General features: G+C 36.9%; 4 protein-coding genes across 6 annotated transcripts; 2 read left to right on the top strand and 2 right to left on the bottom strand.

Moving 5' to 3' along the window:
* Nucleotides 1–10,931: 10,931 nt before the first annotated feature.
* MICALL1 (MICAL like 1) lies at nucleotides 10,932–45,987 on the top strand. The gene is made up of 16 exons (XM_026696064.2): nucleotides 10,932–12,575; nucleotides 22,453–22,501; nucleotides 25,687–25,828; nucleotides 27,384–27,484; nucleotides 29,273–29,409; nucleotides 30,395–30,966; nucleotides 31,492–31,555; nucleotides 33,548–33,942; nucleotides 36,899–37,377; nucleotides 38,562–38,696; nucleotides 40,109–40,235; nucleotides 40,323–40,413; nucleotides 41,490–41,563; nucleotides 42,647–42,761; nucleotides 43,265–43,311; nucleotides 43,997–45,987. The coding sequence occupies exons 1-16, from the start codon at nucleotides 12,430–12,432 to the stop codon at nucleotides 44,116–44,118; spliced, it is 2,796 nt and encodes a 931-aa protein (XP_026551849.2). The 5' UTR covers nucleotides 10,932–12,429; the 3' UTR covers nucleotides 44,119–45,987.
* A 99-nt stretch (nucleotides 45,988–46,086) lies between these two features.
* Nucleotides 46,087–55,225, bottom strand: C5H22orf23 (chromosome 5 C22orf23 homolog). Of its 2 annotated transcripts, none has more exons than XM_026696075.2 (7): nucleotides 55,129–55,225; nucleotides 54,059–54,185; nucleotides 53,310–53,372; nucleotides 52,562–52,744; nucleotides 50,909–51,040; nucleotides 47,214–47,314; nucleotides 46,087–46,952 (listed from the first exon to the last, which is right to left on the bottom strand). In XM_026696075.2, the coding sequence occupies exons 2-7, from the start codon at nucleotides 54,159–54,161 to the stop codon at nucleotides 46,830–46,832; spliced, it is 705 nt and encodes a 234-aa protein (XP_026551860.1). In that variant the 5' UTR covers nucleotides 54,162–54,185; nucleotides 55,129–55,225; the 3' UTR covers nucleotides 46,087–46,829. The 2 variants fall into 2 exon arrangements, with proteins under 2 accessions (XP_026551860.1, XP_087790939.1); XM_087934813.1 differs by lacking the exon at nucleotides 55,129–55,225 and adding an exon at nucleotides 55,029–55,111.
* Nucleotides 55,220–61,490, top strand: POLR2F (RNA polymerase II, I and III subunit F). The gene is made up of 5 exons (XM_026696087.2): nucleotides 55,220–55,401; nucleotides 56,963–57,032; nucleotides 57,882–58,012; nucleotides 59,604–59,675; nucleotides 61,273–61,490. Exons 1-5 carry the CDS (start codon nucleotides 55,382–55,384, stop codon nucleotides 61,361–61,363), a joined length of 384 nt encoding a protein of 127 aa, XP_026551872.1. The 5' UTR covers nucleotides 55,220–55,381; the 3' UTR covers nucleotides 61,364–61,490.
* Nucleotides 61,491–66,205: 4,715 nt separating this feature from the next.
* SOX10 (SRY-box transcription factor 10) lies at nucleotides 66,206–89,922 on the bottom strand. Of its 2 annotated transcripts, none has more exons than XM_026696098.2 (4): nucleotides 89,707–89,922; nucleotides 88,368–88,825; nucleotides 69,245–69,510; nucleotides 66,206–68,641 (listed from the first exon to the last, which is right to left on the bottom strand). In XM_026696098.2, the coding sequence occupies exons 2-4, from the start codon at nucleotides 88,775–88,777 to the stop codon at nucleotides 67,932–67,934; spliced, it is 1,386 nt and encodes a 461-aa protein (XP_026551883.1). In that variant the 5' UTR covers nucleotides 88,778–88,825; nucleotides 89,707–89,922; the 3' UTR covers nucleotides 66,206–67,931. The 2 variants fall into 2 exon arrangements, with proteins under 2 accessions (XP_026551883.1, XP_087790938.1); XM_087934812.1 differs by having other exon boundaries at nucleotides 89,762–89,922.
* Nucleotides 89,923–129,550: the final 39,628 nt, after the last annotated feature.

Genomic DNA, 129,550 nt, shown 5'->3' with positions numbered 1-129,550 from the left:
TTCTATTTATGATAGAAAATGAAAAAAAGTTACGCTTTGAAGTCTGTTATAGCCACACATAAGACACATATCAAGTCTTAAGATTTCAGTAGAGCTTGTTTTGTCATAAATAGCATTGGAATGCATTGTTTTAATCATAACTATATTCTAGAACTATAAAACTATATTAAGATGCACATATTTCAATGGAATATGACGCCTGCTGTTGACTTCTGGTAGAGGCATAGTGAGCTAAACAAATCTCCATGGAAATCTCCTGGTTCAAAATACATTTTTCAATCATTTCCAGCATTTTTGTCACTGATAGTACTTTTACAAATATATACTGTAGCATTGGGTATGGCATAAGGGATAGAACCTTGAACTTAATTCAAGTCCCTACTCAGCCACAAACCTTTATGGGTGATTTTTGGCTAGCCTCTATTTTTCAGTCTGTTTTTTAAATAATATTGTTATAATCCCAAATTGCCTGTAGAATAAATGACTTGATATAATGTTATGAGCCCACTTTTATTAAAAGCTATTGGCCATGTACCACTTCAGAGATATGAATCACTATTTGCATCAGACAATAGGATTACTAAATCCATATTTCTGTCCCCATGGTGACCAACTAGATGGTGTTGAAAATTCATGAGGATAACAGCATTCTTCCCACCCATTAGTGTTAACAATTACTTTGTCCTTTATGGAAGAGGAAAAATAAAAATAAAAGTTAAAAAAGTTAAAAGTTATTTTGATAAATATCTGCCAATAATTTGTCAAATCCTCTCAATTTCTGTAGTTCATTTTCTGCACAGAATTTATCCTAGTGTCATGCTATTCTTCATTTTTCCCAGCTATTACCCCCTCCCCAGCTATTTTAGCATTTTATAGATCAATAGGTTCACTTCAAACAACCAGAAGAATCTCCTCAGGCACTTTCTTGTTACAGAGATGGTTCCAGTGGCATTCTCAAATCTAGCCTAGGATTATCTTTTAGCAAGTGTGATCAAATATTACATCAAGCGGTCTTTGCACTTTCACCTGTTACCATTCCCTCCACAATTTCCGGGAACGCAAATATCACATGCTGTATATTGATGCCTGCATCACACTTCTGTTAAGTGGCAAAAGGTGTGGGTGGGTTCACTTCATCACAGCTGACCTTCTGAAAAGACCTTCTGGCCAGTTGCTCTTTGTAGCAAAAGGAAGGACAGGCTGTTTCAGGCTGTGCCTGGCACCAACTGAATCTAAAGGAATTCAAAGTATGCAGCCGCATTAACAGAGAGCCCGATTGTTGAAATGCTAGTGAAGTTTCTGTATAGCCACATTGTTTTTAAATCTCAGCTCCGGGCTCAACTGCCATAATAAATTCTGGGCTGATGTAGCTCAACCATAAAAACCCCTTCAGAACTCTTAATTAATGAAATCATGGAATAAAATTGGTGCTACAAGTGATTTGTTTCACATTTCTTGACAGGAAGATATTGCTTTACACTGACCAGATCCAGTTAAAGTTGATGCTGACCGAGCAAAACAATCTATCTGTATGACCTATCACAATTTAAGTTGGCTCCTTGACCCACTTACATCTAGTATTAATTTACTATGGTGATCAGTATTCTGGTCTTGGAGTCATGTCATAGAAGTGCCTAATGAAAAATGATTTTGTTCGAACAAGACGCCAAGCATACAGAATACTATAGTGATATATTTTTATGCACAATGTTGTTTGACATAAGATCCTGTAAATTTGATCAATGGCATATTCCCTTATAGACATGGCATATTTAAAAGTCTCAGTATGAGGATATAGGCATCAGTTTACCTGTCAATGCCACTCTCTGTATACCAAGTTCTCTGATCTGATTTCATTAAAAATAAATAAATAAATGAAAAGCAAAGCAATAAATTCAAGCCTAATTTGTATTTTCAACAATTCTTCTAAGTCTTGCATAGTGTTCAGCAGCACTCATAAAGCAATAGACAATTTCAGCCTGATATGGAAGTGAGCTGACCTACTCAGAAAAAAGGCAACACCATACAGTAGGTGGCTTATTATGAAGTAACCGTATCAGTTTGCGTTCTGATGTTTTCTGATTAGCAGCCATTATGGTCGCCATCTTTTGAGAAATTCCTCATTAATCCGCTATTATTTTAACTTTAATTTGTTGAAAAATCTATAATGACTGGGTTCATATGGAATGGCTGACAAATGTAATGTATTTATATTACATGTTAAACCAAAGCCAATAAGATCTTCTATAAATTGACATTATGCAAAATCCTGACCTGTGCATAGCTAGATTCAAAGTCAGTCAATAGATGGATGTGCCTGTGTTTTGTCACCTCTGTTATTTTAAAAATCTGGCATTTTGCTTGCCATTTCTAACCTATTACAGAAATTGTTTACCTTAATTTGCTTTGGAATGCTCTTGGCATCACGCAACTTTTGGAATCTCCCAATATTATTCTGCAGAATAAAATGCCTTTGAAAAGCTCCCTCTACCTTCTTTGCTAGCTTCAAGTAGCAATAGCACTTAAACTTATATACTGCTTCACAGTGCTTTACAACCCTCTCTAAGCGGTTTTACAGAGTCAGCATATTGCCCCCAACAATCTGGGTCCTCATTTGACCGACCTCGGAAGGATGGAAGGCTGAGTCAACCTTGAGCCTTTGAGAATTGAACTGCCAAACTGCTGGCAATTGGCAGTCAGCAGAAGTAGCCTGCAGTACTGCATTCTAACTGCTTTGCCACCATGGCTCTTAAGTAATGAGATTCAGAACCAGTTTAAAAGTATTTTACACAATGGATAGTTAAAATGATATTTGCTACGATAAGGTGCAATAAGAAACACCAACTTTGATGACATTACAAATATGCATGTAGAGTTAGTTATCACTGCTTATTAGGCTTTTTGTCTATTTAGTACTACTGTAATAGTATATGTTAAATACCATATGCTAAAAAACAGCAACTGATGTGGGAAATCACTTCCTGTCTGCATTGACAAACTTCCTGAATTCATTTGGTTGGCCACAATCTAATCCTGTGTACTGGACGAGACAGGCTGTTGGTTTAATCCAGTATGACTCTTTTTAATCTTGCTTTGAAAATAGTTGGCATTCAGCAAATTGAAAAAGCCCAAACAAGGATTGAAAAGCAGGTGGAGAAGGGCATGTGAAAAGGCTGTACAAAACTCTGCCTCACTTATTCTGAAGTCTGGTTTAGCTCACTTCAACAGGTTTGCACATTATATTAGCCATCACAAAGGATTATTTTGAGGTTTGCTTTTTAAAATGGAAATGTTTCTATCTGTCATAGTCTGGAGTTAATTAGTTGTCAAATATATTTTTTATGGAGGCAGACTTGGAATGTTTTAGCCTGGACAATGACAATGAGTTGTCATCTGACTTGTATACCAATTTTCCATCTCTAAATTTCAGACTCATGTTGTATCTCAATTATGAAATATATAGTGCACTGTGATAATTTTGTTAAATTACAGAGCACAGCATAAAAATTAGGGGAAGGTGGGGAGAGCAGACGAATGCACATATCTTTGAAGCCTTTTCTATAAATGTTTATCATCCGTTTTGTTCTTCCATGATTAATGCAAGCCAAAAGAAATGGTGTGCTCTGTACTATCATGCTCTGCACATCTCATCTCAAAATTATGCAGCATATGTTGTGTGTCAGAAAAACAACAAATCTTGAAGTTATGACAGATTTAAAGAGATAAACAACTTTTACTTTGTGTAATTTCCAGCATCTTCAAATAGCTTTGAAGATGCAGTGCTGCTGCTTTTTCTCCATTGTTAGTATTTTCCTCTTAGGCTTTTTAAAAATACCTCAGTAAAAAAGTGCACTTTCATGATAACTGAAATAGATGAACTTCTTTTTCCTTCCAGGCATTTATCATGTTCGTTTCCTGCCCATCCCTAGTACAGCTGCAGCTGGAAAACATCTCAGCATTTAGTTTCTTTGTATGCTATTTTCCATGCTCAACATTAGAAGAGTTCACATCCTACTACAACATTTTAAAAAATAATTTCATAGCTGAACAAAGCTGAAATTGTCACAAATATATTAATGCCCAAATTAAAAGTTATATGAATTAACATACAGTAAGATTTAAAATTGAGTGGTGATTCAGACACAGCCTAATTGTAAGAGATTTTATCCCAACTACTCTTAACAGGGAAAAATAATAGACCTGGGAGAACGGAGGTGTGACCACTCCTAATACATGCTCAGGTGGCCTTTAGACCTTTTAAGCAGCAGAAGCAGCCATTAGAACTGGAAAAGCCAATGAACAGAGGTGAATCAGGAGGAAGCTGTTTTCTCACTAATGAATTAAAGCATTGGTTAGTTATTACAAAGGTGAAAGAAACAGAATTATTTTGGCACAATGATGTTTCAAGTGGATATTCTGCCAAAGAACAGCTTCCTGGCTTTATAATATTCATAGCTAGAGGGTATTAACAGGAGGATGAGTTCAAGCAATGCAGCTTAATCCCCTCCAAGGTCCCACTCAGGACCTTTTCAGTTCTTACGAAATATCAACATGAAGAAATCAAAGAATGGTTCTTCTGTGGACTATTTGGAATTTGGGAACAAATTCATGAGTTGAGGAAGCCACAAACTGAAAATATATGATAATTACAAGCCTAGCCAGAATTGGGCCTAGACCTCCAAAGTTTCTTTCAGCCCTGATTTTATGCAACAATTCCTGCTGTGGCTATAGCTCAACATCTGCAGCAACACCCCAAAGCAGTGTGCAATATTCTTTGGCATCTTTAATATATTCATCAATGATTTGGATGAGGGGATAGATGGGGAAGTCATCAAATTTGCAGACGACACCAAGCTAGCAGGAATAGCCAACTCTCCGGAAGATAGGCTTAAGAGACAGAAGGATCTTGGAAGAAGGCGGAGCCTCCTCACTGACAGACCATAGATTGTGACTCTCTGCAGATATGGTCCGTGCTCTTTCGTTGGAGAGCCACAATCATTACGATTAGGGGCTGAAGCTGCCTTGGAGGGGCGGCAGAGTAAGGGGAAGTCACAAGCCAGGTTGAGCGGAGCCGCATCTCCCCTCCTGGCCTTGGTCTTTTTCCCCCCGAAGACAACTGCAGCGGTGGTTTAAAATGGCCAACCCAAAGAGGAGGACTCAGCTGGATTAAGCTTTGTGCAGGAGGGAAGAAAGAGGTGGATAACATCTGAACCAGGACAATTGGGCAATACAACTAAACAAAAGTACCCCAGGATTAAGGTAACATGGAATTTTTAAGAAAAGAAAAGTGAGTGGTGAAATTACAAAGGGACAGGAAAAAAAAAATAAGAAAATATTTTTGACAGCTAAGCGGGGCTTCGAACTGGGAAAGGAAGAAGCTGGAACTAAAGATTTAACTAAATTGGACTAAAATATTTTGGCAATAGGCATAAAATAAAGCTGGACTTTAGACTGTCAAAAACTAATAATAAAGTTTACAAATTGGAGACTGGACTGTGCTGGAATATTGAGGTTCGAAAAACCCTAAACAAAAAAATAGGGGAAAAAGGTTAAGACTTTGTATAATGGAGAGTGCCACCTTTTGACAAAAACTTGAGCTCAAACAAAAGGGAAAGCATCCTGTTTCTGAATGAACTTGTGTGGATATAACACTAAAGAAATACTGAAACAAAGTAAGAATCTTAGAAAGTGAAAGCAGAGCCAGAATAAAGAAAAAAGCAAGGAAAGACTGACTGTGGGACTGATTGAAGTTTTTGGTATAGACCCTGGGGTGGAATAATTGAGAACTTTAGAAAATTGAAAGAAGAAAGAAGGAAAGAAAGTGGTTTTTTTGTGGACTTTAACGATCATAAAATACAAGAGTGTGTAATGATGATATCTCTTCCGGAATTAAAAATGGAACTTAAAAATGTGAGAGAATTACTACAGGAAAGAGGCGAATCACTTTGCTTTGTGTTAGAAAAAATGGAAATGACGATTGAAGAACAAGAAGAAAGAGCTTCAGAGGAGGAGGAGTCAAGTCAAAGAGAAGACATCTTAAATAGACAATTAACACAAAGAACATTACAAAGAAGTGGGGAAAGAAGGAAGGCTAAAAAGTTGAGATTTAAGAAGGCAATCAAAAAAGGGAATAACTGTGAAGTTGGGAAAGACAGAAAGATCCAGCAGAAAAAGAAGATATCAAGAAAGAGAAGGATATAAACTGGAATGAGAAAAGACATGGGGAAAAGAGGGGGAGGAGAAGCAGTAAGAAACAGGTGCATGAAATAAAAAATACAGAAATAGTAAAATGTTGAAAAGAAATTGTTTTTTCAGAGATAATGGTTGATGAATTAAAAAGGGGATTCTGCAGGGTGACAAGGGGTAATAAGAATATTTCTGCAATTAAAAATATTTAGAAAATAGGGTAATATAGATAGTGATAACTCTTATTAAAAATTAAGGGGGAAAAATATGCTGCGGAATCCAAATGAAAAGGTGTAATGATTATTATTGTAACTTCTTAAAAATAATGGTTTATTGGGAATCAAGATGAGGGAATAATGGTATATTTTAATCATTGATGTGTCACACTCAAAACAGTAAAAGGGGGGAAACCTATACTTGTTTTTTTTCTTTAGTGTTAAAATTTGTATTAATCTAGAATTTATACAAAGAATGTGTAATGGAAAGGAAATAGGACAGACTAAAGAACCAACTAAATTAATAAATCATTATAGACTATTAAAAGCAAGGAGAGACATTGGTAACCATTATTATTATTATTATTAGGCAAACACATATTGTTTATCTTTATTTTTAAAATAAATATTAAGGGATTATATTTGAAATAATTGAAATGAAACAAAAAGATGTTTCGATTGAGATTAATGAAAGAGGCTAGAATTAATGTGTTTGTTTCTCTCCTTACTGAAAATCTGGAATGGAAAAGGTAATAATAGAATTAAGTATGCATATATGAATGTATAATTGCTGTCATATTTGTATGTAAAGGTGATGACCCGGAAATATGTTGTCCACTAAAAAGAGATTTTTGTTTTTAATGTGAAAAACTGAATAAAATTTGTTTAAAAAAAAGAGACAGAAGGATCTTGATAGACTTGAACATTCAGTGCTATCTAACAAAATGAAATTCAGTGGTGAAAAAAGTAAGGTTCTACATTTAGGCAAGACGAACAAAATGCACAGGTACAGTATACGTGGTACCTTGCTCAACTGACTGTGAGAGGAATCTTGGACTCCTAATGGACAATCACTTAAATATGAGCCAGCAGTGTGCTGCAGCTGCCAAAAAAGCCAACACAGTTGTAGGCTGCATAAACAGAGGGATAGAATCAAGATCATGTGAAGTGTTAATACCACTTTATAATGCCTTGATAAAGCCACACTTGGAATACTGCATCCAATTTTGGTCGCCACAGTGTAAAAGATGTGAGACTCTAGAAAGAGTACAGAGAAGAACAACAAAGGTGATTAGGGGTCTGGAGGCTGAAACATATAAAGAATGGTTGCTGGAACTGAATATGTCTAGTCTTATAAAAAGAAGGATTAGGGGTGACATGATACCAGTGTTCTGATATCTCAGAGGCTGCCACAAAGAAGAAGTCACACTATTCTCCAAAGCACCTGTAGGTAGAACAAGAAGCAATGGGTGGAAACTAATCAAGGAGAGAAGCAACTTAGAACTAAGGAGAAATTTATTGACAGTTATAACAATTAATCAGTGGAACAACTTGCCTCCAGAAGTTGTAAATGCTCCAACTCTGGAAGTTTTTAAGAGATTAGCTAACCATTTGTCTGAAGTGATGTAGGGTTTCCTGCCTAAGCAGAGGGTTGGACTAGAAGACCTCCAAGGTCCTTTACAACTCTTTTATTGTATTCTATTCTTCCAAAAGCCAATTATTCAGAATTTTATTTCTATTATTTGTACTTTAGGTGCTACTCTATCTGATGGCTTTTCTATCTGATGACTTTACAAACTCATGTGATGTTTGTAATTGTTTGAATCAGTGTTTCTCAACCTTAGCAACTTTAAGAGGACTTCAACTCCCAGAATTCCCCAGCTAGCATGAAAAACACTGGTTTTCATAAATGCTGGTTAATTATAGCTCTGCAAGGCAATTGAGAGTTCAGACTCAAACATTTTTGTGTGCATACGTAAAGGTGAAGTAGATGCTCTGCTTGGCTAGAACCGCTGTAACAAAAGACACACCTATCCACACCTACTTTGTGCAACTCCTCATTCCAGTCTTCCTTGTCCGACTGGTCTATGCAGTTTGATAAAGTTTCAAGTACTCTTTGATATCCCAAACCACACATAACTGCTACTATACTTTTATAGAAAAATTAGTGTAATCCGATCTACCACAATCATAATGTAGTTATTTGCTAACTTTTTAGTAACTTTTTGTATCTTCACTTTGAATGGATGTATGGTGGCAAAGGACTTCATTATAAGACTTTTGTCACTGTATTTCCATTAAAAGTGAAGTCCCAGCACCCTCACCCCACTTCCTTTTCAAGCAGATCCTGAGATATTCTCATCCTTGCTATCCCAATACTGTACCATTTTAAAGCTTATACAGAGGAAAGATTTTATATTAGAGTAATTATTGAGGGAAACATGGGATATACAACCAGGCAATGCTTAAGAACTTTCCTACCTGCTCACACAATTTTAAAATGCAAGCTTTTCCTTCTTCCTGCCCCCCAGATTATCTCTAGAGGTTGGCTTGTCATCCCTGTGTTCTACCTTTGATTCCCCACCCCTCTTTTATATATAAGGTGTTTTTCAGTCTCTTTTTTTTCCTGCTGAATATAAAACAAAGGCAATCAATAACATTCCAAAACTGATTCAGAACTTTTTAAGGCAAAGAAAAGAGCATGGGCAGAGCCTACATTGAGCTCAATCTTCCCTACAAAGCCTGCAGGTTTCACTGTCCTGTTAGCCCCTCCTGAGTGTACATAGCTACTCTTAAATACATAGCTACTCTTAAATAGCTGAGAAAATCAGGACACAGGAAGTCAAGAATGGATGAATACCAAATTAACGTAGACTGGATGTAAACGTATATGAACAATACAAAGGAAACCTGTTGAGGAGGTTTAGTCATATTCAGATACTGAATCCAGAAAACTAGGAACAAGCAGAGTGTGAGTTCTAGTCCTACCTGGAGCATGAAATCCACCTGGGTGACTTTGAGCAGAGACTGTCTCTTAACTCAAGCTCACTTACAGGGTTGTTGTATGGGGTAAATGGGAGAGAAGGCGCGCATTAAGTATGTTTGCATACTTCAACACACACGCACACACACACACACACACACACACACACACACACACAGGAATGGGAATAATGAGAAAATTACTGTTTTATGATATTGGGGAAATCCTGAAAAAAATCAGTGAGATATTTCAAGAACAAGAAGTTTCATACAAATCTGAAGGGATATGATAAAAGCAAAGATGGTTTGGAAAGAAAAAGAGCAGGGAGTTAGAGAATGGCATTGATGTGAACAAAGTTTAGTTATGTATTCTTTTCTTATCTCATTTTTTTTTTGCCTACCAGCTTTCTTCTGAGCTCTGCAGAATGTTTTTTGTGCTTTGCCTAATGCAGCTCTCAAATGGAGTAACTTGATGGATCTGCCTGAATGAACACTACATTAGTGATTACTGAATTATACTTTATTGATATTCTCTTCAATGGAATTTAATTTCTTTAATTTCTTTGTCTAAGGAATATGCGATTGTTGAACTCCATATGTGCTCTGGTATGTATGTTTAAATATAATATTTAATATGCCAGTTTCTCTTGGGAGACTTCCTGCAGAGCAATCTATAGAATAAATAGTAGGGATATCTGTTGGAAGGGTATGCAATTTTGGGGGGCAGCTGTGTATTATTTTATATTAAAGGGGTTTACGAAGCTGTGCATTCCAAAATGAACCCCCTCTGAGAGAGATGGATAGTTAAATAAAAGGTGGGTGAGGGCAGAGAAAAGCTATATTTTAATTATAGTTAAATGCCTTAGTATGCACACAAGTAATCATCATATGCTTGTATTATGATAGGTTTGCATCCAAAACATTAGGGAATGCACATATTATGTATCCTAGATCTAGGTTAAAGAAAGCTTTGGAAACAATTCTGCTATTTGAATTTATAAATAGTAGCATAAATTTCCTTACTGCTGTATTCATTCCCAAATCCTCAAAAGCCGGGCATTTCTGCTTGGGAATTCTGTATTTGAAATATGATTTAGAAAATGAAAACGGTGAAAGAATGGATGTGCCTGCCTATTTGTACCATATTTATAGCATTATTAGCCTTGACATCTTCGGACTTGAAATGCTAAGAACTAGCATGAAAACTCCCAAATTTTCCTGATTGGCTTTTTCTGCAGCAATAAACTCTCCTCAGTTTCACTCCAAATAAGGGAGAAGTATAGCGCAAGCAGTAAAATTCCTCCCAAACCTGGTGTTTTCCATACATCCTCAACCGATTCTGAAGAGATACAAAACAAGAAAAACAAGATAAATTCACTCTAAGTTCTTTTTGCTTGTGCTACTGAGGGGAGCTGTATGGAAATAAATGTTCTTTTCAGTAGGAAAGAAGCATTACTTCTTAAAACAAACAAATAAAAATGTGTGTAGCACTATTAATACCAGAAATAAATTACCACAGCTATTTGGTGGCACTGCTGGTGTGGAAACACAACTCGCTGCATTGTGAATAGAATTAAGTGTGCTCTGCTGTTTCCTAGACAGACATTGAATTTCTAATTTCAGTACAGATAATTCAACCTCTTTAGAACTGCATGGAAACACACACTCCCATTCATACTGTCTATTAATTTTGGATAACATTTCCAATAATTCCTATATTTCCCTATGAATAGCATAATTACTGACAGTAGAGGTAGTCCTCGACTTACAATCATTCATTTAAAGACTGTTTGAAGTTACAATGGCATTGAAAAAAATTGATTTATGACCGTTTTTCACACTTACTACCATTGCAGCATCTCCATGGTCAAGTGATCAAAATTAGGATACTTGGCAATGGCATGTATTTATGATGGTTGCAGTCAGGGGTAGGTTTCTTCAGGGGTTCTGTCCACCTCTGTAGAACCGGTAGCTCTGAAGAGCAGCAGACATAGAACCTGTTCTATGTCTGCTGATGTTTTTGCCCACCTGAGCTCTTACTTGATCTTTATTTCCTGATTTTTCAACTTCAGCTACAAAGGAGCCACAGCTGCAGTTAAAAAAACAAGAAAAGAGGGCAGGGACGCTGGTAAATACCGAACCAGTATCCCACCCCTGGTTGCAGTGTTGTGAGATTCTGAGAAGCAAAATCAATGGGGAAGCCAGATTCACTTAACAACTGTGTTACTACCATAACACCTGCAGTGATTCACTTAACAACTGTGGAAGAAACCTCATAAAATGGGGCAAATTTTACCTAACAAGTGTCTTGCTTAACAACAGAAATTTTGGGCTCAAGCAAAACCTCAAATTCAAACAATATTTCAAAATTATTAGATCTTTACTCAGACACCCTGAATAGTTTTGTCTTGTATCTGCAAGGGAAAAAAGGATTTATACCTATCTCTAATCTAATTGTGTGTATGGACATTTGATGGTGTGAGGATTTAGCGAAAGGCATCTTGATGAAGGGAGGGAGCCAATGTATAAATTTGGAATTTCATAATTTTAGGTTCGTGCTTCCCATTCAACAGAGGCACAATGGAGAGATAACCTGGAGAGAGTTTGATCTGATGTTGCCAGATCTAATTGTGAACCTTCCTTTCTTGAATACTCGGGATCCCCATTCCCATTCAAGCCCTAAATATGGATCAGGCCAAATGTCCTTCGGCCCAGCGCCGTGTTTCCACAAAGGTCAGAGTAGGATGTCCAGGTGGTCGTGGTATAGTTTCCTTAAGCTTTCTGAACAGGGGGACTCTATTGAGTGGCTGTAAAGGGCAGCCCCTAACTAACAATCTCCGCAGAATCGCGAGGCGGCCGCAGGGTGACTCTTCCCGGGCCTCCATTCGCACCCAGCCAACTCCTGCCGTCCCCGGTGTGACCGATGACTAAGAGCAACGCGCTGCGCGGAGATGATCATGGGCGGAGAAGGGACAGGTCTGAGCAGAGTCCGACGGTGCTGCTGGGCGGGAGAGGAAGGAGGCGCCCCCCGGGGGTAGGAGGGGAGCGGGGAACCGCCAGAGAACCCGAGCGGGGAACGGCGCAGCTCAGCCTCCCCGCCCAGGCACCGGGCCGGGAGCCGCACTAGCTCGAAGGCTCGGCCGCGCCGCCTTCCGTTGGCTCGCCCGGGAGGCGCGCCCAGTCCGGGCTGCTCTCTCCTCTCCATCCATGCCGCTTTCCCAGGCAGAGGCTCCCTGAGCCGGGCTCCCTCTTTTCTTCCTTTCCGATGTCGGGCCCGCGCAGCGCCTTGCAGGCCTGGTGCCGCCGCCAATGCGAGGGTTACCCGGGTGTGGAGATCCGAGACCTCAGCAGCTCCTTCCGGGATGGCCTGGCCTTTTGCGCCATCCTCCATAGGAACCGGCCTGATTTGCTGTGAGTACCGGGCGACCGCCTCTCGTTCCCCACCCCTTACTCTCCACATACTGGACATGCGGGACTAGGCCCAGCAACCTCGAGCTCGGCTCGACCACCAGCCGCTCGAGGAGGAGCTTCTCTCCAGCTCCCGAGTGGGGGAACCCAGCGCTTTCCTCCTGGGAATTTTGAAGAGGGAGAAAAGATGGGCTACTGGCTAGAAACCCTCGCTGGAGAGAGGCGCCCCCTCCAAGAGACGGGCATGAAGTCGTCTTAAACGAGTACTTAGAGCCTTAGAGAGACCCCCACCCAGCTGTTCATAACCCTCATAGCAAAGGCACCAACTTGCACTCTTTTACTCCATAGCAACTGATCCCAAACAAGGACTGCTTCCAACTATGTAATCAGTAGTGCAGTGCAATTGAAAATTCATTGTGTAAAAAGAGCCTTGTGTGTCTGACATGGGATCTACTCCCTGTAATTCAGACATTGCCTGAAATAGGGCGAATATTCAGTTGTGAATCGTGTAAAACTAGTGTATAAAACTGGTTCCTGATTTTTGGGGCTGAAAATTTGATGAACCCCTTAATAAATGAACCCCATAAATTTGAATCCCTTGATTTCCTTTCTGCTCCAAATCAAACGATAACCAACCAAAATTCAAATTTTAATAATTGTAATCTTGCTTCTCTACAGTAATGAAATGGATGTGCCCACTTTCATGACAAAAATTTTATGAAGCTGAGTTTTATGCTTCTCAGATTTAGCTAAAAGTCAGTTTCAGTCTTCCTTCTTGTTCCTCATCTCTGAGATGGTTTGTTCAAGAAATGGAAATGTCATCCTACTATAGAGTGATATTTTTAACATCACACTCTTTTAGTTCAAGCTGATTGAAAACCTGGCCTGTGTCAAAATAGCCCAGCCTTCAACACAAGAAAAAACAAGTGTAAGACTATTTGTTTATCACATATCTACACCACCCGTCTCATCTAAGAGACTTTCTAAAGCTTTTATGAACCAGACCATAATCAGGGAATACTGTTTGAAGCTCTGTGAAATACCTTTTTGTAGTGTCAGCTCTATGATTCTAACAGACATAGCCAAATAATATATGAGAAGAGTATTAGAACGTCTTCTTTTTGACTATGAAAAAATATGAAATCTTACTTTATGGTTGTACTTTCCTTTTCAGAACTTTTCTCAAATGAAAATTTCCACCCTGCTTTGCTTGATGCTTTTTAGTCTTTTTTGATGTTGCATGGATATATGGATGGGCCATTAGTTTAATTTTCTTATCCTAAAAGAGCTTTCCAGTTTGGAGATAGATATTGGAGTTCTGGTAATAATCATGAATTAGAAACTCAGTTTTAATATTCAACTATTTCACCTAAGCCAAACAATAAAAGGTTTGGTAATATTTTTATTTATTACAGTAAACTTTATTTATTAAAATATAGGTTTCTGCACATTTTGTCAGAAGGTGCCTCTAGGCAGCTTACAACTAGTAAAACATCAGTATGAAACATTAAACATTAAGACAATAAATAGTCATATAATGTTTTATTAAAAATGACAAAGATAAGGAAGAGAGCCAAGTGCACATTGAAGGAGGAGGGGTCTTATCTCAGTCTATTAACCACCTCCTGAATGACCCCCACACACTTTTGTAAATCATTTCACAATTGTAAATACATCCACAAACATTACCTTTTTAACAGCTGTCATGAAATAGTTGGCAGTACATGATTGGATTTGTTTTTTTACAGAATTTCTAATTAGTGCAAATTCAGATGTTTTCAGAAAAGGAATAGATAAATGTTCACTGTCTTAAAAACAGTATAAAATTAATATGTCCCATCCCTGATATTTAACAGAATTATAGTTTTCAAATGTGTTCTTGCCAGCAAATAGTAATGCTTCTCTTTTGTAATGTTATCTTGCAAACTTATGTTGCCATAGTCAAACTACTTTGTTGTCCATGTTGTTTCAGACATGTTTGAAAAAAACACACTGATCTAGACAATATCTACTGAAACTAGCAAAATATGATCCTGTATGTGTCTTATATTTATTTCTGTGTTATATAATGGAGAGGGAGTTAGATGTGCTTATTTACTAGATTTTTAAACCGCTGCAATTGTATGAGTCAATTTATAGAAAATAAATGTTCTACAATAACAATAGGATAATAATTATTACAAATATAACCATAAACAATATCTAACATTTAACATTTAAACTGGAATAATATATAAACAATTCTTACGGTTCATTCCAATTAGTTAAAACCCCTTCAGAAGACCTCTGTTTTAATGTATTGTTTTTTCTAATCAGAATAAGTGCTTGGGTGGAATAATGGGCAGGAAGGTGGGGGCAGGAAGGTCTCCATCCGAAGACGCCTTCATTTTTAGCTCTGGGTAAGCCTGAGCTGCTTTCAAACAATAGGTGTTAATAAATTAACTTATTTATTCTCACGAGACCAGTAAACCAACTTAATGTGGTGAGTTTATGCAAAGAATCAAACTAAATAAATGAATTAAGTTTAAAACTAACCAATTTTGCATAGTGCAAATGGCAGGTCTTTAGCTGGCGGTTAAGTATATTATGTAAATACATTTACTGAGTCTGATCCAATTTAACTCTGGGGAAAAATATTGCAAATAATTATTTGGGGGATATTTGTCTATCCTACATATCAGTTAATACTTCTTCTTCCATCTGCCTATCCCATTATAATGCTATGGTACAATTACAGAATTATAATTGGAAAGCACAGTAGAAATCACCAAATTCAGGCTCTTGTTTAGCGCTGTTCTCTTACAACTGGATAACTTTTTAAAATATGACAAATTAGTAGCAGAAAAACTAAAAGACGATTATAACCATCATCCTCATCTCATTTCTATGCCATCAGTTATCTCGATAAGGTTTATAATTATAATTGGCCATGAGAATTAAGAATAGAAATGTCTTTAGTAAATTTATGATCTATATGGAAGTACTGTGTTAGCAACCTTTTTCATCTTGGCCTTCCAGATACAGTTAAAATTCTTGAATTATTGAAGTACAATACCTGGAGAACATCAGATTGAGGAAAGCTAGATTATTTGTTTTTATCCCACCTTTATTATTTTTATAAATAAGGCAGAGAACAAAGAGATACTTCTTCCTTCTTCCTCCTGCTATTTTCTGTACAACAACAGTTCTGTGAGGTGAGTTAGGTTGAGAGAGAGTTACTGACCCAAAGTAGACTGCTGGCTTTCATGCCTAATGGCAGGAGAACAACTGAAAGTCCCATGGCTTCCAGCCTGGTGCCTTAACCACTAGACCACATTAGTTCTCTATTAGATCATAAATTATATAAATTAGGTATGATATTGATGATTGACTGATAAAGATACTTGGTGATAGTCATTCAATAGTTTTTAAATGAATATGATGGTGTTGAGGGTCTATGAAGCAGCTGTCTAATAAGCACAAGGTCTTTGAAGCAAGTTGTTCCAAAGAGATGAATTCAGCTCAGAGCCAATTAAGCACAAGGTACTGCTCTGAAATATCTCAGCTATGAATTTCTGCTCTTGCAAATGGTCTAAGTAAGCACTTCTTAGTTAACGGTAGTGAATTGCATTGCCAACTTGACAGATAGAGCCTTACAAGGACATGGCATGTTAAGAAATAAGTTTCCAAGGAACAACTAAAGGGAATGTTGAATCATTTTAACTGCTTCAGCATGTCTTGACTTGGAAGCTAGAGGATCAAAGGATAGAAAGAAATGTCAAAAATCACTCCATTGGTAGATCAAAAGAAATCCTGTTTTTACCTAAGGTTTATGTTATCAGAGCCCTTGGTGAACTGGTTGGCATTTTATGACATAATACAAAATGTCGTAAAGGATTTCCTGTAGTCAGCTGCTGATATTTGATTGTGCTATATATAGTTCAACATGGGCTGTTTCAAGGCAGATACATCTCTGAATATCTTCCTGAATTCTTAGGAACTTTTCTAGTATATTAGAAGCTCTGCCTTTGTTGAAGACATTGAAGAATGTGGCAAGGAAATATCTCTGAAACAATGACCTACCAGGTCATGAGCTGTCTAATTATGTTTTAAAGCACTGAGCTCAGAATACTGTTTTCCAATGAGAAGCCTAAATTCCTGTTGGTAATTAAAAAAACCCAAAACATTTTAAAAATGAGTTGTAACAGTTTAGGAATGAGGCTTGATAGGTTGGATCCCTTCTAACCTCTTCAAAATGGCTGTCCAAAAAGACTTATGCCAAATGGGTTGCAGCAAAGGATAATATGATACCAGATGAGGGGTCCCTCCAGTTGGAAGGCATTCAATATGCTATTGAGGAAGAGCTGAGGATTTTTAGATGTACAGTACTGTTGGAAGTTACAATTCCCCTCTCTTCTAAGAAAACATTAGAAGGGGAAGGAAAATTCCCCTAAAAGAAAGGAGAGGTGAAAACACAAGCAGGGACAGCGCCATTAGCTCCCACCTTTGCATGGGACACACATTAGCTAGGATCCTTTCCCATAGAAGTCAAATAGATAGCAAGCTACAAAAAACTTGTGAAAAGCAAACAGCATAACAGGAAACTCAGGATATTGCAACCAGGTGCAACCTGATAGTTACAAAGGATCAGGGAAAAACAGATTGGACTATAAAACAATTACTCCTACCAAGATCCCAGGAAGAGATCCCAATCTCAGAGAGACAGGAATTCAACACACATAAATCAAGGACTTCACTTACAAATCAAAGAACCTGAAGTGTATAAGAGGTTTTCCTACTCACTTATTAGATTAATCCTAGGAACGCTGTGAGATTTCTTCTTATCTTCCTTCCTATTAATAAACTGATTCTGACTTTCAACGTAGCTGACCAAATCATTTTGCATTAAAACCTCCAAGCTGGGAAATTTGAATCCACAAAAGGAAAGAACTTTGCCTTTTTCCTTAAAGGGCAAGGCTTCTTTTTTCCTTTCCTCAGTACTATAGTATCTGTGATGCAGTCAATAGGGCATCTTGTTCCTAATGTTGCTCTGTAGGAAAAGAAACTCTCAGGATGTAAAGACAGAATTATAACGGGATTATGGAACATGCAAAAAGCACAACACAATGAAAGATTAAATGAATCTATGACATATCGGGGGCAGGGTGTGATAGCTGAGTAATTAAAGACACTGAGCTTGTCAACTGCAAAGCTGACAGCCTAAGTTCAAGATCCGAGCCCTACACAATGGGGTGAGTTCCCTTTACTGGCCCCAGCCCCTGCCTACCTAGCAGTTAGAAAACATGCAAATGTGATTAGACAAATAGGTATCACTTTGGTGGAAAGGTAACAGCGTTCTGTACACCTCGGCATATAGTCATGCTGGCTATATGATCAGGAAAGGGGTCTTCGGACAATGCTGGGTCCCTTGGCTAAGAAACGGAGATGAGTACTGCCCCTAAGAGTTGGACACAACTGGACAACTCTACAGGGGAAACCTTTACCTTACCTTTTGTACAGGTTTAATTGAAATGGATTAAAAATTGAGACTTTCAATCTGAAAATCATACTGCTTACCTCTCAGTATATAAAAAACAAAAAAAGGGATGCCACTGTTTTCCTAGTCCAGAAGATATAAAAAGACAGTACCTGGGTACAATACAATGACTAATTTAATATCAAATAGACTCTGTGGACAATCCTTTAATATGGTAGTTATCCAAGTTTATGCTTTAATCGCCGTTGCGGGGGGGGGGAGGAAATTCACATGTTTTCTAGTCAATCTGAAATTAACCGAACGTGTAAGGGCTAGCTCAAACTGGAAGGAGTCTAAGGAGGTATCTTAGAAAGCAGCAAGGACACACCTGGGACTGATATGGTTGCAGAGCATTCTGAGCAGCTGGAAGCAGCAGAGAATGAATTTCTGATCTAGGAACTCCTCCTAGCCCTAAGGCACATAAGGCTCGATGAAGGGCAGAATGGAGAATATCTGAGCAGTTCTTTGACACACAAGGGTGTTTCCACTGGTAATTTCTTGCACCTGGTAGAGGCTCTATTTTAGAACCACTGCTAACAATCAGTCCCTTGTTGGGAACAAGTACCTGACTGCATCTTGTGAAAAACACCCTTTTGCTTTTTCACCATGACCTGCATTTCTATTTTTTGGTTTGTCTTCTGACACTGACTTTGCATCCTTCTCTGGACTAATGAGCTTTGGCTTCTTCCTCAAGCAAACTGCTCAGAGAGGTGAGGACGTGCATTTGAAGTGTGTGATTACACACCCTGTTTGTGCTGCCTGCATTTTCCTTCCCAGTAACAAATAAGCTTTTTCGGTGCTTCTTATTGTTGGAGTCAAGAAAGCCAAAGTGGGAAAGAGAAAAATGTAGTTGAACTATGTAGCCTAGGAGGCTGAAATGAAGCAAAACAATTAATTTGTTCCTGCCAATCCAGATTTGTTTTCATTGCTAGCATATGTTTTGGATGCCCAAAACAACATCTGTATGCATGGACATCACCAGATAGAATACCCAGAAATGGAATTGACTATATCGGTGGTATAAGGAGATGGAAAAACTTAGTTGCAAAGTTGCGGCCAGGGGCTGACCATGGAACAAGTCATGAACTATTCATGAGTAAATTCTAAGTCAAGCTAATGTTAGGAAAACAGAGCCAAACAGTTTCCCAAAATGATATTGAATACACCCACACCCACACCCAAGGAATAATTTTGATGTCCTGAACTTTATTGATAGAGAGCTGGAGGAATTATATAGTGAAACCAAAAAAGTTATTAAGGATGAATATGAAAGCAGATTGCCAAACATCAAGAAAAAGGAAAAAAAATAAAAATAAAAAAATGAAAAAGTAAAATAGATGTTGGAACAAATAATGGAAATTGCTAAGAGAAGAGAAGCCAAAGCTAAGAAAAAAAATCTCATGAAAGAGATTTCAGAAGGATTTCAGAAAGCTGTTAACAGAGACAAAAGTAATATTACATTGATATTGAAGATTAAAGCAAACATGGAAAAGTAGGGAAGGATTTCCAAAATATCTCTAAACACAGAAGCTGGTTCCATTATTAATTAGTATGTCATTGGTTGGGTAGTACCTTATTCCAAAAAGTTCAAATAGGGATGGAAGGAATATATTGAACTTCTGCACAGTAAAGATGTTAGCATCTGAGATATCTTAGAAGATCTTCCATACTTTACAAGAGCTTTTGGTACTAAAAGATGAATTTGGATAAGGACTCCAATAATTATCAAGTGGAAGACTACAGGAATTGATGGAGTGGCTATAGAAGTATGGATTGCAGCAGAAAAAAAATCAGAAAGATAATAACCAAGCTATGCCACAAATTTGAGAAATGAAACAATGTCCAAAAAAATTAGAAGAGGTATGTCTATATACCAAAGCCAAAGCAAGGACATTTAACAAATTATGCAAAATATCACATAATATCTTAGGATCATCCAACACAAATTAAAGCCCTACATAGAAGGAGAGATACCAGACATTCAAAATGACTTTAGAAAAGGTTAGGGAACCCAGACATGATTACTGATGCATACTGAATAATTGAGAAGGCCAAAGGTTCCTAGTGATGTATTCTTAGGTTGGTTGTTATTTCTTGGATGCCATAGATTTTATTTTCTTGTTTTAGTTTTAATCTTTGCATACTGTCTAGAGTCACTGTTGTGAGATGGGCAGCTGTATAAATTATACAAAAAAAGACTATTTTCTAAAGTAAACAATGTGTTTTGTTATTTGTAGATTTTTTTTTTTAAAACAAGTTTTATTGGTTTGATTTTTTGATTGTGTCTATCGTATCACAGTATGGAATGTCCTTAAAAATAGGAAACCTAGGACATCTCATTGTCCTTAAGCAAAAGTTACACACAGGTAGGAAGCTACAGTCTGGATGGAATATGATGAAAGAGACTCGCCCCAAGTTGACAAGAGTGAGGTAGGACTTTCTCCTCCTTTATTCAACCTCAGGATGGAATATATATTGAAGAGGGTTGCATTTGAAGAAGATGAGCATAGTTTTAAAATTGGAGAAAGAAAAAGCAATACCTGTGCTATAGTGATTATGTTATTTTGATAGCTATAAATGCCAATTATTTGGAAATCTAATAATGAAAGTCAAGGAGCATGAGGAAAAAATGAATAAGATTAAATATAAAGAAGGCCCAATAATGACAACAGGTACAACAACCAACCTTAGGATTGATAATGCATTGACGTGGTCGACAGTTTTTGCCTTTTGGGTTTGACTAATATCAACTGTAAATGAAATATCAAAAATATTCTGTGGACTAGTACTTGGTATAGGAGAGGTGAAGACCTTGGATATATATACACATGCCTTGACAACCTGTATCTAAGAAGATCAGAATCTGTAAAAGAATTCAGAGATGACTTTGGATTAAAATGAAAGAACCAGGCTAGAGCTCTTACTTGAGACAAATGACAGCTGAAATTATACCTTTGAACTTATGGTGCAAAGATTCAGCTGTCTTGCAAAGTCCATGATGCAGGGAAATTTGAAAGGAAAAAGAGGGACAACTACAGTAATAGATGGTGATGGACTTAATTACACTGGCAAACTATGCTTTGTCAGAAGACCTGAAAGGCCGGATCATCTTAGAGAAAGTATATCTGATTACTAGGAGTTAACATGGACTTGAAAATACATAATAAAGTCCATCAGCAAGTACTGCTGACTCTAAAGGCAGAATAGTATCAAATTATACCAAAGTCCAATATTGAGGCTAATTTCTGGGTTCATAAATGAAGCTTATGGAGATGAATATTTTTACCCCGAGAGTTATTAAGCTCTGCTATGCAACAGTAAGAATGGTACAGGTTCTGCAGTGTTGTGTGTAATCTTTATTAGTAGATCTTGCCTCAAATTTAAATTGTTCTAAATTTCCATACTGAGTAACCATAAATAAAAAGATAAACAAATATATGATATGAGTGGTAAATAACCATAAAACTCACTTCCAACTATATGTGCAGTTATTATTTGATTTTCAGGTCCTGTTGCTCTCATTGTATAGCAAAATAGGATTTAATCAGCTTTCCCCTCTTCAAATTTGTTTAGGAATTATTAAACGAGCCACCTGAGACATGTTAGTGCATTCTGTGTGTATTGTAAAAACATATCTGCCATCTGCAACAACAACAAAAATGTACTGATCCCGGACTTGTATTGTGCTTTTCTTAAATAAATACATTAAATAAAAAATACATTGGTCAAGAATCATAGCTATAACACTTGACTACTATTAAGTGTTATACCTATGATTTTTTATGAATGTACTGTATTTCTTTTCCTTTTATGAACACTGAGAGCATTTGCACCAAAACAAATTCCTTGTGTGTCCAATCACACTTGGCCAATAAAGAATTCTTTTCTATTCTAAATTTAGTTTCACTGTCTCTTGAATTTAGCTTCACTGTCAGCACAGTTTTCAATAACTATTCACACTTTCAGCAAATTTCTCACATAGTGGAAACATGTGCAAGGAAACTGTGTTGAGAAAATGGAGTGTTTCCATGAAAAATGGTTTTGAACCTAGATTTCAGGTGAACCCATTGGGACATATTTTGGCAAGTTGCAAAGAAAGAGCTGTAAAGCTGTTCCTTTGCTTATCAGAATGCTTTTTATGCTAGATCTCTTTTTTTAAAGGCACTTCTATTGGGATTGTTTTAAAGTTACAGTTTCCTTCCACAATTTAAAGCTTTCTTGTTCAACTGTAATATCAAAGAATGAACTACAAAGATTCTGTTCTCTGAAAATGTTACTAGTGGTAAAAGTGGAAATACTGCAACACTGAATTGTATAATCTAATGTACTTGTTCTATGACAATCTCTTTTCTTTTCATTTTGCAGGGACTTTACTTCCCTGTCCAAAGAAAATGTATATGAGAACAATCGTTTGGTAAGTTCTGGCTTCTGTCTTCATTGCAATTATACTTCATCCTGCTTGCTTTTTAGTCCCTTTTTCCAACTGTAGTTGATATGTCTGCTATGAAAATCAGCACACATAGATCAACTTGAAATGCATGTGCTGGTTGCATTAAATGAGTGTCATGCATGCTATGGATGGATGACTAGAAGCCTGCTGGTGAACAAAACTGATTTTTGTTAGGATGAACTCAGCTTTGTCTGACAGGGCGTTATCCAGATGTGTTGATTTATAATGCTCCATATTTCTGGATAGCATGACTATTAACAAGTTCTAAACTTGTAAATACCAATGCATCTGGAAATCATCAAGTTTGGGAAAGCTGCAGCAAAGACATTTGTTGAAGATATAAAGACAAGAGAAATAGAATAAAATACCAGTTCTGAAAATCGGGGTGGGGGGGGTGGGGTGGGATTTCAGTGTCTCACTTTCTGAGTTATGTATTTTCACATTTTTATCAATATTCATTAAGTGCAGCCTTTTCCAATATGGTATCTCTTGCAGTGACAGCAGCTGATTGACTTTGTCTTGGCCCAGAAATTGTCTGGTTAGTATCTGAATGGGAATTTTCAGAGCTATGGGCTTGACTGGGAAGTTGAAAAAACTCTGAGAAAAAAACAATGGCAACACAGTTCCATATTGCCAACAAAAGAACTACATGGATATCAGAGGTGGTATTCAGCAGGTTGTGACCAATTCTGGAAGAACTGGTAGCAGAAATGTTGAGTAGTTCAGAGAACCGGCAAATACAACCTCTGACTGGAGATTTTACAGTATCCTTCCCCTGCCATGCCCACAGAATCAGCAGTAAAAAAAAATTGAATCCCACCACTGATAGATATGTGTCTGAAGTCCACTTGAAGCTAAGCTCAACTTGAAAAGTGTTTATGTTTTCCCAACCTGGTGCCCTTAGCTGGCTGTGCTTGGTGGAAGTTGAAAACCAATACTTAAATTGGCTTATTCTTGTTGATTTAAATTTCTTTAATTTCTTATGCAAGCCTATCTCTAACTTTCACTATCACAACTTTTCTAGAAGTTGGTATCAGGGAAGAGAGATTAGGATGCTGATAAGTTTTCTGACAAAACATTAGTAGATAGGCCAAGATAAATCTCATCTCTAATCCAGTTCTGCTAGCAAAGTTCTTCAGTAGTTAGATTTTTTTCCTTGTGAAAAGTAACATATTTGCATTCTAAAGGTGTTTAATTCCATGTACAGTATTACTGTAGTAGATTTCATATTTGTACCGCGAACTTGGCAGATGTAAGTGTGCAATCCAGTATCCGGGCTTGTTGTGACAGTGAAAGAACGTGCTTAGATTTTGCTTCTGTGGCCAGTGTAAATTATCCAATGACTGTAAATAATAATCTACACTAGGAAAACAGTGCTGATGTAATTGTAAAGTTCTGACTAACAATAGACTAGTTGAGTCTTTGTTGGTTTTAGTCTGAGGGGAAATGAGCAAGGACACAATATTAGCACTTTTTGAATGTATAGATATTGATGCACATTTTTAAAGACTCCAGTTAAGATACTGTTTGTTTTTGCATGGATTATATGCATCTCTTTTTAGGTTCTTTTAAAAATAATGCACTTCTTGCTAGTTTGTTTACAGTTTAGTGCTGTTATTCTTGATATATTGTATGCATTGCTTTAGAAAAAGATTAAAAATATCTGTAATTATAAATTACAAATACTTTCCATTTTGACTTGTGCATAAAAGCAACTAAGCTTTGGCATTCTTAGATTAAGGAACATCGATTGATCCATCCAGTTAGACTTTGGTTCAGCTGGGAATTGGTCAAGAGTCCAACCTTTCATCTAATGTAATGGATTATACAGTATAAGAAGCAAATCTGCATCATCATTAATCTCTTTTATTTCTGCTTCACTCATTGTCCCTGGTAATTGCTTATGACAAGAAATACTTGCCTTGGTAATTTCATTTGTCCATTAGGATGGTATCACCATAACTTCTTTTTAATTAAAGCATATTCAGTTGTATAATATTTTCTAAAAGCAATTTTTTGTGTGCTCAATATGGAGGACGATTGAGCAGGAATTTTAATGCTGGAAAAGTACATGGGAAAAACATACTGTCTTCCATCACTTTTTATATGTTTGTCTGTTTTATGTTTATTACCTTTTCATTCATTCATTTATTGCTTTTGTGTTCCATCAAGGCAATGTTTGTCATTTACTGTCTCCATTTTATTTATGCCAAAATATGTCATGTCAGGCTGAGAGCTGATGATTTGCTTCGTAGCTAAATAGGAATTTGAAGCTGAGTTGTCTTAATCATAGGTGAATCAATAGTTGATATACCAACTATTATATCATTATTGTCTTTTTAATTAAGGGCCAGTTTGTTTCACTCTGACTATAGCCAAACATATGTGGAAACAGAAATACTATCCATGAACAATTCTCTGATATGAAGGGACTCAAACAATGGTATAAGACCTAGGATTATGTAGACCACGGATCTTCAAACTTGGCAGCTTTAAGACTTACGGACTTCAACTCCCAGAATTCCTCCTCCAGTCATGTTAGCTCAGGAATTCTGGGAGTTGAAGTCCACAAGTCCTATACTTGCCAAGTTTGAAGACCCTTGATGTAGACCATCCCACTCTCAAACACAGACCATTCTCAATATTGCACAAAGTTATGGTCCTAACACGGAAGGTTTAACTACATAACAGGCCATTTTGAGTATTCTGGAATAACATGGCCTGTTCCTTGCTTACTAACAGGCAAAGTGGAAGCTCCTCTCTTATACTGAAGTTATTTTTAAGATGATAAATCAGTGATGATTTACAGGCTTGTGAGTCTTATTTTACCTATGAATAACATCCCTAATGTGATGGACAAAATTAAGTTTGATTTAATTTAAGTGTAGTGAAAATTAATTCAAATTAATTCAATTAAATATAATCAGTATTCTCATATCTTTTTTATGTTAAATGGCTGCCTTGACATTTTTCTCTTCCTTTGTTTTCACCTCATATTGTTCCACTAGAGCAGGGATCAATTGGCTGAGGAATTCTGGGAATTGAAGTCCACAAGTGTTAAAATTGTCAAGTTTGGGGTTCCCTGCACTAGAGTCTGCCTCTGTGTCAGCTTCCATCAACTAACTATTCTCTCCTGGTTGCTTTGACAGGCATTTGAAGTGGCTGAACAAGAACTGGGGATCCCTGCCTTGTTGGATCCCAATGATATGGTCTCCATGAGAGTTCCTGACTGCCTCAGCATCATGACATACGTGTCCCAGTATTACAACCATTTTAACAACCCTACTCAAGGTGAGAGCTTCAACAGGTCATGTATATGAGATATAATTATATATTGAGGAGGAAGAGTTCCTTCATTTCCTTTGATGTGGCAGAACTAGTTTCCTAATCCTTGCTAGAGCCATAATGTTATTTGCCAATGATAAATAGAATAGAATAGAAATAGAAATGGAATAGAATAGAATAATAGAATGGAATGGAATGGAAGAATAGAATAGAATAGAATAGAATAGAATAGAATAGAATAGAATAGAATAGAATAGAATAGAATAGAATAGAATAGAATAGAATAGAATTCTTTATTGGCCAAGTGTGATTGGACACACACAAGGAATTTGTCTTGGTGCAAATGCTCTCAGTATACATAAAAGAAAAGATACATTTGTCAAGAGTAGAGAATCATAAGGTACAACACTTAATAATAGTCAAAGGGTACAATAAACAATCAAATCATACTAGGAAGCAGTCAGTATAAATCGTAAGGATACAAGCGACAAAAGTTACAGTCATACAGTCACAAGTGGGAGGGGATGGGCGATGAGTGATGAGAAGGTTAATAGTAATAGTAATGCAGACTTTGTAAATAGTTGGACAGTGTTGAGGGAATTATTTGTTTAGCAGAGTAATGGCATTTGGAAAAATCTGTTCTTGTGTCTAGTTGTTCTGGTGTGCAGTGCTCTATAGCATCGTTTTGAGGAAAGGAGTTGAAACAATTTATGTCCGGGATTTGAGGGGGTCTATAAATATTTTCACAGCCCTCTTTTTGACTCGTGCAGTATACAGGTCCTGGATGGAAGGGAGGATGGTAGTAATTGTTTTTTTTCTGCAGTCCTAATTATCCTCTGAAGTCTGTGTCTGTCCTGTAAACATTCGATAGTAAGCAGGATGAAATTTTAAAAAGCTCTGAGTTTGGTGTTTGTGTGGAGTGTAGGTACTAACACCATAACCAACTGAAACTCCCGTTAATGACACTTCTTACTTATGGCAGTAAAAAAGGATAAGTAATATGTTCAAAAAACTTAGCTATCCCTTTGACCTTGTTTAATGTTAGGTTTGGCTGTGGTCTTCCTTCCAAATATGTCTGAAATAATAATGGAATATCGCAAGACTCTGTCACCCCTTTGCTTTGGACTTTGGTCCTAAGGTTGTGGGTAGAATATTGGTCTTGAACCTATAATGCAACTCAGGTCTGCTCTGACTATTTCCTTATTTCACCCCGGCTTTCTCCTTTACCCAAGATCTTTTACGGGAGAGGCAGAATTTTCTTCATTTTTCTCATTGCACAGAAAAAGTAAAGCATTGTAGGAGAGAACTAAGTGCAAGTAAGAATTTAGAAAAAAGATGTGTACTTCTGGATCCTCAAAAAACATGCAGTGCTTATGTCTGGCAAAATAATTAATAGCTATACCTCAATACATTGAAGGATATTTAAGGCAACTTCCCCAATCTAATGTAAAGGTACCAGGAATTAGCCTAACTGACTAGAGAAAAGTTGCTCCATACCTTATTTTTTCTGACTTATCTATTGCCTAACAGATTAATTTCCCTTTTCTCTTTATTTTTGCAGCCAGAGTCGGCATGCCTATGAAACACCCAGCTGTTGCCTCCTCACCGACTCTGCCAACTCACAAACCTTTGCCTGTACTTGAAACTACATCTACATCCCAGGTATTTAGTGTGATCAAACTGGAAACTCTCTTTGTTTTTCCAGTCTATTGCAGGCACTTGCTTCTGAGTGCTCTTTAAGAAAGGCCAAATGTGCAGGAATTAGCATACATTAAAATGAAATTTTGTTGCATATTTGAAGTGCCTGATTTGACAACTCATCCTCTTCTGTCTTCTTTACTATTGAGGGTTTTGTTGATCACTTAACATTTTTTTGTGGGTTTTATGCTTATGCTTACATTCCTCCTCCATCATGCCATGTATGATGCACTAGTACATACTTGATAAATGCTTATGTTGTCTGTCTAGGATTATACAAATACAGGTTGCCAAGGGCCCCACAGTACTTGAGTTGCAATAATTGCCACTTAGTACACCGCAGTTATTAATGCATTTGCAAAATCAGTAATCCCATTTAATTTATTTTATATTAAAATAAGTATTAAACATGGATAAATATTCCTTTTTGGGGGTGGGGGTGGGGATCCCAGGGACTGGGGTAAAAATGTTTGCAAGAGAGAAATAGTAGCTATGTTGAACTTGGTTTGTACATTTCAAACGACATATCAGTTACATGAGGAAAAGCTGCATCAAAGATTGCCTCAGAGTTTCAGAATAGTATTGATTTGGCTATCCCCAGGAAGCAGTGCCTACCAAAGCGAATGCTTTTCCCCACTTCAATAAATCTTTGTTTGAAACTTTTAGTATTTACAGTTTCATAGGACCATACCAAAGAAAAACAAGTCTTTGATGCCTGTAAAGAATAAGCACTTTTAATTGTTTACATTACTAATTTGATTGTTTCATCCCCAGAGTTTGCTGCTCAGAAAAGCATATTGTTTTATTAAAGAAATATACACTGAGTGAAATGTAATGACACCTGTGAATTAGAAATATGCTTAAGAGCTTTATGGTTGTGAAGAAAATTGTATGTAAAGAAGCAGATACTATGTTGCACACAGGATCCAAAAGTAGGATATGATGTTTGGGTATAAAGCCAGTTTGGTGTAATGGTTAAGGCATCAGTCTAGAAACTGGGAGACTGTAACCTCTAATCCCTCCCTTCCCTTAGATACAAGGCCACCTGGATCACCTTATGCCAGTCACGTTCTCTCATCCCTAGGAAGGAGGCAATGGCAAACCAGTTCTGCCAAGAAAACCACAGGGACTTCTCTGAGAATTGGATGTGATTGGATGGAAGGGGGGGAAAGGATATCCCAAATTATATTGCTTTCTTTTAAAACTGTAAAATAATGTTTTTACAGTAAAACTTGTCCAGGATGACTAATGCACACACAAAGAAACAAAACATAAATCAGACCAATATTAATATTCACCAGCTCTCAACGTTAAAATGGCAAAAAGTAAAACAACCATTCCAAAATGCTAAAAGGCCAGCTACGATTGCATCTCTGAACAAAATAGTCACTTTTGAATGAATAAATAAATTTTGAGAGTTTTCTTAAAAGTGTCAGTCATGGTTGTCAGATGGCATCTAATCAATTTATAACTATTTTATTTATTTTCTTCATTTATTACATGTGTTTGCTGCCCATCTTATATCAAAACAACTCTGGGCAGCATTTTATAAGCATCATTTTGAGGCACTGTAAAAAAAAAATCCTACCATGCCTTCATCAGCATAGCAACTTTGAGAGAGGGGTTAAAAAAAGATTATTCTAAATGTTTTTGTGTCTTTCATATCCTTAACCAAAAGGCCAACTCTCGGTCTCAAGTCTGCAAAAATCACAGTTCATGGAGACATTCTTGTCTCAATTCTTGTTGCCTCAGGACAGTGTTACTGAAAGCCTGGGAGAGGATTCCTCGCATACTTCCCTTACCAGCCCTTGTGCAGCTTGCCAGAAACACGTTCACCTGGTTCAGCGCTATTTGGCTGAGGGCAAACTTTACCACCGTCAGTGTTTCAGGTGAGCTCTTCCTATCCAAGTCCACTGAAAACGGGTCTCTCATCTGTAGTCCTGTATAAAAGGTCTGTAGTTGTGCCAGGGTAACAGAACATCTCTTCCTTTTTCAATCCTTTCAAGGCCATGATGTCCTTGCAGTTTACTATGTTACCAAGTTACTTGTTTTTAAAAAACAGAAAATAAAATAAAATCACCTCCAGTTTCTAGGCTGAAGTGGATCCCATAATTTGTACCTTTGAAAGAAATAGAGTTTTTCTGTTTTGGTTTTTTTGGACTGTCTAATACGGGAATATAATGTACTGTACTAAGAGATTCAGTTGTGCCATTTCCAGCTCTACGAGACTTGTTGAGTTGCAAACCTAAAACCTAAATCCTCAGGCACAGTGGTTAAGGAGTTGAATTTAGATCAGAGAGTTGACTATTTATTGTGGAGCTGTCACAGCTTAACATCACAGATTGTTGTTGTGGGGATAAAATTAGGGGAAACATCCCACTTTACTCTCTTAACATAATCTTGAGCTCTCAGAGAAAAGGCAAAACATAAATGCAATTCAGTAAATCCAGCTTTAAAAAAGTTTTCCATGTCATTCAGTTTGAAGAATAATTGTGGATTTTAATTTCTACAAGCAGTAAGGTCACATAAAGGAAATTAGGATGGGATGTGTTAATTCAATAAAGAGAAGCTTTCCAGGGAAAATGAGATGGAGGCTTACAATATAGCCACACAAAGTATTATGAGCTTAATAACAAGAAATATTGGGGGAGAGGGGGGCAAAACTTTTACCACCCATCTGCTCTTGCTTAAAAGTGGAGATGATGGGAACTGATAAAAATGATAAGTATTTTTCCAATCTCTAAGTGAATCTGTAGCAAAATCACAGATTGAATTTTATTTTCTTGGGGTCTTCCTGTTATTGAAAGGCAAGCAAGAACCTGAAAGTTTTCCTCTTTGTCTTTTCTTTTGATCATGGATTCATGTCTCTGGCAGATGCAAGGAGTGCTCTAGCACACTCATTCCTGGATCTTACAAAGCTGGACCTGAATTGGGCACATTTGTATGTACCCAGCATCGTGGTAAGCTGAGCAAACTGAGTGAGAGGACTGAGAACCAGCTAACTCCAGAACCTCTACTTGGAAAGGAAAGTACAGAAGCTGGGACAGTGAGTAATGAGATGGAAGAAAAGAATGGCATATCAGAAAGTCACTCATCAGCTGGGGAAGAGATGGGCAAAATGGGGGAAAGAACTGTTGGTGAAGTAAGCACAGAACTTGAGACACCTTGTACCCAGCCAAAGAATGAAGTGCCCACTTCTACTTCCAATTCTGGCTCTTGCTTACAGATGCCTCCCAAGCCACCTATACCAACCAAGCCACCAACACTTATCCAAGAAAAAGTTAGCCTGCAACATGGGCATCTCAAAGAGCCTCGACCTACCCCTGCCCCTCGGAGGAGCACAGACCCAGCCAGCCTGTCGCCACTGAGCTTATATCCTGTCCCAAGGCCCAGAGCCAATATGCCAAATGAGAGTTCCAGTGAGCTACCATCTGATTTGGTCAATGGTAAGGAAACATGGACAGTCATGTAAACCTTCTAGCTGGACTCCTTGTAATCCTGTATGTTGAGGCCATGTCAAAGTAAGAAAAATGTGTCTTTTATAGAAACATGGAATACTGATGTGTATATACTCATGGATTTTTTTTTCTTATTATTTAGTTTTCTAAGAAAAAATTATGCTAGAGCTTTTCCATTAGTTGGGCCAGAATGCCCATCATTCCCTACCAGCAGTGGCCATCCCATTTGGGATTATGTGCATTATGTGCATTATAGTACTATACATCCAAAGGGTCTCTGGCTTTTAAGCATGTGCCAAAGAATTATGATAGAGTCCAGAAATAAGAGACAGTGTATCTTCTTCCAGAAAAACTTCTCCTTTAATATAAGATACTGAATAGATACATAGCCAAGCTTTCGTTCCTAGGCATAAAGGCAAAGAATATACTTTAAAAAAACCCGCACAGTGTAATGATTTTGGAAGTGGTTTTAGAGAGTAACCCACAATTATGTCTTCTTCATTTCTGGAACAGGTAAACTTCCTGAGCTCAGCCCTCCAGTTCCAAAGCCCAGGAGCAGACCTACTTCCGCAGACCGGTATGTTCTTTTCTTGCAAATCTTATTGAGACAGAGGGAAACATGTTACCAAGTTTCCTTCCTTCCTTCCTTCCTTCCTTCCTTCCTTCCTTCCTTCCTTCCTTCCTTCCTTCCTTCCTTCCTTCCTTCCTTCCTTCCTTCCTTCCTTCCTTCCTTCCTTCCTTCCTTTCTTTCCAAACAGTATAATATATACTGTACATACCCAATACAGCCAACACAGCTGAAGCCAATAGTGTCTGACAGATTGGCCATCACGTATTGGTCTAGTACTGCTGACCATAAAGCCATGGTTTAGAGAGCCCTGCATTATGTTCTTCATGACTGCATTCACTTTTGAGCTACACCCAGCAGCTCACCATAAAACAGTCCCAAAATACATTTGTGTCTGGATAAGGATATCTGTTGAAGTTTAGATTGGCAAATGATGTCTCAATCTTATTCCTCTATTCTGTAGGAATCATAACACACATATATTCCGCATGATTCCCTCATTGCTGCACCTGCTCACTGAAGTAGTGAATGAAATATGGACAGGTGATGCAATAATGAGTGTAAATAGGCTTTGGTGTATGATCTATATCAGGGCTGCCAGACTCCCGGCCTGCAAGCTGGATGTGTCATGCTCTGGCCACTCCCAAACCCGGTTTAGTGAAGGGGAAAAAGTCTTGATATGTCACATGACACCCCTGATCTATATGATAGCACATGCAGATCTGATGTCTCTGGACCATCCTTTTGCATGCACCTAATGTCTACCTCAGTCATTATAAAATTTTCAGTTCAGGGAAGGAAAATTATTTAGCATTGGGGTTCAAACCTCATAGACCACAGAGAAAAAAGGAAAGGACCTTTGAGATTTAAGACAATGTAGAGAAAAGGGAAGTATTCAAGAATTGAGGTCTGAGAAATGAAGAAATGTAGGTCTGAGGAGACTGAAAGCAGGGTTGTAAATTATTGATGGGAGACAAAATGGCAAGAGGTTTGCTTTTGCCAATGTATCCTAACTCTAGCATTCACCATCTTTAGTCAGCTTCTCTACTGGTCAGGGATGATAAATACAGTATTGTAGTTTTAAACATCTGGAGATCCAAAGTTATAAAAGGCTTATCTACACCTTGCAAAGAGATCTTGTTATTTATACCCACATTGTAGAATGGAGGAAGACTAAAATCTGCAGGGATATGCAAGTTGTTGAGCTTTATATACACATTTGAATTAAACAGAGAGTTATTTCATTGCAGGCTTTTAGTCTGAGTTATTTTACTGTCAAGCTCTCTGGCAGTTGCCTGAAACCCAAGTAAATCTTTCCAAGCAAGCTTCCCACGAAGTCTTCTTCAGTGTGATTTATTGAGATGAAAGGGATAGGGTTACAAGATTTCAGCAACAGAACTATTTCCCATTTAGAAAACAGTTTATCAAATAATACATTAAGGTAAATGCTTTTTTTAGTTTCCTTTTAGCAGCCTTCCTCTTATTCTGTGGGAGTTGGGTTTGTTCATTCATCATAGGAAAACTTGCAGCTGGCCATTTACATAATTATCTACTAAATCTTTATCAGTGTGGGGATTAACCATAACATTTACTTAAATTCATTTTGCTTCTTTCACCTCTGAAGAAGAGCTGAAAGTGTGCATGGAGAAGAAATCCATTTTGTTCCTCTAAAACAATTACTATTGTTGTTATCCATTCATTTTTAAACGTGTACTTGCAGCCTGAAGGATATAAGCTTACAGAATTAAAATGAAAGACGACATAAAATTGCAGGAATAATTATTTTGTGTTTAGCTATTCCCTTATAGCCTTTCTTTGTGTTGTGTAGCACACTTGCAGAATATTTAGATTTGTACATATCAGAAAGTGCATCTTATTTTCTCCCAAGAAGACTTGCATCTCCCTATCTTCCTCTACTCACAGAGAACTTTCTAGGTGCTGGGATTCCAGTCTTTCTTTTCATCCTTCCTTATGTTCTGTCCTTTTTTGCCCTCCAACCAGCTCTGGTGAATTGCTAAGGCCCAGAGACCCTCCATGGATTGCACTGGTTCAGACAGAACCCAGGAAGAAGCCGGCTCCTCTTCCACCAGGCAATAGCAAGGAAAGCTCACCAGTGGCCTTCGAAGAGAATGAAGGTAGAGTAGAAGGAGGAAAGGCACAAATCAGGGAAGACAGACCTGTCCTGGAAGAGCCAAAGCCTTATAACCCTTTTGAAGATGAAGAAGAGGAAGAGGATGAGAAGGAAGTTGTCATATCACAGAGCAAACAAAAGCAAGAACAAAGGGAGGGGGAGAGTGGTCTCAAGCCTGCTCATCCCTGGTACGGCATTACTCCCACAAGCAGCCCCAAGACAAAGAAACGACCAGCTCCAAGAGCACCCAGTGCCTCCCCACTTGGTGAGTTTCTTCAGCATGTTTTAAAATGTGTTGGGGGGGGATGCCTTCTAGATGCGTAACCTGACTTATCCAGCATGTGAATGGCTTCTCCTTTTTACAATATGGATCGCTGTTGATTTGATCTTTCAGTTGCTTCCAAAACAAGTGCAATTACCTAGTCCTTTCTGGTTATTCTTGAACGACTAAGGAAATGGCAGAGAGCTATTGTTAAATATTTTCTCCTTTCGCCTCCATTTTTCTTATGTTCCTTAGTGAAGGACCTTTAAGATGAAAACTTCCCTTCCAGCATTCAGTCTTGAAAATAAGTTTTCATTCTTCACCTAAAGACAAGGTGTTGTGTGTTATATTGTCTCTTCTTTCCTCCTATTTTTTAGAAGGTGTGTTAATTATGAAACTTAATTGATCTGCAGCTTAAAGACTGGGAAGGACTTGCCTAATTTTTTTTCTCTAGGCATTTTTCCTTTTTTCCCCTTTTCCTCTGTTTTTACCCACTATAGTTTGGAGGGCACAGAGCAGTGGTGCATGACCTGAATTTCATGGTCATATGCAGTCTTCAAAAACCTGAGGGGAGCCCTCAAAACACTGCTGCTGAAATGTAAGGTTATGTAATAGAAGAGAGAAATTATCATTATCTTAATAATAAAATCAATATAATTTAACCTAAATTAGAAATTGTTTTTTTTTAATAAAAATGTTATTTGGGTTTTCACAAAACATAATGCAAGTAAAATTTCTTTTTTTGAGAATAGCATGGCCCCGAGTTGTCACTTCTCCATACAGACACAAATTCAATTTCATATTTTCTTTTCTCGTTAAACAAAATTTTCCCCTGTAGTTACTAATTGGAATACTAAATAACACCTTTACATCTTTTAATTTTTCCCTTCAACTTATTTAAACTTCAATTTATGCCTTTACAATTATAACATTCAATATAACACATAAGTTCCAGTCGAATTCTGCTTGGTACATTCTTAAAATACGTACTAAGTTCTTAAAGAAAAAGTATTTATATAACAATAACAAATAAAACACTTATTCTATTCCAATTCAGCTCTATCATTAATGTTAGTTATAATCTTTAACATCTTTAACATTTCTTTTCAATAGGATATCATACTTCTAGGAATACTTATAATATTTCCATAATTTTTTCATATTCCTCTTCACTTAAATTTTTATAACACATTAATGATAATTAAAATGTTTCCCTCATTTCCTCATTACATTCTCTCATTCTCTTTATTTCATTTATTTATTAAACATTCCATTACATTACAATGAGTATTTTATCTATCATTTTAATCACACTTGTTTCATATTTTCAAAGTTCATTTCTATTTTTAATATAACAATACTATCTTATGTACCCTTGCAGAATCCCCCTTTCAATTAAATTTTCACCCATTATCGCTGTGTCTTCTAAGTAGACTTATACCCTTAATCTTTGTACGTTTTCCCTGTTTCTCTATGTCCTGTTTCTATAATTTCTTTTCCTTTCCCTCTTCCCCCTCTTCTTCTCCCTTCCCTTTTTGACCTCTTCTCTCTCTAATTCTGATTCTCTCTTCTGTAATCCTCTCTTCTGTTTCTTCCTAATATTGTAATTACTTTTCAAACTATTCTTTTTGGGGGTTGTTTTTTCAAATCTTAAATTTTTCACTCTCTTTCCCCCCTTTCCTTTCTTTTCCCCACATAGAAATACTTGGTCATTGAAGATGGCGTCTTCTTTGTCCCGCCCTTCTTGTTGTTTCGCATAGTTCAGGATCTCCATTTCTAAAAATTGAAATACAAAGCCAAAAGAACCTCTTCCTTCTTGTGCATCTTCTTTCTGTTTTTTTAAGTTCCATTCTCAATTCTTCCAAGAGTGATACCATTTTAAAAACTTGGAAACAACCACCGATTAATTTTAGTCCTTTAGATCCAATAGCCAAAAATCACCAAGTAATCCAAATAATCCAAAGCTGTTTCTTCTTGCTTCTTTTTTCCACTTTCTGTTCCTGGGATTCTATTATCTTGTTACAAAGTTTCAATTAAAATATATCTTTTAGGAATCTTGTTAAAGTTTCACTGTTAATTCATTTCACTTCCAGGTGGTCTCCTCCATTTTTCCAGATCCCACCCTTTTGTTTTTTTCCTTCTTTTAAAAGTTTTTGTGAATCCAGAAATCTTTATTATGCCTTTGACATTTTATTTTCAGCTTAAATATCTGCTAATGTCAAAGTGGATTTTTGCCGATTTCTTGCTTAAATCCCTTAGTTGTCAATATAGGGAAGAAAAGAAAAAAAACCAAATCCTTTCCCTTCCCTCTCTCATTCGCCACTTGAAAGTCTTCTTTGGGAGCAATGTTATTCTTTATAATTCAAATTCCAGGGTACCTTATATTGTTGCTTTTTCAGTTTGACCCAGTCAGCCAAAACTTTCTCTTCTTATCTTCCTCCTGCACATTCCTTTCTGGTCGAATTCTTCTTTAAGGTGACCATTTCTGACCACTGCTGCAACTGCCTTCAGGAAAGGGAGTAACGGCCAGCTGGGGAGGGGAGATGCGACTCTCCTCGATCCTGCTGGCAGTCTCCCCCCTCTTCACCACCTCTACGGGGTGGCTTAGCCTTGAAACCAGCCGGCTCGGGGCGCTCCAGCGGCAAGCACAGATCAAAACCACGCACGATCACGGATTCCGGTCTGTCGCTGAAGAAGCTCAAACCAGAAGACCCTAAATTAGAAATTGTTGTCTTTCCAAATACTGTTTTGTTCAGGCCTCGTTTTCTTTTGGAATGGGTTTTCTGGAACATAGCCTTTGTTTTGGAAAAGGCTGTACATCCTTAAGATCAAAGGGACAAAAGGGTGGGTGCTTGAAATATGGTGCTTTTCTGTCACTAGCTGCAGGACTTCCATCAATGGACCTGACTAGCCAAAAGATTCTTTATGCTACCTCCAAACTCTGTCTTTCCTATTGCAGTTCACCATCCCATCTCCAGGCTTTCCCACTCAGAACCATCTTCTTCCACGCCGTCCCCAGCCCTCAGCTTGGAGAGTATCACATCTGAGTGTTTGGCCAAGGCTGCTGACAACCTGAACGATGCCTCTGTGCCGAAGAGCTCCTCTGAGCCTACAGTCCATGCTCCTGCTGCTTCCATCCTTTCCCACTCGGACACCCCACTGATCAGTGTCCCTTCTGGTGAGGGACCTACAGTTCTGCCCGCCTGTTCTACTGATTCCTCCTTATCGTCATCCAGTGATTTGACGGGCTATGGTGATGAGGCACAAGGTGGACATTTACAGACTGCCAGAATTTGTCCGTCTGGGAACTTGAAAACCAGCCCTGGGAATATCTTTCCTAAGCCTCCTGCTGGAGCATCTCCCACACCCATTCTCTTGGCATCAGAGTTGAACAGTGGATCTGCAAGTAACTCTCCTTCACCCAAAGCGCAGCCAAAGGTAGGTAGCAGGCATAGCTGGAAGCTCTCTTGTCTTTTTCTTTCCTTCCCTTATTCTCCCGGGTCTCCCCCTACCAAGGCTATTCACTGGTATACATATCCTTCTAGGAAATATATAGGATTTGTTCACTATAAAGCATTCAGACAATTCCATTTTTGTCCATGAAATGCTTCTTTGGTCTCTTGGTCTCTTAGATTTAGGGCCAATCGTATTTGGTTCAGAAGTTTTGTTAATACATTTTAAAATGTATTATTTTGTTTGCTTTTGACCACAACTTGGTTTTCTTCAGAGGGTTAAAGAACTAGGCTCATTTGGAGAGCAAAATTCTGTCTCGCTTTGATTAGTGAGAATACTTTTGACGCTGCTTTCACCAAGAGGTTCATTTTATTTGCTTCTGAATTACTTCCCCAGAAATGATTATGGGACAAATTATGTAAACTAGAAAAGACAAGAACTGCCCTATAGGGAAGGACCATAGCTCAATAGTGGAGCACATACTTTGCATAGTAAGGATTGTATTTTCAGGTAGGGCTGGGAGGACTCCATCATGAAATCTGGGAAATCTAGTCAGTAATAATAAAACTGAATTAGATATACCTGTGTTCTTATAAGATAGTTACCTAATGGTACTTTTATGTTTTTATGCAGTGATTCCATACCATCTAAAGCGTCTGTATCGCTTACATAAGGCAAACAAACAAAATACATTGCTCAGCACTCAGTTCCTGAACTAAATTATGCTCTCCATAATTCATGCTGCCATTCAATTAAACAGTAGGGCTGGAAAACTTTTGTCTTAAATTGTGATTGAGATGTTGCCAGTTAGATTCTAAAAGACGGATTGACAATTTAAATGCAACTTCCTACAGTCCTAGAGTCTTGGTTTCAAGGTTGACAGAAAATACTGTCTAATCCTTCAGTGTTTCCATAATACTTGTGACTTCTTATAGCACCTAATTTTCCTTTCTCAGAAGTCTCATACTGATCTAGATGTAAAATGACCTGGACAATATACCCATTTGTTCCTACTTATTTGACCTGGAGGAGAAAATTCCGCATTTTTTGAAGGGGATACACTCTTTAGCAATGCACTTGGAATTTTCCCATTAAAGAAAGAGGGTGCAGTGCAGAATCACAAGATGTGATTCAAGATGTGATTATTTGATTTATGTGTTTGTATCTAGTCATCCTGTAAGGAGAATCCCTTCAACCGGAAGCCATCACCTGCTGCCTCCCCCTCTGTTAAGAAAGCTTCAAAGGGACCCAAACCAGCAAGGCCTCCTGCTCCTGGACATGGTTTCCCACTAATAAAACGGAAGGTAATTGGGATTGGGGAAAAATGGGGAAGTACTTTTGCATGGGGTTTCCTGAATTTCCAATTTTTTTTATAGACGTCGGAAGAGGGTTACTAACCTCCAAGAGAGGAGTTGAATACTAAGATAGCTTAGATAATCTTCATTTTCCAGAATTTTCATCAATGCCAATTATGAGTGGCAAATTTTGGGAGTTGAACTTCACATATCTGAAAGGGACACAGCATAAGAAGGTTGCCAAGAGATGCTATAAGGAAGTGTATTACTATGTAATGTATAGTGGCTTTTTCTGTAGACTGCACTACAGTAAAAATCACCATCTCAGGTTCTAAAATTGTGGTCTTAGAACGTGGCTTGGAACATTCCAACCTTCAATTCTCTTTTTTTAATGATTTCCATACATTCTTTTACCATAGTCAAAATTATAGCTGCATGCATAAATTTAGGCACCCTTGGTCAAATGGTATATTTCAGTGCCGTCATAGTCCCAGACTTGAATGTTGTTAAGATTCTGTGTGGAGATCTCAAACTTCCTAAAGGAATTTTAAGCTGGAAGAGTTCCACCAGGAAGATGGGAAAAAATTCCAAAAATGAAAATAGAAAGGTACAGGAAATACTTGGAAGTTTTCAATTCTTCTAAGGCTGTGTTACAAAGTGGTGACTAAAAGGGTGCTCCCAAACTTTGTGCATGCAAGATTCATTCTTTATGTATTTTAAACTTGTAAATAGCTATACATAAATAATAAAAGCATGTATTCAGATTTGCAGAAAGATGTATTTTAGCTTTGTATCGTGTACGGACTATGTTAACTTCTACTCACGGAAATGTACAATTTGACTAGAGATGCCTAAACTTTTATATAAAACCGAGGAACGACATAAATTGAGAGTAAATTTGGTGTAGTGATTAAGGCATCAGTCTAGAAATGGGAAACTGAATTCTAGTTCTGCTTTAGGCACAAAGGCAGCTAAGGTGACCTTGGGCCAGTCACTTTGTATAAGCCCTAGGAAGGAGGTAATGGCAAACCACTTCTGAACAATTTTGTCAAGAAAACTTCAGGGACTTGTCCAGGCAATCTTTGAGAATTGGACACAATTGAAGGGTGGTGGTGGAGTTTGATTCCTGATTGTTAATCATGAATTTGCTTCCTTATGCTTGAATGTTCCATTAAATAAAAGACAATAAACCGCTCCCTGCCTGCCTTTCATGGTTGTGAAGGAGCTAGACAGTCAATGGCTGCTTCAGGCAAGAAGTCAGAAGGAATTTGGCATATTGTATCTTCTCCCAAATTCTGTCCTGCTTCTGTCTCATAATCAGTAACTGTATTTCTCTTTGTCTACTCTGGAAATAGCTGATACTTTATACAAATCTTGTTTGGAATAAAACATAAGATTCCTTTTTCCCCCTTTTTTGATAGGTTCAGTCAGATCAGTATGTCCCAGTGGAGAATATATATGGTGAGATGGACAGCATTGAGCAGCAGCTGGATGAGTTAGAACACCGAGGAGTTGAACTGGAAAGGAAACTCCGGACAATAGAGAATGGTAGGATAGCTGATGCTACTCCTAAGGCTGGACAAGGATAGGAAATGTGTTTTTCTGACCTCACCCTGTCCTGTCTCCAATTGGCAGATGTCCCTGAAGATGGTTTGCTGGTGGATTGGTTTAAGCTGATTCATGAGAAACATATGCTAGTGCGTCGAGAGTCTGAACTTATCTATATGTAAGTACAATATAAGCTACAATCCCAAACATGTTTACTAATGTATTGAGTTCAGTAAGACTTACTTTTGAATAAATATGCTATGAATTATATTTGTTAGGTGGCAATTCAAAGTCATTAGGTTTCCATAAGCTGTAGCTCACTTTATTTATGCATCTCCTTATGTGAGCTTCATTCATGAAAATTTATGAATTAATAAAATTTATTTGTCAGAAAAAGTGCCATTAGACTCCTTCAGATTTTTCACCACTATAAATTAATGTGGTTGGCTTCCTAAAATGCCTACAGTAAGAAGCAGTTCATTAGTTGGGTAGTTTCCTGCACATGGGGCACAGAATGAAAGCAAAATGGCTAGCATTTTTTCATTCACTTATATTCCACTGACAGCCCTGGAAAATTATGGAAGAATCTTGGAGCAATATCATCAGAAATAAAGTCACCTTCAAATATACTACAGAAATAGAAGTAACATAGCAGAATCTAGATGATTCAGGAACCATTTCTTGTCAATATCTTCCAAGCTGAAAAGATAGAAGTAAAAAATGTGATGCTATTTAGCCCGTCACACTTGGCAGCTACCAATGTCTGATACTTTCAAGTCCATGACGGAAGCACTCTTTTATTCTTAAGCAACCTTCCTGCCAAACTCTTGTGGCATTGGACATTGAGCTGGCTTTCCCTCCTGTGGACAGTCCTGAAGGATATTCCATACAAGTGAATGCTTACCTATTTAATTCAATATTGTTTCAAAATGGCCAGTTGATTATTTGTAGGAAACCCAGAGATATGAGTATAAAACATTCAAAGTAGTTCTTTTGACCTTTGGAAAAGTGATCTACCTGGATTTTATTCAGTATTTCAATAGCAACTAATTCAGTAATGACAACAGAAATGCAAATATGGGGGCAGTCATAAGCAGTGTCTCTTTTGCATAGCAGAAATTGTGCAAAAATGCTGGAAAATAAAGCATTTTTTTTAAACTGAAGATTTGAGAGAACTGTGTTGGTCCTTAAAAATGGCATAGCACTTTTTACAATAATTAAAGCAATAATACATGCTCTGTTTCTTCTTTCGAGTTTTAAGCAGCAGAACTTGGAGCAACGTCAAGCTGATGTGGAGTATGAACTGCGATGTCTTCTTAATAAACCTGGCAAGTTTTAAAGGGTGTTAGCCTGCTGTTTGCTTTTTTAAAAAAATGATCTTAAGTGAAATATGTTGTAGCATTAGGAAATTATTTAAATCGTAAGCATCTGTTCTCTCACTGGATTTGATTTTTCCTTAACCCAGTATTGTTCATGCATGGGCTGTGCTGGAGGGAAATGATGAGAATTACAGTTTGACACATCTGGGAGAAATTACATGGGGAAGACTGAGCTGTGCTTATTGCTTTTTTATGTTTTTTATTTAATTCACCATATCTTGCCTGCTAGCAGGGAGTATTGTTCTATAAAAGGAGAGTCTCTGTTTCTAACCAAGAGCTTTTCTGCATGCAACTCTATTTCTGTCCTAATAGCAAGAAATCCAACAAAAAAGAAACTCCAAAAATAGGCTGAAAGCGTAATGACCTGTTGAAAGATATCAGAACTTACTGATTCATGACTGGATTCAAATGTGTATTGAACTCACAGTTGATCTAATATAAATGAGACTAATAATTATAGTTACATAGTCAGACAGATGTGTATAGATTGGATTTGGCATTTTTATACACCTATCAGATCTTTCTCAAGGGCCTGGGATAGACAGATGTTGTTTGATGGTGTTAAAGGTATTGTCACAGGATGCAAACTGTTCCAAGTAAAGGTGCCATTTCCAATTGACTGGTGGTGATTTTGTCGATACCAAATAGTGGTCAAGTGGTGGTCCAGATGATTCGGGATTATTATTCAATTCCACCATATTTTGGTGAGTTCTTATTGTTCATTTTCAGGCAAGAAACTCAATGGCACATAAAATATAGGAACCTGCCTGGTTTTAATCTACTGTAGTTTGTTCTGATGGCAGTAGATTTCCACAGAATCTTGTTGCTGTGTTACTGAAGATGCCACTATTCAAGCAAGATAGAAAAGCAAACTTTGCCCAATCTTTTATATATTCTCAGCGCTTTATAATATGTAGTGAAGAAGATGCATAATGGGGGTCAAAAGCACTTCTCTCATGTAACGTTTCATAGGGCGTAAGTTGTCTTTATTATATAATTTGTTTCCTCTCTTTCTTTTTTGGGGGGTGTTAGATAAAGACTGGACAGATGATGACAGGATCAGAGACAAGGTATTGATGGAAGAGCTTGTGACCATTATTGAACAACGGAATGCCATTGTCAACAGTCTGGATGAGGATCGGCAAAGGTAGTGAACGGAAAAGCAAAAGGCTGTATTTTTGGTTAATTGAAAACAATTGGCCTGGGAAATGTTGATTGTAGCACTGCAAAGCATAATTGCCTGTGTGATTCTTACCATTAATCATTTGATAAGCTAAGCCAAGTAGTACTAGAAACTTGGGCAAAAGGGTAGTATGTTATTATATAGAAGGGCGGGCAATATGCAGCTTCAGGAATCCCCTGCCCCTGTTAGCTATCTTTTCAGGAAAGGGTACATTCACAAAATGTAATGAATGCCCCCCCCCAAATATTTAATAGAATTAAAAACTATTTTTTGAAAAAATGAAAATCCAGGCAACAGTATATGTGTGATGCATTTTCCCTATTTGGACCTTCACCCATTTGAAAAATATTAAACACAGATTTTGGTCACCAAATAGCAGCTCCTCTCTGCTTCAGGAGAGTGATTTTTGTTCTAATCAGTCCCACTTTGGCTATATTGACTAAAACAGGATCTGCTTATTTTATCAGGGAGGAAGAGGAGGATAAAATGTTGGAAGCCATGATTAAAACAAAAGGTAAGAAGAATAAGGTCCAATCATTCAGACTTCCCAGTCTCAGATGCAGTCGCTGTTTGCAGAATTATGCACTGGTATTGTTTTAACTATTTTGTCTTCTGTACAAAATAACTAAATGTTAGGTGTCTATACCCATACCAACTTCAGTTCTGTCCTGACAAAAGCTAATTGTATGATTAGTATAAAATATAAACCAAGTCCATCTGGGTAACCTATCCTGTTTTCCACAATACATTGTAGCAGTAAAGTATACTTTTTGTTCCGTGCAGATGGGAGGAATTAGAAATGGGAAATAAAAAGTAATGTTTCTCCATCCTAAATTGGCTTTGGCAATATATTATGTTGGCACACTTCTCTGTTGTTAGGGAACATCTTTGCCAAAAGAGGCAGCCCATTTGCTACCATGAACCAAGGGAGAGGGAAGTTGTGTTGGTTTAGCTTCTTTCCCTGTGCCAACACAGAAGATGAGCAATTCACTTTTATCGTAGAGATCAAAGAAAGTTATGTGAAAAGAGGAGGTAAACTGAGGCGTTGTACCAGTGGATCTAGTTTCTGAAACCAAGAGCTTTTGTTCAGTTTAAGCAAAGACAGTAGTTGAGTAGTCTGGCTGATTCTTAAGGGAGCCTTCTATGCTCCTAATCCCCTCTACATTGCATCCACTAACCCCAACTCTTTCTCTTTCCAGAATTTCGCAAGGACTCTGAGGCTGAAATCAAGAAGAAAGGAAAATTCAAACCAATGAAAGTGCTGAAGTTACTTGGAAATAAACCTGACTCAAAAAACAGATCCCCCAAGGAAAAAAGCTAAAGCAGCTGGCAACTAGAAGAGTAAGGAGGGCTGTTAGTCTCTTTGACTGCTCAGCCCCATTTAGCTGGGCGTGCCTGGCAAGTAGGATGGCTTCCTGCTTTTGCCCATTTTTTAAAAAAAGGGGGTTGTGCCTTGCCATACACCAAAGGTGGCTTTATCTCAGAAAAATCCAACCACCTTCCACAGCAGCAGGTGTTAGAAAGGGGGGAAATATGGCAAGTCTTATGAGCACATTACAGAGAGGGACAGACATGGAGGAAGAAGCTGTTTGCCATTTTCTCTTTCAAGGTGTGAGGGATGGGAATGGACAAATAAAATAGCTTTAGACTTCCTCAGTTGTGTACCTATTATATCCTTGACTGTTCAGAACTTTTAATCATACGTGTTTTGGGGAAAGTTGCACTAATTGTCCTCCTCCTTTAACTGTGATAGTCACATGTGCCTAATAATCTCTTCGGGGGAGGGAGGAGGAAGGAAATCCCCATTGCAGTTTGGGAGCCTCTGGTTATCTCTTTTGAATTCCTTTTCTTATTCTTTTTCTCCTCTGATCATTCCAAAAAAAAAAAAAATCAGGCTTTCAGGGCAGATATTTGTTGTGGGCTTAAATTTTTAAAAGATTTTGACCATAGGAAAGTCTATTATAAAGTCTGTAAAAACAGCCAAAAACCTAACCAATGCTCTATTTCTGAAAGATTTCTCTGTCACCAAAGAATACATTATGCTGTGAATGCCGATTCTGTTGGCAACCAGTTAGCAAACCACAGAGGAAAGGCTAAGGCCGTTTTGACCTCTGTTGTAAAGCAAATTGCAGTTGCTGTCAAGAGGGTAGATTTGTGTAGGTGTGAATGGGAAACAACTGGATCTTTTTAACCCTCTTATTTGCTTCTGCTGCTGCTGCTATGTATATCGGGACACAGCAGGCTGGGACAACTCATTGCCTGCCAAACACTAGAGCCAGAAGAGGATGTCAACAAGGTACCACTGTAATTCTTAGCTCCCTCCCCTCAGGGTTTATGTGCATGTTTTTTTTTTCTAAGAGTGCAAAAGATCTTTATAAGTTTTGTAGCCAAACACCCACCCTCTATCTGACTTTCTGCTTTTTTTTTAGTTTTGTGTGTATGTATGAATTCAGAAGGGAGAATGTCTTTTTTTCTCTTCTGGCTTCTCTAAATTGAGGGACTATTTATTGAGATGTTTGTTTGGTCTGAGTTAAATGTTGATAATATTGTAGGTGTTGGTTTGAGTTATTAGCAAATTGCTGTGCTGCTTTATTCAAATGTAATGAATTGGAAAACAGTCCTCGACTGTGATATTCAACCTGGAGTGCCCTCCCTAACTTGAAGCTCTCCAGATGTGTTATGTTACCATTTCTATCTGGTCAGCCAATATATCATGTTAATAGTAGTTTGGGAATGATGGATAATTCAACATATCTGGAAAGCAGCAGTTAGGGTTTAGACCTTTTCAAAGCAGAACTGAATTCATTGGTGGTGTCAGCTCTTAGCCTCTACAACAGGGATGTCAAACTTGCAGCCCGCGGGCTGGAGGCATCACACTGGCCACCTCCACCCCCATTTTAGCGGAGGGGGAAAAAGTCACAATACACCACATGACAACAGTGTGACAACAGGTTTGATATCCCTGCTCTACAATAGACAGTAGCCACCATCTGTTTCTTGCTCTCAGTTACAAGATTGTCCAATGCACAGCTCTCTCTTTTATAAAGCAAAACAAGTCAATCTTTTAAAATGACCTCAGATACAGTCCCATCAGAAATTATCAGATTCTGGTGAACATAATTACCCTGTGGTAACTGCAATCTCCACTGATGGGCACAGATGAAATCAATAATAAAACTGATAAAACCACTATATTTTGTTTCTGTTGTGTTTGTTTCTAGAGATGTCTTGGCAGGAAGTGGACACAAAGCATTATGTTATAGGGAATGGAAAGTAGAAAATCACAAAATTCTCAGGACTTCTATTTATTTTTTACAAGTAGAATATTATACAGCTATCAAAAGTGACCTGGACCAAAGCAAAAAGTCCACCAATGAGAAAAAAAAACATCCCATACTCCATTTATTGTTGTGGTATTAAGTCTTTCTTTTAACAAGTGACAGACATCTGAATAGTCACTTAGTCATAATGAAGATGGTCCTAGGTCTGTAATTTTACTGAAGAAGCATTCGTCAAAAATAACTGCCATCTATAATCTTCCAATTCTCTCTTTTATAGTCCGATACAATAGTCACCACTGTTTGCTTAAAATTTATATGGTAAGTGAAAAACAGCAGTTTTGACTGGAAGCAGTCTCCTCCTGGATGGCAGAATAATATATGAAATATTTTTGATCTATTCTAAGAGTTGTACTGTTCTAATTCTAATAAATGAAAATTGAAATCCTTTCCTCTTTTTTGTCAAGGCAAGCAAGCTAATATTCATTGTAAGGCCAGTGATTCATTTGAACTCTTTTGTTTCTGGATCACATTTTTGGAAAGGCTTCCTGCCATTCCATATTGAAACAGATTGTTCCTATTTTTCAGGATTCATACAGAATTCCTGGGAGATTAAATATATTCTAACAGATACCTGCCACAAGAGGGTCAAAACTGTACTGATAAGATATTCTTCACATTTGGTTATGCCAGCAGAAAAAGTAAGGGTGAAGAGTTACATCCTTGGGTATGTGTGTGTGTGGGGGGGGGGGAACTATTGGTCTACTTGACCTGTGCTTCGATTGTCATGTTTGATGCTTGTATTGAAAGACTTGGCTATTGCCCCTTTCAGTTCTGCAGTTCTCTGCTTGTCAATCATCTCCATCTCCCGGAGCTTCTGCAAACAGCAGAGAAAGAAGACATAGTAAGAATTCAATGAATTTTAATTTTCTTACAAGATAATACACAAATCTTACTCCAGATGAAGATGTATTGCCATCTCCTGTATAAATTTTTAAAGGTTCTTTTTCAGTTTAGATGCATACATGCCCTTCTACCAAGTCTTTTCCTACTTTCTCAAAAAATCATAATCATATCCAATTTTCATATTGAAAAAAAGATTGCATTTAAGCCTATAAAGGTCAGAATTACCAGGTACCTGTGATATTTCAGTTTGGATAATTCCTTCATATGCTTTGCTCTGTCCCAAAGCTTTCATTTCTGACAGGAAATTTTGACGATCTTGAATTTCGTTCACCACTAAGCATAAAGACAAAAGAAGCAATGTGGAATGAAAGACTAAAGGGCAGGAACATAGTTGTTCTTCTGAAGTTTGAATCATTAATTTCCCATTTACTTTATTTAAAAGACTTCTGTAGCAGCCCATCTTATGGGCCATAACTCTGGGAGCCTCACAACAACAGCAACATGAAAACAACAACAATATTGGAACATATATTACATTAATTCCCTGTATGCTTCTTAAACCTGTTAATTAAACCTGTTGCTTCCTTTGGGGGAAAATAGATGCAATATGTTATATGCAGGTGAGATTCTACCAGTTCTGACTGGTTTGGGCAAACTGGTATTTCAGGTGAGCATGTGGCCCTGCCCACTTGCCCCTGCTCTTTCCTATGCTTTATTTCCTGGTTTTTAGCATAGCTGATTCACACGGCAGAGCAGTTTGCTGCGCATCAGCTGTTTTACTTACGGGGAAGCAGCAGAAGGCAAGTAATTGAGTTGAAAATGGGCTTTTTAAAATGTAGCGCACATGCACGCTCAGCAAACCAGTTGTTTCACAGGTTGGTTATACAATCATGTGAGAAAGAAAGAACACCCTCTTTTTATGGTTTTATGTATCAACAGTAAAAATCATTTGGTCCTTAGTTTTTAAAAGTAGATAAATACAACCTCAGATGAACAACAACAACACAACGTATTACACTATGTCATCATTTATTTTACAAAAAGAAAGCCAAAATGGAGCAGTTATGTTCACCCTTAATGCTTTCAGAGAGATGAAGATGCTAAGTAGCAGCCAGGGGCTGCTAATCAAGTGCCCTTGATCAATTGACACGGCAAGTGTGACTATCCCTATAAAAGCCAGAGTTTTAGGAGTTTGCTGGTCTCCAGCACTAAGGTGTGTTTTAACACAATGCCAAAGAGGAAAGATATCAACAGTGGTCTTAGAGACGCAATTGTTGCTGCCCATTAGTCTAGAAAGGATTATAAGGCCATTTCCAAACAATTTAAAGTCCATTATTCTTGAAAAGAGTATTCACAATGGAAAACATTCAAGACAGTTGCCAATTTTCCCAGGAGTGGATGTACCAGCAAATTCACCCCAAGGTCAGACTGTGCAATGCTCAGAGAAATTGCAAAAAATTCCAAGAGTTACATCGCAGACTCTACAAGGCCTCAGACAGCATGTTAAAAGTTGACGTGCATGACAGTACAATTAGAAAAAAAACAGAAGTATGATTTATTTGGAAGAGTTGCTAGGAGAAAGCCTCTTCTTAAAAAAAAAAGTTTGCAAAGTTACATCTGAATAAACCACAAAACTTCTAGAACAGGCCTATCAAACTGGCAGCCTGCAGGCTGGGTAGGTACATCATGCACAGACCACACCCAGCCCAGCTCCGCAAAGACAAAAAATATCATGATACGTTGTGAACTGGCCCGTGATGTGATTGAGTTTGACACCTATGTTGTAGAACATTGTCATTTGGACAGATAAGAACAAAGTGAAGATGTTTGGCCATAACGCACAGTACCATGTTTGATGATTACCAAATACAGCATATCAGTACAACCATCTCATGCCAACTGTAATCGTGGTGGTGTGGTGGTCATTTGGGTTTGTTTTGCAACCACATGACCTAGGCACTTTGCAGTCATTCAGTCGACCGTGAACTTCTCTGTATATCAAGGTATTCTAGTGTCAAATGTGAGGCCATCTATCTAACAGCAAAAGTTTGGCTGACATTGCAACAGGACAATGATCCTAAGTACACCGGCACATCTACAACAGAAGGGCTGAAAAATTAAAAGAACCAAGCTCTTGCAATGGCCCAGTCAAAGTCCAGCTCTCAACCAGATTGAAATGCTGTGGTGGGACCTCAAGAGAGCTGTGCATAAACAAAATGCCCAGAAACCTCAATGAACTGAAGCAATGTTGTAAAGAAGAGTGGGGCAAAATTCCTCCACAATGAGACTGATAAAGAAAACCATTACTTCAAGTTATTGCTACTAAAGGTGTTTTGTCAAGCTATTGAATCATAAAGGGTAAGTTTTTCACACATGGCTTCTCCATTTTGGCTTTCTTTTCTGTAAAATAAATGATGACATGGCGTAACTTGTCATGTGGTGGTGCTCATTTGTGATTGTATTTACCTATTTTTAAGAACAGCTAAGGACCAGATTATTTTTTTATTATGTTCTGATGTTCATAGAACTCAAAGTGAACTTTCTTTTTCACATGACTATAGGTTTAATAAGATTCTCATATACGAAAAGGAAGTCTTTCATAGAACATAGTAATAATGTCCAGAAGTTTGGTTGATCCAGAACATCCACAAGATCCATGCCACTGAATACTAATACTAATTCTGAGGAACAAAAGCAAGCAATATTTGGGACAGTAGACAAACTTTGCAATAGGGACTTTGTCTTAAGCCAGGTATAAATAACTTTAACTCCATTTCTTGATAACAGACAGACTGCCTATGCATGCTATGATATGATGAATTATGATTTATTGAATTAAATTTTGCCCAACATTGAGCCATAATCATGGTTTATAAATCATGGTTTATAAACTATAGTGGCTGTTATTATGGGGGGGAACATCTTAACAGTCTATTGTATGACTACCCTGCTCTTGGTTAGCTTTGCCTTGCATGTGCTCTGCTGAAACTACCTATAGAAATCTCTTATGTTTATTGTTAACTTGATACACTGTTGTATCAAATGGTTTGGTGTCACCCTGGTTGAAAATATATAACACTATGCCAAAGTAATGATCCTGCTGTACTGCATTAGTGGATAAGAGTAGTGTTGCTGTGCTTCATCCTGGAAGTATGAGCAATCTTTTGCAAAGACAACTTAGCATGTAAGTCACTGATTTGACAGTGCTCAGAATCTAAAGATACAAGCAGGAAGGAGTAGCTGTTTCCAATCTCTACTAGCTACAAACAGCCAGTATTCATAGAACATGATTTAATCAGATCAGGTCAATTCTTAGAAGCTACACTCACACATCCTAGTTGGTATGAATCTAACATTAACTTGGTTAGAGTTAACCTTAGTTTTTAGTGATAGCATACTGTATGGACATAGCATCTTAGTTTAACTTTCTGGTTCTATGTATGATGCCAACTCAGTAAGTGGATTAGCATTACAAATTAATCCTAAACACTATTAGGGATCATCACACAGCCAAATATTTACATTGGATTTGGTATTTTTGTCAACCTACAGAATGTTCCCAAGGACCTGTTATAGGCAAATTTTTGATGGCAGTAAAGGTATTATTGCAGGATGTAAGCTGTTCCAAGTAAAGCTGCCTTTTTCAATTGACTGATGGGGATTTTGTCAATGCTAATGGTATTCAGGTGGTGATCCAGTTGTTTTAGGATTGCACATAATATGCCTATCACTATTGGTATTTGCTTTCTTTTGCCACAGTCCTTCTATTTGCAATTCTTTGTATTATATTTTTATTCCAGAGGTATAGGTGGGTGTAAATGTCTGAGTTCCTGAACTACAACAACCCTTTTATCTTAGGCTAATATATTGTATGTACCCTGCCAGAGTGTATCAGGTCACTGCTTTTAGCTAAGGGGGTCCACTTACATTCATCGAATCGGTCCACCTCTGGTACTGTTTCTTCTACCTTGACTGGTTTCTTCTGAGTTTTCTTCTCTACTTTGTCCTTTCCTGTTGCTAAGATGTTTTGCAGTCTTTCTTTCTCCTTCTCTATGTCTCCTATAGATATAAAAGAAATATTATTACTGTATAAAAATATTGATCAGAATTCCTGGAGGGGATAACTTACTGTCATTCTTTTATGCTCAAAAGAAGACAATTTTAAAATGTCTAAGCAAATAATTACAAATGAACTCTGATACTCAAATAGCAGCAGTTGAGACTGCTAAGTGGAGAGAATTCTAGAGATAGTATTTTCCTTGGTTATCATTTTCTCTTTCTCAGAAATTTCTCTTTGAAGAGTTGCACTAATCTGACAGATCACCTATATTAATCCTTTCAGCAGGTAGTCCTCATTTAACTATTGCAACTGGGACCAACTCAGTCATTAAGCAAAGTGGTAGCTAAGTGAAAAATTATGGGACTGTGCTTACAATTTTATATTAGTTTTCCTTTACTTTATAGCATCAAAAGGATATGACCCCAAACAGTCGGGTGATTTCAAACAGCAGGGATGCTTTCTGGAACTTGATTTACAAGGAAGCCAAGTAAAAGGGCAAATCTTATGGCTCCTTTTTACCATTTTGGAAGCTCACTCAAGTACTGGGATAATTAGTAAGGGAATTAGATAATTCACCTTTGGAGAAGAAGAGATTATAAGAAGTAAGCAGGCACACAATGTGGAATACACATTCCCTGCTATTTGCTTAGCACCCTTAGGAGTGCTGAGCCACTTAGGGAACAAAAAAAGCCTTGAGTAGAGACATTGATTATAGTCTTGTCAATTTCAGGCAGCAACTGTGCAGGTCCAGGATTCTAATCAAGTAATTAAAATCACAAGAGTGGTTAAATTGTGGTTAGCACTTTTCAGTGACTGCAGTGAAGAGAGAGAAGCAGCTCAGGAAGAGATAGCTTGTTTAGACAATCCTTCTGTGCACTGTGAAGCGAGTAGAGAAAAAAAAAGCAGGCCAGGAAATAGACAACACATATTGTGTTTAATGGTGAACACTGACCTAGAGAAGCTTTGGAGGCCATAAATGTGGTCACTGGTTGCAAAGTTACATTTTCATCACTGTTGTAACTACAGGTGGTTGCTACCCACATAGTACAGTAGCTGAACAAAGATTACTTGTAAATAATGATGAGTATCAGTGGTGCGTTTCAAAATTTTTTGCAACCAGTTCGGTGGGCATGGCTTGGTGGGTGCACTTTGTGTGTAAACACTTTGCATGCATGCGTATGTGCCAAACATGCACTTTGTGCAGGCACAGAGGCTTTCCAACTCGCCTCCTGCAATCCTGCACTCCCCCTGTCGCTTTAGCAACTGCTGCACAGCAATCTATTTGCCTCGCAAAGTAGCTGCGCTTCAAAAGCAGGACATAAAGGTTAGTATGGGAGCCCGGACAGGTGGGCCCAACAGCAAAGTGTCAGAGAGAACTGGTTCGGTCTCCGCTGCTCATCGTCGCTACCGCCTTGGCAGAATCAGGCCGAACCGGTAGAATACCACCACTGATGAGTATTAATCATCGTTATTTATTTCTCCATTCCTGCATTTATCATTTGCAAATGTTTCTTGCTTACGAGTGGCTTGAGGTTTGAATTTTTCTCTGGTATATGCATTTCCTGCCCGACAGATTTCTGCAGGCCGCAGGTGAGGTCTACCACAGAGAGTGGTGGTCAAAATAATCTTTGATGACACAGGCTTCGGAAACTCTGGTTCTCTGCTGGATGTTGGATAACAGTGTACGGGGAAAGCATCACCACCTAAGAAAGAAGGGCAGAGATTGGTCAAAAAGGAATTAAATGTAAAGCAATGGCATGCATGTACCATTTTAAGTATACATGGCAAGAGTCTCCTTTCACCCAAGCTCAGTCTCTGGCAGCTTTTTAGAAACCTCCAGTAGTATTCTTGGCAGTGTCTAGATTTGACCCCAAGGTTAAATTGCTAGGTATAAATATGTGTTCCAATTTAATATTTTAGGAGGGATTCTGTAAACTGACTTGCTTATAAATGCATACAAGAAAATATATAATAGGAATTACTCATGTTTTAATATGAATTCAGAATTGTTTAAAAATAGTCCCTCAACCTATCTCTAGGTGATGAAAATCTCACTTTTACATAAGATTTATTGTCCTAGACTGAGTTGGATAAACTAGAGTTCATTAAGAAGTATTCATCATCTGTGATTTACAGTTTTACACTAATGTTTTATTGTCTTCCTGAGTTTATATAAATTTCCTTTGCAAGGGGATGGTTTTTCTCTTTAGCTGGAGAAAGTTGCATGTCTGAATTAAATTTAGAAATCTGAATTTTAGGCATACTTACGTTTCATGCAATTTACAAGATGGCGTTGCTGGAAGCAAGTAAGTTTAGATTCTTGCATCATCACTAAAAGAGAAAAAATATTATACAGATCAGCAACAACATCACACCCTTTGCAGAAATAGATTTAATCCAAACGGTACCTACATACAAAAAGGAATGCAAAATCTTGAGCACAGATACCACAAATGCTAAAAGGCTACAGTCCAATCTATCAGTAGAGGTCTTTTCCAATGAGATATCTTCCTGCTTTTTTGATATAATATAATTGAAGGGTATCCAATTGTAGAATGTTATAATTTATATTCAAAACCCTTTTTCAGAATATCTAACTAATTGCAACATTGGGTTTTCTCCCCAAAATTATTTTTATTATTGTGGTTATTCTGGAATACAGAAATCCAAAGTTAATTTTTTCCCTGTATTTTTGGTTTTAAGCAAGTAGTATTCAAAAGGCTCTATTTTTTTCTGTAACCAGTTTTCAGCTTATAACTTTATTGGCATGACCAGATCTTGTAATTAGCTGCTGCTGAGAAAGGTATTCAAGAATTTATACCTCATATTAAGGAAGAAATTCAACACAGACATTTTCCTATAGTTACTAACTAGTCACTGAAATTATCAAAGACTAGGGATCCTCAATTTGCACAAAAAGTAATCTAAGTAGTAGTAATTTAAAATGCAACAAGATAATAAGCTGGAGTGGGGAGCATTACTTCCTGGGATACTTTTCTATTCTGCTTGCTAATTACCTTTTAATAACTCTTGTGTTTCCTGGCTATATTCCTTCACAGTGGGAACATGCCAAAATCCGCTTCCTTTTATCACAGGCCTGATCCTCTCTTGAGAAGCCATTGTAATATAGTACTCTGAAAGAAACTTATAAAGAGTTCTACAATTATTAAGATCACAACTCACACATATTCTGTATTTTTTCTCATAATTCTTTCACCAATGTTCATTTGCCATATTTATTTTATTTATTAAAGTTCTACGCTATACATGTCAATACAATGGCACTGAATTAGGACCATTTCCCACATTTATTACTGTTGCAGCATCCCCATTGTTGCATGATCAAAATTTGGATGCTTAGCAAGTACCCTAACTCATATTTAGGACGGTTGAGGTGTCCCAGGGTCAGGTTATCACCTTTTGCGACCTGATAAGCAAAGTCAATGGGGAAGCCAGATTCACTTAGCAACCAGGTTACTAACTGCAGCGATTCACTTACCGATCGTGGCAAAAAAGTTTGTAAAATGGGGCAAAACTCACTTAATAGTCATCTCGCTTAGCAACAGAAATTTAGGGCTCTTTTTGTGGTCCTAAATTGCAGATTACCTGTAGACCAATTGTATACTCATTTGTAAAATATGTATGGGCTACATGTAGAAAACCCAAACTGGATTTTTTAAGGCAGGAACTGGAGACAGTTGTGCTGCATACATCATGGTCATAACAATTTCATGTATTCATAACTATGTTTACTCGTATACCTGTTATCTTATAGGCTCTTGACAAAATAAAATAAAATAAGTAAGTAAGTAAGTAAGTAAATTAATAAATAAATTGCAGCCGGCGTCCAATCGCAGCCTAATCCTAACTTCGACACCACGGTGCAATTTAAGGTAACGGAGATGCAAACTCAGCATCTAAAACGGATGCGTGAAATCGTGCCTATCTCGGCTTGGAGGCCCCCATCTCAGCTATTCCCAAAAGTACCCGATTTTCCGTCCGATCACGGCTCCCTTTTCTGGAGGGTTACGGGATGAGCAGCGAGAGAGGTTTGCAAAAGGAAAAGTCTCCCCCCACCTTCTCTTACCCGAATTGGCGGCTCCCATCACCATGACAACCGCCTCCGGCGCTCGCTTACGCCAACGTCAAATCTGACCCCGGAAGTGTTCGCGCTCGGCGTGCTCTTCGACGGGAAGCGCGTGAGTTTGTTTGCGTTTTTCCTTTTGCTTCCTTGCTGGGGGAGATCATCTCGGGGCTCTCCGCTTCTCCCGTCAGGACGCTCGGTTTGTGGTGGGAATTGACACCGTGAGGGTCTGTGCTGAACGAGGGAAGGCCTCCCCATGTCGGACAACGAGGATAAGTAAATAAGCGCGTGAATAAGAAATGAATCTTCTAGCCTGTTGCCCCAATTTGGCGTCTCCCGGGTGTTGGGGCTACTTCTCATTTCCAGAGCCGGTCCAGGGTGGGAGGAAGGCTTGCTTAGCCAGTCCGTCTGTAGTTGGGAAAACAGCCCCCTGGAACTGCTTTAAACCGAGCAGTGAGACGCTGGCCTGGATTCAACTTCATTCAATTCCTGACTTCGGGAATTGGAAGGGATCTTGGAGTTCATCTAGTCCACCCCCCTGCTAATATTTAGAATATTAGCCTCCTGGGTAGAGGCTAATAATTCAAATATTAGCCTCTACCTAGGATCGATCTTCCAGCCTACTGATTGTGAGGGGAGAGCTCCACCTCTACTTAAAGAAGAATGTGGATTTTCAGCTATTATTTTCTTCCCCCCAACGTATTGCTATGATTTAATATTAACACTGTTAATAACAATAGCATTGTTATTAAAAGGTGTATTCCACTTTCACTGTTGAACCAGTCCTAAAGTGATAGTTACCCATGCAGAGACTGAGGAGTAGCTACATAATAATGAGCTGGGTCTCATAGTCAAAGAGAAATTTGAATCCACGTCCTAGGTTTACTCAAATAATTGTACCACACTGACTTTTCCAAAAAATATTTCTAACCGGCCTGGCATCTTTCTCTGCTCACCACTGAAACTGGGTGTCTCCCACCCATATATACATTTGGATCCGCCTAAAGCTCTGTCTAGTCTAGCATGGTTTATTCTGAGAAGCTAAATGACCCACATTTTTAGTATGTGGCAGTTGAAATACACTTAAAATCAAGAATCCTTTGTCTTATAATTTAGTTTGTTTTTCTTTAGTGTTAATCACCTGTCAAAGAGGAATTGTGATACAACAAGCCAAAGTAGACTTTTTAAAAAATATTAATATGTGTATTTTAATTAAATTTATACTTTTGCTCAGTTTATCCTGACCTGATGGACAGAATTTGAGAATAGAATGCATTTTCTACATCATGTACAGTAGCAGCAGTCATGCCAATGGATTCCCTGACTCATGTATGATTTGACCTAAAATTTCTTAGAACTTAAGAAGGAATCAGTAGATTGTAGTAATCTCTAAATTGCAAATTTGGAAAGCTTAATAGCTAGCTGTTGCTTATCACCATCACAGAGTACATTTGGGGAACAGAATTACTCAGAACAGAATTGCTCTAGTTTCCAAATTCATGCCTGTTGATTTAGTGACTTTTAAAAGATCAAGAATGTGTCTTTTTCTGGCTTGTACCACAGAATTTGGAAGAAGAGCAAGTGAATTTTCTCCAACTTAAAGACAAACATGTTCCCTTTCTGACTTTTCTGTGATCCATTCACAGCCTGATCCATTCACACTTGGGATTTTCTAGTGATCTTCTTTCTACATATGAATCAAATTCAGTCCTACATTGTTTTTGTCAAGATAGATAATTTAGGTGTTGACATCAGTAATGACATTTAGCTCGTAGTAAGTATTTTAGGGTTTTGCTAGAGAATTGCCCATAAAATATTAATAAATTTCTTCTATTAGTTTTGATGGAGATGATTTCGATGATGTGGAAGAAGATGAAGGACTTGATGATCTAGAAAACGTTGAGGAGGTAAGTGACTTTAGCTTGTGATATGCTAAAACAGCCTTCAACCTGGTGAGTGGTTTGAAAAAGGAAGATATATATTTTATGAGTGAAATAGCTACTAGATGTACTAGACTTCAACTTCTGTCATTCTTAGCTGGAAAAATGAATACTTTTGGAAGGCTGTATTTAAGTATATTATTAGGGTATAAAGGAATATAGGGTTGCGTTTAGGGAACTTGAAAGGGCCACTTAGGAGGAGAAAGAAGGATCAAACTATTAAGGAGGGACTTTGCGAAAAAGTTACACAGTCCGTAGAGGAAAGCATAAGAAACAAATTCAAAATAACCTCCCCGTGATTTTTTTTTTTTAGTATAATATGGGATAGGGAGAAACTTGGACAAATTTTCAAAAAATATGTCAGTCCTTTGAGGTAGGTCAGGTCAAGAAACTGGATTCCAGTAATACTCTTTATCATAGTAAGGCAGAATAATAGAATCTTGAAAGTTTTTGCGTAGTGCTCTCTTATCTCCCTCAAAGTCTGTTCTACATTGTTTTACCCAAGGCATATATTTTGTTTCTTTGACTAGTAGCTAAGGACAAAGAATAAGGACCAGTAACCTCGATTTGTAAAGTCCCAATGCTTAAGTGGTATAAAATGTGAAGTTTAGAAAATGGGTTAAAATATATATGAATTCATAGGTTAATATCTGTTTTACATCTTACCATCATGTATTAGGTATCTTTACCTAATAGCATTCTTGTAGAACCTTGTTTAATATTTTCCATTCATATTCTCGGTTTTAATTGCATGATTACTCAGATGACAGGGCATGCAGCTATGTGTGTTTACATTTGCTTTGTATTATTCCATAGGAGGGTCAGGAAAATGTGGAAATCTTGCCATCTGGAGAGCGACAACAAGCAAATCAGAAGCGGATCACTACTCCTTACATGACCAAATATGAGCGGGCCAGAGTTCTTGGTACCCGTGCCCTACAGATAGCGTAAATATAGATATACATTTATTTAGCTATTTGTCTTTTTCTACCAATGGTTGAAGGCTTCTCCAGGTTCCAGCTGTTTGTCTCCAATGCATAATTCTATTTTGCCATAGTTATAGCTCTTTGGCAGCACATGTATTTAAATTATTAGTGAGATGCCACTAAAAAGTAGGACATTTATTTTAAATATTATGTTCATGGGTTTCAGAGTTCATATAGAGAAATATATGAATAATGGGAAGAGAAGGCTGCTAGCAGAATATTTTATCCCTCATTCAAGAATTGGGCAGTAAGAGTGATAGAAAAGGGACAACTTTAAGATGAGCAATTAAAAACAGAGGTCCATAAATAAGATTGCATTTTTGGGGGTTACATAATGTCTTTCAGATTAAATCTTTTCCCCATTCTGAAGGTGCTAGACAGGAAAATTTTTCTTTTCTTTGTGGAAAACTAAATATTTAGAAGAATTAGCCACTAACGACAGATGTTTCATTATCCAATATGTTCCCAATATTGTTCCAAGAAGGAATGTAGTGCTCTTGAGCTTATTTGAAGCATCTTACCAGAGGTTTAACTAAGCCAAAACTTTACAGGTTGTCCTTGTTTATCAATTGCACAATCAGTAACCATTCAAAATTATGATGGCACTGAAAAGTAGATTTATGACCAGTTCTCAAACTTACATCACAGCGCCCCTGCATTCATGTGATTGCAGTTTGGGTGCTTGGCAAGCAGTTTGCTTTGATGATGGTCTTCCTCTTCTGGCCACATGATTGCCATTTGCTACCTTTGAATAAAATCAAAGAAGCTGGCAGTAAGTTGCAAGTTGCAGTCATGTAACATTTCACCAAATGGCCATTGATGATTTGTTCAATGACCATATCCAGAACTGATGTAGCTCTGTTCACATGAAGTTTCACTTTACAACTATGTCACTTAATGATGGAGTAGCTGGTCCCAATTTTAGTAACTGAGGACTAGTGGCTGGTTATTCTTTATTTCAGTAGAACTCACATAGTAGACAGTTACTTTGATAAGCCAATGAAGATTGGTTTGCTAGAGGTGAATAACAATAATGTCCATGTGTGAGAATTTAGTCTCTCCTACTTTTATTTTTGTATTTTGTTTTATGCCCAAAATAGCAACCCCATATCACCCCACTTCTGTATGCAATTTAAAAGTATAATTCATTTGGACATATTATTACTGAGTTATATACAACAAATAACAAGAGCCAGTTTAAGGTTAAGGTACCAGGCTAGAAATTTGCCCATTATCACTCAGCCCTTGGAAGCAGGCAGTGGCAAACTACTTCTCAAAACCCTTGCCAAGAAAACTTCAGGGATTTTCCAGGCAGTTGCAAGAAATCAAGATTGACTCAAAGGTACACACGCACCCAGCTCTAAAATGAAAATCTTTAAAATGTCAGAAAGCAGAGATTATAGCATAGGTTCTCAAGAGCAAAAATTCCAGGCAAATTACAAGTTTGACAGGAAACCAAATGGTATATCTTATTCTCATCTAACTTGATAACTTTTAATACCCACTGTTTACTCCAGTTGCAGTAAAATTTCTTAAATCTTTCCCCCCTCAGGATGTGTGCCCCAGTAATGGTAGAGCTTGAAGGAGAAAGAGATCCCTTGCTGATTGCAATGAAAGAACTGAAGTAAGTTGAGAAGTTTTATCCATGTGCAGGTGTGCATAAACTGTTCCCTTTCTAATTAGATTTGGACATTCTGCTTGAAGGCAGGAGGGGTTGTATGGTGAACATGCTTGTTTCACTCTTCCTGTTCTTCTAGTTGTCCTTATGATCAAGAGAACTTTCTGCAGACTGAAATCTTGCCTACGCGTATTGGTTCTACATACAATTTAAAACCACAATTTTTAGGACATTGATGAGGAGAGGAAGCTCAATAAATAGTAAATATTTATTGCTATAATTATTTGTCCTACAACTTGTGACAAAAAGGCAATTATTGGGAGGAGAGAGCTAGTTAATTTTATTCACATGTAAAATATCTGAATTTGTTGTCCAACAAGAGACACATAGAATGTTCCATTTTGTAGGTGCCTTGACTTTTCCAAGTAGAGGTAATGCTATTGTTTTGAATAGGAATAAAATACTAATTGTAAAAATAGTAATGCTATTTTTATGATTTATTTTTGTCACATTTTCAGTACCATAGTTTTCCCAGGTGCATTAATGAAAAGCGCTACAATGGTTTATGATTTAGTCCCTGCCATCTTTGTTTTTTCCATAGAAGTACAGTCAGAGTAGATGATTTCCCTTTTCCCGGCACTGAAATGTTTCAGACTTATTTTGAAATTCAGGACTTAAAAAGATAATTTGGTTTTTCTTTTTTTCTTTTATAAGTGTCATTGGCTAGAGAGTTATAATGTCAGATGTTATGTAGAAACTGAAAAAGTGATAGTAAACTATACTCCTGTTATAATGCACTTAAGATTCATGAGTTCCCATTATAGAAAGAAATACAAAACAATACATTTTCTTTCTTCATATTTGGCTCACATTGTGCACATAATGCAAGATTTGTATATTATTTAATGAAAAGGAGTTTATAAGCCCAAACATTAATGTGACTAAACTTGTTTTAATGTTTACGTGAACTATGCAAAGCTGTGACTAGTACTTCAATACAAAATCATAATGTGAGAATTTTCCAGAAAAATTATATTCTGGTTATGGTTTCAGGACCATTGTGTTGAACTCCTGTAACTTAAAAAAATTTTTTTGCGTGTTTTTACTTTTCACGTATTGCAAGATTATAAACCTGATGTTCTGGACAAATTCCTGGCTAATTACATTGTTGACCTAAAAAGTCTTATTTAGATTAAACTGGATTTAAATTTCTTTCCTTTAGGTTCCAAGTTGTTCAGTTTGCCAAAGGTTTTTAATAGTTTAAAATGCAGAGCATTTCTTTGGTTCATGACGTTACACTACATGAACACTTTATACGTAATTAAACAATGCGTATTTGAAAGGGTCATTTATGTGATCCCAGTACAGTCTTTCTATAAATTCAGTTGTCTCCCTGTCTCTTAGGAAAGTTCTTTGGAAAAATAAGGTTTAGAAGTCCTACATTCAGATTATTTGCTGCTTATTTTTAAGAAGTAGAAATGAACATTTAATGACTTTCTATGGGTGAATTTTTAGATTTGGGTTTGAAGGCTTTCAAATGTTTTATTACATACATCGCTGAATACCAATGATTTAGTTATGAATGTCTCTTTCCCTCCTCCAGAGCTCGGAAAATTCCCATAATTATCCGCAGGTATCTGCCAGATGGAAGTTATGAAGACTGGGGTGTAGATGAACTAATTATCACAGATTAAATATCTTCCGTGCTGCAACTCCAACTTTTATGGAAATATATATATATATATTGTGTAAATAAATACCAAAATACCAAAATAAATGTTTTGGATGTTTCCTTGTTACATAAAATAATACTAAAGAAAACCAGCAGTCTGCCTGTCTTGCTCTTTCTTTCTCTTTTTTTAGTGCTTTTACAGCTCAGTCTTGAAGACCCAGTAGATTTAATTCTGTTGCTGTTTTTGCCGAGCCAAGCAAGGTATTTGCTGCCTTTCAAATGCTATAAATGCAAACTAGAAAGGTGGTGCAGAAGAAGCTTCCTCGGAGTTGTATCTAATCATCATGTTATGCGCAAGTGATTTTAAAGTGATCCTGCAGCTGCCAAGCTTCCAGATGCCCTTTAAGACAACTGAAAGACCTCTTTGCCTTCGACCTACGCTTTTTTCCAGGGGCCTGTAGTAGAGGAGGCATTTCTGCTGCTTGCTACCAAACAGACATGCCTTTGTGCCCAGGAACAAGTTGCCTTGGAAACCCCCAATTTCCCCTCTGATCAAGGCTGGCTCTCTGGGCTTCTCAGGAGTATCACAGAGCGACTCTCATCAAATCTTCCATTGTTCCTTTTCCTGCCCTGACTTCTTATCAATCAACAGGATCCCCTTACAGTGGGCTGTTCTACAGCAAAAAGAAAAGCATAATTGCCTTGATGAGTTATCTAGTGAGAGTCAGCTTGACATCTGTAATCTATGCTTTATGGTACCTATGTCTCAGTACATTTCTTTCCCACCCTATCTGGCATAGCCTTACTGTAAGTGCATGCTCATATTGTGAAGAACTACCTGATCCCTTAAATGTCAGGAAAATAAGTTTTAAAGTTACGTAAATGAGCAAACTATTGCAAAATAAACCTCCAAATCCCCTGGGTCACTCAAATGGTAAAAGAGAATATTTTAAAAGTACTTTTGCAATGAAAAAAAATTATGCTTCTAAAGAAATCTTGGCTTTCTGCAATAAACTTTTTTGGGGGGTGAGCTTTATAGAGCAAATGTATTGTCAGCATTGTTTCTAAAAAAACATCAGGATATTTTAACCATCTCCAAAAGCTTTGTAAACATCGTTCCTATAAATCAGAGGTCCCAACCCCAGGTCTAAGTACAAGTCCAGGATCCATTGGGAACTGAGCTGTGCAAGCAGTGGGAGAGCAAGCAGAGCTCCATTTTGTGCGAGTGGGCACACATGCGAAACCACCCCCTCCCCCCTCTGCTGCCAGTCGGCAGAGCCAGAACAGTTGGGGACTGCTGCTCTAAGTTACATGCATGTAATGCATGTTGTCCCAAAAAGTTTGCTTAAGATGCAGAGGGCCTTTCTTTTGGCTCTTTGATGCAAACTTAATGCATACTTTCTTAAAGTGTACTTTCTTTTAATGCAAGTTTTTTTAAAAAATATAACTTGCTTTTTGTATGCAACATGCAATCCCATACCTTAGTTTCAGATGTGAGGTTTTGGGAGAGAATCTAAAGCTAACCAGACTGAAGAAATATTCCTGCTGGAATATCCAGATTTGCTCCTACTGTGGCAAAATTCTTTTATAATGCTACTTTATGCTCAGGAGTTGCTACTAGAGGGGTATATCAGACTTGCCTAGGATCTGAGCTGTTTTTTTCAGGAAGCTTGTGAAATTAGGGCAAAGGCTATTTCCCCCCACCCATTTTATTTATACACAAACACATATGCAAAAGAAATTTATATTTGGAAATAGTGAATTTTTTTAAGGGAGTAGTTTCAGAAATAAGGTGAAATGGAAGTTAACAGAATGAAACAACTGTAAACAGACAAAGGCACTGAAACCACAAGGAATGTGTCGCCTTTACTGAGCAACTATGCCAATAATAGGTTAATTTGCAGAGTTATAACTTACAAATCTCCTTGGCCTCTCCACTCCCTCTGGCGTTTAATCACGTTTGTGTGATGAAATTTCAGTAATGAAATGTGTCTTTGTGTGATCATTTTGGCATCCACAATGGAGCGCAGGAGTTGTTCTCCTGGCCCTCTTTTTTTTTTTTTTAAAGCTGCTTTGTTTTAATACTCTCCCTTCCCCATCCCCCTTCCTCAACCCTTGCATCTACATCAGATACAATTAAAAGGGTAGCAAAAGGCTCTAGGCCAGCTCCCACCAGACTGGTAGCGGAATGTGCAGTCCCTTTGTGCCCAGCGTGGAAGCTGGTAAATGCTGGGTCCTACTTTTGTTCTTAAGACAGAAACATGGCAATTGACATTAACTCTTGTAATTTATTGGCTAAGACAGCACATCACCTCTTCTTAATCAGCTTTCCTTCTGAGGATGCACATAGGAAGCACTTAGAAGGAAGCTGGAAAGATTTACTTTTGTCCCTTGTGTGTGGTTCCTTTAGCTGTGGCAATCTACCTATTGGCAATAGGTCATATACTTCCAGTTTTAACCATGCTTCCCTAGAGCGATTACAAAAGTTCTTTTGGCTATCCCTTCCAACTTTGCCAATGATTTTTCTCAATTAGCTTTTTCTTTATTTTCCATGAGCTTCCTCAAAATAGGGCATCCTCCGGATGTGTGAACTCCAACTCAGAATTTTCAACAAAGGCTATGCCAGCTGAGTAATTTTGGATTTTGACACACCTACTTTAGGGAGGACACAAGGGTGAAAAAGACAATGTGTTTTTGCCTTTGCTTGAATATCCAAAAGGCAGCTGTTTTATTTTGCAGTATTGCATCAAAACCCAGAACTCTGGTAGGGGTTTTTTTTTCCCTAAAGGGAAATTTGTAGAATGAGAGAAGGCCTTTTGAGTAGTGGTACCCTCTCTCTGAACTACTGTCTCCATGATTTTCAACTTGTGCAATGCTGGGATCATTTCTCTTTCATATGTAAACTTACTGTTTGCACAGATGTTTTGAAACTTTAAAATGGAGTCCAACAATTGTGCTTTGATTTTTTTTTTTTACTGTTTCAGCATTTTTTTTACAGTTTTTGCCTTTTCTGTATACTTGTGTTTCTCATCCTCAGCGGCCTTAAGATGTATGGAGTTCAATCCCAGAATTCTCCCAGCCAGCATGGGTGTCATTCTTTATAATGTAGATAATTATTTAAACATGCTTTCATGCTTAAATAATTATCTACCATCAAAAGTTTTTGCAAGAAGAAAACTTTGCAAAGGAAGCATCACACTTTTCTGTGAATCAGTTCTCTTTTATTGGATATAAAAATGTCCATATAGGTGAAGTTTTCTCATTCCAGCATGCAAGACACAGAATAATGAGTTTAAGTTATAGGAAGACAGATGCCTTATCTATCAATAACATCAGTTCAAAAACAAAATATGCTATCTAGAGAAGGTGGACTGCTCTTTACTGAATATATTCAAATTAGGACTGGAAACCATCTGACTAGGATGCTTGAATTTGGATTCCTTCACAGGAGGTTGAACTTTAGAGGCCGCACGCACCCTCTTCCAATTCTGATTCTATACTTCTACGGCTATTCTGGCCTAAAATGAAGTATATCTTAAATTGATTCATTGGTCAGCTGAAGAAAGGTAATTGCACTGATCTTACCACTTTCCTACTAACCTCCTTTTGTTACTCTCCTTTACCTAAGAAAGTTCAACTCAGATTGCTTAGTGATCATTGAGTCTTCTGGTTAAATAACTCCTAGTGCCATGGCAAACATATAGCACAAGTTGCCAATTTTGGGGAATTTAAAGCATTTGGCCAGACATTTAAACAGAGGCCTAGAGCCAAAGATTTCCATCAGAGTCAAAGGAGATAATGTCAAGCCAAATGCACAACCCGCCCACCATTACATTTTTCATGTGCCCCCACGCAGAATAAGTCAAAAGGTACCCTGGTATGCAAAATATGGCAGTTTCTGAATTTTAAGTACCATCTTGGTTACATATCTCCTTTTTCTGACATTGCAACTCTCTGGTTTTGGTATGATATTTCAAGCTGGAAAATGTATCATTTATTCATAATCTTAGGAATCTTGTGGAATGAAACAAAGTTGAAGAAGCGGACAAAAGTGAGACTTGGTTCCTCCTGATTGTTAATACCTACCTGAGAAATTAAGAAGGATCAGTTGGTTTCAGGAATAGAGGGGAAGCTTGAAAGTAATTTTTGTAATTCCCAATAAAAATGGCATATGTACGGTAGTGGTAGAAATACTTTTTTTTTGCTGCCTGATGAAGAAGGCACGTACTGTCTCTCTCAAGTAAAGTATTGCAAATCAAGTAGGATGGTAAACTGGATGAATACATTGAATTAGAGTAGTATTATTCTAATCTCACTTTAAAATATGTATTTTAAAATTACACAGTCAATCTGTCTGCATCACAAAAAGGACCCCTCATTAATGTGATGCAATTGATTTATAGAACGTATGCCACAAAAGGATTATATACAGATCTGTAGAATACACTTATCAATTACATTTATCCTTGGAAATTAAAAATGTTACCCCATATTTAGAGGCAGATGACTTTAGAATAGCAAATGTAGTGAAACAACTAGAAAAGATGTCAAGATGCTTGTGAACATCCCAATTGGGTTTAACAGTCAACCATGAAACTGGAAAAATGCAGTAAAAGTGTGCTTGGAATGTTTAACTGGAAAAACCAACAATCCTCATCTGGTCCATTGCTGGGTGAAAAAAGTGGGAATTGTAGTTCTGACTAGGTGTGAAAAGACAGGTTGATCTGTTGAACAATGCATAGGGAGAAATCTATGGGTTAGAAGGTTATATGTAGTATACCAGTTTTTTATCCTCTCTTCTCAGCCAATTTTGGAGGGGTATGAGGCAGAGCATAGATCAAAATAGGAAACACACATTGACATCCATAGCTAAAACATTTTAAGTTTATTACTCCATACATTTGATGCAAAGTTAATGATGCTAGGACAACTTAAGTTTGTAGCATTGGGGACAGGAAAAGATGTGCTACTTGCATAAATAAGGGTGCATAGCAGTTAATAGATTATAAGAGGTACAGCCATACTACATGTTCTTTTCAAATACCATAGAGAAAAGATAATTATCCATAGCTGAACATGGAAGTAAGCATATATAAGTTCATAACTCAGGACAGGCAAGCCTCAGCTGTCTCAGTCTAAAGGTGTTGGGAAGAACAAAACGTAACGGTAACATACAATACTATAGCCCAGTGTTTTTCAACCTTGGCAACTTGAAGATGCTGGCTGGAGAATTCTGGGAATTGAAGTCCATGCATCTTCAAATTGCCAAGATTGAGAAACACTGCTAAAGTCAGTAATGGCCTTTTCTCATATACTTGCATAGCACCGGTTGTTTTTAGTGCATTGATGCTTTCATGTTTTTACGTTGTGCCCAAAAGGCATGGTAACACAGACCTCCATTCATAGCAGACTTTGGTGAATGATTGAAAGGCAGCAAATGATCAGCTAATATTTTTACTATCTTTTTACCCTTCCTGGATACCATTTGAACATTCTGCCTCAGGTACCCAAACATCCTTGAGATGTTTCATGAAACAATAAGATTAATGCTGTGCCAATTTTGTTCTCTAATTAAGCATGTAGGAAAAACCATACTGACTTGCTCTCTTTCCTCAATTTCCCTACACCCACATATACTCACTCATACATGGAAAACACATTCATAAGCGTGCCAGAAGAAAAAACATTGGCTTTGGCAGGATATCTTTTTGACTATTAGAAGGATAGTTGGGAGAGTTAGAAGGGAACCATGAAGTACTGGGGACACACTAGGAATACAAAACGTTCATTACCAGGAAAGAAAATTCAGTCTGCTTTGCCATTTATGGTCAAGGGACCAGCAGGTGTTCACACATGGATGCACTTATGTGCAAAGATGGCCAGATCATATATTACAGTTCCTGAGTCCAATGTACTGTGTAGTTAAGTCTTAAGAGAGCCAAGCAGCAGAGAGGCAATGGACTAGATAGGTGGAAACTGAGGTGCCAAGTACAACAGGAAAAGCAAGCATAGGGTGATCTTCCAATGGAGAACAAAATTTCATGCATGTGCAACTCTGAAGCACAAATGTCCTAGAGCTCTGTCCACAACAGCCGCATTACTGCATTTCTTCTGTCACATATCCACCACAGCACGCCCAGCTCTAGCCATAATTTACCCATAGACTGTGGCACAGTTATGGTTATTGGTTTCTTTCTTAAAATATCAGACAGATAGTTTGGGCAGTTGAGGATAGGGGAAGAGAAGGGAGGAATTATCTCTCAATGTTATTCTTCTTGTAATTACTTAACCCTCAACCTGCCTTAGAAAAACCAACCATGACTTGTTGCTCCATGCCTAGAATCACCCTCCTTTAGAAGGCCTATGGGATCTTGAAAGCCACTCAGGGACTGGGAGTAGGGGGGGTAGTTGGGAACCTTCCTCCAGCCAGGTGAGCCATCGATAACTGTGGTCATGATAGACATCCCCGGATATTCTGTGGATTCTGGCGAATAGTAGACACCAAAAGACCTTGGAACTTGGAGGCTCATCTTCTGGGGCTGATTCTTTGGAGCCTTTCTGCTGTTGCTTTGGTCACTATTCCCCATTTCCTAGGGTCTTGAGAGGGTTGTATACACAGGCTGTTCCCAGTGTGTGGGACTGTGGGACTGTGGCACTGAAGGGGCTGGGTCAGAGATGGCAGTGTAGAGAGGACGCTGAGAGGGCCCCATATATGAGAAGGCTGAGTAGAGACCAGAAGCCTGACTAGAGTGGCTGTAATAGGGTCCTGAAGGTTGATGATCAGGATAGTCAAACTGGGGCCTGGATATAGAGGGAAAAGCTGAGCCATAATGGGGCAGACTGAGTGATGTGTAAGCTAACTGGGAAGTGGAGGGTTGGTCAGTATAATGACCCCCAGGAGTAGAGCCCTCTGTTTTGACTTGTGTCTTCGAATCTACCACTGAGGATGTGGCCGCAGACAAAGAGACGCCATGCTGCTTGGAGATCCAGGCAGAGTGTCCACTGGCTGCAGCCAGGGCACTACCAAGGCCGTAACCAGCAGCTGTGGCATAACCCCCCACATGGCCTGGATGAGCAGCGTGTCCATTTGGTGGAAGATATTGATCAAACTCATTGACATCAAAGGGCTCCATATTGGACATCACTTCGTGGCTGATCTCTCCGATATCCACATTGCCAAAATCGATGTGAGGTTTTCCTCCTTCCCCAAGGGAACGCCCGTCCCGCTTGGAGTCAGCCTTACCCGTCTGGAGCTCTGTCTTCGGTGTAGTTGGTGGGGTGGGAGGTCCATGGCTCTGACCTGTAAGGTTGACATCACAAAAGAGGGAAGAGAGATAGTGTGTAAACTGTTCACTTTATACAAATATAACTTTCATAACAACATTATATTTGGATTGGATCCTTTCCAGGTTACCAGAGTTTGCCTCCATGAAAAAGGAAACACGACAAACCAGTATCTTAGTTAACTTTTTTACCTTCATTGCACAGACTGCTTAGTCATTTATTTGTTTTACTTGATTTAGGCAATTGGGATGGCTTCACAAGAGCTTCCAGTGAATAGGTGAAAGAAAGAAAGAAAGAAAGAAAGAAAGAAAGAAAGAAAGAAAGAAAGAAAGAAAGAAAGAAAGAAAGAAAGAAAGAAAGAAAGAAAGAAAGATAATCAGTAAAAACACACTACTGCAAAATGTAATTGTGGGCTGAGGGTTGTGAGCTGTAGCAATTGTGATATCACTCTTTTGTTATGATACTCATCTATGCCGATTCAATTAAATGTTCAGCTTTGTCAGAAAAATAAATGGTGGTTTTTATGATCCTGCTCTATATTTAGGCAGTTCCTGGTTTACTAGGCCACTGGAATTCAGATTGCTGAGGATCTGACTGCTGGCTAAATTTATGAACCAACCTGAAGAATGTTCAGGGTGCCCATCAGACAAGGGAGATCCTTCTCCAGGATGCCTATGGTCCAGATGGGCATTCTTATAGTGGGCTTGAATAGCTGCAGCTCCACCAGCTTCCCCATCAGCCTGGCCATCATTTTCTCCTTGGGCAGCCTTGCCATTTTTCCGACGCCGTGGTTGGTATTTATAATCAGGGTGGTCCTTCTTGTGCTGCATCCGTAACCGCTCTGCTTCTTCAATGAAAGGTCGTTTGTCACTTTCATTCAATAATCTTAAAGAGGTGGGAGAGATAAGAGAACAGGAAGAAATGTAAGGGACCAATGTTTTAAAAGGGGGGATTCTAAATAATCAGGATCATATCAATTGATAATAGAAACCCATTAATGACTATTAGGCACAGCATTGCAGATAGGAAAGAAGATCAGCAAAGAGGAGATGTTGAAAGCTGCTCTACCATGACACTGGAAGGAGATTGACCATAAATTTTGCAATGAAACAGTGAGAACTTTTAAGACAATTGGTGATGCTACCAGAAACATTAGCAACCATTTTCTTTTGTACTCAGCAAGAATGCTATACTCAGCTAGTCAAAACTCTGTCTCATATCATAAACAGATTTCAGTTCAGCACATCAGCAAAGCTTTTTGCCATAATCACACTTTTATGTAAAATTCACTGGCATGAACAAATGTAAACATGTATTTTATTCAGCTGAGAACCAGTTTGGTGTAATGACTATAACCTCTGGGCTAATCCTGTTTTAGGCATAAAGCCAACTAGGACCAGGTGACCTTAGGCCAGCTCCTCCCCTCCTCTCTCACAGCCATCTCTCTATCCCAGGGCAGTAGCTCTTTTGAATTCTGCTGTATAGTGTAGTGTTGGTGTGATGTCAGGGGTTTCCAGTTCACTGTGTGAAGGTGAAGGATGTGTGTTTGTGTTTATTTTCATGGTCATGGTCATGATGTCCACTGAAGGTGGTGTTTGATTTCATTGTACGAGGTGCAATGACAATAAAGTAAACTAAACTAAACTAAAGAAGCAGGCAATGGCAAGCCACTTCCAAAAATCTTGCCAAGAAAACTGCAGGGACTTGTCCAGACAATTGCCAGGAGTCAAGACTGACCTGAAAGAACACAAACATGAAAAGCACATCTGGTATATGTTTTTCTAATGACCTACCAAGCCTTGTAATGCATGAGATTTTTATTTAGGAGAATTGGTTAAATGTTTGTCATCAATTTCACTGAAATGAAACAGAAAGATGTTCCTCACAGATTGTATAAGTGGGAAAATTTTACATCATATACTTGTACAAATTCTAGTCTTTCTGTAATATGATCAATTTCCATTTATACACAATCTTTTTCAATGTATTCACAGAACAACACACAGGATTAAATGAAACTGTGTGAGATTGGCACACTCTGATATTTCTTTCCATGGCTCAAGCTACATCACATGTTAAATCTGCAACATGCATTTGCCATGGCAGCTTTATTTTTCAGTTTGGGGCTATCATACATTGGGTAGGTAATATTTTGATCTCTAGGTGTCATCTTCAAAAAATTCTCACAGATACTGTGTAAATGAAGTATTGTTTTGTTTTAAAATGTCAATGGAGACCATCCTTCCCCTTAAAAATCCCATACAGATGCAGAAGAATGTTTTACTTTTGATAAACAAGGAGGGGAAGAGAAGGATAAACTTCTGCTATCCAGTAATGTGACTGCCCAAATCTATATTGGATTATTGCAAGCTATTTGTAAAAAAGAGAAACTACCTCTTTAACACATTCTGAACTTTGCTTCTTAATGGGAATTGCTAGTTTGAGACCAGTTTGAGCTCAACACTAACTTTGAGACCAATCAGACTCTTATTTCATTGCCTCATCTAATCAAGAATTTTCCAGTCGCTTAGCATAATCCCTAAGTGATTTGTGTTATTACTTAAGACAATATTTCCTGCTAAGTTGCTGCAAGTGGGCAGGGTTGTTGAGCTAAGTAGCATTTTGGAGCCTTGAACAGAAAACCTATTATCTGGAGTTTCAAAATAATCAAAATTTGTCTATCTGTTAGATGATCATTGTCTCCACAGGGAGGAAATATAGGCAGGTATACCACAGAAAGGGGAAATATAAGGCAGGTATCACTTCAATTTGTAACTTTGTTCCTTGTCTTTCAGCATCTACCACCTAAGGCAATCAACTGACTGTTTAATAGCAATAGCATTAATAGCAATAGCACCTAGACTTATATACCACTTCATAGTGCTTTACAACACTCTCTAAGCCGTTTAGAGTCAGCATATTTCCCCAAACAATCTGGGTCCTCATTTTACCAACCTCAGAATAATCGAAGGCTGAATCAACCTTGAGCTGGTCAGGATCGAACTTCTGGCTGTGGGCAGAGTTAGCTTGCAGTACTGCATTCTAACCATGGTACTGTAAAGCCTATTCCAGAATGATTGCTGTGTAAAACTTGCTAGACTATATATATTATATTCAATTACAGATTGTCTTCCCAGTGCCCAAAGAATATTATTGCTTACATTAAATTTTAACAAAACAAATCTCAGATTGTTGGGGTCTCAATAGAAGTGCACTCTTTCCTCCCTTTCTCTGTCTTACCCAGTGAGGAGAAAGACCTCTGTTTGATAGACAAACAACAAACAGAATTAATCTTTTTATTCCTTAAATAATCTATGAAGAATTGCTGGCTATTTCTTGTTTAGCAATTAGATTAGTGGATTTTGCTTTCACCAATAAGAGCCTAAATGCTCTATTTGTTTATGTAACTATAAACCCCTCCATGACATAGAGTTAGATTTTGACGGACCACAGCTTCCTGATTATGTATATCCGGGTAGGCCCAGCAAGATACAGATCCCATTTATTTGAAACTGTCATCTAACAGGACCCAGAAAGAAAGCCTGTTGTGATGGCCACTTTTTGGAACATCATTAGATTAGCCCCAACCTTGTTAACTTGTTGGATGGTTTTGAAGAATATGCCACCGGGCATGGAATCAAAATGAGAGCCCATTGGATACCTGCATTGATGGATTTTGATGGTTTTTACCTTGGCTGCCAATCTTTAGTATGCTATTATTGTTGCTTTATGTTTTTAACTGCTGTTCGCTGCCCAAGGTCATGAGATTAAGATGGGCAGGTCTATAAATTAGAGAGAGAGAAAGAGAGATTAAACCACAAAAATTCTGAGCTTCAATTCACATTATTATTTAATATTATTCTGTTATTCAGATGTTCTGTCATTGCATGAACCATGGATAAATTCTAATGCTTTGTTTCTGTGTGTTAAATGGTTCTTCATGAAGTTTTGGCAGCTATTAGCACTCTGAAAGCATCTGAATATATATCAAGGATGAGCCAGTACATCCCAAAACCCCACTTTTTGCAGCCTTCAAGCCTTTCAGGGAACCTAGTTCCCCGAAATCTGGTAGTGCTGACAAGCTTCCATCATGGTTAAAAAAAAAACCTCAAAATGGTTTTACACATTTGCATTTTAAAGCTGGCTAATTGGGTTGCTTTAATTGGGACTTAATTTTGCAACATCCAAGACTTTCAGTCTAAGACACTATAAATCAGGCATGGAGATTGGCAGCAGCAGGGTTTAATGGATAATATGTAAACATGGAATTATAATGACAGAGCTTAATTGGAACAATAGCTTGAGCTCTGGTATTTGTTGTAAATATCAAGCAGCTGCTTGAAACATGTGAAACAGTATTTTATTAGGACTGCAAGCTTTGCTTATTTGGTATTGCTTGTTAGCAAATGGATCTTAGTTTTAATTGGTATAGAAACTACAAAGCCAAACTGGTTTATTGTTTCTAGGGTTTTACAAGAGTAGGAAATCAAACAAAAATATTCAAGATAATCCTATCTTCCTATATTTATATATAGGTAGAAAAGAAAATCATATAACTTTTCTCTTGCCTTTGCTCTTCTTTCACCTCATAAAAATTATGGCACGTTTTTCTGCCACTTTGGCTATCATAATAAAATGCTTAATACAATATATAATGGGTACACGAAGTTATGTCTATGTTAATTTCCACTTATTTATAGCGGTCTCTGCCTCAAAATATTTCATCTTCAGGAAAAGAGCAAAGGCAAGAAAAGGCAGATTTTTGAGATTTTGACAAATGCCAAATTAATTTACATTTAATTGATCATCATTTAAAACATAGTTGACTAGTGAACTAACGACTCTATAATCAAGTGTTATAATAATAATTAGAGCATGGTCAGAGGCCCTGCCTTGGCCTCTAAATAGTGGCATTCCTTCCTACCTCTCATCCAATAACATTTGAAAAAGTTTCTAGTTCTGCACCTTGAGTCAAATAAAAGAGGCAAGCATACTCAGCTGTAAGAGTTGGAAAAGCTATAAATATATCTCCCATTCCCATGACAAAAGGCAACAACAATGAGGGTCTCTAAGTGCAAAAATTAGTCATAGAAGAAAATGGGCATATCTTACAGCACTAGGAGGAATATGTTTCATTAGTACAACAGCACCTGTTTTTAGATATATCTCTACATTCCCCCAAAAGACTATTTTAGCTAGCCTGTTAGCATAACTATAGTTTTCAGGGATATATAACTTTTAGATCAGGTTTCTACAAACTGAGTTCTGATTACTGAAAATTCCAGCCAACTTAGATCTCAAGATCTGCTGTGCTATATTCTGAATATTATCACTCCACAGTATTCCTTGTTAAAACATGGACCAACTCTATTGTTTCTCTCCATAAATGCTGTTTATTTCGGATTCAATGAGAAACAGAACAATTCCCCGGTGCTTCTTGTGTGATTTCCAACTAATTTAGACACAGTTGTAAATTCTCATGCAAGTCTGTCATTCTGTACAAGATTTCCAGTTAAGAATTTTGATTAAGTTCTGGGAAGGAGCACCAAAATACTAAATTGATTTGAGTTTCTGTGGGTCTGTGCAAGCTCTGAAAGTTCTAACATTATTGAAATTAACATTCAAGCAGACTTTAATATTAGAAAGCCAAACACTAGACTAGGTTCACCCATCACATAAATCATGGTTTTTAAATGGTTTGCTGGCTGGTTTGCACATTATTACTAGCTCAGAAACCATGGTTTATAAATTGAAACTGTATTCACAGAACATATTGCTAACAATAAAAAAAATCAATCACACATGTTCTGGCTTAGTTTATTGTATGAACAAGAATATTAAATACTGATGAATGATTAGCAGCCCATAACAAAGTTAATGGGCAAACAATAGACTTGGCTTTTCTTTTCTATGACCTGCAGCAGAGTCTTTTGAAAGCCTGATTTACTATCACACCACCCAGTACTGAATGGCTTATATGCCCAAAATTTCATTATTTTACTTCATTGTTTTACTCCAGGATATTAAAAACACTGATCTTCTAGAAGTTAAATGTCAGCTTTCCTGATTATCTTTGTGACTCTACGGATTGCATTCAGCGGTCCAACCACCCACCTCCTTTGTCTTGAATTGTTCCAAGCAGAGTTCTTCAACGGGTCTAAAAAGCTAAGGAGAGCCCCAGCTCAACAATACTCAGTTGACCATTATTTTCTGGAAGGATGACATCTGGGTAAGCCAATCAACATACATTGAAAAGTACTGAATATTATGTGAATATTATTCTGGCATAAAACAAAAAGACATTGGAAATCCATTCAGAATCTTTTAACCTGCTTGGTATTAAATACTTGTTTAAAAAAAGAGTCTATGCAAGATGGCCAACATTGTCAGTCCTTGCTTGGAGATACATAGAACCAACAGACATTCTTGCTCGGTGTCTGCTTTCATCGATGATTCAGTGGATTGTTTCTTCATTATATTATACATTTATTTATCATATTTAAGAGCTGTCTATCTCCCTAGCAGAGGGACTCTTATACAGTAAGATGTGCTTTTTATTTAAAAGGATCACCCTTAATTGTGCTGTTTATAAAAACACAATTGACAGGAAGATCCATCTACTACAAAATCAGTTTCAATTCTTTTTGTATCAGCCATTGTACCCAGAGTTGAACCTCAACATATTTGTTTTCACCATCTTTCAATGAATTGCAATCAAATCCATGCTAATCTACCCATCTCTTTCTACCTAAACAAACCATCTGTAATAAATAGAAAGTGATATGAGCAGGCAAAGAGCCGGTTTTTTTCTCCAACTCAATCTCCTTGTTTCTATGCTTTGTTGAAAAGAATTGGATGCAACTTTTCACACACCCCCCAACAAAACCCCACCAAAGCAGATGGGCGAAGGCCAGAGGTGGTATTCAGCAGGTTCTGACCAGTTCTGGAGAACTGGTAGTAGAAAATTTGAGTAGTTCGGAGAACCGACGGTAATCTTCCCCCAGGAGTGGGGTGGGAATGGAGATTTTTATAGTATCCTTCCCCTGCCATGCCCACCAAGCCACGCCCACAGAACTGGTAGTAAAAAAATTTGAATCCCACCACTGGGGATGGCAAATTAACCTATAAAACTATTGATCCTAAAAAAGCTTTAATTGAACTCCCAGTTCCCTGACCCACAAATAAAGACTATTTCATACAGTTCAAGTGAACTTTTCACATTGGTTATAATATCGGTGAGAAGTGGTCTTTTAATCTTAGTTTTTCACTGTCACGACAGTAGAAATCTAGTGAATATCGCTGAGAGTGATTGCAAACGATAAAGTCACAACCATTCCCATTTACTCATCAGTAGCAGCTGCTGCTGAATCAGTGTGGTGAACAATGAAAACAAGGGGAAGGTGGGGGATAAAAGATCACACATTCAGCATGAATACCCATAGACAACTACAGACGTTTGAACATTGTGACTATGACAACACAATTCCAACATGACATGGCTCAAAGTTATTTAGGCTGAGACTGAAAGCTCTAATTGTGCATTTCAAAATTTCTACCATCTCATATCTGACTTTTGATAGTCCATTGAGTTAAAAAAAGATGCTTCAAACAAACAACACCTAAAAGACAATAGGTTATATTTTGTACATTTGATTTTATCAGAGGCAGAATATAGAAAAGAGGCTTAAGAAAAATTCAGCACAAAATTACGTTAGACTTTATCAAAATCATTGGTGATAAACTGGGTTTTAATTGAATAAAACAGTTTTTTGCCCCATCCTGGGATTAATTAATTTATCAATGCTAAGACAATGTTATTATTTCCAGTGAGTGCTGTTGTGCATGTTTTATCTGCTGATAGTATGTAAATTTAATTAAACTATCACAAATTGATGTTTGTACTATCTACGTAATTATTTTTTTTACGTTTCTAAAATCATAAGTTCTACCAGCCAAGTCTAGCTGAACATATAACTGACAGTAATGTGCCATCTTTGGGATTTGGAACAAGGATATTCCTGAATAAATGCTAAGTATATTTTTTCTTTTGTACAAAAGTTCACTTTCTATAAAGGAGATCCATTTTAAAGATCTGAATTCTTCTCAATCTGCACACATTATTCCTAACATCCAATCTAAATGGCCACATGCTAAAAAGATAAGGTTATGCTCCTGTAGTTGTATAGAGTTCTCTATAGACAAAGAAGTCAAAGTCTGCAAATGTAGCTTTAGGACAATCTACATCTGTCGATATCACTCTCTTCTTCACAACTACCAAAACAGGGTTAAGAAGACTATCTCTTTTTGTATTTGGCAAGCTTGTCTACCAAGAAGGCTAGATGATATCAGAGATGTAACAAACAGGGGTGGGCAAAAATTCACCAAGGCAGATGCTGATCGTCCTGGTGAAGCGATATACATTTGGTCCAAAAGGTTGGTGATAATTGAATAAAAGATTACCTTGCCTACTAACAAATTCTGGTACAATTTCTGCTCATCTGTGTACGTTAACAACTCAGTTCATATGAAGTTACAATGAAGAAAAAAATGAAAGTATTTTTTAAAGTCAAAATTGTTGCCCTCATTTACAAGGACGAGGGACTTATAATCCTCCATATCTTATTGGATATAGTTCCCATAATCTTTGAATGTTGACGATATTGGCTCAGCTTGATGGAAGCTGCTTCCCATTACCAGGAAAGATAATTAATTCTTCCTTTTCAACTTGTTGCAGAACAATTCTAGACATATATGTGCCCACTCTTCTGTTTAAATATATTACATATACACTTCTATTTGTTGAATGTAATTTGTGTGAATAGTTTGAAAACGTTGGGCCAAATCTATATAACACTTGATAAAAACTTACATCCCTTAGGTGTAGCATAACCTGTTCCCATACAAACAATTTTAGCACCTACCAGATTCCACCAGTGGCACAATTTTAAAACAATTCCTCTTTTTCTATTCACTCAGCACATTGCCCACATTTAAGAGCATAATTTTATTAGTTTTGGTTTCTCCTGTTTTCTCAGTTTTCTACTTCAGTTTTCCTTTCCATTTGTTATTTGTTTACATTATATATATATAAATGAATTTTGTTTAATATATTCATTTTCCCAAATTATTGATTTAATATTCTTTTTTGTGTGCCATTCTTATTAACATATGCATTTTCCTTAATTTTCTCAACATGCACATTAGAATACACAATACAGAGTGGAGAATTGCTTCATCAGAAAAGTACCATTCCTGAAAGATAATTTGCAATTTTGTTTAAGAATTGGTTCAGGACAAATAATTTAGTAGATTGCATGCAAATACAACCTGAAAAATTTTCTCACTTTCCTAGGCTGTCAGACTTTTTTCTGACAATACTAAAATCAAAACATTGGATTCAATTCACACTCCTCAGGTCATGAATAACAGTGCATCTGCTAAGGCACAGTGAAAAAGGAACCAGGAAAAAAACAACATCAGTATTATCCCTCCACAATTTTCTTGCCATGATTTTATTGATTATGCATGCCTGGTTTTGATGTGCCAATATTATTGGATGGATAGTGATAAAAGTAGGTAGGTGCAATATCTCCAATCTGAGCCTCCATCTCAAGCGTGCTGGATTTCAACCATTGATTTCTAACCAGTCTAACTATTATGGCAAACTACGAATTTCAATTTAAATGTTAAATGATGCACATTAAGGCAACAATCTAACTTCATCTATACATTAATGTGATCTGAGCTACTTGTAAACTAATCAAGAAAAAGGTCAACGAAGAGGTTAATTCTGTTCACAGCAGTTGTTGAAAAAGAAAACAGATTTCATCTAGAAATCATTAGGAATGGGACTGAGAATAACATTGACAATTTCCCCCCATTATATACATCTATGGCACATCAATGTTTTGAACCCTATTTACATTTATGGTCACATTTGAAAGAAAGATAGAGTTAGAGGTATAGTTGCAGAAGAGTAAATAGTTGGAAGATTCCTTAAGAAATCAAAAATATTGGATATAGGATTCTTAGCTAAAGAAGAAGGCACACCTGAGGAAGGGTGAGAGGAAAATCTAACTGTTATGCAGCATGGCATTAAGAAAGTAGGCTGGGAAATATCTTTGTTCTTCTATCAAAATACCTGGGCCAAGTTGTGATCCATTGAAGATGACTGGATTGGCATAAGCAAAGGACAAAAGAAAGTACTTCTTCAACCAGTGCACAATAATCCTAATTTAGTTGTCTTTAAAGGGGGAATTGATACATTCATAGAGGAAGATCAATTAAGGGCTATTAGTCTTGAAAAGTCAGTGTTATCTTTGCATTAGAGGCAGCATTGCTCAAAAATTAGTTGCAAGCAAACAACAGCAGAAGAGAAATATGTCTCTGTCTCCTATTTGTGCGCATCCAGTTAATCAAAATCCTGGTCTAAGATGGGCTTTGGTTTGGTCCTATTCTTATATTTTCATAAATATGCTGATTAGGAATAATGGGAGTATTTAGAGGCCAAAGCATCTGGATGACATCAAATTGGGAATACTGAGTTATTTGGTTAAAAAAAATACATGAAAAGATGTACAATCATTTATATACTATGATGCTGTCAAAAACTCTCAGGAAAACTGTCACCAAACTGGCATACTGGTTTTTGGTCTGTGTGCATGGATGTATGTACAGCACTGATGCTTAACGTATCTGGCAGTGTTCAGTGCTTAATAATTCTGTTCTGAATACCTGAATTTGTTCATCAAAAACTAAATGTACTGTACACCGGAGAATTTTAATGACAAATTCACCTTCCTCTTCTCATGAATGCATGCAGCAATTAGGCAATCACAAGTCTAAGCATTATTTTCTTTTTGCAACCACAGTAAATTCCTATGGATTTATTTTGGGGAACAATTTTTATTGTACACATTCTTGTTGGAATGTGTTATTGGATGTCTTGTCCAGGAGAGGGTGCTGTAAATAGCAGCATTTTAGTTTCTACATGCACCAGTTTAGCCTTTATACTGTACATTATGACAGATACTGATTTTGTTATTGTCTTTCTTTCCAAATGGATCAGGCTCGCACTTCTCACAGCATGTAGAAGAATCCACACTTACATCTATCTATACAATTCTTTAGGGACTTTGCAGTTCTGCCTGCTCAAAAATGCCCTTTTAATCTGAAGGAATCTTAAGGCTTCCACATCTCATTAATTTTCTGGGCTAGAAAAAATTCCGTACCTTTCCTGGTGAATCTGCAGACAATAATTTCTTTAGCATTTATTCTTAGGAACTAGATATTATTTCCATAAAGAAAAAAATCCTTGAAAAGAATCAACCAACAAATTATCAAATGCAAAAATACAAAATTCAAAAATCTTCTGTGTTCTGTTCTACTCTTACTCTATCCTCGCTGAAATTGGCAAAATGGTTAAAAATTTCATTTTCACTGCATTCAACTTCCAACTGATGTACACATACTTAATTTTTAAAAATCCATGGATTTTAGCTTAGTCTGTTTTGTGAACATAGCTAGTTTTGAATATTCAGCAAACTATTTAAAAGCAAACTGTGACTTGAACCTAATGTCTAAATCTGGTTTGATCATGATGAGAATTAATACAGCGTCAACTGAGAATTATCATCTACATTGTCTGCTAATGTTGCAATAAGCAGAAGAAAAACATGTATATGAAATTAGATCTCAATTGTCATTTTATTTATGTAATAGTCATTCAGATAAAACACTCATCTATTATAGCCCTTTGCCTGAATCCTTTTTATTGATCAGCAATTAATTTTTAGAAGAAATTTAGGCATCTGTTCTATAAATTCATAGGAATTTGAAAATTCTGCTTTCTTCATCTTAGCATTCAAGTACATTAATAATGTTAATTATTACTATTAATAATGTTCGATTACCTACGTTATATTTCAAAGTGTTTTTAACAATTAAGAACCACATATAAAAAAATTCAGGCATAATTATAATTCCATGAATTCCAGAACTGACCTTCAATATTAAAATCTGCCAATACATTTATTCAACTATTATTCAACTTCGAACAGAATCAACACTGAACAAAGTGAAAGTCTATTGATCTTTAAGATGCCACAAAAATATTGGTTTTGCTTCAAGAAATTAACAATTATCCTTCTTCTGGGGGAAAAAAGATAATGACCTCTACAAAACAAGGCAAATATCCTGGATGTGAACCTGTGCAACTAACGAAACCCACGAGCAGTTTATTATATCCCTTGGGTATATCATTGTTAATGCTCCTGTGCCAGTTTACATGAGTACACATGTAAAATCCTATCATATATATTTCCCAACATATACATATGGCAATTGAAAACGATATTCAGATGCTGTGATGTATATACCTATGACAGCTAAGGTAGGACTTTGAAGAAGCAGGATAGACAAAATATTGACCTCTTTGAATGTTGGAGTTGGAGAAGATTCTGGGAATACTGTGAACCGTCAAGAAAGCAAACTAATGGATCTTTGAATAGATCAACCCAGAGTTCTTACTTGAAACAGAAATGATTAGCTCAATTGTTTTCTACATCAGACACAATACGTGAAGACCTAGTTCTCTGCTGAAATCTATTATGCTGGGAAAGGTGAAAGGAAAGAGAGGAAGGGATGACGGACAGCAAATTGAACAGACTCAGTTTGAATGGTGATGAGTACTCCGTTGGAAGACATGAGAGACGAGGTTAGGAACAGATTGTCTTGGAGAAAATCTATCTGTGGTTGCAAAAAGTTAATACTGACATGAGGGCACATAATCAACATGTGGCAAAAATAAAAATGCACATGAGGTAAGCACATGCAATTCCTTAAATAAAAGATAGCGCTGTGTAAGAAATTCATTATACATGAGGTCATGAGTCGTAGATTGAGAATAAGAGCAATCTCCAATACTGCTTGTAAAAACTATACAGTATGAGAGGATACTTTAGACAAGCTATTCTCAGTAAAGAAGAAATATTACTGGCATAAATTGTAGCCTTATTATGAGAGCATGAGCTAGCATACTGTATATGATATACTAAAAAAATTAATATAATTTTAAGGGATCTTAGTAAATACAAATTTTCTCTTCCCATTAAAATATTAATTTTCTCATGGAGGTGCAGGCATTATTTCCGCAATGAATAATGTAGATACCCTACTGCCTCTATTTATAAAAAATTCAGAGGAATTTCCAAATTGTAGGAAGATTCCTTATTATAGCAGACTATGGAAGCAATAATATAGGAATGTGGGTAAGTGGGGAGTACCGTTTTGGATATTGCCACTGAACAAATATTGATAAGAAGACAAGATTTTTTTTTAAAAAAATCTCCTGGATACAATAGAGCTGAAACGGTCTTGTATAACAGTTATAAATTCAACACATCAGGCAAAAGGCATGTACTTTGGTTTATAGAGAGTAAAATAGTTGCACTTGAGTCATAGCAGATGCTTTGGAGATGTGACGAGAAGCCAGGCCTAAACACCATTAATGGTTTATGAAGCTAGTAAAGGTACATGTTATGTTTTGTGTGCCGGTGAGTTATATTCTGGACTATCTTAAAAAATAAAGATAACTTCATCGGTGGATTTTCATTCCATGTGGAGGAGGAGATGCTATCGACACTTTTAAAATAATAGTGAAAACTGTGATTTTGATTTTATTTCATTTTTGTCCAGAAAAGAGTGTATGAAGCAAAGTTTCTTTGTTTTAGTCGCTGGCTGAAAGTGCTGTATAAAAGATAAATGTTGGTGCTGTTTGTTGGACTTTTTAGTAGTGCAGGCATGCTTGTCAGGACAAGAGAAGCAACAATCCAGACTTTGACTGCAATTCCACTTTAGAAATCAAGGCCAGGTTCTGATTACTGGATGTGTTCATATATTAATTGCCTGCTCTGGAATAGCCTGTCCCACAAGGTGAGGATAGCCTTCTCCCTGCGAATATTTGGGAAGGCAATGAAAACTTTCCCTGAGCGCAAGAGTTTTGAAACAGGAAACATCTGGGAGAGGATTTCCAATTTGGGAACTATTCTATAGTTAACAAAGATAGCTAAATAATAAGAATCATATTGATTTTACTAATGGTTTTGATCACTGTTAAATGCAGCATTAACCTAATGTTAACTTTGAAAGTTTTATTCTGTGTTCTATTAGTTTGTAAATCTCTTTTTTGTTTTATGTTTTCTTGGATTATGCTTTTAAAGATCTATTAAATAAAATTTAATTGGGGATTATGATATTTATTGGGGTACTATAAATATCAGAGCAGGTGATGTAAGTATGCATGTAAGAAATAAACATATAAATGAAGAGATTGAAATCTTTCCCACACTTTCATAAGAAAAGTATTATTTGTCAATGAGCATTTCGTTGATGCAGAGGTATGAACTGGTTTTTGAGCCATTGGCTACTTTTGACATGTGAATAGTTTGCCAAGAGTTGCACTCCCAGAAAGAAGAAAAGGCCAGAATAAAACCTAAATTAAATTGAAATGAATAATGTTCATGACCATTCTTTCTATGTTTAATCATTCACCTCTTCTTTTGTTATTAAAAAGCGCAATTCAGGGACAACCTCTGAAGAACTTTGGAGGCTGTTTCAAACCTGGGGCCACCATTGCATTTGTAATAGAGCTTATTTCATTTACCATAGGAAAAAAAATGAAAGCTCTTTTCCTGCTTTTTGGTACCATAAATTAGCCTTCTGTAGCCCGATGCCTTCTGGAGGTATTGGACTATATCACCATCATTCTATTCCAGGGGATGGGAGTTGTAGTCCAACATACTTGGAGGACATCTGGTGGCCAAAAGTTATTCTACAGATGTGTTACTATCCATTTCCAAGTTAAGTGACTCAATCAGTACAATCATTGTAGCATCAATCCACCAAAACCTATTTACTGTGTTGCCCTTTGGTTGCAATGGATGTAATGGTATGTGAAAATGCCCCTGGGAGATGGAGCGAAAAGATGCCACCTGGATACAACTCGCAGCTGCTTAATGGGCAGAGAAAGAAACCCAGAAAGGAACACCCCTAATTTAACAGACAGTAAAAGAGACAGTAAAAAGTTTCTACTGTCAGACTTGCAAGATTCTTTTAATGCAGCTTTACAATTAAGTAGAATTAGCTCATCTGGTCAGTTTCCTGTCTAATCTACCTGGGAAGGCAGACATGGGGCTTCTGCAGTTCAGAATTCCTGGAAGTCTCAGAGACAGGAATGGCAGCTGTAGGTTTCATAGAACATGATCACAAGTTCTGGGAGACACCTTCTGTGTGTCTGGGATCAGAAAAGAAAAATTACTTTGGTTCCAAACTTAATATTTTAATGACTGAAGTTCTGCTGCATGTGAGCTTTATACCGAAAGCATGATGTAAAATTGTTTTACTTAAAAAAAAACTTGAAATATGTGTTTATTTATTTTGAATTATATAGTAAAGATAATATTTATTTAAAGAATATTTAGGATGATTTTTAAATGTTGGCAGCAAGATATAAAAAGAAAAAAAAGAGAAATGCTGTGTAAGAGAAGAGCGATACAAGGAAGTTTTTTAAACAAAAGCAAACAAGACAAAGCAAATAGAGACATAAATCAGGATTACAGAGAAAGTAGCATTTTGATTTGTTCCCTAGATATGTTATGACTGCTTTCCTAAAACCAGAACTAACCAAGAAGGACCACAGCAAGCGGCAATAAATATAATGGTATATTAAGGTAAAAAGGAAAATATATATGATCAAGAGTTGTGCCTGAAACAGATATATACTACTATATAATATTTAAAAAGAAGTCAAAGATATTCTATATCTGTATCTATATCTATTCTCTTCATAATATAGAACATAATTAGGAGGCCCATAATAATAATAATTTTATGATGATTAATTATAATTATAACTATATGATGATCTGATTTTGTGGTACCCTAAGGATATTTATATAGAAGCAGATTCTATTGAATTCATCATGCATCATTATTTTTATGTGTTTAAGAGTATAGCCCCTAATTTTGAAATATATACAGGCAAAAGTATAATAAGATAAATATAAGAGTAAGTGCAGCATCAAATTTATAAAAAGAAAAACATAAAAATATGGCTATCATTCTATGTCCCAAACCAGACACTTTCAAAAGCCAGTGGCTACAATCTAGTATAATCAATGAGCTTGAAGTTGACTTTAAAATAAATTAAGAATTTGGTATATCTCCCTCTATGCCCAAAGAAGAAATGCACTTCAAAACGCTCCATTTTTATTTGATTTGCCCTTGCAGGAGTCACAGTATATAATATGGTTGATTCTTAACACTGTTGTAGTAGTTCAATAATTGCTGCATCCAATCATCAGAGAAAAAATAGGTCTTATAAAGAAAGGTCTTAAAATGATTCCTGATTTGATCTAATAACGAAGTAGATATAGATATCATTCACTGCTGCTTAATCTATTCATTGCCAATATGATTGACACTGATTTAGCATTTACAGTATATATTTGTCATTGATCTTAATGCAATTAAATAACGACATTGATTGCTCTGTTGGTTTATATCTCACCACTGTCTATATTTACTAATTTAAAACTAACTTATGATTATACCAGTATTTGCAGAAATACATTTATAGCTATTCAAAGAACAACTCACAAATAATTGTTTATAAGGATCAAGAAAATTAATATGCATTAAAAAATTTCTTCAAGTAAATAAATAAAGGTTATGTTAAATAAATATTTACTTAATATATAAATAAATAAGTAGAGGTCGTTTTTATTTGAATGGATTAGTTTCCTAAGACTTAAACTGTCTGGAGTATCACAACTATGTTAATCTGGTTTCAAACTCCAAATATTAGTAGCAACAGCAGAAGCAATAGGAGCATTAGTAGTAACAGTAGATTTACTAGTCTATGCAATAGTGAATGCAAACAGACTCCTGTGAAGTAAGAAAGAAGCCAGAGTTTATCTAAGTAGTTCATCATGAACTCTCTTACAAAAATGCTTCTGTAGGATATTTTGGAAAAAATGAGATATGACCAGGATATGTTAGAAATCTTATTTGTGATTTACCATGTTTCTTTATATTCATTTATTTTTTAGGAAGCCCTTTTGCTTGAGTTAATCAAAAGAAGTAGGAACAGATTTTGATTTTGATAAACCACAATCAACAAATTAGTTGGTCAAATGTTTTGTGAATGGTCTCCAACACCAAAGAGACAAACTAAAATACGGAAGAGAATAGGTTTCACAGAGGTTCTGCAATTTAATATGACTTGCAGTCAATATCTCTGTTTCATGTCTACCTAATCCAGAAAGATAGTTGCCTTTTAAATCACATAGCTAAAGAATTGAGACCAAAATCCTTAATAGTAAATTTGTTTTCACTAAGAAAACCCCGGTGTCTTAATGGAGTACATATCAAACAATTTTAGGGAGGTAATTAAAAAAAGCATGCTGCATATAAAGTTAGATCACTAGCCCAGCTCAGTTGCTTGTCTAGTTATTAGCCAGTGGCTCTTCAAGGTTTAAACATTTTCAGCCCTATAACATAGGAAGTTCAGTACGCAATATGTACTATTGTACACTATTGAACTCTAATCAATCATTTGCCTTTCAGCGGAAGTCAGTTACGAATGTGCCAGAAAAGTGGAATTCTTAATCTGATATCACATGGGTGCTGTGTTGCTCTCCATTACCAAATTGCTTAGCAAAATGAATCACATGAATTAAGCCTTATTTAGATCTTTTGAAGGAATGATAGTCAGGTGGGACGGGACAAAGTTTTGAAAGCAAGCAGTGTGGCTAGATCCTGGAATTTCAAGTCCCTTGTTGTTTATATTTCCTTGTCTGAAGGAATCATGTGATTTGATGAAAAATATATATTTCATTTTGTTTTGTTTCAAAGCAAATATTCTAAAAATTCTAATATTCCACTATTTGGAAAAAAGTAGATTTTTTAAAACCCAAATCCTGAGGATCATATTAAAAATAATATGATTAATTTAACTTTTATTCAGGCTTTTGTTGTGATGTTTAATTGCTTCATATGTGTGACAATGAATTCAAAAGAATATCCCACAGCAACAGAATCCAACTTTAAGGTTTACTTGGATGAACAACCAAAGCAAGCCTACCTCATCTGAGACTTTGCACAAAACTCCTGCATATCCAAAATTCTAAACTTATAACGCAATGTGACAGGAAGAGAGGCAAATTTTATTCTTTTCCCTTAATTGTCTTTTTCAATGTTTGATTAGACTTCAGTGTATAAGCCAGCTTGTATTTTCCCTACAAAATCAGCTAACGTCTAATGCAAAAAAATCCCATGATAAAATAACCATTTTAATTATACAAATAAATCCTTAGGATATAGCATCAAGATTATCTGATGGAAGATGAAACTATCAAAGGTCTTTCCATGCTTTTTTTCCAACCACTTAGTTTCAACTCCATTGTGAGTCTTCTTTTACAAGCTATCATTATGGCATCTATATATTGAGTTGTATCTGTTTTAAATCAATGATTGCATGAGCACTCTCCAATGGACACCCTTGACATCCTCGTAATTGTATTCTAATTGGTTCTTCTAGATGTGATAATTGATTGCATTTTTCTCCTGGCAGCAATCTAATGTGATCTGAATGTTGGGAAAATGCAGTGCCTCTGAAATGTAAATGCTTCCTCAAGTCTAGGTCCATGTAATAAAAAAGCAAAGACAATGCAACAATCTACTGTTGGGTAGGTGCTGGCTTGTTCCTGCTAAGTATGGAGCAGTATAGTTCCATAAAGATATCTCTGTTCCTCAGTTTGATCACCTGTAAGTTACGAATGCCCAGATGATCAGCCAAGCTCTACCTATTTATAAAGGAGGTATGTGGCTAATTAGCAACATAGAGAATCCTATCTTTGATTTTAAGTTCATCATCTCTCCACTAATCCTTTTTTTAAAGGTTGTCACTAATCCTATACCTAATCCCATCATCATATCACTTTTAGACAACTACAAATTATTCATCCCTGAGCTTAAAAATGAGGTGGTTTCTAATAAGAACAAACTGATTCTTTCATTGTACCTGCAACTCATCACATCATTAGCAATCATTTTGTTCTTTCTCCCCAATAGAAGCATTTGTTTTCCCTCATGGATAAAAAATGTAGTTATTTGAATTGCTTTAGAAGATAAAACTTCTCTTTCCCCAAATTCCTGAAAATCATTGTTCCAGTGTTAGATGCTCCCCAGCAGAACAAAGACCCTTGGTTTGACAAGGAAGCAAAGGCTTAAATTTGCCGATTCCACTTGGGTGCCCTCCAAGTGTTTCCAAATGTAATTTCCATCATTCTCTGCCAGCATGCCAAATGCTTAGGATTAGAAGATGATCAAGGATTTAGACTGAAGGAACACAACTGTTCAAGAGAAGGCGCAGAGTACACAGTATCTGAAATAAAACTCATGGGCCTAAGACTGAATGGCCAGGTCAACTGGCCTCATGGCAGAGATAAGAGAATAGACAAGATCAAAATATGAGCTAAATTTTATATTGGGAGCACTCAGGATGTTTTGTTCTATTGGCTGTCTGCCTATTCTTTGACACTCCCTATCTTCACACCAAAAATTGCAAAGATATATCCAGTAAATCAATACTTGCTGAGCTTCTCTCACTCTCCATTGTACCTCTATTTGACCTTGCCTTATGTGGTTTCTTTACCTCCCCCCTCCCCACCAATTGTTCTTACCTCCAGAGCTTCCCAAGCGTCTTACTAAGTTCTGCATTGTGAAGGTGAGGATACTGATCAGCCAGCTTCCTCCGGGCCGCTTGAGCCCACACCATGAAGGCATTCATAGGCCGCTTGACATGGGGCTTGCTCTTGCTGCTTCCATTGACACGCACAGGCATGGGCACTAGGGTCCAATCATAACCACTCAGTACCTGGCTCACTGCCTCCCGGATGCACACTGGAAACTTATCATCATCTGCCTCTGTGTCTTGTTGTTCCTTCTTCACTTTCCCCATCTCACTACTGCCAGAGTTGGTAAGATGAGAGTTGGTGTCTGATGCCATGGAAGGTCCTGGTGAAAGGCAGTGATGGTCTTCAGAACCAACAGGACTCATTTCTACTTCAGAAAGGTCTTGATCATCTGTCATTGTTTCCTCCTGATTTTACCCCTCGGAAACCAAGTCTTCAAGCTGGAACTACCATTTAAAACATAGATTTGAATATTAAAGTCAAAAGTGTTCAGACTTTCTCAACAATCAAACAAACAGCTAGTAACCATTAAAAACAACAATGGAAGCTATATTTTATCACTTGCAAAATCCATGATCAAAAATGGGAGGACAAGTTCCAAATTAATTGATGCTTCCAATTCTTGTCTGGAAAGTTTCTAATATGGCAACACAATTTTTGGACACATGAGCATAAAATAATAATTGGGGTGATCTTAGAGGGGTGAGAATAAAAAAAAAATCCCCGTGTTCTAATTTGTCCTTCTACATTCCAAATATGGCTTCTAATATAAGCTTCTTTTGAGACTGGAATCAAGAATATTGGCAGCAGAGGAGAAATAGGTGGTTTTAGTATTAAAGGATCATAACATGAACGCCTTGTGATTTTGTAAGACGTACATTTCAGAATGCGTCTTTACACATTGTGCCCTTTGGAGCCAATAGGTAAAAGCAGCATAGAGGGGATACAAATATTTTGCCTTTACGTTTTTGTCCTATTTCACTTACATTCTGATTAAAGGGGGTGGGGAAGCCTTTTAAGAAATTCAAAGCTGTTAGTTTTAGTTCGTCATTACTTCTACCACCACTTAGTTTCTGTGAGATATCATATTATCCAACCATAGGGAAACAATATTTAAAAATAAAGTTGATCCAAACACCTTCAGTGAAATTAGCCAAACTAAAATTGGCTTCCAGTTACATGTTTACAGTAGTTTGAACAGAACAGTAATAACTTTGATCTGCTAAAGTAAGTAAGTGAAAGCTGTCAGTTAGTTAAAAAGAAGGGAGAGAGAGAAAGGGGAAAAAAGAGAAGAAGCAAGTTACCAAGTGCAGGTAAGGAAACTTACATCAGCCGGTCTCTCGGGCAAATCCTGAGTTAGCTGTAATTTGTGTCCCACTAGCCTCTCTGTTCTCTCTCTGTGTCTGTTCTCTTTTCACAAGGCTGGTAGCTTTCAAGAGCTGTGTGCTGGGAGAACTATCAGAAGTGCCATTCCTGGAGGGAGACTTGGTTGCTCCTAATACCCTGCATGAATGTCTCTGTAACTGGCTCGTTGCTTAACACTGGGGGAGGGAAAGTCAAAGGGTGGAGCTAAGAGCTCTCTATGGCCCAAATACATCCATTGTATGCAGACAGGAGACGTTCAGCATCCCCATCAACTACATTTCAACCCCCATCTCAAATTAACACTTTTCTATCATATGGCCTATTTAAAAGGTGGCTATAGTCAACTTTTATTTCATCTGTTCAAATGTTTAGCATCAGATCTTCCTCTCCTCCTCCCCAAATACCCTTTTTCAAACCATCTTTTGTTTGAGAAAGGACCACATTAAGGACCACTTCGTTATATCATTCCTCTACAGAATGAACAAACTTTGTGTGTCATTCCCTGTGATGGCTACACCAACAGTTTTATTGTTATTTATTTTTATATGCACACATTTCTATATGAGTGTGTGAATAATAGTCAATTATTTGATAGGAGCATCTACTGAAAGCATGATAGTCTCCATGGATGTGAAATTATATGGAATTGCTTTTAGGATGAAACTTACTATTCTGATGTTGGGTGGGCTTCCAATACTTGAAAATTCTGTGAACCCTCAAGATAAATGCTTTTCTCTTACAAACAGAGTTCAGAACATTCTAGGAAATAAGAACAATCTAGAAAGACTTATAATTGAATAGCCTATTGCCAGTTGCAGTTCGGCCTGTACTTCTCAACCTTCTCAACTTTTAGATACATGGACATCAAGTTCCAGAATCCCCCAGTCTGCATATTGAAGGAAGTTGAAGTCAACACATCTTACAGTTGACAAAATTGAGATAAACTGAGGTGGGTTATACTTCTCTTGTAGACTCACTACTATTGACCTCACCCCTTTCCTAAGAGGTCTGTAGGGGGCGTGCATAAGCACACCAACGTGCCTACCGTCCCTGTCCTATTGTTTCTTTTATTTTTCTTATATGTATCCATGTATTCATAACTATGCTTTTACTTATACCTATTATCTTGTAAGCAATTGACAAACCAAATAAAATAAAATAAATAAAATAAATAAAATACTGAGGACAAGAATTGGTGGACTGATTAAGAGCTTCTCCCATACAAGATGATTTGGGACAGTTTTGCAAGTGTTTTGTGGGAGGAGGTGCATATTTGTACTTTTACAGTTATGTATTTTATTGTTGTTGTTCAACCCTCAGTAGGAATTCCTGTCTATATAAACACTCCTGAAATGCAGATCAAAATTAAACATACTTCAGTGCAGTCACTAATACATGTATCTGATGACTTATCTATTGTATTCATAGAGAAGGCTAAAACCATCCCTCCTAGGAGTTTTCCACATTCTTGTGGAGAAAACACATAGACAAAAACAAATTCTACATCTTTCTTTCCCTTTGACTTACCATTTTGTTTCCAATGATTTTTGCAATATTAATATTAATATTGATGGAATGGACTTGCAGACATTCAGTAGAATCCTCAGGAGATGGTTCCAAAGATGCAGTAAAACTCAGGAAAGACACTTGCACAACAGAACCATGAACTATAGATTCAAGTATAGATGATTCCACAATACTGTGGAATTCTCATTACTTCTGGCTTTCGAGAGCAGTTGCAACAATAATGTTTTTTTCAATCAGCTGAACTCTCATAACTGTCACATGCAAACCATTCCAATACATATTTTCCCATTTGTACCCAAATGATCATTTTAACCATGATGCCTAACAATCCCCATTCCAAAGTAAAAATAAATATTATAATACAAATCAGATTATTGTATATTTGGGACCATTGATGAAATCTGGTGTTGCATAGACTATATTAGCTGCCTTTCTTTTTGTCAGGGAGCTGAGAAATCATGCCTCAAAACAAGAAGTTGCTATATTTTTATCTAGGATACTCTTGAGAATGTTACTTGTCTTTCCCTCCTGTTTGTTGGGAAGATGCTATAATAACAATGTTGTAATATTTGCTCAAGCAAACTAAGGATGGGTGAAAGCAATCTTGGAATATTAAGACAGACACTAAAAGCAGTTGTGATATTAACATGATAGCCAAACCTACAACTATTGCATACAAAGCCATATTATGTTTAACCACAGTATATTTAATAAATCACAACTAGCTGGTTTCACATAATATAACATATTAAACTAAAACCAACTAAACAATATTACAGCTTAAGGTGCAGTCAGTCTCTATCAAGAGTTAGACAACGTCCTGCAGATTTTGTGAATGTAGAGCAGGGATGATCAAGTGCAGCTCTTAAAACCCTTTCATATGTTGCCATCCATCCAACAGTAATTTTAATATGACAGAAAAAGAAAAGTATAAGTCTATGAAGAGGACCGTATTCATGTTTTCTGTCTTGTTATGTTTTATTTCTGTGATTTACAAAATAAAGGGGGAAAGTCTTCAATAAAATTATAGCTCATGTTTAAAAATAATAAATACATACATTCAAAATAATAAATACATTCAAAATATATAATTAAAACAGATATTAATAATATAATTAAATAAAATAAAAACAATTCCAACATGGGAAGTGGATACCAGTAATAGTATACAGTTTGGATTTCACATTTATGAACCCAGCTATTGTCCCAAATGCTATTACAGAAGGAATGGGTGGGCCTCACAGTTTAAAGATGGATGTTATAGTATAGTTAGGCATGTGTAACTGACAGATTGGATGCCAAATTGTGATTTTAATAAAGATTTGATCTATTACTTTATTCTATCATTTTAACTGGATATTCTTTGATGTTTTTATTTGTTACAGTCTCTGGTCTTTGACTGTAATAAATTTGATTTGGTGTGAATTATTACAGAAGGAGTGAGAGTGGACCCACTGGGAGACCAAGACTTAATGCTTTTCACTCATGTCTTAACTAAATTCCTAATGCCAAGCTGTCATTTGCCCACTATGGACAATGTATTAACAGAACAGTTACATTAAGGATGGTAACTGAAGCTGAGTTTATGGTGGGCTACCCAAATGAGAGGAAACATCTTGAACAGAAGTGGTCTTCAGCAGGTTCTGACCAATTCTGGAGAATTGGTAGCGGAAATTTTGAGTAGTTTGGAGAACTGGCAAATACCACCGCCCCCATCTATTCTTTGCCTCCCGAGTCCCAGCTGATTGGCTGGGTCTTCTTTTGTTATCCTGCACAGGAGAACAGAGCTGGAAAGCAGGGATTTTGCAGTAACCTTCCCCTGGAGTGGGGTGGGAATGGAGATTTTACTGTATCCTTCCCCTGACACACCCACCAAGCCATGCCCACAGAACCGGTAGTAAAATTTTTTGAATCCCACCACTGATCCTGAGGGTATCAGGTTGCACCAGGTATGCACTACGAAACAAAATCAGCAGCAGAATGGTAATTTTTCTCTCTTTTAACCATAGTTAAAGATGTGGTTTCAGCAAAGATTATGATTGAAAAATATTATTCATCTGTAACAGTAAACCAACAACAATGGTCAAATTGTCAGCATAAGGTTTGGAAAATAATTGATGTTGTAGCAAAGCCCCCCCCCCCCCGCCTTTGAATTAACTTTTAATATTGAATTTTAACTATCTTTGCCTCTTATCTAAATTTTCCATACAGTTTTCATGTTTTCATATTTTACTTGTACACTGCCCAAACCCCCTCTGTGAAGGAGAGGGGCAATTTTTAAATTTGATAAATGAAATAAAAATAAAAATCAAGTGGACAGATTGACAGCAAGTAAAATTGATTGGTTTTGTTGACAAATGCGTAAAGCATTGTTACTACTTTGGACTATAATAACCATAAACCAGAGGTGGTATTCAGCAGGTTGTGGAATTTTGAGTAGTTCAAAGAACCGGCAAATACCACTTCTGCCTGGATATTTTACAGTATCCTTCCCCTGCCACGCCCACCAAGCCACATCCACAGAACCGGTAGTAAAAAAATTTGAATCCCACCACTGCCATAAACCTTAGCCAATACAGCAAATAGTCAGGTATTGTGCATGTAGTTGTAGCCTAAAAGCAATGTTTCTCAATCTCAGCAAGTTTAAGATGGGCAGACCAACTTACAGAATTCCCCAGCCAGCAGCACAGGTTGGGGAATTCTGGGAGTTGAAGTAAACCCACCTTAAACTTGCGGAGGTAGAGAAACACTGGCCTAAAACATTTGAAAGGTATTAATGGATCTACATGATTGGAACCATAGTTATCATTCACATGAAGAAACTAATTGATATGCATATAAAATATATGTTTGTGAAAACATGAGCATGCTTTTTCTGTTAGCTCCAAGGACAGTGAAAATGTCCCTATATATCCCAGACTAACATAATTGTTGCACAAAAACTATAAAAAAAATGATTAAGTCACACCTAACATCAAATCATACCACTTTAAATATATATATATATTTATATATATATAAATTCTGCACCTGTATCTAAATTCTGAAAATTCTGGCTAAATTTTATGGAAAATATAGTGATAAATATATATTTTTTCCAGAAAATGTGTGCTAATTGGAAAGAATAACTTTGGCATTTCAAACCAGATCCCTCTGCCTGAATATCTTCATCCTACCACTTAAAAAGAAAAAATAAGAGTTTGGTAATTTCTACCCAGGGGAACTGTTCATTTCTATGGTCTACTTCAAATGGGATAATTATATTACATCAACTCAGCTGTATCAAGCCTGGCTAGAAAGGGTCATCTTCAACCAGTGTGAGAGATAGAAGACTCTTCAGACGGAGCAATAGCCTCGGGGAGGGGAAGGCATGGAGGGGGGGAGTATCTCTTGGTCCCCTGAGATATCACCATGGCTTGGAAACACTGGTCTGATTGTTCCAAAGCCAGGCTAAAATTCAGCTTAGAGTGGAGAAGTGCAACTTGGGAAACAATGGAAAAGAAAAGAGGTCGGGCAGCAAATTTCCCCATGCCCAGGTGCAGTTTGCTAGTGAAAGACAATAGTATTTTCGATGCCCTAGCAATCTTCAAGCATCTGGAATTACATGGTCAAGCAAGAGGAAGCAAGGCATCAATTGACAGAAGAATCCACTTCATGAAAGGGGACTCAACCTCAAACCTGGAAGGGCACCCCAAATCTCACTTACTCGTACTCATTTATTATGTGTATATGCTTATACATGTTTATATTTATATGTTTATATATTATGTTCATACTTACACTTGTTTTCTCATACATGCTTGACTAAATAGATAAATAAAATAAAATAATAAAATAATAAATAAAACAAAATAAAATAAAATAAAATAAAATAATAAAATAGACAGGAGAATTCTGCCAACTTGCTTCTCCTAAGACTTTATGATGGAAAAATGGATACCTGCAGAAGTTTCTCCTTGTTTCTGTGTTAACTATGAATAGAGCTGTAGGCTAAAACAAGGCCAGCGCAAAGAAAGGTATATTTCAGGGAACAACACGTATAAATCATTGTTTCTTTGAATCTCACAATAAAAGTGGATCCTACTTAGAATGAGAGCAGAACTTTGCAGCAACATGACTATCTGGGCTCCCTGTTTTACCTGCCCTTATTTTTAAAAAAAGATTATTTAAACTGTAAGTAAATGGGAAGCTAGGGTAAAGCTACGTCAACCATTAACCTCCCCAAAAAATCTTCATTTCTAGGAATCATCTTGAGCTGCATACTGCTTCCCTAGATATTTTTGGCATCAACAACGATGGATAATTTCAACTTAGTGCTCTGTTTGCCAAAAAACCTAATAAACTGAGATTGTAGGAAATCGAATGTCACAATCAAAACACAAATCATATGGCAACCATTTTGTGAAATAATCTACAGCATGCACTCAAAGTGCCCAAGGGTTATCTATGTCTGGATTTAAATTATTATCTTCTCCCCCCATCAGTCATGTTTTACAATCAGTTGTATAGTTTGGTTGTAAGTCACAATAGAAAGTGAAGGGGGAAGTGTGGATTTGAGAATCGGAAGACATTTTTCATAACCACAGCTATTTTGGAAAGCATCAAAGTGGTAATTTATGACATGAGAAACCTGGAAAATGTAACTCATTTACTTTGTTGTTTTCTTTAAACTGGCTAATTAAATAGTTAAATGGTTGCATTGTGTTTAAGTTCAGAATGCACTCTTCCATGTTTTTATTATAGTTTTTAACTATTTTAATTGTCTTTTTAATGGTTTTGGTTTTAATTATTTTGAAGGTTTGGGTTTTTTTGTTTCTTGACAGTATATATTGCCCAGAGTCATTTCGTGAGATGGGCAGCTATATAAATTTAATAAATAAATAATCGTTGCAATAGCCTATTAGTGGAGCTGAAACACATTCACAAATCCATGGTCACAAATAAACTTGATGGTTATTTAAAAAAATACTATAAAGACAAGGAAAAACTCTGATTCTCATGGCTTCACAGATCTTAAGAAAGTGAACAAGTAACAATTTTGAGTTTATTTCTGGTTTTCTTGACATTTTATGTGGCATTGTCTCTGTGGGTTGGGCTTCCCCCCCTTACATTTTGAATGTGTGAACTTCTAAGTTTACACATAGACTTAAACTTCTAATCATGTGGTACTTTCCCACTCATTAAGGACAGCTCTGCAACTGCAGGCACCTCATTTAGTGAACATATAATGTCAGTATGTGGTTCTCTGATATATTTTCCGCCGCTACATATTACAGCTACAATGAAAGTAACATTTCAATCCTGTGCTACTCTGATTAGACTAGATCTCATGCTTGGAAAAATAGTTTTCAAAGTTCATTCCTCATATCTTCATAAACATGTTGGCAAGACACTTACTTGTTTATAAATCTGGACATTTACAGATAGGCAGCCTTCCTATTTGTGCTCAAATTGTCTGATTTCATAGCATAATTTTGGTGGATTGTTTTTGCTGTTTTCAATTCCGAGGTTGCTAGCCGATGTGGACATGTGGAATCATCAATATTACCACTTCTACTGAAAACAGAAGTAGCAAACCTCATCACTATGAAAGGAAGTTCTCCAGAACAATACACAATATAATCAGCTCTAAATTCAGGTGGGGAGGGGGTTCAATTGACTTTAATGTTGCAATTGCATCCTTGTTTGAAGGATCCTTTGGTTAAGAGAGCTTTTGTTCACTCTATTCAGCTTTGGGCTGAATAACACCTGTCTGAAAATCTTAAATGAAATATATCTTTTTTCCCAGGATTATGCTGTAGTTGTGGAGGAGAGATGTGCAATCCCAAGAAAACACTCAGCTGCTTCAACAGTTGCTGGGGTGTTACAGGAGCAGCCCTGCCCATTCTGAAGTACTTTTTTGCCTCTGAAACGGAAGCCTAGCACATCTTTACTAGACATGGCTTGTTCCAAATGTATGGAATTACAAATTGGAAACCCTGAGAGTTGTAACTCCAGTGCTTTTGCAGTCTCAAAGCAGGCCAAAATCAGAAAAATAAAATACATTAAATACAAGATAACTTTAAGCCACTCAGGAGTTTTAGAATTGGACAGTCTGGAAATTTGAAATATATAAAGAAACAAAGATAGGATAATGTGGACTCCAGATTCTAGATTCCATTTTCCCAGAGAGCTTAATCAAACACAATTAATATACTTACTTCCCACATATTTCATGATTTCCATTTTCTTCTGCATTACAATTGCAATGTTGTAGCAACATTAATAGGCACCTGCATATTACATACCAGGCTTTGAAGAGTCATGTATGACCTTCAATTCTTTGTCTCTATCTACTGGAGCTAACAGCTAGCAATTCTTCAGGATCTCTGGCAGATGACTTGTCAACACTTGCTTATTTCTAATTGAATTTATTTCTAATTCAAAGTGTCAGTGACTTGGACATTAGATTTTCTGAGTGTGAAAGACACCATTAAATACTCAGTGTATTAAGGTTCCTTCTCCTTTAGGCTGGCACTAACGAAAATGCATTATAAGCATGAGACATTAATAAAAATTGGAGTACTGTGATTGTGGTGGTCCCTGTTCAGCATTAGTCTCCTTTGAGCTGGTATTATTCTACTTTTGATATTTTTGGATATTGGATAGTATGAACTTCTCTACATAGTGATGTCCATCTTAACTTTCTCTGTTTAAATCAACAGCAGAAACAAAGGCCTAATCTAGACCTCCCCAAATAAACTAATTTTCCATTTGAAATTAAATAGAGAAATTAATGAACACATTAGAAAAACAACTTGTCAGAAGAGAAATTAGTCAATAGATTCCACATATGAAGGAGAGCTGAAGGAGGAAAATTAAGCTTCCATGAAATTATTTATTTTCTTAGAAAACTTTTCAGCCACTGAAGAGTTCTGATGTTTTAATTATCTCAATCTTTGGGGGAAATATACATGCAGGTGGGTTATACTCTCAATTGCATAATCAGTGTGTCCAGACACATTGTAAATATGATAGAGGTATCTGTTGCAGATGATGCTTGTCTTAGGGGCAACAGACTGGTGTCATATCCCTTTGAAAATTGGAGGGACTCTATTAATTATTTCTATACACTAGAGCAATAATGGGTGAAGGAAAGAGGGGAAAACGTTCAACACGCAATGGCTGAACAATAACGCCAGTGTGCAGACAGAAAGAGAGACCCATGAATTGAAAGTTTGATAAGGGCTCTCTCTTTCTCTCAACAACCCCTTCAATTTCTCCCCCCTTCTCTTGCCTGCTTTCTTGTTTGGATTTTTTAACAGTGCACTGCCTTTGTTCAAGATACAGGTGAACAATAATCATGTGATTAAAACGCACACACACACACACCACACACATGCACACAGCTTCTTAAAGGCCCGTCCTTTCTTGCCCAGAACCAGGCAGCACTTAGGGCTTTAAGAAGCAAAGACCACAAAATCTGGGCTAGTGGCAACAGCACAACTATGGCTGAGCCTTTTCTGATGGCTCTGGACTGTTCGGGGCCTCTCTGGAATGAAATGCTTCCTCACAGAACAAGAAGTAGCCTCCCCAGTGGGAGAATGGGAAGAGAGGTCCATTTTATTCCTTGCTTCAGAGGGAACTATAAATCCCTGGTTGGTGGTACCTTTTTTTATATATCTTTGAGATCACCATGCCGGTTTTCTGATTCTTCACCATTTTCCTAGGTCATACATGGTAGAGCAGATCGTTGGCACTACTTGGAACTGTCAACTTAATCTGTCACTACCAATTTTGGAAGTCTTGCTGGAGCTAAATCAGGGGAATGAAGGTTAGTTTTATTTATTTGTTATTTTCTTTTTTGTTTTATTATGTAGAAGGAGGAGATGTATAAAGTGCAGACTTCTAGCTTCTCTTCAAGTTCTGATAGATGCTAAGATGGTGGACTCCATTCAAGAAAGGACTCACATGTCCTCTTCCTTTTTCACATGTCATGAAAAATGTCTAGGTTCTTCTTTGGTAGAAACACAGAAATGAATGTCAGCCTCGACTGGGTTCTGTGGCATAGGCTGGCTCCCTTGCAGGAGCAGATAGGCAAAGAGATGGAGATGGGCAAGCTGATTTTCATTAGACCTTTTCAAACTGGGGTTAAGGTAAAAGGCTACAAACAATTTATATTTCAAACAATTTATAATCTAATGGAGACAAATTTAAATGGTTTTGTTATGATGAAGTCTAGTGTGTAAAAAAAAAGTAATAAAGCCACAGGTGTTGAAGAATTGAAGGAAGTAACAATATATGTAATTATTTCTTCTTCTTCTTCTTCTTCTTCTTCTTCTTCTTCTTCTTCTTCTTCTTCTTCTTCTTCTTCTTCTTCTTCTTCTTCTTCTTCTTCTTCTTCTTCTTCTTCTTCTTCTTCTTCTTCTTCTTCTTCTTCTTTCTATGTTTTCTACTTTATTTAATCTTTTCTGTATTACAAATAGTGAAACACTTTTGCTGCATAGACTTTAAATAACCCCCCCCCAACAGAAAATCCTGGGATTTGAGAAGACAGTGAAGGTTTCTGATGACATACAACAATCTGAATCCTTATTTCAAGTCTGTAAAAAAAGAAATGCCAGTAAAGTCAGACAAATTTACACAGGATGTACAAAACATTCCCTTTGTGCAATTTAGATTCAAAGATGGTGAGCAGAAAGAAGGGAGAATGGAATGCCTCCCTTAGGATGATGTTAAATCTATGTCTTTAATTATGAACATGAATGTAAATTGGCTGATTATTCCTCATATTGTTAGATTTGATTTCTATTTTATTAAGACCATTTAACTTCTGTGACAGTCTGAAGTCTATCAGGTCTATGCCACAAATATACAAATGTTCTTTGAGTTGGATGTTAGGTACTACACTGCAAAATTCGTGGATGAAGCTAAAAAAAGGAAATTTGATTTCTATTTATTTGCACTAAATCTAATTAGAATTAATATAGTTGATATTATTATTTTCTGATAATGTACAGTATATATCCAGTTTTTTTTTCTCACAAATTGATAATCATTCTGAGATATCTCTATGGGTTGTATCCAAAAGTTTCAGGGATATCATGGAGCCTAAGGCCTCAGAGGACATCTTTATTTTTATAAAGGTAGCATTTATTAATTTTCTTGCTTAGAATGAAGCTTCAGATTTGTAATCTAAGTCTGTATTGTGAATATATGCACTTAAAGAAGCAAGTCTTTTTTAATGTATTTCTTTTTCAGAAGTTTGATATGTCAATGAACTCTGTGGAGAAATAGAAGATATAGGACACAATCCTATCTGAGACATCTTTTCTATGTAGTTATTGACTCTTTTGAGGCTACAAATGCAATGATATGTCAAATTGTAATTGGGAAATTCTAATTGTAATCACAGTTTTGGAAGGAGCAAGGCTTGGGAAGTTAATGTAATGTGTAGTTCAGCCTAGACAGACCTTGTGAGCAATATTAGCTTTTCTAGAGTCTCTTCCAGGTTGGGATTAAGTTGCCACATTAAATGTCTTAAAGTTAATATTAAGATGCACTTCCTAGCTTCCTGGCTGCTTCCTGCTGCAGCTGGGAAATTTGTTGTAACAGGAATCTTCCATTTTTAGACAATAACTATCATTGCATACATTTTTACAGCATGAGGTCATTGGTAATCATCAGGCTTATCCAACCTTCCCATTTTCCATATTCTAGTCTAAAAGCAGCAACCAAGACTCATAAGTGTCCACAAAAGATTGGAAAGGTATTGGACTACCCCAATAAACATGTCCTTCTCCCCTCTCTCCCCCTCCTGCCCTCTCTTGCTAAGGGGTTGTGGGATGCCTTTTACTAGCTGACTGGCTCCTGACTACCTAGCTATATGCTTCTGAATGATGCTGGATTTCTGTAAGCGCATTTGACTTGCATAAGGAATAAACATGCAAATTCCCATACTGTTTTTTATCAAGAAAGCCCTTGCTAATCCTGTTTCATTTCATGTTGAAGTAAGATGATTTAAGCCATAGAAAACTGGAAGCACCATGAGGTCAGTAGCAGCTATATAGAAGCTATGGCTATGCTTCCCCAAAGAATTTTGGAACATACAATTCTAGTTATGTGTATGGTGGCCACATAAATCAATTTATTTTTTACACAAGGGAACTCTTTTAAAGTGGATCATTATTACCAATGATGTATTTAAAGGCCATCTGGGTCCCAATTTATCTTCATGTCTGTTTAGCTGGTTCAGAAATCACAGTGCCATGCTTTCTATTGTCTTGATCACTGATAAGAATCACTTTACATCACAGGTTGACATACTATGCTAAACAGATATTATAAAATGAAATCTCCAAGATATTGATTAGCAATTTAAACTTTTTTCCTGGAAACTCTCCTAGAAATCCCTGTACTAGGTGAAATCTAATTACTCTTCAAGTGAAGAAACCTGACCTCTGAACATTAAGGCCCCTGATAAGTTTTAATAGCTAAGTAATTAATTATTCTTATTCTTCTCTAATGAGTTATTTGACAAACATCCTGGGTTAGACATTGCACTTGATTTAGTCTTTTTCCACAGCCTGGAAAGTAGTCTTATTTATGTGTTAGATTGCTGTCTGTACATTCTCTGTTCTTAAGGAGATTAGAGGAAAGCTTGAAAAAAGCATGCCCTTCCATATAAGAGTAACTTTTAAGCCTGGATTCCCAGCAGCTAGGTTTTTAGTAAATGCTATTCATCATAAGAGTGGTGACAGAGTATTAATGTATGCAATATATGCAAAGACATCTGTCAATCTGATCTGCTCCTCAGGGCTCCCAATACAAATGCTTGGTTATCAATGTGGTTTACAGCATGAAGAAGTGAAGGAAAGGGCCCATGGTTATGTAATAGGTTTCATGTCTTCTGTCTGCCCTATTTGGACAACAGTGTAATTTTCTACGATTAGATTAACCATATGTTCAGGTTGGGTATCTTTGTGCTTCAAAACATCTTTTAGGATTTATGTTATAGTTTACATATGCTTCCTGCCATAGAATGTATCTCTGCTGATACATTTGGGGTGAAAAGATAAAGAAAAAGCTTATGAATTGCAGGTTATCCACTGCTTGTTGAGATGAATTTAGAAGATCATAATATAATTCAAAATCCTGGTACAATTCTGAGTTTTACTGACATCTGTGATATTTTTACTTGTTGGCATGCTTGCCAAAATGCTGTAAATTAAATATTGTTGTATTATGCCTCTCTGAATTGAAAGAAACTTCAGGACCTAAATTGTGTTTCTTTTAGAAGGTAACTGGCAATTTGCTGGCAAGAGATAGATGTTAGATGATGGCTAGGTGGATAGGTGGATAGATAGATAGATAGATAGATAGATAGATAGATAGATAGATAGATAGATAGATAGATAGATAGATAGATGATAGACCGTGGATCTTCAAACTTGGCAAGTTTAAGACTTGTGGATTTCAACTCCCAGAATTTCTGAGCAAACCTGACTGGAGAAGGAATTCTGGGAGATGAAGTTTGAAGACACCTGTGACAGACAGATATAGATAGATAGATAGATAGATAGATAGATAGATAGATAGATAGATAGATAGATAGAGATGCAGACCAGCAGGCAGGCAGGAAGGCAGGCAGCCGACAGATAATAAAAATTAGAATATATAGAATTATTGAAATGTAACATTTAAATTTACTTGCAAAAACAAGGATGAAATAGAGAAGGAAGACTGAAATTTTTTTCCACAAACAAAACAGAATATTAACTTTTGGTAATGCTTGTGCTTATTTGCAAATATATTATAAACAGATGGAAGTGGGCTTTTAATATTGAATACATACATATATGCATACATACATACATACATACATACATACATACTTACAACATACATACATACATACATATATACATACATACGAATATGACATTGAGTGCCCTTGTCTCAAATGGAATCACTAGGCCCCTGGATAGCACTCAGAGAAGCCAGCATGTCAAGGACACATACACACACACACACACACACACACACACATACATGCACTCTCTCTCTCTCACAGGCTTCCTGCTTCACCTAATTTTGCACATTACAATAATTAATACATAGGAAGCTGGGATGGTACAAAGGAAAAGTACTTTTATTTCCAAAAAATGTTTTTTGAGCACAAATGGCTCTGTCCTCATTTTTAAACAATAAAAAAAAATCTGTATGCACATAGAATCATTTCGTAATGGACTACCCTACCTCAGCAAGACTTTTATGAAGGTATTCCAAATGAACCCATCTTAGGATAGCTAAAGACCAAACTCAAGTCTACACCTTCCAGTGTCTTTGTCAAGTTGCATTCAGACTATGGTGATTTTGTCTTTACTGACAAATATTTTGCATCCTTCCCTTACATAGAGGAAGTGAGGGGCTGGTGATCTCTTCTGATCATCATCAAATGCCTATCAATTTACACAATGGATTATTAGGACTACTTGTCGAATTAAGATATGGCTTCTGGGGCCAATCATATTGATAGGCCTACTTGCAGAGACCTCAATCTAACAGAAGTTAAGAACATAGGAGCATTATCAGTATCATGTATCTCATTTGTGGAATACCATATACTTGAAGTATTGCACGCTGTGTCTTTCTTTTAAATTTTTATAGGCAAAAGTAACTGGAATGATTTTTATGAATTTGAGAACCAAAATGTATCTAGATTAGGCTTCCTTTGTACATTGCCTGGCGAATTACCCATAACATTTTCTATGGGAAATGAGATATATCTGTTCATCATTTGTAATTCTTTTAAACTTTTCACACTGTTCCTTCTTTCTTTGGTGCATGAGGAAAAGGTAGAATAGCTATGCAGTATGATTTTATTGAAATCTTTGGATTGATCTGGAAAACTTAACATACCCAACTATTTTAGAAAGAAAACAAGGTCTACAATTGCCAAAGGATCAATTTCTTTGCCTACTTCCAGCTTCAGAAGATGAAAGGGGACAGGTGTACCTCTTCACTTCCTATTCCTTTGTTCTTAACCCTTCCTGCCCTGATGCAGAATACCAAATTTCTAGTATCAACTAGAATATCAGTTTTAATAGCTTTTTAAAATTACCCTTCACCTTCCCAGGCTTGCATTATGGGTTTATTATTATGGGTTTCTTTTACCATTAAGTCCCATATACATTTTGGTATCATAATCAGTGTGACAGAGAGTGTTTTAAAAACAGTTTGTTAGGCTGAAGGTTAGCATGTATGTGTGAAACAGACATGAGGGTGTTTGGCCCATGTTTGTGCAAGGCACTAATTCTTTTAGGGAACATTCATGGAAAACCAGAATCACGCAGCAGCACTTGTCTCTTTGGCACCCTTGCTCTGCGAAACATCCCAGGAAGTCAGGGAAAGGGTTAAGCCAGGAACATTTCAGCCTGCTGCCTTCTTCCTTGTAATTTCTCCCAGGGAATAAGAACAAGGAGCTCTTTCTGTTTTCAAGAATTAATAGCAAAGAGTCATCTGGGGTGTCATTCAAACCCTGATCGGCTCCCAGAAGAATGTGTGTGTGTGTATGTGTGTGTGTGAGTGAGTAAGTAAGTAAGTAAGTAAGTAAGTAAGTAAAAGAGAGAGGGAGAGAAAGAGAGTGTCCCTGAGGCCGAGATGCCAAAGCAAGGGCAGAAATAATTCTGTTGGCAAGTAGAGAACAAAATGGAAAACATTCAGGAAGACATTTTTCCTTTCTTTAAATTGTTTCCATCCCTATGTCCCAACCAGGGATTAGATGTTTTGAGCCACATTGATCAGATCTCTCTCCTTTAATATATAGTTGCTCTTCCCTTATTTGCTGTGTCTGTGCTTGAAACTATATCCTGACAAAGTTTTGATTAGATCAGTATTACTTGCTTTAAAATACGAAGTACAACTTTTTCTGGATCAAGAGCTATTATTGGGGCATGCTTGGGGTATCTTGCATATTCTTTACCTGCAAAATTTTGTAGCTTCCAAGTCAATTTTGTGTCCATGTGATCAAATTCTATAAACTCTGTTGGGGCAGTAGGACTGATTAACTTTGCCAAAATACAGTACAAAAAGAATCACTGTTAATGTATCTTGCAGCTGGATTTTCCCACTGACAAGGGTTTCCAATTCCTAAGCTTTTCCCTCTCCCTTAAACTTCTCATCCATGTTACCCTTGCAACAGTCCTTTTAAACTTGGACCCAAGAGACACTTTGCAACTTACCCTCACAGTGGCAGACAGTGTTTTTTTGAAGCTGCCAAGGGAAAAAAACATCGCACCAAGATCTGGGTAGGCGGTAGATGCTGGTGGGATGTGTTCCCTTCTTGGTTATTTGGAAGGCCAGCACAAATGGCATGGTGGAACTCTTCGCAGTCAGCAGAATGAATTCCAATGATACCCAAATACACCAGAATTATTACCTGTTCTGATTTTATCCTATATTACAGTACAGTATATTTGCCTTTCCTAGAATATGCAACTACTAATTAATTCTAAATTTCAAATGATTGGATATGAAAGTCCTTTCAGTTTTATCTGTGATAGATGGAGAGACAGAGACTCTGGATAGTGAGATGAGCAGCATATAAATTAAATAAAAAATAAAAAAAATAAAAAAAATAAAATATGATCTGTCTTACAAGTTTACACATTAATCTTCAGAGTTTGATATATTTAATCAAGAATGCCCACATATTTTTCCCAGCACCACCTGCAGATTACAAAGATATTTTAGCAACTAGATGTTGGAAAGATACAACGTTGCCAATTTTACTGTCGATGAAACTTTCAAATTATAAAATGAATATAGAGATTGGAATGGCAACTGCTATTTTGTAACTGCTGATTGATGTCAATATTTGTAAACTGAAAATAATGGATAAATAACTGAAATCAGGAACATCTTAATTGAGGTGGCATAATTTAAAGTTATTGCAAGGACAAATCTTAAATTCTGTTAATACATTTTTCATAATTTTTATTTATCGGACTCATAAAAAGTAGCAATAAAAATAATTCACACCTATTTTTCACACGATGTTATTTGCTAATATGTAAATCTGTTGTGTCACACCATGCTTTTCTTTACGTCCTGTCCATTTCAGTTTCTGCATTTTGTCATTTGATTTTCAGTTATACTCTTTTATCTTTGGCGCACACTGTTTGGGGTTACTCTTTTTTCCTCTGTTTGCTATTGATTTGCATTGTTTTATCATCACTTCAGTTTTATAAACTGAGTTATACTTCATACCAGCTATCATCCATCAGAGCTTAAAAGTGGAAAAATGCCTACAGTTGAATTTCTGTCTGCTTCTTCCTCAATTCCTCAAAGAAATTCTGAATATACAAACCCTTCACCCTATAAAATAAGGGCCCATTGTACAGGAAGGGTTAATAAATGATGTAAAGAGGGGACCATTTAAGACACGACAAACCTTGACCTTTCATAAATCATACTAGCTTGGGTGCAAGTGTGTGGGGACTCTATGCAGCTGCGCGCGACGTTGACATTGTTCCCACCATCTCTAAATGCAACAAATCCCTCTTTTGTCTTCCTGGTTTATCTGGTTCCTCTTGTTTATTAGCAGAGGTTGTTTGGCACCGGTTCCAGCTCTGGGCGGGTGGAAAGAGTGCTGGCACGCACCAAGGAGGGAGGGAGGAGCGGGTGATGAGAAGGCTGTATCAATGGCGTTATTGTCCCACCATTTTTGTTTCGCTGTAATGATATGTTTGAAAAAAAGGGGGGATTTAAAAAGAAAAGGAGAGAGAGAGAGAGAGAGACAGAAAGAGAGAGAGAGAAATCTGTGCAAAGGACTTGGTAGGAATTGTTGTCTGGGTCTCGAGCGGATGCTACTGCAGCTGGAGGATGGCCCAGGACATAGGCATGACAGGGTTGCAGTAGCCCTTTATTCTATTACTTTGGATTATGATCTGTCACTCCATGACAAGCACTGGAATCCACAGGTGTCAATTATTTAAAAAAAGATCAGTGGTCATCCTCCGACTTTCACATCCGTTGAAGCTCGCTGTGACAAGGAGTTCATACCACACAGATATCAAGGGCATTATTGTAAAGTTACTGCTAATATGTTTTTGTCACAACACTTCTCTTTAGTCCTCTTTTTATCTTCCTTCCCTTTTCTAGAAAAGCTGTATTGATATAATAATCCTCTCATAGGATTAGACTTCATGTATCTGATGTCAACAAAAAGTTAGGCAATAATGAATTTGCTTTTATAATGCCACAAGATTCTTTTTTGAAACAAGTCTTAGTTATTATTGTAAAAAGGAGAAATGATATTTATTACCCATGAATTCATTTTATGTTTTGTTTTAAATTTAGCTCATTGTTTTAACCAACCACCGCTAGCATTGGGTTTTGATTAGACAGATAATTTAGGGCTAATTCATGCTTTGTGAAAGATGGTACACTTTTGACATGGTAGAAATTTCTCCCAAAGTTTCATACAGGAAAGTATTCACTTCAAGGAGTGTTCCATCTTCTTTTTCTAAACTTGACAGAATTCTAAATTAATCCTTCTTTCTGATCTACGTGAATGGGAATTATTTTTAAATACAGCAGTTTTCATTTAATGTCTCTCCATTATTGGGGTGAGGGGGAAACCTGAGCTAATACAGACATGTGAAAACTTGATTGCATTATGAATGAAACTTTGGAAGAAAAAAGGAAGAAGTTATAATTCCAAAGGCTGACAAGAGATTATTGCCAAAAAAGGAAAATGTGTTGCAAAAATGAGTTTAAAACATGATGTTAATTTGCATGAAATGTGTGCTAGTTTATGTGTTAGGATGCACATGTAGACATAAGTATTATTATATAAATAAAATGCTTTTGTAATAAGGAACACCGTGATTGGATGGTTTATGGGCTAGTTCAGATTGCTGCTCAAGTATTGAAGGTTCCTACTCAACTTTCTTAAGGTTCTTTATCTTTTCATTGAAATTGGACTGGGCAATTATTAGGACTGTGCTTAACAAATCTCCACAGGTAGACCACTGATGGCCAATCAATGTATCAACTATAATTTCATTACCATTGCTTTCTGATTTGTATTCCAAATATACTAGCCTTCCTTAACTTGGCATTTTCCATCATTGCTAACTAGGAATTATGGTAGTATAATTCATTATGTCAGGATGGCACCCAATACAATTAGATTTTCAAAGCGTACATTACATGCTAGCGGGCATTGAAAAGATTTACGTGATATTATTGACATGAATAGTATAAATAAAAACACAAATATAAGCTTTACATCCCCAAAACAGATAAGCACTTTATTTAATTTTTAAATCAATAAGTCAATATTTTGATTTTTGGAAGAATTGAGCCAGTGAAATAGAAAAAATGGTAATGTACTTTATTTGGAAAAGGTCAGCAGTTTTTTTTTAAAGTTATGGGATTAGATCAACCTTGACTCATAACTATAGAATATAAATCTTATGGACCTTGCTTCCCCAAATCATCATCAATTAACTGATTTGCAACCAAAGATATTTCTCTTATGAAGTTAGGTTTCATCCATTGAAAATAAATATAGAAAAATACAGAACCGAAAAAAATAAATATTTCTTTATACGGTGTATACAACAGATTATGTTGAATTTGTTTCCAACAAATATAGATGGTTTTAAAGAGGAATGAACAGATTTTGGGAGAATCAGACTATCAATGGACTTAGTGTTGTTGGTTGGCTACTACCTGTAGAATCATAGGGAGCAGACCTTGAAAACCAGCTGCAAATGGAGCAACATCAAAAGAAAACTATCACCCTCATGTCCATGTTTATGAGCTTCCCGAATGCTTCTGATTGGCAACTATATGGCAAAATGCAGAATCAGATGGAATGTTTTCTGATCCAACAGGGTTCTTCTTATGTTAACCTCCACAATAAAAACCCCTTCTGGGTCCCTGACTTTGTTCATTCTGCTGTATTACTTTGCAGAAACCCAAATGGGTGCATCGGATGATGCTTCGGTCTCATTGTTGATAACCTACTTTCAGTTTATTACTTGGTATCTTGGTGCAAATGGATCAGGGAGTGACCTTGGGCAATATAGATGCTGTGTCTTTTTACAATCTTTGGAATCAAACCTCAGATAACCAGTCCATCCATTACCAGCAGCTTCCCACCCTTCTCAGAAATTGCAAGGAAACTGGCCAAGACCTTTTAAAGGAATTCAGATTCAGATGGAAGAGTTTCACATGCTTTCAGCTAGATTTGTCCTTGAAACTGAAATGGAGATAAAATAGCTTTTGTTTTAGGATCTAAAGGAAAAAAAATGATTTGTTCCAGAAAACAAATTGTAGGAAGAATTACTCCTTGGGTTATATGCATTCATTTTGCCTCATCCTCTAGCATTCAGATTGTTGTTCTATTTCTAAAACCTATTTGGCCTTGTTAGTAGTGAAGGCACTTCCACACCAGTGGTGGGATTCAAATTTTTTAAATTTTCCCAGTCCTGCATAATTATAAATTTAAATTAGTTCTATACCACCACATACCTTCTGAAATTTGACCAGTGGGGACTCTGCCCTTGGCTATGATGCCTATATGCCTATATTCTTAAATATAAGAACCTTCACATTACTGAAGAGGTCCTTTTTATAAAGTTGACTATGTGTCTGCATAGCAAAGTAAATTTTAACTATTAATTATCTGGACAATAATTCTCATAATCCTCAGCCACCCTGATGAACAGTTAGGAATGTTAGGAGTTTTTTTATTTATTAATCACATTTATATCACAATCATGATATATTCTTGGTAACTTACAATATATAATAAAACAATACATAATAATATGTGGTCAGGTGTACAAAAACTTACAAGCTGAAAAAGCATCTGGCATCAACTCCTACATGCCTCATGGAAAAGCACTACTTTCAGCTGCTTCTGGAATGTGACCAAAGTTGTGGGTGACTTGAAGTTCACTGCTATTTAGGGTCCCAAAACTGGAAAGCACCAATATAGGGGTTATTTAGGACCGTGAGTTAATTGTACCATGAACATTATATATTGTGGTAAGCTGATATGAGTCTGGAAGGATTGGGCAACATACAAATTTAACAAAAATAAATTGCCATCATCATCCCTTCCAAGATAGGTAGACAAACATGCCAAATACAGTCTGAACATCTGGTAAGCATCATCACTATCATCAACAACTACAAATTCATCATCAGTCATTTGTAAAAGACAGCTTTACTGGGAACAGTTTCCATCCTGAGTCAACATCTGTAACACTATCAAACATCCAGATCTGCCTATCCCAGGTCTTTGGTAAGGACTCGATAGATAGGCAAAAATGCCAAAGCAAGTCTGAACATCTGGCTGACTGTGCAATGATCAACAGCAACAACTAGAAGAACAACAACAATAATAATTAAAACTTGCCATGACAGAGGGCCTGATGTATTTCCAAAGACTCAGATTCCCAGGCAGAGGTCTTTCTATCACATGCTGCTTAATCCTTTTCATCATAGATCCCTGAAGTTGAATTTGAAATCTTCATGTGAAAGCAGATGTCATGAAAAGCAGATGCTCTGTTACAGAGTCATCTTTTCCCTCAGGTTGTTAACTGAACCATCACAGTTTCCTGTGTGACTTTCAAGATAAGTTTCATGATCTGTCCCATCAGATTAATGAATACTAGAAACAGGACTTGTTCAATAGTTGTGCCAAAACATTGGAATGCCTTTCTTTGCAAATCCCTAGGCTCCTTCCTAACATTTTAGAGGGTTATTGTTTATTGTAACTTCTTTTTTAATGAACTTTAAATGTCCTGATCTGCTGCTATTATGGAACACTATGTGTTTAGTGTATGAATGATTTCAACACTGTAACAGTATTCATTTCAGTATTGATTGTTAATGTTTTAAAATAATAACGCTTCATTTTGTTTAAGGTACTATAGATATTTGGTGTTACTGACCGGAAAGCAAAATGGTGGTGAACTCGGTTACAAAAATAATTATGCTGCAATGAGTTCACTTTTAGTTATTAAAGACTAGCTGGAAGTCATGATACAATATTTTAGCATCATGCCCCGACTGTGAAAATGGCAGGTTTCTTTGTTGTTATCCTTTGCTGTTTATGCTATCTTTACAAATGTTCATTCAGGTTCAAACAGTTGCAGCTTGTTGCAATCAAGTAATTTGTGTAGGTGGTTTACATCCTTTATTTTTTTAAAAGCTTAAGATACTGTATGTACCATTCTGTTGTCGATTCTTTTTCACACTTCCTTGAGATAAGCTGGATTAAATAATAGTGATTGCCACAAATTCACCTTGTTAGGTGGTATGGCTGGAGCTGGATTTAAACCTGGATCTTTATGGATTTAAGTCTGACACTGGTACATCACTGCATAATGACTGCGCCAGGTAGTCAACCAGGCATATCCTCCTCCAGCAGGGCATTTATTTGCAATGGATAATCCTTATTCTGCATGGATGGCAGAGTTCATTTCTAGATTATGTCACTTTTGCATCTGTTCATAAACCAGTCACATTCTAATTCCCTACATATATATCTGCAATTTTGCAAAATCTGCATGGAAATTTGCATTTAAATAACATCCAATTAATAATTTCTTAGATACATTTTCCTATAAAATGTGATTTTTTCAAGATAGTATAGTATAGTATGGAAGGGTTTTAGGATTGATTCTAAAGGAATTTCCAAGTCCTTCTCTGACTGATGTTTTAGGTTCTTCGGGATTTTTAATGCTGAGGCTTCCATGAAGAGCATATTTTACTGGCATTAATTTGTTGTTATTAACAATATTTACATGCTGCCCAATATGTTATGCTCTGTTTTGTTATCAGTGCAGTTTACAAAATAACTGGCAAAATGTACCAATAAACAAAAAAAACCCCAACAGATTGAAAAATAAATAAAAATAATAATGGAAACAACACAGTAGACACATCATTCATAGAAAAGACTGTTTTTTCTCTTCTCTTTTTTTTAAAAAAATGAAATGATTTCAATAATTTAAAAAGATACATTTTAATTGGTTCACACCAATAAGGGTGAACCTGTATTTGATTGTATTTGGTGGAACTCACCTGTGCTCAGTGGCTTAAGTAGGTTTGGTTAGTACTTGGGAGATTACAAGGGAATCTCAGGGCTGGAAAGCAAAATAGGAATTCCTTTATCTTTTGCTTGACAGATTGACAATAATAGCTCTCAAATGGCTGGAACTTGCTGGTAAATGATCCTCAAGGGACTAATCTGAATAAGCAACTCCGTTTTACAATAGTTCTCTGGAAAATGCTCTAATGCTGGGAAAGATGGAAGCCGGGGGAGAGACAACCAGCAGTTAGAAGGATAGACTCAGATAACAAATAATCAGAGTTGGAAGGGACCTTGTAGGTCATCTAGTCCAACCCCTGCCCAAGCAGGAGACCCTACACCATTTCTGACAAATGGCAGTCCAATCTCTTCTTGAAAGTCTCAAGTGACTCAATTGTAGTGGTGATTGGTGCATCTTTGGAAGACCTGAAAGATAGACCATGTTAGGGACAGTTCATTATGAAGGAAATTATCCATGTGGTCATTAGGAAATAAAAATGACTTGATGTTACATATAAGCACAATCTTAAGCAAATAATACATCTGCTTAAATGCTGTTCTAAAATCATTATTTTTCTTGTTCTTTTCTACTTTGGGGGACTTTTTCTTCTCTGTGCCTCACCTTTTACTTTTCTCCATGAACCTCCAAACACTGCAATAACCAGTGGTGGGATTCAAATATTTTTGCTACCAGTTCTGTGCGTGTGGCTTGGTGGGCATGGTATGGCTTGGTGGGTGTGGCTTGGTGGGCATGGCAGGGGAAGAATGCAGTAAAATCTCCATTCCCACTCTACTCCAGGGGGAAGGTTACTGCAAAATCCCATTCCCTCCCCACCCCACTAACCTGCTTTCCAGCTCCATTCTCCTGTGCAGGGCAACAAAAGAAGACCCAGCCGATCAGCTGGGACTCAGGAGGCAAAGAATAGAAGGGGGCGGGGCCAGTCAGAGGTGGTATTTGCCTGTTCTCTGAACTACTCAAAATTTCCACTACCAGTTCTCCAGAACTGGTCATAACCTGCTGAATACCACCTCTGGTAGTAATCAACTACATTTTTTCCAGCCACTTTTTTGAGACCTGTTATCTCCATCCCCTCTTATAAGGAAAAATAGTCATGCTTTAGCCATGAAAGCCAGATGGGTGAGCTTGGGCCAGTCTCTCCCACTCTCCCTCTCCCTCTCTCAGCCTAACTCACCTCACAGAGTGGTTGTTGTGGGGAAAATAGGAGTACAAAAATCTGTTGGATATGTTCGCTGCATTGAATAATTTATAAAAATGATAAAGGTGGGACGTGAATAAAGACATAAAACATATCTTTAGTGTGATCATCAGATGCTATAGTCAATAGAAGGGAAAATGAATACACTAATCCCAAGGCTGATATATAATGTTTCCATTTCCAAGACACATTTGGGAAAATGAGAATTTCCTCCAATCTATCTCATTCAGAATTCCTAATTTTGCCCACCAGTGTGAAAACAATGGCATTGAACTTTTCTACTGGTATTTAAAAAGCACTTTGCAAAATAAATATATAAATAAAGTAAGATTGTGCCTCAAGGAAGAAGTTTAGTTGTCATAGTAGAAAGGCTTAGTTGTCCCAGATGCTAAAGCTTGGTTGTCAATCTTGTATTTATTCAAGAATAAATCATCCATAGACATTAGACACTTCTGTGGAAACAAGAAGTAATAAAATGAATTTAAAAAGGGATTAAAATATTTGATATAATTGGAAAACTTACTAAGTAAGTTATCATTAATTCAAATGGCTCCCAATTAAGGCATAGAAATTACAGGTGGTCCTCAAATTACAACCACAATTGCATCCAAAATTTCTGTTGCTATGCAAGGCAGTTGTTAGGCGAATTTTGCTCCATTGTATGACCCTTTCTTGCCAGAATTGTTAAGTGAATCTGGCTTCCCCACTGACTTTGCTTGTCAGAAGGTCACAAAAGGTGATCATATGACCCTGGGACGCTGCAACTGTCACGAATACATGCCAGTTGCCAAGCATCTCAACTTTGATCATGTGACCATGTGTATGCCACATGCACATAAGTTGGAAAAACGGTCATAAGTCACTTTTTTCAATGCCATTGTAACTTCAAACGATCACTAAATGAACTGTTGTAACTCAGGAACTACCTGTATAGTTGAGAATGGGATGAGCCCTCCCTACAAATTAATTGCAAAAGAAATAAAGAAAGACGGTGTGAAGGGAAGGAGTTAAAGTAAGGAGGGAAACTGCTAATTTCAGGAATAGAAAACATGAAGCAAAATAATCATATCTAATGTTTCACTACAGTATATAAAAATGTGTTGGCATGGGAAAAATACATATTGAGATGTAATTATAATGTATAAATGAGATATCAGAAATTAAGTGTAATAAGGTTAGGGAAAATATGTCAGCAATAAATTGATAATTTATTAATAATAAAGAATTGTTGCGAGCATATGAATGCAAAAATGGCAATTACCTATATTAGGTTTACAACTTGCTTCAGTTAAATATGGTATATTCTGAAAGTGTTTATTAATTTAAAAAGTGAATCTCCAAGATGGCAGAGCACTGAACTATTATCCTATTCAATCTGTGCAGCATGCCTTCATTATTTAGTTTTCCTCTAATCTGTAATTTTAAATATCACATATGCTCCCCTCGACATGAGCTTTGCCAGCTTTTTCTCTTGGGATAAAAGACTTGCCACTTTTGGACAAATAAATGCAATTTATCTTCTGCTTCCTCTTCCTTGTCCTCCAAGCAAAATTTCTTCCCCTCCACCTTGTCCCCCATTCCCCAACTAGTGTGTGTGTGTGTGCGCGCGTGCACGCGCACATGCGTGCACTTCTCTCTCTCTCTCTCTCTCTCTCTTACTCACTGAAAGTTCCCTGCAGCTGCAGAGCTGGCTAGACAATCGGGTGTTTTAGAGAAATACATTTTTGGGCTAATTTGCCATGCATAACCTACCCTTTAAAGGCTGGGAACAAAGAGTGCATTCTGCGAGAACTCTGCCCTGTTGTGAGCGCCCTGCAGCTGTACAGAGCTAAGCTATGCTCCCCTCTCTTGCTCCATTCTCTGCTTTGCCTTTTAGAGAGCTGGGCCTCTGCATTTACCAATGCCCCAAAAGACCACGCCATCTCCAACTCCCACCAAATGTGCCTATTCTTCCTTTGAAAGGCAGATGGAGCAGGTGGGGAGGACGAGAGGCAGTGGCAATATGGCCCTACCTAGAGTGGCTTGTATCCTAAATAAGTTTACTTCTTTAAAGGACATCCTTTTGTTTTAAGAGACATCTCCAGCTTCGTACATGGCACCCCATTTTCAGCATCATATTTAAAAAAAGTCTGATGTGATGACATTTAGAAATTAGATAGGATATGAGTTTAGGTTATACATTATTTCATACTTAATGATCAAAAGCATAATGTGGTAAAGCCTATACTGATAGAAAAGAATTTTTGTAGCTCAGGGTTGAACTGTGGGGTCCTTGCTCTAAGCTTGGTGGTTTTTTTTGCAGATATTTTATTACCAAACTAGGTAATAACTTCAGTGCCAGTAGGGAGTGAGGTTTGCTTTCATTTTATATGCTAGTGACTTGCTCTGTCAGTATTCGTGGGAATGGTCTTGGTAGTTCCTTGGGCTGTTGTTTGCCTTTAGCTTGTTTGTCTGATTTGCTAGTTCTTTGATTGGGGTTTTGTTTGTTTCTTTATTGTTGGTCTATGTTAATCTTGGTCAGATATGGTATTCAGCAGGTTCTGACCAGTTCTGGAGAACCAGTAGCAGAAATTTTGAGTAATTCGGAGTACCGGCAAATACCACCTCTGACTGGAGATTTTACAGTATCCTTCCCCAGCCAAACCCACCAAGTCACACCCACAGAACTGGTAGTAAAAAAAATTGAATCCCACCGCTGATCTTGGGGTTCATCTCTGCTCATCTGGATACAGATTGCTGGTGCAGAGATGTTTTAGTTTTTAGTTTTCTTTTTGGCTATTTGATTGTCTCCTTTGGACGTCATATAGACGTTTATCTCTATGTGCCTGTTTATGGCCAATTTGTCTGAATGCCAGGCTTCCAGGAATTCTCTAGCATTTTTGGACTTGGCTTGGTCTAGGATGTTCACAGTTTTCCAATTAATACTATAATAAAGCTGGTCCGTGTGTTGTGAAATTAAGGCATTTTTATAATGTCTTCTGACTGCTAGTTGGTGTTCATGGGTGTGCTCTACTAGTCTTCTGCCTGTTTGTCCTACATAGTGGCTATTACAGACTTACACTGTGTATTGTAGATGACTCCTGATTTTTCTTCTGGGGATGCTGGGTCTTTTGGTTTCCTTAGGTGTTTTGGAGGGCTTTAGTTGGTTTATATTGATGCCATATAGTTGTAATAGTGTGTGGTTCTGAGATGCTTTTGATATATGGCAGTGTTATCTTTTTTACAACTTGTGTTGGTATTGCTCTGTTGGTTTGAGTAGTCAGGCACTTTTTGATAGATATCCATTTTGTTTGATGATATATAGATGATCTATTTCCTGTTTCTGATATTCAAGGTTTCTGCAGTGTGTTTGTATTCTTTGTTTTCTTCTTTCCAAGTGAATTTTATTCCTTTGAAGAAGAAGAAGATGAGGAGGAGGAGGAGGAGGAAGCATGGTAGTGCAGTGGTTAGAGTGCAGTACTGCAGGCTACTTCTGCTGCCTGCCAGCTGTCTGCAATTTTGCAGTTCAAATCTCACTAGACTCAAGGTTGATTCAGCCTTCCATCCTTCTTCTGGGGTCAGTAAAATGAGGACCCAGATTGTTGGGTGCAATATGCTAACTCTGTAAACTGCTTAGAGAGGGCTGTGAAGCACTTAAAGTGGTATATAAGTCTAAGTGCTGTTGCTAAGTGCTATTTTGTGTATATTCTCTAGTTAGTCCTTTTTTATTATGATGAAGGTGTCATCTACATATCACCTCTACACAGCTAAGCCAGTGCCTATGTTTGTAGCTGATTTAGTAGTATTTTATTTCTTCCTATGATTTTTCCCACGAGTGCAGGCTCCATATCATTGATCCATGAGCTGTGACAGAAATTGTCAAACTGGCTTGTCACCACAGCCTGATGTCATGGACTGAGACAGAATGATGGACCCAAAGTCATCCAACTGGCTTTCACACCTAAGGCAGAACTAGAACTCACAGTTTCTGATTTCTAGCCTGAGTCTCATAGCTGATTTAGTAGTAAACTGAGAAAAAAAATATTTTAGCACAAATCTTTGTTTTGAAATAATAGAATATACTAGTTGCTCGGGTTCTATATTTTGGCAGGGTTTGCTCACCAAGCTTGTTTCAATTTAGTTTCTGAACATTTCGTTACCAGACAAGGTAACATCATCAAGCAGGAATTTCTTGTCCTATTCCTCTTTAGCTTATAAATCTCTTGTGTGCCAGTGTGGTCAGTTGATTGTATGATTGTTTGCTATTTCAATAATAGCCATAGGAAAGGAACAATCAGAACTGGGTTAACAGATGCTTTCCTCAGAGGCTGCAGTACTAACAAAAACCCTTGAACTTATTCCTATTTGTGGCTAGCATTTGTACCATTCTACAGGAGTTTTGGGTTTATTTTCATTCCTTCTCATTGTTCTAGTCCTGGTTACTCCTACTGAAACCATAAAAATCAGATATATCAAAGGCATCAGATATATTTTGTGTATTATTTAGCTTATCTCATAAAATACAAAATGAACTACCTATCTGGGAATACATTTTATTCCAAAGTATCCCAAATTTATTATTTTATTTTATTCCAAATCTCCAGTAGCATGGCCAACAATATAATTGTAATTCAGCAACTTTGGACAGCCATAGATCCCCTCATTTATGAAGAAGAATTATGGTTTAAATAACATTCCGAAGGCATCAAGAGGAGAAAAATGGGTATGGAAATTAGATCTCAAGCTAATACAGTAAAGATCATTTGTTGGGGAAATTTCAGAAATGAATGACAACTGTAACTTCTTCAAAAACCCTTTATGAACCTGATTTGGTCACTTTACCCTTTTCCTCCCACCCTTAAAATTCCACAGCTAAACCAAAGATAAAGGCAGAGGTTCTGCCGTGTCAGAACCAATAGTTGGCATTCCTCTTTGCATAAAGCTATGGTTTCCTTAACTATGGTTTGTTGAAAAACCACCACTTGGTGTTGACCCAACATGCCATAAACCATGTTTTACAAATACAGTGGTTGTGCTCATACAGCATGCTAACTCAAAACCAACCTGCTGCATTATAGGCTTTTGACCACTTAAATGAGAAAGGGCTTCAACTAAATAGCTCTTAAGAATCAACAGCTTCTTCCCAAAAGATGGAATTAGAAACTTGACCTGCTTGCAATTTGGTTAAACATTTATTTGACTCAAAACCTGCAGAAGCAACCATCATACATGTACCCCACTTAGGTACCTTCCAGATGGGTGGGCTTTAATTCTCAAATTTTATAGCAATAGGCACAGCAGCTCAATATTCAATTGTTTGTAATGTACTCAGGGGGTGGTTGATCTAAATTTCACTTGAGATTGTGTGTGTGAAGGGGGGGGATATTTATTGTGTTAATTATTTTTATGTTTATTTTTTATATTTGTTGCTTTTATCTGTTGTATGCTGGACAGAGTCTTGGGGGCAGCATATAAATATGTTAAAATAAATAAGCAAACACAATTACATATTGAGCTGCCCATAGAACTCTTTGTAGGTCTGTTGCTCAGCTTGAATATTTGCTGTCCATCATAATTGGGTCTTGAAAACTCTGCTTTGAATAAGATATTAGTGCTTCAATATGGCAATATGCAATACCATTTACTAGTAATTTTGCCATTCATTTGTATGAAGGACTGTTGAACACACTGTTCTTTCAGTAGGTGAAAGACTGTTTAGCAGATTGTGAAGGAGTAAAACCACAGTGCCTGTGTACATTATGAGAAGAACAGTGAGTGATTAGCTAGCAACTCTATAAATCTGCTTAGATTTTTGTAAGCAGTAGCTAGCAAATTATAGTGTATTGCTACTGTATTTGTATCAGGTGACTGAATGCTACTTGACAGCAATATATCTTTAACAAATCTATAGTATAACCTTCTTTTTATGGCTGACTTTAAACTACAGACCTTGTAACCAAAACATCTTCTAAACAATGTTGTTTCTTCCTCTGATCTGTGTAATAGCTTGATGAAGAATTCTTGAGAACTCAAACATTTGCTCATGCTCTTCTATTCTCTTAGTGAAGATATTGCCCAGCCTTGGATGTTTAGATTGTGTTTTAAAAAACTTAATTGTTTGTTTAAAATATAAGTATAGCTTTAAATGAGAGTAGGGGATCCTTAAGGCATTAGGTTAGATGAAAGAGACTATAATTATTAATGGGGATGTCAACAAATTATGGTCAGAAAGTCAAGATGGTGATTGTAACAATTCACATGAAGCTCTATGTGAGCTATGTATGTGTTTTTTATGTGCATCACATGCACACTTCACTCGTTCACAGGAGTGATTCTTTTCATTTCATCAATGCAATGTAGTTATAGTATTTTATACTTGCATTTTTAAATATGTTATTTAATTTTATTATTGTGAACCACATTGGCAGCCATCTAGAAAATGTGACATAAAATAAATAAACAAATATTTGTTGTGGTTTTCTTACTAGTAGAAAATTTCATCCGTCTGTCAAAAAATTTCATAGGCAAAAAGGGAAGTGAAAATCAAAGATAGCAACATTGAAAAAGAATTCTAGAGAGATTTTGAAGATCTAACACTAGCTAATATTAGGCTACAGAAGCCATAGCATGATATTATAATATCATAGATCATAGATTAACTCTGATGAGATTAAAAGAGAAACAGAATTGCAGAATTGGTTGCAGCCAACTAAACATCAATGTATGGCAAGCTTAGGCATTGTTTATTCAATTCATCTTTCTGAGCTTATATGATATATTAGATTATAATTCAAATGGGCCAAATTTGTGGAACATACTAGGTTAAAATGTGGATGGATTTTTTGGTTTAATAAGGTGCACATAACTCCATAAATTCTATAAACAATGCATATATTTTCCAGCAACTTTGTTGCTTTCCATTACAATCCCAGAGATAAGAGATGCTGACGTTAATGGGATAGACAGGGAGCTAGAACAGAATAAGAATTGCTGTCACTAGCCACATGATTCTGGGATTTCATCTTAATCTAATTGTGGGACAATTTGGAACAGCAACTAAGGCACTAAAGGGAAGAAACAACTTCTTATGCACTAGTGGGAAACGTGGAAGAATGGCACACCTGGCATCTTTTCTTTTACAGAAAAATGTGTGTGTATTTGCATGGCCGTGTAACAGAGCGTGGAAGCTTTTCACTAAGATATGGCACACATAGTACATTTTTTATTTTTACACTTTATTTTTTATTTTAGAAGATTACAAAAAAAATAGAATACCAGAATACTCAACTATAAAAAATAAAACTGAACAAAACTTAAGGTGAAAAAATATCCCCAATTCTTTAAAAACTGTAAGAAAATTTAACAAATTATACTACTAAAGGTGTAATGGATGTGATAGACAGTCCCAATGCAGATTTGTATGTTATTCTTTTAATTAATGAACAATACCTAAATTATAATTTGGGGATATTTTATTTCAGTATCAACTGAGTTTACACCCAACTGAGAAAAAAAGTTCAAAAAAGTTCTTGTAGTTACAAACAAGAACTTTTAGTTTAGTTCATAAAACAAAATGCTAAAAATATTCCATGGATTTACCTTTTCATTTCTTTTTTGCTTTTTAATTAATAACAACATTTTAAAAAGCAAAAAACAAAAATAACAGTGAAGATGATAGTGAAAGCACTTGCCACTTCTGAGCAGAAAGCTTATAAACATAGTCAAGTATAATGAAATTTGTGTCACATATTCTTGTCTCTTTCTGCTCATTAAGTAGTGATTACAGGCATTTCTTCAGTCCATTGAATAAGTGAAGTAATAACATTTATCTTTCCAATGTTTCATGGATTTACTTTATATTAACACAAACACAGCAGTATAGACAAGAAATTATTTAATAGTTTGATGAAGTGGACTGCTACATTACTTTTAAATAAATTAATTTAGCAGTAGAAGAGGTACTAGAGGGAAATCAGGAAAAAAAGAGATGGGTTCATAGATTTGAGATGCCATGCTATGGAGAAGTTCAAGGAGTACTGTGCTATTGAAAAATGTTGAACTACTTGGACAACTAACAGATTAGAGTAGGTGGTGAATTAAGACTAAGTCCCTTCATGCTGCCATTGTGATAGTTCATTGAACTTAAAGCACATGGTTGTCTAAAAGAGCTTATTGCTTTGGTCAGCTGCCCCTAAGGCATTGCTTCAAGGAGGTTCTGAGTAGAAACAAATGGGAAATAGCTTTGGCATATGGCTGCAGGAGAGCTTCCATATTACATTAACCTATGGGTCCAATCAGAGTGACAAGGCAGCCAGGTTCATTGGCTGGAGCATGAATGATGGCACTGCTACCATGCAGAAAAGGGTGTATGGGAGACAATAATAATGGGTTGTCATCAACTACTAGCGCTCTTGGGTAGCTCCTAACTCTATCAGGTATCAAAAAAAGAGATGAAACATAGCTACAGTGGTTAATAATTATCTGTTCCAGAGAAAGGGACAGTTGTTAATGAGTTTTTAAAAACACATGGTGATAGACTACCCCCTAAACATGGATTTTGTGTTCCTTGGCCTGCTTTCAAAATCTTTCATTTTTAAATCAGGGCTGCTCTTTGGCAATGGATCTAGTCCCTTTCCTAGAGTTGCTGGGAAGTTCTTAGGTAAACCGAACAGTGAACAAAATCCCTCATAACAAGTTATGGATTGCTTAATTGGTTGTGCAGCTATGAATCAAAAGTTAGGTTACTGAATTAGCCACAACTATGTTGAAGTGAAGTTATAAACTACTTGACCATCTAGAAGGATAGTAAATTTTGGAGTTAGATTATTTTTCATTCTAGGATTTTAAATTTGTTGGTTCAAAGTTTTCCCACACGGGCATACTGCAACTAGCATGGTAAAAGCTTGCAAACAGACATAAATTACTGTTTGGGAAATGAGGAAGCATTTTTTTCTTGTTGCAATAATCAAAAGAGCAGAAACACCAACCCAGTCTTTGTTCCTGGCAGAGTCAAGGACTTCTTTGCCTGATTGTTTGTTTCCAGAATGAAATGAAATATTTCAACCAAATAATCTAAAGAATCTAAAGAAAGATCTAAAGAAAATACAAGGTGCTAAATATACATGAACAGGGAACTAGTGCGTCTAAATTACTCTAACACTAAAACGAATGGCATGGTGTGGGAAACTCATAATTTACCATTTTAGCTGCTTTAGTTTATACTAAAGTAGTAAGCAAGAAGTGTATAATTAGGGTTCCTTTTTAAAATGCTTTCAAAATAATATATTTTTTTCATTGTTGACTTTTCTGTAAGATTATGTACTATATAGATTACCAGACAGTCATATTGGTGCAGTGCATACAGCATTCAGTGGTAAGGGCTGTAATGGTCAGTTCTGAGACATTTTGTCCTGTTTGCCACAAGCACATCAGGAACCCAATTCTCCTTAAAGCATGCTTGTGCTTTTCTGTGCAAGCGAGACTCTCTAATCTGGAACGTTTTATTCACAGAAAAGAATATTTGTGACTCAGAGTTGAACTGTGGGGTCTTTGGTGCTGTCAGAGCTTCGTTGTTTTCTTGTAGATGTTTCAAGAAAGCTCTGAGAGTACCAAGGACCCCACTAGAATCTTTTGCTAGCTACATTCCTTCATCTTTGTCAAACGATGTGAAAGTCTCGGTTGATCACAAAGAGAAATGATGAAGTCACACTTCAAATAAAATAAGGAGGAAGCTCAGAAATCAGTGAGAATCAAATTGCAAAACAAATCTATGAAGCAAGAGTAAATGGGCTGAGAAATGGAGGCAGACCATAAAGTTGTAGTTGACATATTTGATGAAATCCTAAAAAAAAAGAAGAAGAAGAAGGGGCAAGAACCTTAAATACAAAGTGCAATGTATAAAAAATGTATGATTGATTGTTAGTTTACAAGGGTAGAAAGCTATGGAGAGATATATAATGAATGGTTTGGGTGTAAACAAGATTCAACTAAGTGTTCTTTCCTTTTTCTTGATTTGGCCCTTTAATTTTTTGGCTTAATATTTTGTACTCTGTTTTGGCACTCTGCATACTGCTGTTTACTTCAAATGGAATTATTTGATAGGGGTGTGGGTGTGCACATAAATACAGAAATCTCCATAAGAAAGGTCAGCAAAGCAATAAGGGTAGCCACAACAGCCTTGCCCCACTTTTATGTACATTATATGCACAAAGCATTTGAGAAACGGAGTGAGGGTTCAACATCATGCCCACTGCTGCTTCTGACTTTTTTACCCTTTTGTGGGGTGCACAGGGGTGGGATTCTACCAGTTCGCACCAATTCACTAGAACCAGTTGTTAACATTCTAAGCAGTTCTGAGAATTGGTTGTTAGAAGAAATTACTGGCCTAATCCTGTAAGGAAGGCAGGAAGGAAACATTCTGGTGTTGCTTACAAAAACTGCCTCTCCATTAACCCTTTTTACATTCTTGACAGGACTAGACTTCCTGTCTCAGGAACATCTCTGGAGTTTTTTTCCTCTCCTTTGCTGGTACTTTACTTGTGTGGAGTGACCATTCAAAGTTACAATGGCACTGAAAAAAAGTGACTTATGACTATGTTTCACACTTACGACTGTTGCAGCATCCCCAACAGTCATGAGAGGCCAGGCGAGAAGATGCGTGCCTCGATGTGAGTGATATTGAATTGGCCACGCCCAACCATAACATGACCACCAAGCCATGTCCACCCAGTCACATGACCACCAAGCCACACCCACCAACTAAGCCACGCCCACAGAACCGGTTGTTAAAAAATTTGAATCCCACCCCTGGGGTTGCATATATGTGTATATATAGAGTAAATGTGTGTCTATGTGTCTCTCTCTCTGTGTGTTAGTCAGAATAGAGCTGGAAGGGACCTTGGAGGTCTTCTAGTCCAGCCCACTGCTCAAGCAGGAGACCCTATACCATTTCAGACAAGTGACTATCTTAAAAATCTCCTGTGATGAAACACTCACAACTTTTGATGACAAACTGGTTAATTGTCCTCACTGTTAAGGAAGTTTCTCGTTAGTTCCAGGTTGCTTCTCTCCTTGATTAATTACCATCCATTTTTTCTATAGGTGGTTTGGTAAATAAGTTGACCCCCTCCTCTTTATGGCAACCTTTCAGTACTGGATTACTGTTATCATGTCGTCCCCACCAGTCCTTCTTTTCTCCAGACTAGCCAAACCCAAATCCTGCAGGTGTTCTTCATATGTTTTAGTCTCCAGGCCTTTAATCATCTTAATTGCTCTTTTTTGCACTTTTTCCAAAGTCTCAACATCCTTTTCGTAATGTGGTGACCAAAATTGGATGCAAGATTCCAGGTGTAGCCTTACTAAAACTTGATAAAGTGGTACTAATATTTCAGATGATTTTGATTCTATGCCTCTGTTTAAACAACCAAGGATTGTATTAGCTTTTTTGACTGCTGCTGCACACTGCTGACTCATATTTAAGTGATCATCCGGTAAGATTCCAAGTTCCCTCTCATAGTTATTGTTTTCAGTTTCGCCTAATCTGCCCTTATACCTTTGGTTTTCCTGCCTAAGTGTAAAACCTTGGCTTTCTCTACATTAAATTTCAGGTTGTTGGATAGAGGCCATTATTCAAGTATATATAATTTTCTGGATTGTTCATTGATTTTCATTCTCTGCATTAAATTTCATCTTATTATTTCATGTAAAACAATTGATTTATTAAATAATTGATTTTATGCTGTATGTTTACGCTCTCAAATAGGAAATAATAAATAGCAGTATTTATATGTTATTGTTTGTTTAGTATCAATGCTGTGTTTAACAAACCATTATTAAAGCAATTATGATTTAGCACTAATGTATGAATTCCAGACATTCACAAATACGTGTTTATATAATACCTGAATATATAATACCTGACTGTAAGTCAAGAGTAGTATGAATAATGTTCAATTTAGGTCATAGTATGAATAACCTTCAATCTGGAGGAGAAGCAGAAACTGGGCAAGATTATATCTCTAAGGGTAGATTCCAGTCTGTTTCTCCTCACGATACTGTATATTAATTCTCTGATTTAAATCATCATCTCTGTTCCTTCCCAATTTCTATTAGCTATGAAAGGAAAATAGAAAAAAATATGGCCTGAGGGCTTTCTTTTTCTATTTCTCTTTCTATTCCTGAAGCCAAAAGCAGTGGGAGGAGGGGGGAGATTTCAGTCAGGAAAAAATTGATCATAGCCCCATTCAAAACTTCTCAAGTAATAGCTCAATCTTTGCACTAAGATATTCCTTGCTTATTCCTGAGTTTTTGAATAAGCCACAAATAGCTAGAATCACCCCTATGACATCCCATGATTTTTGATTTGCAATAGAGTTTGTTTCCCATACTTTGCTCACTTCCTGAAGCTACTAAGCTTTGTTTTCACAGACTCTACCCTACCTCTAGCATCATCAAAATAAAGCACAAATTGGAAACTTTCAGTTTGCAGGGCTTCGGCAGCAGGCACAGTTTCTGCCTGGGCTCGCCGCTGGAGTGCCCCAAGCCAGCTGGCTTCGGGGCTAAGCCACCCCATAGAGGTGGTGAAGATGGGGGAGATCGCCAGCAGGGTCGAGGAGAGTCGCATCTCTCCTCCTCCGCTGGTCAAACTCCCTTTCCCGAAGGTGGTAGTAGCGGTGGTCAAAAATGACCACCTCAAAGAAGCACTCAATCGGAAAAGAAAGTGCAGGAGGAAGATAAGAAGTGAAAGTTTTGGCTGACTGGGTTAAAAAGCAACAACTAAGGTACCTTGGAATTTAAATTTTATAAAAGATAACATCGCACCCAAAAGAAGAGTCAGAAGCAGCGAAAGAAAATGAAAAGGGAAAGTGTTTTTTTTTCTTCTCTCTCCTTCCTCACATTGACAACGAAGAGAATTGAATAAGAAATCAGAAAAATCCACTTTGGCACCAATAATTAAGCTGAAAATATAATTAAATGCCAAAGGGACAATAAAGATTTCTGGACACCAAAAAATCCTTTTTGTCTATAAGTAGGAAGGGAGAGGAAAAGAATAAGGGCAGGATCTGGAAGGAGGAGACTGCCTGGATTTCAAAAGAATTTAATGTAAAATCTCAATAAGACTTCTAAAAGATACATTTTAACTGGAACTTTGTAATCAAATAGTAACCCCAGGAAGAGAAAGTGAAAAAAGAAAAAAGTGTAAAAAGAAACAGCTTGTGTGTATTTGGATTGCTTGGTGACTTTGGGACTTTTGGATATCATATTTGAATGACTAAAAACAATTGGGTGGTTGTTTAAAATTTTTTACAATGGCACTATCTCTGGATGAACTGAAAATGGAATTTAAAAATATAAAGAAGAGATACAAGAAGGGAAGGGCTCCTTTGGCTCCGTTTTTCAATTCTTAGAAATGGCAATTTGTAGCTACAGAAAAGACTGCACAACAAGAAGATTGGGACAAAGAAGAAGCCATCTTTAATGAACAAGTAACTCTATTTGGTGAAGAAAGGGGAAAGGGGGGAAAGAGAATGGAGAATTTAAGACTTAAAAAAACAACCAAAAAAGGGAAAAATAATTTGAAAAGTGGATATAATGTTGGAAAGCAACAGAAAAGGGGAATACAGAAGAGGGAAATGGAGGTGGAGAGACAGAGGGGTAAAAAGGGGAGAGAGAAGAAGAAAGAGAAGGGCCTATTCAGAGATAATGGGTGAAAATCTAATTGTAAAAGGGATTCTGTGAAGGTACATAAGATGGTATTGTTATATTTGTAATAGAAATAATGTTAGAAAATTGGGAACAACATATGATTAAAAAGAGGGATAAAATAGTGTAATTTAGTGAAACTTTTGTGAACAAAATAAATGAAACAAAATAAATGAGAGAATTGAATTAGGAAGGAACGGGAACATTTTAATTAGTCAATGTTTTATAAAATATAAGTGAACTGGGGGGGAATTAACTATGGAAAGTTTATAAGTGTTCCCATAGAAGTATGATATTTATCTGAAAAGTAATGTGTAAAATGTTAAGATTTAAATGAATATTAATATTAATGATAGAATTAAATTGGTATGGATTGTTCTAATTATATTATACATTTATAATTTTTTCTTTTTTTAAAATACAGTGTGTAGTTTAAGAACGTACCAAGCAGAATCTGAATGAAAGTTATGTATTATATTAAGTGTTATAATTTTAGGGGAAAGATATAAAGGCGTCATACTCCAATCAGTGATTACAGGAGAAATTTTGTTTAATGAGAAAAGATAGTAGACTGTTGAAACAGGACAGACAAAGAATATAAGTACAATGATTTGAATTGAGATAAAATAAATAAAATAAAATTAAGAAAGTTAAAAGAGGGGAGAAGCTATATTGAAAATGTAGAATAGTAATAAGATATGGAATGGAATATAAAAATGAGCATGAACTTGAATTTGTGTCTGTACAAAGAGATGTAACCCGGGACTATACTGCTTTCAGAAAAGATGTTTTATGTTTTTATGTTTCATGTTATTTTTTGAAAACAAACATAAACAAACAAAACATGAAACATAAAAACATAAAACATCTTTTCTGAAAGCAGTATAGTCCCGGGTTACATCTCTTTGTACAGACACAAATTCAAGTTCATGCTCATTTTTATATTCCATTCCATATCTTATTACTATTCTACATTTTCAATATAGCTTCTCCCCTCTTTTAACTTTCTTAATTTTATTTTATTTATTTTATCTCAATTCAAATCATTGTACTTATATTCTTTGTCTGTCCTGTTTCAACTGTCTCTTATCTTTTCTCATTAAACAAAATTTCTCCTGTAATCACTGATTGGAATATGACGCCTTTATATCTTTCCCCTAAAATTATAACACTTAATATAATACATAACTTTCATTCAGATTCTGCTTGGTACGTTCTTAAACTACACACTGTATTTTAAAAAAAGAAAAAATTATAAATGTATAATATAATTAGAACAATCCATACCAATTTAATTCTATCAAAAAAAAAAATTCTATTCAAAAAAAAATAAAAAAAATAAAGCACAAATCATCCATTTTGTTTGGTGCAATGTTTCATGTTTAAAAAATAATTTAAGTGTTTAAAATAGTTTTTGCCTTGAGCATCATTTACAGTTCACTAGGGGCAGCTGTGGCCATGGGAATGATGCCCTGCCCCTTTCAATACACTTTTTAAAAAGAGAAAAGGCTTTCATCATGCAATGATCATTTGGACACCCCACACACCCCACACACCCAGGGATGGCCTTGCAGTCCACAGAAAACCCACAAAGAAGGCTCTAACGTTTTGTTGTCCCATTTTGTAATATTATTGTATCATCAACAGGCCTCCTTGTTGGGAAAATTAACAAAATGTAATACAAATCAAACACATCATAATGTGGTTTATGAGTCGAATATAAAGCAGGCCACAAAGTAATTAATTTCCATATCTAATTTGGGCTGGAGACTGCAATATGTATAGAGATAATCTGAATTCAGTAATACAACAATGAAAAATGCCTAGGGAATTGGCAGAGAAAATATTGATGAGCAGAGGTACGCAGGAAGAAACACCTCAGATCCCTTGCATACTTGCATACTATTGGTAGCATTTGTAAAGCATAAAGAGAAGGGAAAGGAGATTAAAGGGAGTGATGATGGGGTCATTCTACCACATGATTTCCTCAAAGTGCTGCTGAACTATACGCACTCACAACACATGTGATCTTGTATTTACGAAAGCAAAGGCATAAATCAAAGTGCATCATCATCATCTGCCTATCATCCCACCCAGCCCACATGTCTCTGAAATGTCTACAGGCTTTCTAACACAAAGGTCACCAGGAATATAGAGACAACTAACCCAGGAAGATCACACAGTTCCTTCGGAGAAATCATTAGTCTGGCCACTGTCTATTGTCATGCCCCTATGCTGAGGTTCAAGGGTATTTCCAGGGATAGCATTATCATCATTATCCAGAA

Source organism: Pseudonaja textilis, chromosome 5 (assembly GCF_049901715.1).
Source record: "Pseudonaja textilis isolate UNSWEBS1 chromosome 5, rPseTex1.2, whole genome shotgun sequence".
Taxonomy (NCBI): domain Eukaryota; kingdom Metazoa; phylum Chordata; class Lepidosauria; order Squamata; family Elapidae; genus Pseudonaja; species Pseudonaja textilis.
Note: the sequence above shows the minus strand (reverse complement) of the source record. Positions and strands in the feature narration are given on the sequence as shown.

What these genes read in the sequence shown, in the direction of transcription:
- MICALL1 (XM_026696064.2), top strand. Translation starts at nt 12,430, where the DNA reads ATGTCGGGCCCGCGCAGCGCCTTGCAGGCCTGGTGCCGCCGCCAATGC. An exon ending in AGGAACCGGCCTGATTTGCT is followed by an intron (nt 12,576 to 22,452) that starts GTGAGTACCGGG and finishes TTCATTTTGCAG; the next exon opens with GGACTTTACTTCCCTGTCCA. An exon ending in CACCCAAAGCGCAGCCAAAG is followed by an intron (nt 37,378 to 38,561) that starts GTAGGTAGCAGG and finishes GTTTGTATCTAG; the next exon opens with TCATCCTGTAAGGAGAATCC.
- C5H22orf23 (XM_026696075.2), bottom strand. Translation starts at nt 54,161, where the DNA reads ATGGCTTCTCAAGAGAGGATCAGGCCTGTGATAAAAGGAAGCGGATTT. An exon ending in AACACAAGAGTTATTAAAAG is followed by an intron (nt 53,373 to 54,058) that starts GTAATTAGCAAG and finishes TTTCTCTTTTAG; the next exon opens with TGATGATGCAAGAATCTAAA. An exon ending in ATTCAAACCTCAAGCCACTC is followed by an intron (nt 51,041 to 52,561) that starts GTAAGCAAGAAA and finishes TTATATCTATAG; the next exon opens with GAGACATAGAGAAGGAGAAA.
- SOX10 (XM_026696098.2), bottom strand. Translation starts at nt 88,777, where the DNA reads ATGACAGATGATCAAGACCTTTCTGAAGTAGAAATGAGTCCTGTTGGT. An exon ending in ACGCTTGGGAAGCTCTGGAG is followed by an intron (nt 69,511 to 88,367) that starts GTAAGAACAATT and finishes CACCTCTTTAAG; the next exon opens with ATTATTGAATGAAAGTGACA. An exon ending in GCACCCTGAACATTCTTCAG is followed by an intron (nt 68,642 to 69,244) that starts GTTGGTTCATAA and finishes TCAACCTTACAG; the next exon opens with GTCAGAGCCATGGACCTCCC.
- POLR2F (XM_026696087.2), top strand. Translation starts at nt 55,382, where the DNA reads ATGTCGGACAACGAGGATAA. An exon ending in ACCCGTGCCCTACAGATAGC is followed by an intron (nt 58,013 to 59,603) that starts GTAAATATAGAT and finishes TTCCCCCCTCAG; the next exon opens with GATGTGTGCCCCAGTAATGG. An exon ending in ATTGCAATGAAAGAACTGAA is followed by an intron (nt 59,676 to 61,272) that starts GTAAGTTGAGAA and finishes TCCCTCCTCCAG; the next exon opens with AGCTCGGAAAATTCCCATAA.